At 44.0% G+C, this 134,701-nt stretch overlaps 1 protein-coding gene and 1 non-coding gene across 3 annotated transcripts; both read left to right on the top strand.

Moving 5' to 3' along the window:
• Nucleotides 1-14,336: 14,336 nt before the first annotated feature.
• ITIH5 (inter-alpha-trypsin inhibitor heavy chain 5) lies at nt 14,337-87,840 on the top strand. Of its 2 annotated transcripts, XM_027121578.1 has the most exons (14): nt 14,337-14,502; nt 22,815-22,859; nt 33,317-33,480; nt 34,407-34,508; nt 36,330-36,580; nt 50,197-50,366; nt 53,914-54,030; nt 73,014-73,182; nt 76,600-76,909; nt 77,942-78,498; nt 81,373-81,426; nt 83,416-83,532; nt 84,253-84,630; nt 86,180-87,840. In XM_027121578.1, exons 1-14 carry the CDS (start codon nt 14,413-14,415, stop codon nt 86,467-86,469), a joined length of 2,814 nt encoding a protein of 937 aa, XP_026977379.1. In that variant the 5' UTR covers nt 14,337-14,412; the 3' UTR covers nt 86,470-87,840. The 2 variants fall into 2 exon arrangements, with proteins under 2 accessions (XP_026977379.1, XP_026977380.1); XM_027121579.1 differs by lacking the exons at nt 14,337-14,502; nt 22,815-22,859; nt 33,317-33,480; nt 34,407-34,508; nt 36,330-36,580 and adding an exon at nt 40,658-40,789.
• Nucleotides 87,841-110,491: 22,651 nt separating this feature from the next.
• LOC113628470 (U6 spliceosomal RNA) lies at nt 110,492-110,598 on the top strand. The gene has a single exon (XR_003436113.1). It is a non-coding gene; the product is annotated as a U6 spliceosomal RNA (small nuclear RNA).
• Nucleotides 110,599-134,701: the final 24,103 nt, after the last annotated feature.

Genomic DNA, 134,701 nt, shown 5'->3' with positions numbered 1-134,701 from the left:
GACAATGAAGAAGAATACTAGGCCTACAGCCAGGGAAAGAAGTAGCAATGTTAACTGGGAGTTTATTTAGCTTGGTTTTTCCTTGGAATAGGATAACCAACTGGAAGGTGTAGCATGAGCAATGGGTAAAACCCAGGAGGAATGTACCAGTAATAAGGCTGCACTGAACTAATTCAAATTAATCGTGTCTCGGCCCAAGCCTAATTACATGCCAGGGAACCAAAAGAAATTCTGGAGAAAGAGCTTGTAAATCATGCTCCTTTGGTTCCTTCAATTTCCGAAAAGGAAGCCATTTAGATTCTATAAATTATAGGTTGGGGAGCATGAGGTTGACTTTATTTTTTTTTAGAAAAAGTATGAATGAATGAAACCATTCAAAAGAGGGTTTGAGAACTCTTGAGAAGGAAGCATTTTGACAAAGTCATGTGTGCGGAAGGGGTTTGGTGACTAAGGCTCGCTAGATTCTATGGGATAGGAAGAAAGTAGGAGGAATCAATGTGAGATTTGGGGGTAGATGGACCAGAGGTGGCAGAGGAAAACAGCCTGGGCTCTGAAGTCTTCAGAGGTGGGCACCCAGGAGGCAGAAGGGGAGTCTGAAAACCACGGGAAGGTGCAAGAATACTGTATAAAGACCTTCTCAAGGGTCAGGAAGCGGGAGGAACTAGCCACCTTCCGGTGCGTGCTGATGGTGTCTGGAGTTGAAACCCGAGGCATGGGCCCAAGCCTAGTCCGGTCCTGAGATGCAAACTAATTTGTCAGCAGAGTCAGGGGCTGGTAACACACACACATGATCCATTAACATGCCCGTACCGTGTATCATAGCCTAATTCTTCCCCTTGATTTGTAAGCTTGTGAATGGCAAAGGGCCATTTCCTGCCTGAAGGATCAGTGATTAAGCAGTGCTTGATTGAACTAATTTCACTTCTTTTTACCCCAGTGTTTCTATGCTAGAGACCCAGACTGCTTATAAGCACAGATGGTTTCCAATATGCTTATCATGGATGAGGTGGAAAATGAAAATGAATGAGCTTTAAACTGCTTAATTACAGAACCCGTTGTTTGAACAAATCCAAGCAGAAGAGCTTTGATGAATAGATTGATGTTAAATTGAAGGAATGGATTTTGTGGTGAGAAACAGCATTCTAAAACTCACAGAGGGACTTCCCTGGTGGCACAGTGGTAAAGAATCCGCCTGCCAATGCAGGGGACACAAGTTCGAGCCCTGGTCCGGGAAGATCCCACATGCGATGGAGCAACTAAGCCCGTGTACCACAACTACTGAAGCCCGTGTGCCTAGAGCCTGTGCTCTGCAACAAGAGAAGCCACCACAATGAGAAGCCTGCGCACCACAATGAAGAGTAGCCCCCGCTCACCGCAATTAGAGAAAGCCAGCGGGGAGCAACAAAGACCCAACGCAGCCAAAAATAAATAAATAAAAAATAAAACTCACAGAACTTGTTCAAATAAAATATACTTGAAGTAGACTTGAATGAAACACTGGACAAAATTTCAGATGACAGGTTGTTGGAAAGAATGCCTAATATTCTGGTGGACAGATCGAGAATCCAAAGACATCTGGATAGGCCAAAATAAATTCCAGAAGCAGTGAAGACTCAGTGCGTTCACCAATGTAGACTCTACCTGGAATATTGCATTCAATTCTGAATGAAATTCAGAACTTGACTCTCTTCTCTGTGGCCTCCCCACGTGACCTGCACTTCTCCCTGCATGGCTGCGGGGCCTCCACAGGAGTATTCCTGGTGTGTGACAGTGGAAGCTGTAGATGGGTAAGGCCCGTCCATGGAAATTACACAGTCACACTTCTGCTGCATTTTACTGGGTCAAGAGAGTCTCCAGGCTCCCCAGATTCAAGGGCAAGAATTTCACTCTGTAAACAGCAGGTTCATCATAATCAATGATCAATCACGTCACTTCTTGCACGGTCTTTCTGTGATTGGCCGCTAAGCGTCTGTTATTGGGTTCAAACACAGACAGCAAAGCATGTACTTGTGTTTCCTCCTTGTCTCCCGGTGATAAACCCATGTGACATTTTACAAACACGGATGATCGAAAGGGAGAATTGGCCCAAAAGATGAAAATGCAGGAAGAAAATGAAAAGCAATCATGCTGGGAGTGGAATATGGATTTGAATGTAAATGGAGTCACAACGAAAAGCTGACGTGGGGGATGTGGACACTCTAGCTGGGCAGCCACAGAAATTCTGTGAAGGTGAATTTATTGCATAAATGAGGAAAGCAGTTGTGATGGAAAGAAGGATGTCTTTTAGAGAAAGTGACACCGCCAAAAGAACACACTTAAAGGAACCCTTGGAGGTGTTTCACAGCACTGAAAGCTCAAAGGAAGAAATTTGGGAAGCGAACCCAAACTTAGAAAGAGGTAGGGCAATTTCCCCAGGCATAGAGAAGATGCTCGCTTAATGTCAGAAGTTACACAGCGGGAAGAAGGCCAGCACTGTTCAACTACTATTGGTAAGTTTTTACCAAAAAGTGAACCACTTTCTCAATGTTTTTGATGTCTGAACTTATGGTGTATTCAATAAATACTAGTTTTACTCTTTTTAAATTTTCCTATGCATTTGTAACCAACAGTAAGAGAGTTTTTAAGGTTTTGACAAAAAAATTTTAAAGGTCAAGGAATAATCATCATTTTTCCCATTTATTATTCATTGGTTTGCACAGTATTAGCATCTAGGGTCATGTTTATGGTCTCACGTTGCAAAGGGAGGACCACCTCTGTGTGTGTGTAAATATGAAAATAAAAATAAATACACATACACATGCACACAATAGCTTGCTTTATGGTAAAAAATGGGGCCCCCCTGGAATGTTTTAGAACCATGAAGTGAGCCTCCGCCAGGGGCTACTCTGGGAGTTTATGGGGCCACCTTCTGGTTGTCTTAATGACTCTAAGGTGCTGCTAGCAATTGGTGGGTGAGGTCAAGAATAACAAGTGTCCTGCTTTGCACAGGACAGTGAAGGCCACAAGGCATCTGAATAACCCAGCAGACATCTGTGTAAGTGAAAAGCATGTTTAAAATTATTTGGTCTTCCAACCTAATTCTATTTCACACGATAGTTTAAAAATGTTTTAATGTAATTGAATTTGTGGGAATGCAACTACTGTGCAAATTAATGAATGATTGTACTTTGAACCAAGAAGTTTGCACCATTTTGGAAAATAGCATCATCGATGACAAAGGTGATAATGGAATCTGTATCTTTTTTTTTTTTTCTGGTCAAACTTTTTTTTTAACATCTTTATTGGAGAATTGGTGCGTTAGTATTGGTGCGTTAGTTTCTGCTTTATAACAAAGTGAATCAGTTATACATATGTCCCCATATCTCTTCCCTCTTGCATCTCCCTCCCTCCCTCCCACCCTCCCTATCCCACCCCTCTAGGTGGTCACAAAGCACTGAGCTGATCTCCCTGTGCTATGCGGCTGCTTCCCACTAACTATCTAGTTTACGTTTGGTAGTGTATCTGTGTCCATGCCACTGTCTCACTTTGTCCCACCTTACCCTTCCCCTTCCCCATATCCTCAAGTCCATTCTCTAGTAGGTCTGCATCTTTACTCCCGTCTTGCCCCTAGGTTCTTCTGACCATTTTTTTTTCTTTTTTTCTTTTTTTTAGATTCCATATATATGTTAGCATACAGTATTTGTTTTTCTCTTTCTGACTTACTTCTCTCTGTATGACAGTCTCTAGGTCCACCCACCTCACAACAAAGAACTCAGTTTCGTTTCTTTTTATGGCTGAGTAATATTCCATTGTATATATATGCCCCATCTTCTTTATCCGTTCATCTGTTGTTGGACACTTAGGCTGCTTCCATGTCCTGGCTGCTGTAAATAGAGCTGCAATGAATACTTTGGTACATGACTCTTTTTGAATTATCGTTTTCTCAGGGTATGTGCCCAGTAGTGGGATTGCTGGGTCGTATGGTAGTTCTAGTTTTAGTTTTTTAAGGAACCTCCATACTGTTCTCCATAGTGACTGTATCAGTTTACATTCCCACCAACAGTGGAAGAGGGTTCCCTTTTCTCCACATCCTCTCCAGCATTTATTGTTTCTAGATTTTTTGATGATGGCCATTCTGACCGGTGTGAGATGATATCTCATTGTAGTTTTGACTTGCATTTCTCTAATGATTAATGATGTTGAGCATTCATGTGTTTGTTGGCAATCTGTATATCTTCTTTGGAGAAATGTCTATTTAGGTCTTCTGTCCATTTTCAGTAGGAAGCTGCTGTGCGAAACCAGGAAGAACAGTCTGGCAGAGCCTGGAAGAATGATTCTAGAGCGCCTGCTTACTGGGGAAAAGATTTTAGTTTGATTCGAAGTTTCTGTTTTTACCGCGATTCCTAAGTCTAACCAAAGTGCCTTTTGGAAGGTGTGGATCTGCACATCTCAGCCGTAAATAACCGGAAATATTTTTATATGTGTCTCCACTAGATGGCGCAAGGTGCTCACCTATTTAGAGGCGATCCAAAGGCCCTTGGGCAAAATAGGGACCAAGAACAGTAAAACACTGACCAGGCAGTGGGTGGATACGAACTCCTGTGTCATTCTGGAAAAATCATAGGAGCTCTACTGTAGTGGCACTGCATTAGCACACGCCTAATATCACCAGTCAACCATGCAGTGTTCCCTCCAAAAACACTGGCATCGCCACGTATTAAAATTATTGATTCTGACATACAACACATAAAACTCATGAATACCCAAGAGAGATTCACTTCTAAGTCTTATTCAGGAGCTGCACTTAGAAAACAGAAGATGTGGATAATTACTCATAGTAAACTAATCAGCCAGTCGAGCAAGGCACATTTACTGAATAGTGGAGTCCCACATACCCTTAACTCGACTTCCCTGTTGGTAACATCTCACATAATTATAGTACAAGATCAAAATCAGGGAAATTGTCATTGGTCCAATCCACAGCCTTAGATTTCACCAGTTTTATATGCACTTGTGTGTGTGTGTGTGTGTGTGTGTGTGTGTGTGTGTGTGTGAAGGGGGGTCAGTTCTTTGCAATTATATCACGCATGTAGATGTGTATAACGACCACCACAGTCGATACAGGACAGTTTCATCACCACAAAGATGTCCCTTGAATTGTTACTCCTTTATAGTTACACCCAATCCCTCCATCGCTCAGCCCTTCCCTGCATCCCTAAACCCTGGCAACCAGATGGGATGATGCACGTGCTAACATTAATGGGTGTATTAGTCAGCTCAGGCTGCTGTAACAAAATTCCACAGACTGGGGGCTTAAACAACAGACATTTATTTCTCAAGTTCTGAAGGCTGGAAGTCCAAGATCAAGGTGCTGGCGGATTCGGTTCCTGGTGAGAGCTCTCTTTCTGGCTTGAAGACAGCTGCCTTCTCACTGTGTCCTCATAGGGTGGAGAGAGAGACAGCTCTGGTATGTCCTCCTCTTCTTATTAGGAGGAGACCCCACCCTTATGACCTCATCTCACTCTAATCACCTCCCAAAGGCCCCACCTCCAAATACCATCACATCGGGGGTTAGGGCTCCAACATATGAATTTTAGGTGGACACAAACATTCGGTCTATAACACAGGTGATGACGGAGGACCAGTGGACCCTTCCTTATACCCCCAATCCATTCCCTAATGACTTGATGGAACTTAGGACCCATCCAACGGAGAGGAAGGAAGGCAAAGAACCCTAAATTGACTAAGAAAACAGTAATTTGATTTTTAAAAGACCCATATGGATGGTTTATCATGAACAGGCAAGAGTAAAGTTCATTCTACACAGGAGGTTGGGAACTCAGTATGGAGAAAACCTTGAGATACAGGGTAAAAAGGATTACATATTTTGGTTCAGCAAGTCTGCACCTGTGAGATTCAAACCTGCTGCATGTGTTACAGAGACAAGAGAATTTCTCCCTCACCAGCCAGGCAGCAAGCCTGTGAGCACCGGAGAAAAAACTCGATGACAGCTCTGTTGTTAAGTCTTGATTTCAGAGAGTGCGATCTATCTCTTGGCATCAACCACAAACCCAACAATGTTTTGCTTTAGTCAAAACCCTTCCAAAGACACACCTGTGGCTTTCAGTGAAGTTCTCTGGACATCTCCCAACATCTGTCTGGAAAGGATCCAGCAGGTCATCAGGGAGAAAACTCACACTGTGGATGAACTCCAAGTTTTGCTGGCTTCTCCATCTTCAGTGCCTGAGAGAGAAAGAAAAAGCCTGGTGGGGCATTCACGTTGGGCACTGAGGCAGGTTGAACTGATCCTCTGTCCCTGCTGTAGCATCAGCAAAGCCTCTGTGCTATTTCAAGTCTTCTGTGGTCCCCGGTTAAATCCCAGAAAACCAGGACACCTCTCGGGGCCCTAGGCATTCTTCCAGAAGATAAGATTAATTCCTAACTTTGCACTGAGCTTGTTCAGTGTTCAGTGAGCACTTCTACAGAAACAAACCATTGCTCAACGGACAAATATTTCTTCAGAATGATTTGCCTGGCTTTGAATTACTCTTTAACACAGATGCAGGAAAGTAAAGACAGCCATCCACAGCTAATGCCGAAGAGTGAGGAACTGGCTTTGATTTTTTTTGTGTGTGTGCATTTCAGGAAATAAGGCCAAATTCATGCTAGTTGTGCCTTCTGATGACCTCGGGAATAATAAAAATATATTACTACATATAATCCTTAAAATTTTTCAAGGGAAGGCGATGATTTTAGTCCGTATGTTTGGAGAAAGATGATAGCGGTTTCTGAGAGCAGATTTTTGGGGGGGATCTTTGAAGGGGCAAGGGTCTCCAGCATAGAAAAATAGAGGTAGGAGTGGGGAAAGTGACAGATTAGAACTCGCTTCTCTCACCATGAGAACTCAAGCCCATCAGGATCTAATCCTCTCAGAGAAGATTAAACATCGGATAGAATGTTATATTGCGGGTCAAATTCAGTTGTCTTTCCCCTGTTCTTTTAATTATAACTCTCACAAAGATGAATAAATAATAAAGAGAGATAACTGTGGGCTAAAAACATTTTCAGCCATTGAAAGTCAATATTCTGCTTTTTCTTGGAAAATATTCACCCCCAGAGAGGTAAACACTTTGTCTAAGGTCTTATGGCCATGCAGGCTGGTGTGGTAGAAATTCCCAGTGAAAGGCACACCGTGAAGAGCAGGCCATTCTGAGTCTTCCTTACTGAGTCAATAAATATTTCTCAAGCTTGCTGGGGGCTGACGAAGCATACGAAGATGAACAGAACACAGAGCCTGCCCTCCGCTGGGTCTTGGTTTAGTAAGGAAGACAGACGTGTAAACAAAGAGATGAGGTCTCTCCTAGAGGCGCAAATAGCACTCACCAACCTGATGAGTCAGTGGAATGCATTCCATGCAAAGCAAGGAAGAAAGACAGAACAAGGGAGTGTATAGGAAACCAGAGTCATTGAGTGGGGTGTGTGTGTGTGTGTGTGTCTGTGTTTCGGGGCATACAGGTCCCTCCCGTGTGTGCTACTGAGGTTAGCATTAACCCAACAAGCCCAGGTGAGATCAAGTCTGATGTGAGAGAACCCTCAGGAGTCAGCTTTTCCATTATTATTGTTGTTTTTGTTGCAGCTACAATTTTAAATTAATTGATCAATTGAGGCCGAACGGGTAATATATTCACAGTGTTCAAAAGTAAAAAAATCAAATATTATGTGTAAGAACAAAATTCTTCCCTTCCTCTCCTGGATTCTGACCTGTTCCCACCCTCTCACCATCCTGCCTTCCCCAAACACGCTTCTTCTATGTCTATGTTTCCTAGAATTGCTCTATGCAAATACAAGGGATCACGACTATGCTTCCTTATCTTCTTCTTTTCTAACACTAAAGACGGCACACATTACACTTGCTCTTTTTTCTTAATTTTATAATATATTGGGTATCTTCCAACAGCAACACAGAGGAAGCTGCCTCATCCTTTCTTCCAGCTTCATGATATCATGTTATATTTAACCAGACTCCTGTTAATGAACGTTTGGATTCAGTCCAGTTCCTGGGCATTACAAACAATGCTGTGATGAATAACTTTGTACCTACACCATTTTATATGTGAGCAGGTTTATTTGCATGATAAATCCCCCGAAGTGGGACTGATGGGTCAAAGCGTAGATGGATGTCCAGATCTGGTACAGACTGCTGCCAGAGGGTTACATTTCTTTGGCTTTTCATTAGTGGGCCTACCACGTAAATCTCTAGAGAGTTCTACATATATGTAACCATAGACTGGCATCACAGTCACTTAGCCCAGATGAATCCTAGGTGGGGAGTCCACAGCATGGGTGTCATTAAAAAGCATGTGTGTTCTCAAGACTTGTCATTGCCAAGGAGGGGGTGGGTGGGGGAGGGGTGGATTGGGAGTTTGGGATTAGCAGATGCAAACTATCATATATAGAATGGATAAACAACGAGGTCCTACTGTATAGCACAGGGAACTATATTCAATATCCTGTGATAAACCATAATGGAAAAGAATATGAAAAAGACTGTAAATATATGTATAACTTTGCTGTACAATAGAAATTAACACATTGTAAATCAACTATACTTCAATAAAATAATTTTTTTTTTTTTTTTTTTGTGGTACGCGGGCCTCTCACTGTCGTGGCCTCTCCCGTTGCGGAGCACAGGCTCCGGACGCGCAGGCTCAGCGGCCATGGCTCACGGGCCCAGCCGCTCCGTGGCATGTGGGATCTTCCCGGACCGGGGCACGAACCCGTGTCCCCTGCATCGGCAGGCAGACTCTCAACCACTGCGCCACCAGGGAAGCCCTAAAATAAATTTTTTAAAAAGTATGTATGCTCTTTCAAATGCATAATGCATCACATGAAATGTTTATTGAGCCTAATTTACACTGAGAGCTTTGGAGGCTGTGTAAATGTCTCTGTCGCATTCCTAAACAACATAACCTATCAATACAGCATGTGGCAATGAGCCATTTAATTTAACTTTAATGGTTTACTGAGAACAAGTTACTTGATTTACAACTGGTTGCTCACTTTTTCCTGGCTGTACTGAAATGTCAAGTTGACTTGATTTGAAATTGTACTTTTTCCTTACATGAGAAGGTTAGACCACATGTTTATCAAGTAAAAATGTATTCTTTAAAAGTTTCATTAACATGAAAGGTTTATTCGAAAAAGCAAAAAATATATATATTTAACTACTCATTTTATAGTATTAATAATGGCAGCAAGTATGGGTCACTGAAACAGTAATAGTTTTTATAACATCTAGGTATACGGTACCGTTTGTGGAGGGTGTGGGCGGGATTTCAGAATCATCTGGGAGATTTCCCAAATGGCAAGTTTTCCCCCCAGCGCCTTCCTGAGGCTCTGGTTCACCACCTCCTCCACTGCACCACCCCTGGGGACATACTCTTCTCACCCAAGGACCCCCAGTGAGACACTATCACTAACAGGAGTGACAAAAACACTATCACTAATAGGAGTGACACTATCACTAATAGGAGTGACAAGGACAGTTCTTTAAAAACAATTAGCTTGATGAAAAAAATATACCATAATGCCTCCGTTTATTTATCTCCTTTTGCAAGGGGCTGGAGAAAACGTTGTCACGAGCCTGCACTGGTCTGCAGGTTTGCCCCTGGGGACTACTGAGATCTCCTTTCCCACCTGTTAGCTCAGGAACATTCTACAGGTAACTCCCCAAACCTGGACCTTTCCCCCAGCATTCTGTGTTCTTTTCCCCTATGTCAAAGCCTTTTCCACTCTTGGACCTTCTCCTTCCCCTGTCTCCTTAATGCCCTGTCTTCTCCACCTGGCTTTCAAATCCGATTCACGCAAAGAATAATTTCCACTTCCTCCCCGAAGCCTTTTCTAATTATTCTAGACCACAATCACAATCTCATCCTCCTCTCCACTTAGCATCTCACCACTGAGCTCAAATTATGTTGTCTGTTAGTTCCACCTTCATATCTAAATGGTAAATTCTTCCAGGTTGTGGACTGTGTCTAAAACCCCTGTTATAACACAGCTAGCACAGGGCATCATAAAGCCAGAAACACATTCTTTCAACCATCCATCAAACGCACTGCATGTCGACTCTATTCCAGGCAGACTGGGAATATAAAAATGAGCATGAGACAATCCTTGCCCACGAGCAAATCAAGTCTAATTAGGGTCTCAAATCTCTAAGCAGATAATTAAAATAAAATATGATGTGTTACACTTTGTGAATAGTTGATAAATTCAGCAAATCATCAATCAGAAGAAATTGGAAAACTGTATTCTCTGCTTCCAGTTTCACAAATCTTCTGTCTGGGTAAAACTCACTGTCTGTAAACTAGGTGAACAGTGGGTATAACTAGACTCCCAAGATATCAAGGGCTCCTGAGAAACCGTGGAGCCAAGGCCAAAATGAATCCGTTTCCTCCCCAGTCTTCTTGATTAAAAAAAAAAAGGCAAGTTGTAAGAAACTGTCAGGATTATGCAAAGTTGTCAGGGGTTCAGGAGAAACACAAGGCCATGTAAGTAGATAAAAAGGTGAGACCAGGGAGGTGAGAAAGAGCTGGCCCAGAAGAGAACAATGGCCTTGCAAACACTCAGAAAGGAACACAGACAAGGGAGGGACTGATGTGGGGGCCGGAGGAAGGGCTTGAATCTCAGAGCAGCTGGATAGAGGGACCAGGAGGTGACCCTCGGGGGTAAATTCAAGGGAGAAGAAAAGAAACCAAATGGACAGCCTGCCTTCCCTCTTCAGTCTCTGCCCTGGCTACGCTAGCTGGGCCCATCAGTTGGTGGTCTCAAGTGGGGGACCAGGGGAAAGACCCTAACGCTAATGAGTCTGATTCTAAAATTCTGGAATCCCTGGCCCATCCTTCAGTTACACAGGGGAGCCATTTCCTGGCAAGAGCCGGCACGGGGGCCTCTCCGACCGGCAGCTCCTCTTCGTTCTTGCACTATGAAGCCCTTGCTGCTGAGCCCTGGACCCAGATTCTGCCAATGAGCACCTGGGTCCTGGCTGGAGATTTGTGCCTAACTGGAGTGTGGGCCTGGTAAGCCCCTGACGTGTCTCCTTGGAAAAGTCAGGATAGGGTTTTGGCTTTGAGGTTCTAGAAGCTTTGTGGTCTCAAACTGCAAAGTCAGCAACTCCTGGCATCAAAGGACACATGCACGGGGATACCTCAGCCCCTTTTGGGGGAGGACAGTTAATTTTTTTTCATCCATATTTATAAGGTCAATATAAATCACTGTCTATGCTTATCAAGAGTTTTGTAAACCTTTCACAGGGTTCTTTTGTTTTTTTTGTGGGGTTTTTTGGCAGCAAGTCATGGGGGATCTTAGCTCTCCGACCAGGGATCTAACCTGTACCCCCTGCATTGGAAGGTAAAGTCTTAAACACTGGACCGCCAGGGAAGTCTCACTGTGTTTTATTTGTATCACACTACCTAGTTTTTAAAGATCATCCCTATCTGGTCATGCAGATGCTCTGACATCACACACAAGCCTGGGCTATTAGAGTCTGCAAATACTAGGAAGTTTAGAAACTCTCTCAAGTCACGTAGCTAGAAAGTGAATACAGCCCAGGCCTCCTCTGCCTCAGCACAGCCAGCTTGGCGGCAGGGGCGGGGGGCACCCTCAGGCCTCCAGCCTCCTAATTCCATTCATGGAATGCTTCTTCAATGCTAACTGTACCCTCAGCACAGTGTTACAAGTTGTGGAAGATGCTTGCCCTCAGGGAAGGTGGGATCCATTTGGTCAAAGGGGCCACAAAACAATGTAACAACCGCTAGCACCACAGCCTAGAGTACAATTGGAGAGTCCTACCAGATGAAGAAAATAAAACTCTTCTCTTGACTGTTTGACCTCTGCTGAAACCAGTTGGGACAAATTGGGACCAAGAGCAGATATAAGGTCAAAAATAGAGTCCAGTAGGAGAGGGATGGTAGAGACAAAGACCGGGTCCCAGTCCTGTTGGAGGATTGATGGAAATAACAGTAACTGTTACTGTTTCCATTCAAATAACCCGGCTTTGTCCAAATTCAACTTTCAGTTCACCAGTAGGTATTTCCCTTTGGCGGCGAGGAGGTGGGGGGGCAATAGGCAAACCTTGATTCCAGATTTGGGGCTCTTCTCCTTAGTTTTAAAATGAGGAGGGGGGTAGGCAGGCTTTGTAGGCTGCAAAGTTTCTAAGTGCGCCTGGGATACATCTGTAACTAACGGTTAGTAAAGAACTAAAAATAAAAATCCTTTGACTTCCTTCTCCTTTACCAGTGTTTTTGTTGCAGAAACTCAGCTGGACCAGCTACTGTCACTTCATGTTGGTGACATTTTTTAAAATTAGTCAGTGGTTAGGCTATTAAATGTTCAACTGCTAATGACAATGATCTTCCTTTCATTTATTTCACCATAGCAACATTTCCCCCTCTCTTAATGTCTTTGTTTAAACAATCAGCGTTTCAACAAGAGTAAATAAAATATTTTAAAAAGAGATATCACCATAAGCTAACCCACCCACTGTTTTCATTTTTCCCTGCTTCTGATGTCCATGCATATGTATTTTTACCTAATTACACTCATACTTTCGATACGTCATGTGATCTGACTTTTTCCTTTAGATTATGCTGTAAACATTTTCCCTGTTTCCACAGACCTCGTGATTATTATTTAATAGCTGCATAACATTCCACAGGATGGATGTTCCATCATTTGAGTTAACCATTTCCCTGTTCTTGGCCACTGAGACTGATGCCAACTTCTATTACTCAGTGTATTGATTTAGATGCAATTTTTACAGAGACATAAAAAATGTCTTTGAGGTGCTTGTCTTTTGTTTTTTTTGTTTTGTTTTTTGTTTTTTCAGTATGCGGGCCTCTCACTGTTGTGGCCTCTCCCGTTGCTCCGGACACGCAGGCTCAGTGGCCATGGCTCACGGGCCCAGCCACTCCGCAGCATGTGGGACCTTCCCGGACCGGGGCGCGAACCCGTGTCCCCTGCATCGCCAGGCGGACTCTCAACCACTGCGCCACCAGGGAAGCCCGAGGTGCTTGTCTTTTGGAAGAGGAAACAGCTCCAGCTCATTGTGTGTCTACCAGGTACAAAGATGGAGCCCAGGGCTTCCCTGGTGGCGCAGTGGTTGAGAGTCCGCCTGCCGATGCAGGGAACACGGGTTCGTGCCCCGGTCCGGGAGGACCCCACATGCCACGGAGCGGCTGGGCCCGTGAGCCATGGCCGCTGAGCCTGCGTGTCCGGAGCCTGTGCTCCACAACGGGAGAGTCCACAACAGTGAGAGGCCCGTGTACCGCAAAAAAAAAAAAAAAAAAAAAGATGGAGCCCAGACTCTAAAAGGCCAGTCAGTGGGTGAGTGGTTGCCAGATAATTATTCTATGACAGACAGAAACATCACCGATAGTTTGTAACTATGATAATAATGACATTCACTTTCATGATTAACAACCAAAAAATCAGAAATACTACGACATGGTGCCAATCCTAGCTTCCTCTTTTCTGTTCCTTTACGCCAGAGCCACATAAAACGGGACCACATTGCTAATGCCATTCTGCATTAGACTACAAATTAGCACCCCTTCATCGGGCCTGTGAGCGTCAGAGTTGGACGCCAAGGGGAATGCGCCGTTCTCTCAGAAGAAGGCAGAAGGTCTCTTGTTGCCTTTAGGCTGGCAGGTGGGGGAATGGTGGTGGTACATACAGTAGGTGAGGGGGTGGTATATATTAGCACTGGGAGGGTGGTACATATGGGGGGTATATATAGCAGGTGAACGGGTGGGCTGTGTACTGAGAGTCAGGCTGGTCCTTACCGTGTTCTCCTGCGACAGTAATGAAGTGAGTCCATGAAGAAGCGGGAGAGGAAGAGAGGGTCGGTCGGGGGCTTGGAGGTGGAGGGAGGTGCCACAGGCACTGGGTGGAGAAGGGAGGCAAAGAAGCCGAGGGAGGGGCGGGGCTTATGGGTGGGGGGGAAAGGACAAGGGAGGGGGTGTGAGCTGTGCGCTCTGGGCGGGGTGGGGGGGGGTAACCGGTGTGGGTGCAGCGGCGCGGGGCAGGATGGGGGCGGGGCTCGCGGGAGTGCTGGGCCGGAGCCGGGGGTCTCGCGGGAGTGCAGGGTCGGAGGGGCGAGGGGGAGGGACCGAAGGGGTGGGGCCGGAGGGCGCGGAGGCGGGGCCGGGGAGGGGTGCGCGGGGCGCGGGCGGGAGGTGCGCGGTGGGGCGGGGTCTGTGGTGGTGAGGGGCCCGGGCGGCGCGTGCGGGGGGCGGGGCCTGTGGGGCGCGGGGGCGGGGCCTCGCGCGTTCGCAGCCGCGAGCCCGGCGCTGCACCTCGCGCCGTACCCCGCGCTGTACCCCGCGCGTCCCGCCGCGTCCCGCCGCATTCCGGTGACACCGCCCCGGCCCTGCCATGCTCCCGCTGCTCGGGCTGTGCTTGGCCCTGCCTTTCTGCGCGGGGTCGCTGGAAGAGGTGCAGAGCTGGGGGGACACTTCGGAGCAAGTAAGTGGAGTTCGGGGGGCCCAAGGCGGGCCCCGGACGCGGGCTGCCGCCCTTTCCCACCGCCTCCTTCGGGCGCGTGGCTGCCGGACAGGATCCTGGACGCTAGAGAGGGAGGGTTCACCCCCATCTCCTGTCACATCTTTCCTCCACCTCCTCTCTGTCCCCAGCCTTCTGCTCGGGAACTTCCCCATCTACTGGTCCCTCGAGGAGAGCGTCTGGCTGGCGAAGTTTCTTGCAGAGTTGTGTCTGCCACTTCAAAGTCCTGCAGAACCAAATCTCCTTGGCTCCTGTTACCTGCGCGGGTTTCTGCTAGTTTTTTGTTGTTCATTTCTGAGCCAGAGCCCCAAGTTAACTACAGGATTCTTTAAGACTCGTGTGTGGGGGTAGTGTGTTGTTGCTGTCGGTTCCTAGTTGTTCCAGAGAGAAAGCACATATAGGAAAAGTTCCAAACTCCTGGAAGCCTCTGCTTTTTCCATCTGAAAACCGGGAGAACACGACTTTCCATCAGGTTCTTATCAATGCTTTAGCAGTTTAAAGGTGGCCAGATGATGGGCAGAGGATCAAGAACCAAAGGGTCTCAGTTACCCTGGTTAATATCCTGTGTATCTGCCAGAGTTTTTTAAATGGCTTAACCTCACAGGTGAATGAAACCTGCAAATATGAAATCTCAGTACAACGCCCCATGGATAGGAAAGCTCTTTGAAGAGTATAAAACAGGTTGGAACAGTTTTCAAAGCACAGACCTTATAGGGAGAAATGGCTCTGTCCTGATTAAAGTAGACAGTGCATTTCTAAAGTAGACAGTGCATTTCTATGTCTCCTGGTGCTGTTTACACACACGTATTTAAATTGTTTAGCTGATAGCATGCTTTCACAGGATGGGAAGAAGAGATAAGCAAGTATACTTTGTGTCCCCTTTCCCAGCACCTTGGTTTGAAGAGCAGATCTGGAAAACAGAATCTACCTAAACATCCCGTAGTTACTTTCATGTTGACACTCCCTCAAGGATGTGCTTATCTGTGAAATGGAAGAAATGGTCATTCTCTTGTAGGACTATCAGGAGGAATAACCCATAAAAATTCCAGGAGGCTGTTCGGTGGAGGAGAAACATGCAGGCTTCCGATCCAGAGAGAAAGGCTGGTCTCTCCTTTGCCTTTTACAGCTGTATGGTCTGGACAAGCTGTTTACCTTCTCTGAGCCTTCCTTTACTGTCCATCACAGCACGGAACACACCTCCTCTTGAGCATACTTGTAAGGATCCAGCTGCTAGTTTATGTAAAGGACCTGGTATACAGTGGGTGCTCAAGAAATGGTAGCTGTTTTGGTCAGTGGTTAAGGGCATAGACTTGGTGCCTGGGCTCGATTCCTGATTCTGACACTTACCAGCTCTGTGACGCTGAGCAAGGTCCTGGGTGCTTCAATCTCCAATTCTTTGAAAAGTTTGAGAGAACAGGGTGATGAGGATTGGATAGTTAATACACCTAAGGTGCAGGGAACGGTGTCAGCGCTTAATGTTGGTGGCTGCTGTCAGGCTTGGGCAGCTGAAATGCTGAGGGTAGGAATTTAGGGTAAAGATCCTAAAACTTTTTTTAGGGGGCGGAGGGAGAAGAATGTGGGAAGCACTGAAACAAAGATTCTGTTTATGAGCTGGGAGGAGGGATTAAAGCTCTGACATCTGCAAGTCCAAGTAGGCTTAACACTGAACTTCCCTGAATCGAAGAACATAGGTTTAGCCCATTTTAGTGACTTCATGCATTCGTCAACTCATGGCACTATTTATTCATCTGGAAAATGACTAAATCAGAAAAGACTCCAAATATAAAGTTCTGTGAAAATTTGCGATTTTACCTTTTTATACTCTATTAAAAATATTTGTGTGTGTGTATAAGATGTAGGATTTGAGAGCACAGGCTCCAGAACCAGACTTCCTGGGTTTGAATCCTGGCTCTGCAGTTACTGGGGAGTTAATTAACATCTATGAGCCCCTATTTACCCATCTTGAGAATGGGGATGATGAGATTACTTAATTGAAAGGATTTTGAAGATTAAAATAGTTAATATACTTAGAACTTAGAATGGTGCCTGGCAATGCAGTTAGTGCTTTGGTCTCAATAATTATGGTCTTCAAAATTATATGTGAACAATTTTTTAAAATTTTATTTTTTATTCAAGTATAGTTGAATTACAATGTGTTAATCTCTGCTGTATAGCAAAGTGATTCAGTTATACATATATATATTTACATTCTTTTTCATATTCTTTTCCATTCTGGTTTATCACAGGATATTGAATATACTTCCCTGTGCTATACAGTAGGACCTTGTTATTTATCCTTTCTGTATATAATAGTTGGCGTCTGCTAATCCCTAACTCCCAATCCAGACCTCTCCCACCATCCCTCCCCCTTGGCGACCACCAGTCTATTCTCTATGTCCCTGATTCTCTTCTGTTTCATAGATAGGTTCATTTATGTCCAGTTTTAAATTCCACATATAAGTGATATCATATGGTATTTGGTGAACAATGTTTAAATGTCAATGAATATGTAAATTTGAATGTACCTGAACTTGCCTATTAGCTTGTGTTGCAATTCTTGTGTTGCAGCTTGCCTATTAGCTTGTTATATACCTTTAATTGAAAATATTACTAATAATATCCTAGATTCAAGTCCCTTCCTCCTTCTCCACCTCATCTGTAAACAGTGTTACCCGTAGTGTAATAAACCCATTATCTGCAGTGGTTTTCAAACTTCATCTTGTAGAAAGACACTCAGGGGGCTCTTTAAACATTCAGATTCCTGTGCCCCACCCCCATCAATTTCCATCCACTAGGTTTGGGTGGGACCCAGATGATCCTGATGCAGGTGATGCATGGACCACACTTAGACTAATTCAGCTTTGAAAGCATCTTTCAGGAAATCCATATTAAAAAGCAAGACTCTTGTATAAAATCAGCCTGCTTTCAAATTGATATGGTTTCTTTTTTTTTTTTAATATTTATTTATTTATTTTTGGCTGTGTCATGCCTTCATTGTGGCTCGCGGGCTTCTCTGTAGTTGTGGCACGCGGGTTCGCGGGCTTAGTTGCCCAGCGGCATGCGGGATCTTGGTTCCCCAACCAGGAATCGAACCCGCGTCCCGTGCATTGGAAGGCGATTCTTAACCGCTGGACCACCAGGGAAGTCCCTCAAACTGACATGGTTTCTTTAACTAAGGATGGAGCTGTGTTCCCATTATTACAAAAGCAGTTTTTAATTTACAGAATAGTAGTAGGCACCAAGTGTTGAGTGTCAGGGAGAGTTTGCTAGGAGCTCTGTGTAGAAATAATAAGAAGCAATAAAGTATATGGTTAAGAGCACCCCAAGTGGAACCAGACTGCCTGGGTTCAAATCTGGATCCCACCACTTACTGGCTGTGTGTACTTGGGCAAGTAACTTAACCTCTCTGGGTCTTCGTTTCCTCACCTGCAAGATGGCGTTGTTAATGGTTCCTACTTCATAGGCAGGGGTGGATCTAAGTTTTGAGAGAGGAGTCAAGTTTATATAATGGGCAAAGCCCTCTTAAAGAAAAATGCTAAATGCTAAAAGTGCTAAAATAAACATTTATTTAGAAGGATAAATAAATCACAGCAAATGACACATGTTGACAAACACTACGAATACCACCGTTTGTTAAGGGACCGTGCAAGTGAAGGATCCTGACGCTCACCTTTTATTAGCTTCTAAACAATCATAAACTATTAAATAAAAAGTAACAAACCCACTTCTGCTCCTGTTTGTTGTGAGGATAAAATGAGCTGATTCAGGCACAGCACTTACATATAGTAAGCACTCAGGTCCTATTAGCTATTTGGGCTATTTATGCACAGCCTGGTTGAATCTCTGCCACTGCAAGGAAGGCCTCAGCTAGCTTATGCTCCAGGGGAACTATGGAAGTCCACCCAGGGGAAGTGATGCACGCAAGTGATATTTCAGAGCCTAGATTAGAACCCAGGAGTGCTGAATGCCAAGCCGGGCTCTCAATGACGCCTCCAAAGACCGCCACTTTCATATTTACAATGTAACGTAATTTGTTTAAACACGATTTTAATTTGTAGCTCCTGGCACATAGATTGTGTTCAGCGTAGGCTTCTGGTACCGCACGCACAGTGGTGATACATTTCTAATTCCCTGAATCGAGCATTTCTGCGGTTTTAAGTTTTATAGTCTCTCACTCAGAACCTTTGCATTTGGGAAAACAAAGAAAATCAAGACCAGTTTTGTTTTTTTCTTAATGCTTTGAAAAGGAAAGTCACGGAAAGATTCTGTGAGCTCCAGACCACTCGATAATGTCTCCTTTATGTGCACGGGTGTGATCGTTGCAATGGAGTCCTAAGGCTGGATGGGGAAGAAGGGTATTAACAGGAGAGATTCCAGAGATTTCCTCCCTCCCGAACCAGAGCCAGCCATATCTGGTTTCTTTGAGGGGGAGGTGGGGAGAAGGATGGGGGAGTCCCACGAGCTGGGCGATGAGTCGTATGTGGCTTAGTGTTCCTAACTAACGTTCTCCTAAAGTCCTGGATGCGCTAACATAAAGCATCCGTGCCCACGGTGCTGTCAGAGGTCCAGCTGCAGGGAATTAGGGTTCCCTCCTCTTCTCCTTTCCTGTGCTCTTTCCCATCTGTGGATTTTCTGGAACGCTTTCACGGTGCTTCTCTTCCCTCCCAATCCTGTTCCAACCCTGTGATCGATTCTGGCGGGAAAATACCATCTCTGTTATCCAAATTACGAACATGAAGCAGTGCCTGCTGTTTACTACCTCTAGTTGGACTGTCCGATGATGGAGTAGATGGAGATTCCAGTCCTCCAGCTCTGACGGTGTTACCGCTCCATTCTTTGTGCAGAGGCAGTCTTCAGCCACCCTTGCACATCCTGGTAGGGAACGCTGCTTGGTCCATGTGAGCTAAAGAGGCAGATTCTGAGCTTTTTCCCAGCATGCTTCCCGTATTGAACTGGATGCTCTGTAAATTTCCCTTCCCCTTTCATTCCACTCCAACAAACATCCTACACAACTACTTCTAGCCATCCCTCCATCGTAAAGGCTCTCACGGTCATCTGAGAACATAGTGAACTCTTCTTTTTTCCATTTCCTTTGTAAAAATTACCTCGTCTACTAAGTGTTCCTGAGTGTACTTCTTTCCGGTTAGGTAGTATGGTCCTTGATGGCAAAGGTCATGGCTGGTATTTCGCAGTAAACACTGTGGTCTGGACATCTGTTCTGATGCTGGAGAAGCAAGCTCAACTCAGTAGGAGCAAAAAATCCTATTTGAGCCATCTCTTAAGTCTATTATCTGGCGGTCCATGCTCTGAGATTACTATTCATGGCAGCCCTTGACATTAAGCTGGAGTCGGTCACTCACCTGTCCTTAACCCACACTCCCAGGTTCTTACAAGGCAAGGGGAAAACTCTCGAACAATAAAAGGGATCAGGAATTCCTAACTAAAAACAATGAAGATGACTGCTGTCATTTCCACTTCTAATCCTAGCTGGTACCAGGAAGTTTTGATTCTGGTTCAGTCCGAGTCTAAATTTGGACTGAAGTGTAGCCATCGTGATCCCCTGAGAGGCCAGTCATCTCAAAAATGAGAAACCAGCCTCTCTTGTTCTTCTTAATGCTTGTTTATTTTCCTGGAAAACCTATTTTACAAAGGAGGAGACTTCAAAGAAATACTTTAGATCAACCGGAGAACATAATACCTGCGCAGGCCTGAGCTTCCCTTCTGACCATGGCTATCTTAAGTGGTCCCCAGCCTATTCCACAATTTTAGGAAGGGAGAGGCCTGAGCTGAGCCTGCAGACCCGATGGAGACCTTGCCCAGGAAACTTATTCTGGCTTTCCTTGGACGGTCCCAATCATCCCATGTCATTTTAGAAATAGAAACCAGTGTCCTCTTAGTCATTGTTTGGTTCTCATGGAGCCAGGGCCGATGTCAACCTAAAACCCTGTACTAATTCTTTCTATTCCATGTTCTGTAGAATAGGAGACTCTATAATGGCTTATAATGGTAATGTACAGTAGCATTATCTATTTTCAGGAGGGATCAGGGAGAGGATAGTGGTTAAACCAGTTTCTGTTATACTTTGAGTTTACAAAATGGAAATATCTTTATTTTTTTTTTCCTATTTGGAAATGATACACAGTAATTTGTCCAAAACTGAGGTAGTCCAAAAAAGTTTAAAGAAGAAGAATTTAATCGCTCAAAGGTAACAGCCATTAGCATTTTGGGCACATTCTACACACGTAGACACTTATAAAAACGAGATCATGTTAAAGATAGCGTCTTGCTACCTGATTTAATCACTTAAAATATGGCTGAATGTATAAGTGAGGACAGGCCAGGCTGTACTGGGGTAACAACCCCCAAATCTCAGTGACTTAAATGACAAACGTTTGTTTCTTGCTTGTATGACTTGTCCATCTTGGATTGTCGGTGCAGCAAGTGTGATCTTGGGCTTGGTGGAGCAGTGACCATATCAAACGTTGCTAATTACTATGCCGGTGAGAAAAGGCAGTTCTGGAGGACCTCACACCTGCGATCAAATCCTTGGCGCAGAAGTGACAGATGCCACTTAACATTCATAACTTATTGGCCAGAGCCAGTCCCGTGGCTCTGTCTTCCCACAAGGGGGCCAGGAAATGCTATCCTTCTGGCAGAGAGTTGGGGAAATATTTGGTGAACAGCACAGAAGTCTAGTAAAATTAACATTGATGTCAGTAAATATAGACCCATAGTATTATTTTCAATAGCTATATTCTAATTAATCAATGTATCATAATATATTGAACCAAACCATTTTTAAAGGATATGTTAGGGTATTTCCAATGATTAGCAATTGTTTTAAAAGTTGCAAAGAATTTTTTTGTACATTCATTTTTTTTCCTATTGATTTTTCCCCCATATGATGCTTTTCTGAAACTAGGATTTCTAAATTAGAAGATGTGCATACTGGTGGAAATGTAAAATGTTGCAGCTGCTTTGAAAACTGGTTTATCTATTTCTTAAAAGTTAAATTTATCATATGATCCAGGAATTCCACTTGTAGGTATCTGCCTGAGGAAACTGAAAACATATGTCCAACACAAAGAACTCTATGTGAATGTTCATAGAGTTCAAGTTCCACATTATAAATAATAGCCAAAAAGTAGAAATAACCTAAATGTCCATCAACTGGCCAATGGATAAACAAAATGTGGTGTGTCCACACAATGGAATATTATTCAGACGTAAAAAAGAACAAAGTGCTGATAAGTGCTACAAGATTACGCTAAGTGAAAAAAGCCAGTAATAAATGACCACATATGGTATGATTCCATGTATATGAAATGCCCAGAATGAGTAAATCCGTAGAGACAAAGTAGATTAGTGGTTGCCTGGGCCCAGGGCAAAGGCTGGGGTTGGGAGCCTTTCTGTTAGGACAATAAAAATGTTCTAACTTGATTGTCGTGGTGATTGCACAGCTCTGTGCATACACTAAAAAACATTGAATTGTTTTAAATGAATGAATTTTATTGTTTGTAAATTATACCTCATAAAGCTGTTGAAAAAGGCATGCATACAGTCTAAGCATATTTTCCAAGTCTGTGATCGACATTGTCAAACTGCCCTCCAGAAAGGCCGATTCATCACTCACAGCAGCGGTAGTTAACACTTCTGTTCTTTAAACAGTGATGTGTCATGAGAAATAATCAGCAACCAGCTAGGACTTTTAAATTAGTCCAGAGGGGCTGGTTAAGTATTATATGATTTTTAAAAATAAGGATGTTATTACCATCCCCTGCCCCTCCTCTGCATGTGGGAAAGTATAACAAATCATCCACAAAAAAACACAGTAAGAAAGTTCAAGGTAAGTTCAGTTTTGCTTCCAGAGTTTCCTGGAGTTTTGAGCAGAGTAAATGAGCCCATCCGAGTTGAGCTGACAGGTTTACTCGTTGTAGCAGACACAACAGCTAAGAGCCGATTTTCAAGCCAAAAATGAATGGAAACCGAAAACAGATATTCTAATGAACTCTGTCCTGGCTATTTCATCTGCCTTCCCCTAACAGATGTAAGAACCCTCAGGTGAGGAGGGGGTGTGACATCATGGGTTCAGCAGTCAGCCAGGTCTGAGAGGGATGAATTCTAATCCTGGCCTGGATGCTCCCTGGTTACAGGTCAAAACTGCTTTTCAGGATGGATAACCCTTTGCATGAATTTGAATTGGTTTTAACCCCACTCATGTAACTCACATGAGAATGACCTCACGATCATATTTTATGTCTCTTTTCTTCTTCTAGGTTGCACTCAGGGTCCCAAGGCAAGTCAGGCTGTTGCAAAGGCTGGTACGTATATTCACGTATATTCTCTTAAAAATCTGTTCCCCTTGCTATTCTGTGTACTTTGAACCAGGCAATAACTATGTTCGCAGCTCCCCCAAAGCTTATAAATTGCATGTAGAAGAAATCGAACATGAAACAGTGTAGCTTCTGTAAGGCTTTCTTTTATAGGCTTTTATAAGGCTTTCTTTCAGTGGATTTTTTTTCTGAAAAGAGACCTAATTATTCCAGTAGAACCGTAAGGACAAAGTATGAAGTTTTCAAAGACCTTCTTAGAAAAAAGCCCAACACCTAAGTGAATCTTTACTCTTTTATGATGTTCTTACACAAGAAATAAAGGCTGTGTTGTGAAGTCAACAGCTAAAACAAGCAAAGAATTCCCATTTATAGATTAAAGCTTTGTGTAATGGAAGTTGGTCCAGGCTCTCAGTGCATGCTGGAGGTTTCCAGATGGAACTTGGGCAGATGTTCAGGATTCTAAGCATTTATGTGAAATGATCTCAGTCCTTCCTTCCCACTGTGTGTGCCGTGATCTATCAAAATGCGGGGACACGCCTTCAGGCTCTGAGGCTACGGATTCCTCTGTACATCCTCAGGAATGAGCCATTTACCCAAGGCCTCCGCACTCCTGGCTGGTGGTCGAGTCAAGGCTGGATTGACCACGACCAATGTCGCAATCATTACCATCTTTATTTGGACCAGGACTTTGTATTCTCATCGTTTTCTGCATGGCCTCTTCCTCCCCTCCCTTCTCCTATCCTCCCAATCTCGACTCCCCATACCCCAGGTTTGCTAACCTCATTGTCTCATGTTTTTGTTCATGTTCACATCATCATACACAGACATGTGTGAACATAAACGGGTAAAGAATTGTGAAGCGTCTAGATTTTTACCCGACTTACAAGCCAATAAGCTAGTCTGTTGCTGTTTCATGGATGCTGGCACAAAACAGGAGACTCCTGGGCCAGAGATGAAGGATGATTTATTACTCACAGTAAGAGCAGAAGTCAGAGTGGCAGGATTGGTGCCTTTCCTCCAGCTCAGTTCTCATGTAGTGATACAGAGAGGGCCAGGCGACACCTACACACGTGGTTGGTTTTATCACAAGAGAGGTACTGTATAGCACAGGGAACTCTACTCAGTACTCTATGATGACCTATGTGGGAAAAGAATCTAAAAAAGAGTGGGTATGTGTATAGGTATAACTGGTTCCCTTTGCTGTACAGCAGAAACGAGCACAGCATTGTGAATCAACCATACTCCAATAAATATTAGTCAAAAAAAAAAAAAAAAAGAGAGAAACGCTAGGCTTAGGGAACCTGCCTCTTTTGTAATGAACACTAAGCCTGCCTGATCTTTGCCCTGGAGGGAGACATTCTCTTTATTATTCTGGACTTTAAGCCAACCTGCCCTTTGCTCTGAAGGAAAACCCCACCTCTCTCTTCCCAAGCTGTTCATTATACAAATATCCTGGAAAATGCAGTACAAAACAGAGGTAGCCAGTGCCTCTGCACAGAGAATGTGCAGAAATACCAGACTCATGGACAGTAGTCTCCCAGCAAGACATGGATACACATATTCATTCACTCAAGAAGGTTTTTGTTTTGTTTTGTTTTGTTTTTGGCCAAGCCACGCGGCTTGTGGGATCTTAGTTCCCTGACCAGGGATTGAACCCGTTGCTGCTTGCAGTGAAAGCACCGAGTCCTAACCACTGGACTGCCAGGGAATTCCCAACAAGTATTTTTTTGAATCCTTACTATCTGCCCAGAGATGTTCAAGGCATTGGGAGTATAGCAATGAACGAAACAGGCAAAAGACCCTGTCTTTCATAGAGCTTGAATTCTAAAGCGGGGCAGAGATAGACACAGGCAATAAATAAATGGTGAAGTGTGTTAGGAATAGAGAAGATGCCATGAGAAAAACATCATGGCAGAGGCAGGTGGGGGACCCTCGTGTACATTGGCATGTATGAGGGTTCTCATATTTGCTTTCAGACAGTGGGACCATGTAACCACAGCTACTGTTCCCTGCATGCTGACCACGTGCCAGGCACTGTCCTGAGCGCCTCATGTGTCATAGCTCAACCAAATATAGAGACATTTTACAGATGAGAAAACCGAGGTTCAGAGAGATTGAGCCACTTGTCCAAGATTACACTTTCCGAAAGAGGTGGTTGAACCAGGATTTTGAGTCCCAGCAGTCTAGCTTCTGAGTCTGTGCTTGTCACTTATACACACAGCTGCCTCCTCACCTGATTGTATTTTTCTGTTTCTTATTATTTTCACTCAACAGTGCCTCACCTGGCCTGCCTCTATCCATTCTTTGAGATGGTGAAAAAATATTACAGGTTGTTGGCACACGATGGTTTATCAAGCATTCTACTATTGATGAGCTTTCAATATTTTTCCAATTTTTTTGCCCCTGTAAATGCTGCTGCAAAAATTTTTTTTTCTATTATGTGGGTGCTTTTAATTCTGTGGCTGAGATTTTCAGTAAGAGGATTGCTGAGTCAGAGTGCACACACACTTTTAATTTTGATAGATGTAGTCAGGCTACTTTTTGAATACACCTAGTACCTTATGTCTTAATTTCATTTCTGTCAGCAGTGATGAATATGTACGTTTCTGCCAGCAGTGCTATAATTACTCCTTTTGATTTGTCAGTCTCTTAGATTTAAAGTGATACCTCATTGTTCCTTTAATGTGCATTTCCCTGAGTCTGGACTTTCCCCCATATATTTATTGGCCATTCAGAGTCATTCTTCTGTGAAATTTTTCCTGCACCCATTTTTCTATTGTGTTTTTTTATCCCCTAATTGTCAGTATGTAAGAAATCTTTGTGTGCTGTACATACTCTGTCTTCTGAATTGGAAGAGTTCTCCCCTAAATCTGTTACTTGTCTATTAACTTTGTATATAGTATAGTTGCCATATAAAAGCTTTAAGTTCCTGAGTAATAAATAAGTTTATCTCTTCTTTATACCCTTCAAGGTTTCATTCTTGGTTAAAAAGATTTCCTTGGCCCTTTGGCTTAGACTGTTCTATACAATCTCTTAAATTTTCTTAGAAATCTAGTAACGTTAGAAGGCTCACTTTTATTGATGCATGTATTATAATTTTGTGATGTGGACTTGATTTACCCATCCAAACAGTACCAGAATGATCTTTCCAGCATAGGTCTGGTGCATCACTCTCTTTTGCAGATGCCTTCAGTGACTTTGTATCACCTGTAGGATTAACTCTGAGGACATCTATGGCCCCTTGTGTTCTGGCTCCTGCCTGCCTCTGTAGCCCTTGTTTACCCGAGTCTCCTTGTATTTTGTGTTCTAGCCATACCACACTAATCTGAATGTTCTCTACTCTAATTAACGAAGAGGACGCGGTGGCCACAGCTGGTACCCTCCTGTCACTGCCAGCTCATGGACCCCTGGGGATTTGCTTGATTTTATTCTGAATTAAGTAGATACTCTTTTAAGGAAGCCCTTGTATCACAGACGCCAAAAATGTGTATGTTTTGAAAAACAGGAGTATCTTTTTTTCTGAGTCTCCATGGTGCTTAACAGCTACTGGCCTGTTTTCCTAAAATAATTCACTGCCATCCTTTAACCTCCCGATGGCAGGGGCTATGTCTTGGCATCCCCTTCCTAGCAGATATTCTAAAATTTGTAGCCGGGATATGTTTTGAGCAGATGTGGTGAGACACACAGACACGGAAATGATCCTCACGAAGGAGGAAGTTTATACTCAGAGGTCCCAAGGGATGAGAGGCATGGCAGCGCTATGTGGGGAAGCACCGGGTCAGTCAGGGGGCAGCAGGGACAGAGAGAGAATGCGGCCAAGAGCCTTTATTGGGGTTTCTACAGGAAGAAATTGATGAGTCAGGTTAGGCATGCTGCTTAAGCTTAGGATTGGGCAGTTGGAATAATGTTGGCAGTCTCTGGGCTACAGCGATGGTCCCAGTGGTTGGGTACCTGGTCCTGGGGTGATACGGGGCAGGGGGAATATTGGTTGGTGTGTGAGAGTTTGGTAAAGGAGGTGGTTGAGGTAGAGGGCTCTGTGCTGATTGGTTGTATCTCGAAGGTGTGCTTGCAGGGGCGTCATTTGTTATCTCTAGGAATCAGCTGGCCCTGGGAGGAGCAGCCTCTCCAAGATCAAAGCCCCAAATGCCAGAGCATCAGGAGTATCGAAAATAAGAAAATATAGTCAGTTCAGCAGGTAGTGTGGTGCTGGGCCCCATTACCTCACTGAGAGCCAGCTACGTACGTGTCTGTCTCCCTGCTCCCAACTCTAGCCATCGTGGTTTATCTGTTTTAGGGGGTATACAGAATGGAATTTTTCTTCTGCATAAAGATGATAATTGCGGGCTTCCCTGGTGGCGCAGTGGTTGAGAGTCCGCCTGCTGATGCAGGGGACACGGGTTCGTGCCCCGGTCCGGGAAGATCCCACGTGCCACGGAGCGGCTGGGCCCATGAGCCATGGCCACTGAGCCTGTGCGTCCGGAGCCTGTGCTCCGCAACGGGAGAGGCCGCAACAGTGAGAGGCCCGCGTACTGCAAAAAAAAAAAAAAAAAAAAAAAAAGATAATTGCATTTTGTGTTTCCTTTCTAAACATAATGAAATATTGCCCTATAGAATGTATTACTGCAAATAGGCAATTCAGAGCTGATGACACCCTCTGTCTACAGAAGGAAAATTATTTCCCCAGGGTGGTAAATACAGTCATCAGGGAGGTGCCCTGTCTGAAGTCCTCTGCTTCATGTAATAACAGCATGCGCTGTGTTTTTCTCAAAAGGAAGAAGCATTCAGGTTTAGTAAAGATCTCTGGACTGGAGTCAGCCAATTGCCAAGCTCCATAAAGTGAGAGGAGCTGATGAAGTTGTTTCTGAGGTTCTCTCCCACCTTTGGGCTGATTTCTTCTAGTGGTCGACAAAGTACTCTTAGACCAGGATAAAACAGCAGAAGGTCAATCTTTTGGGAAGAGACCTGGCTCCTGGCAAAGGCCGTGGCAAACACTCCCCTGTCACAGTTCCAGATGGCATCTTGGGGGATTCAGGATGTCTTCTGGGTGACTTGATCTTAAGTGACTCACATGAGTTACACAGAAACCTCTGGTCCCCCAAGCAGCTAATTAAGACACTCCCTGCCTAAAAGTGCTTTTCCATCTGTTTCGTTTTTTCAGAAAAGATAATGAAGACATTATTATGTCACAGGAAGACTTGACTTCTGCCCCCTGTTTTTCAGCCCACATCCCCAAACAAAATACTGAGTTGAATGCATATATGGGAAGCATGTTGGATTTTTAAGAACTGTGCTTTGGGAAAAACCTAGACCATGGTTTTATATCCTCTCTTTTATGACACATTTTCCTAAACCTCTCCCATTCCAGGTTCTGTGCTTGGCCTTGGGGTGGTGCATCTCCTCGCGATTTTATGTACCTGGCCAATATTCTTCGCCCCATGTGCCCTCCTTTCTAACTAAACTGCACTATTCTTGTGCCAGGAATGGGCTATGGTTCCTTCCCATTTCTATGTCTTTTGTGTTTTTTGTTTTTTCTATGTCTTTTTGTTTTCTTTCACCACATGTAAATCCTACATCTCTTTAAAAGCCTTTTCTTACTTTTATGGTCTTCACTGTTTTCTCTTCCTTCTGAGCTCTGGAAAGTCTTCTAGTCAATCAGTATGTATTACTCAGTCATAAAAAGGAATGAAATTGTGTCAGTTGCAGAGACGTGAATGGACCTAGAGACTGTCATACAGAGTGAAGTAAGTCAGAAGGAGAAAAACAAATATACATTAACGCATATATGTGGAATCTAGAAAAATGGTATAGATGATCTTATTTGCAAAGCAGAAATAGAGACACAGACGTAGAGAAGAAACATATGGATACCAAGGGGGAAAGGAGAGGGGTGGGATGAATCGGGACATTGGGATTGACATATATACAGTACTGTGTATAAAATAGATAACTAATGAGAACTTACTATATAGCACAGGGAACTCTACTCAGTCCTCTGTGGTGACCTAAATGGGAAGGAACTCCAAAAAAGAGGGGATATATGTATACGTATAGCTGATTCACTTTGCTCTGCGGCAGAAACTGACACAACATTGTAAAGCAACTATACTCCAATAAAAAAAAGTAAATACATATATCTCCCTATATCTTCCTGTGCTTCTCTCTGTTTTTTGCACTTTCTTCCTGCCGCGCCTTGAGAGAACAGATCGTGTGTAATATTTCTGCCCAATCCATCATAGAATCTAGAGTCGTGCTTCTGAAATACTAGTTTATTACTATTTCTCTTTGGAGGATATCTATTTTTCTCTAATTGTTCAAGATTCCGAAAATTCAGTTTTACAAATGTTTTTGATTTTGATTCTCTGCTGAGAGCTGTGGGCGAGAAAAAAGGAATAAGTCATGGCCCCCGTTTTCCACGTGTTTACAGGCCAGGAGGGGCAGGGGAAGGGATGGGTAGCTTTCGGGGATGGGGGATAGAGTTGCACATAATTGATGTTAATAGATTTTTGGCGGACAGCGCAGTCACGGAAAGGCAAGGGCTATCCATGTAAATAACACAGGGACTCCTGTGGGAAAACACTAACTGGGCAGAAGCAGTAAAACTAAAATAGTTTCTTGAAACTTTTCTCAGCCTGTCTCTCGGGGCTACAGACCATAAACTGTGCTTCCTCGTGATGTAATGTTGTGGAAAATTCTGCTACATCTATAATCTTAAGGCAAAAGAAGATACCATAGTAGTCAAACTTAGCATTTTGTCAGGCGTCTCCTAATTTTCACATTTTAATTGCAGTGAGATTTTAAGTGATAATTATCTCATAAATGAGAACAAATCAACATGACATCAAAGATAATCTCAAGGGTACCAAGTGCAGAAGATCTTTAAATACTTTAGAAATAGTCCAGGGCAAGGACTCTTTATGGTAGAAGTTCCGTTTTGTTTGGAATGCCGTGCAGCTAGAGTTGTATGCTCTGTTTATCAAAGATGTAAACTAAATAAGATTTTTTCCCTAGTAGTGCTCGACTTTTGTGTAAAGAAGTGATAAGTTGATAAGAAAAATATTGGGGGGGGCCGAATTCCCTGGTGGTCCAGTGGTTAGGACTCCGCGCTTCCATGGCAGGGGGTGCGGGTTCAATCCCTGATCAGGGAACTAAGATCCTGCAAGCTGCATGGTGCAACCCAAAAGAAAAAAGAAAAAAAAGAAAAAAAGTTTTAGAAAATGTCAGAATGTGGCACTAGTGCAGAATGGATTCAGCTCCCTGCCCTGTCTGGAGTGTTTACAGTTTAATGGGGGGGATAACTGAGGTTTACAGGTAACTTTTGAATTGAACCAGCATTACATATACTATGCTTTGGCAGTTCTGTATTTTACTGGCTGTCTAACAGTGACCGCTGGGAAAAGCCTTGATCAGCCAGGCCACCTCTGGAATCCTTTTACAGAAGAGGCAGGATTGGAAGTCAGCAACTCCATATTCTCATGCTGGATTTCTTACCTCCCGCCTGTGTGACCAGGGGCAAGTACCCTAGCCTGGTCTTAACGTTGGTAAAGTGAGGGGATTGGACTTGAGAGTTTCTTTTTCTTTGTATTTGTCTTGATAGCTTTTACTATAACTTCTTCATTTCAAGGGTGTTTCTAATATGCAGAAGTCTAGTTCCCAAAACAAAACCAATAAAGCACGTAGAGATCAGAAAGAGCATAGAGTTCGAAATAAATTAACAAAATGACTAAATCCAGCTCAAGGGCAACTCACACTAAAGTAGGGTTGTAAACTCAAATGTCTAAAGGTGTCCAGGTCTAAAGGTCCAGGTCTCAATGTCTAGAGGTGTACGAGGAAGGTGTCCAGTTTCTGTTGTTGTATGAAAATCTTCTCTCAACTTGGCGGCTAAAGCAGCGGATTTTGTCCTAAAGAGACTAGATGTTCATAAAGAATGTTTTGTCAACATTGCTTTACAGTGTTGTGTTAGTTTCTGCTGTACAGCGAAGTGAATCAGCTATATGCATACATATATCCCTTTCCTCTCGGGTCTCCCTCCCACCCTCCCTGCTCCATCCCACCCATCTAGGTCATCACAGAGCACCGAGCCGAGCTCCTTGGGCTATACAGCAGGTTCCCAGTAGCTCTCTGTTTTACACATGGTAGTGTATATATGTCAGTCCCAATCTCCCAATTCATACCACCCTCCCCTTCCCCCCGCCGTGTCCACACATCCGTTCTCTACGTCTGTGTCTCTATTGCTGCCCTGCAAATAGGTTCATCTGTACCATTTTTCTAGATTCCACATATATGCGTTAATATACAATGTTTGTTTTTCTCTTTCTGACTTACTCTTTGTGACGTTGTAAAGCAACTATACCCCAATTTTAAAAAAAGAGGACTTCCCTGGTGGTGCAGTGGTTAAGAATCCGCCTGCCAATGCAGGGGTCACGGGGTCGAGTCCTGGTCCGGGAAGATCCCACATGCCGCGGAGCAACTAAGCCTGTGCGCCACAGCTCCTGAGCCTGCGCTCTAGAGCCTGCGAGCCACAACTACTGAGCCCGTGTGCCTAGAGCCCGTGCTCCACAACAAGAGAAGCCACCGCAATGAGAAGCCCGCGCACCGCAACAAAGAGTAGCCCCCGCTCGCCGCAACTGAAGAAAGCCTGTGTGCAGCCACGAAGACCCAAAAATAAAATAAATAAATAAATTTATTTTTTTAAAAAGAATATTTTTAAATAAAAAATATAATCATATATATGATTATATATTATATATATAAATATATATGTGATTATATATTTTATATATAAAATCATATATATATTTTTTATATATATAATCATCGATTATTTCTGATTTCAGGAATAATTTCCTAAAACCCAATGTTTTATTCCTTACTTTTGACTTTGAGTTAGATTCTTGGATCTCAGAAGAAGACATAATTTAGGTGATTTAAAGCCCTCTCAATTTATAGATATAAAATTCTAGCAGAAATACATGAAGTGTCACCTAGTTATATTAGTTTAAAAGAGTGCTTCTCAACCCTCAGAATCCCCTGGAGGGCTTGTTGAAACATAGACTTCTAGCCCCACCCCCTGAGATGCTCGCTCTGTAGGTTTGGCATGGGGTCTGAGGTTCTGCATTTCTAATAAGCTCCCAGGTGGTGCTGCTGACGCTGCTGGTCCAAGGACCACATCTCAAGAACCATTGTTTTGAAATACCTCCTTCTCAGACCGAATTGGAGAACTTGTTTTCTTTCTAGGGGAAAATCTTTCAGATGTGTTTAGATTTTTTTCTGCTTCAAGTTCAGCCACCAGATGAACAGTCTGGTGGAACTCTGCCACCACCACTGCCCACACTCTGGCCTGGCTCATGCGGTGAAGAAGACACTTAGCAGGAGTTATAATACCATGAGGTAGAAGCAAATGCATATATTATAGATGCACAGAGAACTGTGAATAGTTTAACCAGCTTTTAAATTTGCACTGCCTAGCTACTGCCCTTATCAGAAGTTTTGGGGATAAATTTAATTAGCACAGACTTCCCTATTTCTGGGTTCTAATTCCCCAAATACTTTCTTGAGCTCAGTATTGATTCTTATTTTACAATAATGTGATTGTCATCTGAAAGGAAAAGCCCCAGAGTATAGTTTCTCTAAGTGGATATTGAAATTAATTAGGAAAAATGAGAATTTCTTTAGGTGTAATCTGATGTTGTGGTCAATTCAGTGAGTCTAGAAATGTGATCTAAACATTTATAACAAAAAAGTGTTATATACTTCACATACTTCTAAAATTCCAATATTTTATTAAATTCTTTAAGTAGAGTATATTCTCTGTTAAATTGGAAATCTTAACTGTGTCCATTTCTTTTTGGTTTTTTTTTTACAGTTTTTAAAAAAATTTTATATTGGAGTGTAGTTGATTTACAATGTTGTGTTAGTTTCAGGTGTACAGCAAAGTGGTTCAGTTATACATATACTATGTCTATTCTCTTTCAGATTCTTTTCCCATATAGATTATAACAGAGTATTGAGTAGAGTTCCCTGTGCTATATATACAGCAGGTTCTTGTTGATTATCTATTTTATATATAGTAGTGTGTATATGTTAATCCCAACCTCCTAATTTATATCTCCCTACTGTGCTCATTTCTTAAAGCTGGGCTAAATAATTTGTTTCTCTGTCATGTACTGGTTGTTCAACCATGACTTTTACAACTGAGGGGAAAATCCGGAAAATCAGGACAAGACAAAGAAAGAAGAAAACAATCACAAGTCAAGGGCTCCCAAACTGAAGATGATTTCTCTTACGGGAAAAAAAAAAAAAAAAACCTACCCCCAAATGGTTGAATCATGCTTTCATGTACCATTGAAAATACTGTTTTTTTTTTAAATTTTTATTGAAGTATGGTCGATTTACAACGTTGTGAGAGTTCCAGGTGCACAGCATACCGTGTGTTTTGATTCCAACAGAAAACCAAACCCTTGATGACAGAATTCTCAGTGAAGTCCACCATCATTTCCCGTTACGCCTTCACTACGGTTGCCTGCAGGTTGCTGAACAGAGCATCTGAGGACCAGGAAATCACGTTTCAGATGCAGATTCCAGCCTCAGCTTTCATCACTAACTTCACTATGTAGGTGACACCCTGGTCAGAGAAGGTTTCTAGGCAGGAGGGTCAAGGGGAGCCTGAGATGCTGTGAGGACCACAGTCTTTGGCCGTGAGAATTTATAAATTCTCAGTCCAGTGGACAGTTTGTGGGAAAGAAGGTTGATTCCCTCCCCCACTTCCTCTCCCTTCTTCCTTCTATCTCTCCCTCTCCCCCTTTCTCCTTTTTACTACCTCTTCTTTTATCCCATTACTCTCTTCTTTCCTCCCTCCTTTCCTCCCCCCACCTTCATTTCCTCTTTCTTTCCCTCCAACAAACGGGTACCCACCCTGGGCCAGGTGCACTTCAAGGTGATTGGTCTACTTCTATGAAAAAAGACAATGTTGCTCTGAGCCAGAAATTCCACTGGGGAGAAACAGTAAATAAGCAAACAGATGAATAAATGAGATAACTTCAGACAGTAGCAAATGCTGTGGAGATGGCAAGTAGGATTGAGGCGGCTTGTTTAGTTGGGGAGGTGGATCAGAGGAGTCAGTGTTGAAGTTGAGATCTGAAGGACGAGACACCGTGAAACCTTTGATGTACCAGATAGAATATCTTTCTTCTTTTCTCCTGAACTAAGAGGTAAAGAGATGCAAATGAGGTGTGTGGGTTTAATTTTAGGTCTGGGCAAGGTTCAAGTTGGGGAATCTTCTTGGAAGTTTGAGCAGGTCTTCTGATTTCCTCCTGGAGAATCAGAGGCCCCCTGGCTTGGATCTTCCCATTTGGACCTGTTGAAAATCGCCCTAGAATGAGATGAGTGATACAAGGGGAGTGCCCTGGCCTGGAATGCATTCTTTCTGCACATCCAAGAGGCAAATAAAAATATTTTCTAGGGTTGTCATGGTTATGAGATCCATGTTGGAGTTTGTCTTGGACGGCAAGCTGGCAACGCGGCTGTCTTGTGTTTCAGGCTTATTGGAGACAAGGTGTATCAGGGAGAAATTACAGAGAAAGAAAAGAAAAATGGTGATAAGGTAAAAGAGAAAAGGAATAAAACCACAGAAGACAGTGGGTAAGTACCATTGAATTAAGGAATTAAAAGTCCACTTTAGCCAAGTGTCAAACTTTCTACCCTGCCTACCTATCTTGTTCTCACCCTTTTCTTCAAAGGTTTATCTTTTTATTTTTTATCATCATAATAAATAATTAAATATACCTGGTTAGGGACTCCCCTGCCCGTCCAGCTGTTAAGACTTCACCTTCCAGTGCAGGGGATGTGGGTTCGATCCCTGGTCAGGGAGCTAAGATCCCACATGCCTCAGGGCCAAAACATCAAAGCATAAACCAGAAACAATACTGTAACAAATTCAATAAAGACTTTGAAAATGGTCCACATCAAAAAAAAAATCTTAAAAAAAATACAGATATTTACCTGGTTAACAATATAGTAGCTAAGGGTTTATGATGAAAAGGAATATTTTATTGCTCCCATTCCCCAGTTCTCACTTTCTAGAAACATCCACTTCTGATATTTCTGTAGATTTCTGGTAGTTACCTCCCTCACTCTAAATATTACGATAGTTTGCTTTTTAAAAGTTTCGTGATAAAAATCAGATATTATCTGTCGATTCTGTGCTGTGAAGAAAGAGGATTTAGCATGTTTACAATACTCCCACTTTCTCTCTGCATTCCAGTTTTTTGTATTATTATCTTTTTCTTCTTCAGTTAATTTAAGCAGTTATACCATCTTAGACGAGCCCTGTTATCTTCAGTGATAATATTCTCTCTCCTTCATGTCATCCTACCTTTTCATTTCCATCTCCAGCACTCATCTCTTCCTACTTAATCATTTATTTTTGCATCATCAGTTATCACCATTAAAATTCCGATCTGTCCTGGTATTTGTATTCTTTGTCTATGAACTGAATCTAAACACTGAAAACCAATAAATCAATTCACTTTTAATGACTCCGTAGATAACATTAACTAGAGATCCACCTAGTATACCGAGAATAATCAATTTCCCTCTCTACCAGCCCATTTGAAAAAAAAGTCATCTGTTCCCTTTGAAGAAAAATGACCTTAGTATCTAGAGGAAAAGGTGTGGGCTTTTTGAGGATTATCTTTTCTTACACTTCATAAATTGTGCAGAATCAGGCAAGCCACGGTTCCGTTTAGTCGGATCACAGCAGGAATCTGTTTTTCCTGGAGGTCAGCTGTGTCAGTCCCCCTCCCCTTTGCTCCCTCGGGTCTGACACAAGGAGAGGTCGGAGAGTTCAGTAGTCTTTGAATTCTCTGCTCTTCAGAATTCCTTGAACCTGTCTGACCTTCCTCTAGTGCAGGCCTTTGCTACTCCTCCCAAAACTAAATTCTAGTTTTTCTTTCTAATGTCAACTGAAAAAAATATGCACAACCTAAAAATCAAGAATTATGTTTTATTGGAGGCATTACTGAAGACTATAGCCTGGGAGACAGCTTCTCAGCTCTGAGGGACTGTTCCAAACAGGAGCCAGGATATAGAGGAGTTTTTGCTGAAAAAAAAAGAGGTAGTCACACATCAAAAGATTACTGCTAATCACACACACTGAAAAACAACAGACATCTCGAGTTGATGAATTCAGTGCTTCTGTGTATAGGAAGATGCAAGAGTCTGGGCTCATTGAAAGTATTCCTTAGATATGCATCTTAACTATCTAGGGCCAGTCTCCTGGTTTTCTCCTTCCTGAATCCCCTCAGGATGCATCATGGGGGCAGCTGCAGTGGCTGGTGGCTTGATGATGGGGAAACGTTGTGGTCCACGCTAAGGCCTCTCGCTGAGTTTGGCCGGGGCCCTGGGGGACTCGAGGGAACGTGGCTTTCTCCGATCCCCTGTTCCCTTTTCTCTTTCTTCCAGGGAGAAGGGGACGGAGACCTTCAGAGCCTCTGTGGTGCTTCCCAGCAAGGACAAGGCTGCCTTCCTCCTGAGTTACGAGGAGCTCCTGCAGCGGCGGCTGGGGAAGTACGAGCACGTGGTCAGCGTACGGCCCCAGCAGCTGGTGGGGCGGCTGACGGTGGAGGTGACCATTCTGGAGAGGTCGGGCATCGCGGCGCTGGAGGTGCTGGGGCTCCAGAACAGCCGTCGCCAGGGCAGCGGGCGGGGGCAAGGTGAGCAGTGCTGGCCGGATGCACTCAGGTGTCGTGTGGTGACTCCAAGCTGGGCGCTGGCATTAAGCCAGATGGCACCCCTGCAGCACGGGCCCCAAGGGGAGGGGGAATCTGAAGGACAGCAGCAAAACAAAGACAGTGCCCTGTACCTTTTTTTTTTTAAGCCAGGCTCTATCAGGAGATTTAAATGTTCAAATCATTTGACACTGTCGTATCACTCCTGGGAATCTAACCTCGGTGAGACATCTAAAATATTGGTACTGTTACATGTACAAACCCGTTTGATAATATTTGTAGTAGCAAAAACATTCCTTCATCCTAAGTATTCAACCACACAGACGTGATTAGTAAAATAGGGTTACAAAAACAATTCAGCACGTGATAGAGAAAAAAGAGACACAGTTGTACATACACTTTAATGTTAAATATGTTAACTGTGAAGCTGACAAAAGACCAGGAAGTTATATAAAATAATCATTTTATACTAGGGGTAAGGGAGTATGTGGTCATTTTCTAATACTCTTTTTTTATTATTTTTCAATACTCTGTTTTTAAAGCAAACTTTTGACATTAACGTAAACATCTAAATAATGTGCTATATCTTTCTAAATTTAAATAATGAAAAATATGTACTGCCAGTTTGACTTAAGACACAGACATTTTTTCTTCATTAGTAAGATTGCTCAATTCGCTTTTTTCTCAAATTTTAATTTTTTAAATAGCACTCTGTTGAAATGATAATGAAAAATTCAATCTAATCTAATTTTAACCACTATATTAATTTCCACTAATAGTTTATATTAAATATTCACTTGCATTGTGCCTTATCCTAAGTATATCAGTAAGGCTTTATGTCAAATTGGTGACAGCATAGATGTGCCCCCAAATTCACTGGGGTTAGAATGACAAGATTTCGGACATCTGTGACGCTGAGATCAGGGAAGTGCTGAGTGCTGAGTGATCATGGAGTGTGCAGAATCTGAATTCAACCCCTGTGACTGCAAGGAGGGTCCAGAGTCTCCCAAGAAGGCTTCTCGTACAAGAATATTTAGGGATGAGGTTCGAAGGAGAGGAGAGAAATAACTTGACAGGAGGAATAACAGAATGTCGTTATCTTACATGATGCAAAAACAGTCAAGAGCCGGAGCTGGTACGTGGGAGAGTGAACAGTACGGAACATACGCGTTCTGCCCCCAGCACGCAGTTCAGTGAGTGACTCTGGACGTGACAGTATGGAACATACGCGTTCTGCCCCCAGCACGCAGTTCAGTGAGTGACTCTGGACATGACAGTATGGAACATACGCGTTCTGCCCCCAGCACGCAGTTCAGTGAGTGACTCTGGACGTGAGAAGTCGTTCACCCTCAAAGACTGGAGTGTGGATTCAGGTCTATTATAAGTTGACTCCAGACAGTGGGCTGGCAGTCCATCCAGATCTCGTCAGAAAGTTACAGATATCATCAAGGGACCTGACATTCAGAAATGGCATGAGATACATGACACCATTCTTAGGTCATCTAGGTCACTGTGTGTATGGTTAATGGATTTTCAATCAGTTATGAACTATGTCCTTGAAAAAAGCTGACCTGGGCCGTGTGAGACTCAGCTTACGCATCTGTAAACAGGGATAGTAACTGTCTCTTAGGGTCATTGGGAAGCTTTTGTGTACATGTGGTGCCGAGTAAGAGCTTAATCATCATAATTATTATCCCCTTCCATTTACTTTTTTTCTCTGCAAATCTTATCTCCCCTATTAGATCATAAGTGATTGTGAAGCAGGTCTTTGTCTGATTAACCTTTGTCTCCTTACAGTATTAAACAGGATGCGTTTTGAAGAGTAGATAGCTAATGAGGTGTCTGCAAAGTAGAGAAGAAAAGGAAGAAAAAAAAGGAAAAGAAAGAAAAAAGAAAAATACACACCTAATCTAATAAGAAAGAACATTTTAAAATTTCATTTCTCCCTATTCACAATTTAGTGGGAAATTTTCCCACGTGGGAAGTATGGTCGTCCTGCTGTAGGAATGAAATGGATGTGTGTCTTGCCAGGTTCAGAACCACTGTGACTCTTCAGAGGTGTCCACGTTGTGGTGTGTGGGTTATGCTTGGAGGGGACAGGTCTGAATCCCGTTGTTAATCCTGCTACTGCTTATCTGCAGGGCCTGTGGGAATCTCAGAGGAATTTTTCCAGACCATTGACCTCTTGGGAATCTGTTTATTTTTAAGAAAATTGTTTTCCTGGCTCTTTGCACCAGAGTAGATATTTTGCCTTCCAGAGTGAGAGGTCTCACAGGCCATTACCCAGGCCAGGTGCAGTGGACCGGGGCCCTTTTACCCCTCATTCCCATCCAGAGCTCAGCTGTTCCTCTTCCTGCAAAACGGCAGCCCCAGGAGCCAGAGGCATAGGATGTTGTGATTTTGTCTGGACGCTATTGCGTGTTTCCAGAAAGCATCCAGGATAGAGGTGCAGCTAGAATAGCACTTAGACCAGGATGTTGGCTGTGATCGTGTGAATGTGGACCAGAGCCAGCACATGCCTCTGATAGATCTGGCTGTCCTTAAGAGGTCAGATTTCTGGACTTCTCTGACCGCTGGACCCATTGACATCTTTACGGAAGCAATTCTAGATAAAGATGGCTACGTGCTAGCTACTAGTCTCGGCCCTTGCACACAAGATTATCTCCTTCAGCCTCTAGAACAGCCCTCTCTGGGAGCTTTTGTAAAATACTGAGGGTGTGAGTTCAAATTCCGAGTCTCTCCCTAGTTACGAAAAAAGGAAGAGAAGGGCTAAAAGCAGTGGAACCTACCTTTGCCTCAGTTTACTTGTCCGATGTATGGGGATTGGACCCACGGCTACTGAATCGTAAATGAATGGGCTTTTTCTCAATGTGAAAGCCAATTCGGTGAGATGTACTTTGGAAGCCAAAGCATTATACTTTCTGGATTATTAAAATAGTTAACTCACGTGCATGGTTCAAACTCTAAAAGGATACAAATTGGTATTCGGTATAAGACCAGACTCCCTCTCTCATCTGTCACCCTCCCTTCTCCTCCAGTAACTCCTCTAAAATATTTTTATGATTTGTGAGCTCAGTGGAACAGAGTATTTGAAATTAAGACTTTCCTGGAACATCCCTGGATGTGTGATCTTCTCAAGTCATACACCAGGATAGATATTCCATCTATGTTTAAAGCTGGTTATTTCACTCTCTAGGTTAAAATCTCAAACTTCTTATGGCCCTATGGCACCAAAATTACTGCCCTTTCCATGCTTAAAAAAAAAAAAAACTGGAGGGGGGCATAAAACTTTCATTTATGATCAGATCCCTGATGGCTAGGAGTAAAATAAAATGAGATAAACAAAATAAGAAATAAGGTACCTTGCCTGTTTTATCCCCTTTTGCTTTACATCAGTGATGCTCAAACCTGGCTATACCCTACAGGCACAGGAGAGGTTAAAAAAAAAAAAAAAAAACAGATGACTGAGTCCTACCTGAAACACGTGAATTAGAATTTATCTGGGTGAGGCCTGGGTAGCTGTATTTTTGGGGTTTGATATTATTTGAATTTCTATGAGAAACAGATTTTTTATGAGCGCTTTTTAACATGCTTATTTATTTGTAAAGCTAAAGAACAATGTTGAAAAGTTTTTCTACCACTAAACAGATACGGTTCTGTGACTTTCATTGTTTATCGCTTATATTCTTTGCTTTTTGAAAAAGCAGTTTTTATTGAAGCTTAGTTTGCATAGCATAAAATGTTCTCATTTTAAGTCTATAATTCAGTGATTTTTAGTACATTTGCAGAGTTACGCAACATCAGCACAACCCAACTTTAGAACATTCCTATCACCCCGAAAAGATATTTGTGCCTACTTGCAGTCACTCCCTGTTCCCACCTCAGCCCCAGGCAACCACCAATCTACCTCTGTCTCTATTTTCAGACAGCTGCATTTTTTTTTTTTTTTTTTTTGCGGTACGCAGGCCTCTCACTGCTGTGGCCTCTCCCGTTGCGGAGCGCAGGCTCAGCGGCCGTGGCTCACGGGCCCAGCCGCTCCGCTGGCATGTGGGATCCTCCCGGACCGGGGCACGAACCCGTGTCCCCTGCATCGGCAGGCGGACTCTCAACCACTGCGCCACCAGGGAAGCCCTCAAGTCACTTTTGACTGCAGACTAGCCTGTGTTCTGCATATCCGTAGATGCACAATGAGGGGTTGGTTGAATCTGTTTAAAAATCTTATTTCTCTTTTTCTTTGCTTGGTCTGGTAACCTCATGACTCTGCCTTTTGCTGTGAAGGCTCTGAGGATTGTAATCAAGGCACCTAGTGTGGTGCCTGGCATAGAATGGGTGCTCAGTGAATATTTGTTAAAAGAATTTAGGAATAAATAACTGTCGGCAGTGAAGATGCTATTGGATTTTTAATACATTCCTGGCTTAAGTTGGTCAATTTTGTCAGCTCTTGGGTGTAGCTCTTATTCTGTTGTGAAGGAGGGATTAGGAGACAGAATTTGGTTCCAGAAGACTGGTTACAAGTATCTAGATCCCTCCCTTTTCCAGAATTGCCAGATAAAAGACAGGATGCTCCGTTACAGTTGAATTTCAGATAAACAGTATATCCTGTGCAGTATCTGAGACATACTTATCCTAAAAAAATCATTCGTGGTTTATCTGAAATTCAGATGTAACCGGACATCCTGTCTTTTTATTTGCTAAATCTGGTGCTCTGCCCTATTAAAGGCTGCATTGTGACTAATGGTTCACTCCCGGCTCCGGTTCCCCACTGCTGTGTGTCTTTCCCCTGGATCCAGTCTCCAGTCTGCAGCTGGAAGGGCATGGCCCCTCTTGGCCTCTGTACATTTTCCAGGAAGCAATCTGGTTGTTATGTGAGGGTTTCCAGCATTGTTCAGTGCAGAAATTATTGAGGTATGAATCATTTGGCTCCATAGTTGGATGTGGTTTTTTTTTGTTCTGTTTTTAATGCTGATAGGAGGACCCATGTTACTTGTCTGTTTGGACGTTGGCTCTAGTTGGGTCGGCGCTGGCTCTGAGCAGCGTGGCTCCGAGACACCGGGGAGGGTAGCCTTCTCTCTTTCACTTGGTACTGGTGACCCTCCTGCCCTTCTCTGGGAGGCCTCACTCTGTTTCTTCCTTTCTCCTGCTGTCTTAGTTTGCTGTGCGAGGTGGGGTGTTGTCCGGGTGAATGGCACTGTCCACCACAAGTGTGGCTGCAACCAGAGGTGGATGCAGGTGACCTGTATCAACTAGAGCATCTGCCACGCCCACCAGCACACGTTCAAGATGACCCTCTTGAAGGGCCCTTCCATTCATCTGCCCAAGTATGTGCCAATGTGCTGAGTCGTGTCCAGGTTAAATGTTCCGCAAGCGTACCTTGAGTCCTCACCACGTCCTGTGCTGAACGCCTGGCACCTGCAGATGTCCAAGGCATTGTCACTGCCCTTGAAGAGCTTAGAGTGGGCAGTTTTGAAAAATCAATACAAGTTTTTTTGTAATTGAAGTGTCGTTGATTTACAGTGTCGTGTTAGTTTCAGGTGTACAGCACAGTGATTGTTATACATAAATATATATATATTTTTTTCTTTATCAGATTCTTTTCCCTTATAGGTTATTGCAAAATATTGAGTATAGTTCCCTGTGCTGTACAGTAGGTCCTTGTTGTTTATCTATTTTATATATAGTAGTGTGTGTATATTAACCCCAAACTCCTAATTTATCCCTCCCCGCCTTTCCCCTTTGGTAACCATAAGTTTGTTTTCTATGTCTGTGAGTCTATTTCTGTTTTGTAAATAAGTTCATTTAAAAATTAACAAAAGTTTTAAATTGTGGTAAAAAGCATATAACATTAAATTGACCATCCTAGTTGTTCTGAAGTGTACAGTTCAGTAGTGTTGAGTTTATTCAAAATTTCCAGAATGTCTTCATCTTCCCAAACTGCACCTCTATATCCATTTAACAACTCTCCCTTCTCCCACTGCCCCAGACCTTGGCAACCACCATTCTACTTTCTGTCTCTATGAGTTTAACAACTCTAGGGACCTCGTATAAGTAGAATCATACAGTACTTGTCTTTTCGTGACTGATTTATTTTACTTAGCATCATGTTTTCAGGGTTCCTCCATACTGTGGCACACAACAGGGTTTCCTTCCTTTTTATGGCTGACTGGTATTCCATTGTGCATATAGACCACATCTTGTTCATCCATTTATCTGTAGAAGGACACTTGGGTTGCTTCCCCTTCTTGGCTATTGTGAATAACATTGCTATGAACATGGCGTGTAGGGTCTTTGAGATCCTGCTTTCACTTCTATTGGGTATATGCCCCAGAGTGGAATTGCTGGATCGTGTGGCGGTTCTACTTCTAAGTTTTTGAGGAACCACCATACCGTTTTCCACAGCGTTATACCATTTTATATTCCCGCCAACAGTGCACAGGGGTTCCAGTTTTTCCACACCCTTGACAACATTTGCTATTTTCTGGTGGTTTTTTTTTGTTTCTTTTGTGTGTGTGTGTGTGTGTGTGTTTTATTTGGTAGTAGCCATTCTAATGGGTAAGAAGAATTGGCAGTTTTGAATACTAGTATAAGGACACCCTCTGTAAGGTTGCATCTATAAAATGCCACCCAGGTTTTCTCAGTGATTGGGCTGTGTTCTGCCTGAGTGCCAGAGGACAACGACAAGAATTTACCAGAAACCTCTTAGTCTTATATTCCTTTGCTGTCCTAGCACTGCTTTTGCTGGGCCTTCATTTGGTCCAGTTTCAGGCACTTAGAGCAGCTAATGTTGGAGGTCATCAATGGACACAAAATGGTATCAGGAAGGGGTGATTCATGTTTTTAGGGGTTATCTGCATTTAGAATGTATGAGGTAGCTCTACTTGTTTTCATGCATAGTTTCTCTGGGCAAGTCATTCAAACAGGGAAACCTGAGACTCAGTAATGTATCGTTTTGGGGAAAGAAAGAGCTTTGAGTAAGGAGTGAAGTAGTAAGCTAATTGGCTAAGAAATCTGGGCAAACACCACTTACCTATACAGTGATGGAGTTGAATTTGAACGCCTTCAGCTGTAAATTTGCATTATCATTCTATGCTGTATGTTGTCATATCTATATGATGCTATTTTCAAAAGGATTTAAAATACCAACTATCAATATAGAGGAGAAAGCCCCGTTCCAATAAGAAAACTGCATGTAATAGGGGACTTACAATGGTATTTAAATTCTTTTCCGTCTTCATTGCCTCAACTTTACCACTTTGTTTTTCCCCGAGACCTATCCAATATAGGTACTGTTGACATACATTATGTTAGTTTCAGGTGTACAACAAAATGATTTATTTGTATCTAATGCAAAATGATGACCACAGTAAACCTAGCGACATTCCTCACCATACGTGGTTACAGAATTGTTTTCCTTATGATGAGAACTTTTAAGATCAACTCCCTTAGCACCTCTTAAATATGCAACACAGTATTATTAACCATAGTCGCCATGCCATAATTACATCCCCATCACTTTTTCTTTTAATACTCTGCCAGTTTGCTTGAATGTTGTCTTTATCGTGACCATTGAAGGGTAGTTGGCCAATTATTCACATGTTTTTGACTTGCCCTTTATTGAAGAAATCTCCCCACTGGAGCCCAGGTGAGAAAATTACATAAGCAAGTATAGACAGTTTAGCCTCTTTTCCAAGGGGAAATGAGTAGACAGTGTTTGTTTGGAAATCCTTTTATAAATCACCAGGTGTTGGCTGTTTTTCTCCGACAGTTGGCAAACCCAAGGCCCACAGGAAACAGAGGCCAGGAAATCCCCCATCAGTTGACCCAAAGAGGTGTGGCTTTCAGCTGATGACTTTGACTGTGGTTCTTTGCTCCTAAATCTTTTCACCTTTAGACACTGTACATAGCAGTCAGCTTCCCTTTTCCCCCAGGTGGTTGTCTAGGAGGGGAGTGTTTATTTGTGAATAACATCCCTGTTCTCTTCATGCTTTATGCAAAATAGATGACGTGCCTTGTCATTACAAGATAGAATCAATGGGAAAAATAGGAATATTTAATGGCACTTGTATGCATGGCTCTTAACTTTATGGGGGTTCCTTGGAGAATCTGGTGAAAGCTACGGGCATCTCTCCAGAAAAAAATACACATGTACACTTTCTTTTTTGAAAAAAATATTTATTTTATTTATTTATTTGGTTGTGCTGGGTCTTAGTTGCGACAGGTGGGCTCCTTAGTTGTGGCATGCGAACTCTTAGTTGTGGCATGCATGTGAGATGTAGTTCCCTGACTAGGGATCGAACCTGGGCCCCCTGCATTGGGAGCATGGAGTCTTAACCGCTGCGCCACCAGGGAAGTCCCTACATGTACACTTTCATGCCAAATTCTGTATATAATTTCAGGGAGCTCTTGGGAAGCTACTAATTCCATTATACTTTATAAAGAGCATTCTCTGTATCAACATTCTTGAATTCCCTGTTAAGAATGTTCATTATGATGTGCGTTTTTTCCTCTAAATAATGATTATTTGTTTTTACTAAGCTCTTAGTGGTGTAGAGAAACCTGTTATGGGAAAATGTAAACTGTGTTACCAAAGAGTTTTTTTTCCCTCATGAGTTGCCTTTCATCCTAGACAAAAAGAATAAGAAGGTACTTCTGAAGGGGGAGAGGCTGGGGCTATTATGTATTGAGCATCTACCATGTGCCAGGCACCATCCTCACTTGCTTTTATATATGATGTCACTTAATTCTGACTGTGATTCTATGATGTGGATTTAAAAGATATGGAACTGAGGCTCAGAGATATTAAGTCTGTCGTTTTGAGTCTCCCAAACTCTAGAGCCCACTTCCTTCGGTATTATGTGGGTTCTAAAATAACACGTATCTTCTTGTTCGAAAACATGGGGCTTTAGACAGGAAGAGGGCATCGTGGGGATGCTAATGACCTGAGAAGCAGGGAACGGTGGGTGGGAAAAGAGCAGTCGGTGAATCTTCTCAAGGATCCTCTAGAGGCAGTCTTGTGCCCCCGAAGGTCATCTTACACAAGACCACTGATGCTTGGATTAAAACAGGGGGATGACACGAGAAGACACAGTTTCCTTCAATTCAGAGCAATCACCGAAGTTCACTGCTATCCCTGACCAAGTGGGCACGAAGGAGGGCAAACCAATAGGAGGAAAAAATATGTGCTTTCTCATTAGAAAAGTAGGTCAGATTCTCACTCTTGGTCTGCTCCCAACCTGTTGCCTTGCACTCTTCATTATGTTTAGGACACATCCCGTGATCGCTGAGGGCCCTGCTAATAAATTAGCTCATTGTACTTACGATTTTGTGGCGGTCACCAGGATGAGCCCCAATTCACAGTCAGGAAAAGCTAAATAGTACTATTCTGCTTTGAGATTTTGGTCAGTAACTGTGGGCAGCCTATACTAATCTCATTGATTTTTTTCATTCTCTAATAAATTTTTTATTAACATTTTTTCCTTCTCTAATAAAAAGAGGATTTTATTTTCTAGAGATACTACTCTGGAATTTTTCCCAGCAGACCTTTTTTTTTTTTTGATAGGTAGTGGAAAATTCCTTGGGTCACATTGACTGTCTGGTACTTAGTGGGTGGAGGTCAATCTCAGGAACCGGGCTTCTTGGTGAATAACCCAGCTGGGAATCAACCCACTCTTTGGGCACATAAAATAAGCCTATTTAGAGGAATCTCATGAATTTTCATCATGCACTAGCAAACATCAGAGGTCAGTAGGAAACAAAAATAATAATACACTATCCTTTCTCATGGCTTATATCAAAGAGCCTAGTCAATTAATTATGAATAGAGAAATTATACTTTTTAATCCTCAGTACTTTCATTCAACCATGAATGGTATTAATTCAGGGTAATTGTAAAGACCATTTCAATGAGAGAGACTTGAAACATGAAATAGTAGGTATGTCCTGACAGTGTAAAGAGAGTCAAATCTCATTCATGTAGAATTTTAAGGTTAGAGAGAATCTAGTGGCGCCCAATTACGTATATCAAAGGCACATGACCACTGTCTTTGTGCAGGAAGCAGAATCACCTGGAAGGATTGTGAAAATACAGATTCCTGGGTCCCACCTCCAGGGTTTCTGACTCAGAATTTCTGGGATGAACCCAAGAATTTGTGTTTCTAGCAAGTTCCCAGGTGATACTGCTGCTGCTGGTCCAAAACTATGTGGTAGAGCTGGTCTGCATCACCCCTGCAGGTGATGAACCCATCCAGCGTTTGCTGGAACACTTCTAGTGAGATGAGTTGTGAAAGCTGCTTCTGCCAACAGGACATCTTTCTTAGAGCTTAGAGATGCTGCACGAAAGTGCTTCCTCGTAACTCTGTCCCTGGTCCTCATTCTGCCAGCTGGAACTACAATGAATACACCTAATCCCCATATAAATGCCCACACAAACAGACTTACCCTAAGATAGAGGTTCATTTGCAAATAATACTGTGTTCCATCCCAGGGATTGTTTGTTCAATCTATTGGACTATACAGCTTTCAATGAGTTTAATTTTTTTAAAAAATTGGGCTATGCCCAGAATAAAGTGTATAAATCCTATGTGTGCAATTCAATGAATTTTTACCTATGTATATACCCAACCAACTACTTTCAGGTCAAGACGTAGAGTATTTTCAGCACCCCAAAAGGTCCCCTTATCCTCTTTCCCAGTCAGTATTCACCCCTCAAGGGAACCGCTAGGCTCCTTCAATTGCCATGAGTGAGTTATGCCTGCTCTTGAGTTTTGTGTAAATGGAAACATAGTGAATACTTTCTTTTGTATCTTGTGTTTTCACTCAAAATGACTCAGATTCAACCGTGTTGCGAATAGCAGTAGTTCTTTCCTCTTCGTTGCAAGAAGTATCCCAAGTTTGACACGTTGTGTTGTTTTAGAATTCACTGGCCCTTCTATTTTTTGTACCCCTTTGTGGTTGATGATAATGTTAGCTAGCGTGACTGCCCACCATGAATCAGAATGATGCTAGGTACATCACATCACAACCATTTCAGTAGTGTGTTTGGTAGACCATTCATCCATTTTATAGATGAGATAACCAGGGCTCAATAACCTGCCCAGAGCCTCAGAGATGATGAGAGGCAGACCCAGTATCAAATGCAGGTCCTTCTGACTCACTTGTGATCCTGAGTTCTTAGCTAATGTATTATCATACCTCTCACTCTTGGGGCTTTGCCAGTAATGACAATGAAAGATTGACTCCAGGGAACACAGGCTGGCACTTGTCAGCATGCCTTTGAGATTTTCACAGCTCCTTCTTCAGATGAGCAGATCTGTTGGAAGTATGTTCTCTTGCATACAATTGACTTTCTGTAAGAACAGACTTTCTGTTTGCTAGCTCTCTGGTCACTCCTGAAATCCCTGCCCTTGATAAGTACAAATAATAGAAGAGTCAGTTCTGCCTGGTGGTTCCTGTTAAGGTTACACCTAAATGGTCTCTAAATAATAATCGTCAGTTCTGTTGAAGGAAATGTCTAAGCTTCCTTTGACTTTTGTCTAATAAGCCCTTAGCAGAAAGAAGTTTATTTATTTATTTATTTATTTTCGGTACGCGGGCCTCTCACTGCTGTGGCCTCTCCCGTTGCGGAGCACAGGCTCCGGCCGCGCAGGCTCAGCGGCCATGGCTCACGGGCCCAGCCGCTCCATGGCATGTGGGATCTTCCCAGTCCGGGGCACGAACCCGTGTCTCCTGCATCGGCAGGCGGGCTCTCAACCACTGCGCCACCAGGGAAGCCCAAGAAGTTTATTCTTAAACACAAATTACCATGGACAAATTATGCCTCATTTCCTTTTTTGTTTTGCTAATTAGGGATGGAAAATTGCTGGTCAGCTTACTCCATGGTATCAACTTGAATAGATTTAAAAAGAGAATCAGATGCTGTGCAGCAGTTTTAATCCGGGCTTTGATTCAGTTTCTGGATAAAAAGTCTACATACTGATGTTTACGAATTCCTCATTTTGTTTTCATATTCTTCATGGTGCATGCAGATCTCAAAACTTTGGGTTTCTGTTGTTCGGTATATAGACATGGTGTATCGATTTACAAAGGTGGGTAGTCCACGAAATAATTCTCTGTAGTGTGTCCTACGGAAGGAATGAAGGTTAGGAGTGAAACGAGATGCTCTTTGTCATCACTAATTTTTCTTAAATCGCATAAAATCCATTTATCCTCTTTCTGGAATTCTAATTTATATCCTAAGTTTCATGCTGGGGAAAGCTTTGGGAAATTTTTTCTTTAAAGAGTCATAAGTTTTCTGGACAAACAGTATGTTAGGGCAACCAAATGATTGATGGAGGAAAAGTGTTCCTTACTGAAGAATTCCATATGGAAGGAATGATAGAATTAGAAAGCAGCCTTCTGCGACTCTAATGAAATAGTGAACAGGCAGACATCATGAGTGATTGATAAAACTATTAAGGGAAAGACTGATGAGGAACTTTATCGTGGGTGATCAGAACCCACCATGAATCTTACTGCAACTAAAAGCAGCCAACTAGATATTGTGTACTTTCTGATGTGATAAAGTAGTAGGGACTCGGCATCACCAAGAAGTGTTCTTGTCCATGGCACTGAGGCTGAGTGTAGCCTGTCTGTAGCTCTACCCACCAGAACACAGGAACTACAGGGGACTGAGCTGTGATTCTCAGTCTTAACTGAGCATTAGACTCCCACGGGGAATTTAAACATCCTGATGCCTCGGCTGTGTCGCAGACCAATTAAATGAGCTCTTGGCCCGGGCATTGGTATGTTTTCTACTCCCCCAGATGCTACATTCAACCCAAAACTGGGGACCAGGGCTTCAGAAGAGCAAGTTAAAGGACAGGACAAGTAAACAATCACAAAATACAGAATGTAAGAAACTCCATAGGACAAATAACCAGTGTTTTACAACACTTATGTGTAGCATTAGAAAAAAGGTGAAGAGGGGGGACACTAGTGGATTAAAAGAGATTTAAGAAACATAAACCAAATGTGATGTGGGGACTTTGTTATGATCCTGATTCAAACAAAGCAACTTCCAAGATAGGTTCTAGAGACTCAGGAAAATTTAAATACAAACTGAGTATAGGTTGATAATTAAGCACTGAGCATTAATTTTGTTACTTGTGCCAGTGGTTTTGTGGTTACACTAAAAGTGTTCATGTAGTTAGAGATATATACTGAAGTATTCATGGATGAAGTATGAGGGCTCAGATTTGTTTTAAAATTCTAGGAAACACTTGTGAGAGGATACATAAAAACAGATGCAAAAGATTGGTAAAAGGTTGATAATTGTTAAAGTCAGGTGATGGGTACATGGGAGTTCATTTTACTGTTCTGTCTATTTTTGCGTATTTTAAAAATTCTTATAAGAAAAGATTTAAAAGGAGGCATAGAAGTGAAATATATGCTAACATACCTGGTGCATTGTGATATGTTATCTGTACAAAGTTTTGGGAGTTCATATGAAACATAAACCCGCACTAAAATAAAGTCTAACCCTTTGTGTCCATGCAAAATAGATCTTGTTTCTTTTCAGAAAAAATTTATGTATTCAGTTATTAATTATCTTTATATCTTGCTTACAGATGATTCTGGGCCACCTCCTTCTACTGTTATCAACCAAAACGAAACTTTTGCCAAAGTCGTTTTTAAACCTACTGTGGTCCAACAAGCCAAGATTGCCCAGAATGGCATTTTGGGAGATTTCATCATTAGATATGATGTTAATAGGGAACAGAGCATTGGGGACATCCAGGTAATGGGTTCGTTGTTGCTGTTTCATGTTAGTTGCTTGATACTCTTAGTTACACCCAGAACTAGGGATTTCAATACTTACCTATGGGAGAGAGAACTTCCAGTTCTTAGGAAATCTGTTTTAACCCCAAATATGTCTCCAAGAAGACCAGCAGTGTTCCCTTGCTGGAGGCTGCGGTTATCTGTTTCCTGCGTCAGTAATCTGGAACCAAATGAAACCTATAATTTTCCCTGCGGTGTTTTAGATGAAGTTAGAACTTAGTTCATCTTTAATTTTAACTTAGAGAGACTGGCCCATGGCTCCTTTTTCTTAGGTTATGTTGCTCCAAAGACAGGATGGGAATATCAAAATATATTAATGTGCATCCAGGATGTAAGCAGTCTTTATGTCTTAACATGAAAGGTGGTTAGGAAAAACCAGATAATGAAGGGAGCAGGATTCTGAAGTGACAAGAGTCAAGAAGGGATGGATAATTTAAATTGATTTAGTCAGTGTAGTCGATATACTTTTAAGGAATGACTTTATACAGATTAAATTAGCAATTAGTCAAAGATGTCACAAAGAAAGAAAACTACAGACCAATATCACTGATGAACATAGATGCAAAAATCCTCAACAGAATGCTAGCAAACAGATTCCAACAGCACATTAAAAGGATCATACAGGCTTCCCTGGTGGCGCAGTGGTTCAGAGTCCGCCTGCCGATGCAGGGGACACAGGTTCGTGCCCCGGTCCGGGAAGATCCCACATGCCATGGAGCAGCTGGGCCCGTGGGCCATGGCCACTGGGCCTGCGCGTTCGGAGCCTGTGCTCCGCAACGGGAGAGGCCAAGACAGTGAGAGGCCTGCGTACTGCAAAAAAAAATAAAAATAAAAAATAAATAAAAGGATCATACACTATGATCAAGTGGGGTTTATCCCAGGAATGCAAGGATTCTTCAATATATGCAAATCAATCAATGTGATAAACCATGTTAACAAATTGAAGGAGAAAAACCATATGGTCATTCAATAGATGCAGAGACAGCTTTCAACAAAATTCAGCACCCACTTATGATAAAAACTCTCCAGAAAATGGGTATAGAGGGAACTTACCTCAACATAATAAAGGCCATATATGACAAACCCACAGCCAACATTGTTCTCAATGGTGAAAAACTGAAACCATTTCCTCTAAGATCAGGAACAAGACAAGGTTGTCCACTCTCACCACTATTATTCAACATAGTTTTGGAAGTTTTAGCCACAGCAATCAGAGAAGAAAAAGAAAAGGAATCCAAATCGGAAAAGAAGAAGTAAAGCTGTCACTGTTTGCAGATGGCATGATACTATACATAGAGAATCTTAAAGATGCTACCAGAAAACTACTAGAGCTAATCCATGAATTTGGTCAAGTAGCAGGATACAAAATTAATGCACAGAAATCTCTTGCATTCCTATACACTAATGATGAAAAATCTGAAAGAGAAATTAAGGAAACACTCCCATTTACCAGTGGAACAAAAAGAATAAAATACCTAGGAATAAACCTACCTAAGGAGACAAAAGACCTGTATGCAGAAAACTATAAGACACTGATGAAACAAATTAAAGGTGATACAAACAGATGGAGAGCTATACCATGTTCTTGGATGGGAAGAATCATTGTGAAAATGACTAAACTACCCAAAGCAATCTGAAGATACAATGCAATCCCTATCAAACTACCAATGGCATTTTTCACAGAACTAGAACAAAAAATTGCACAATTTGTATGGAAAAACAAAAGACCCCTAATAGCCAAAGCAATCTTGAGAAAGAAAAACGGAGCTGGAGGAATCAGGCTCCCTGACTTCAGACTATACTACAAAGCTACAGTAATCAAGACAGTATGGTACTGGCACAAAACCAGAAATAATAGATCAATGGAACAGGATAGGAAGCCCAGAGATAAACCCACACACATATGGTCACCTTATCTTTGATAAAGGAGGCAAGAATATACAATAGAGAAAAGACAGCCTCTTTAATAAGTGGTGCTGGGAAAACTGGACAGCTACATGTAAAAGAATGAAATTAGAACACTCCCTAACACCATACACAAAAATAAACAAAACGGATTAAAGACCTAAATGTAAGGCCAGACACTATAAAACTCTTAGAGGAAAACATAGGCAGAACACCCTATGACATAAATCACAGCAAGATCCTTTTTGACCATTCCTAGAGAAATGGAAATAAAAACAAAAATAAACAAATGGGACCTAATGAAACTTAAAAGCTTTTGCACAGCAAAGGAAACCATAAACAAGACGAAAAGACAACCCTCAGAATGGGAGAAAATATTTGCAAATGAAGCAACCGACAAAGGATTAATCTTCAAAATTTACAAGCAGCTCATGCAGCTCAATATCAAAAAAACAAACAACCCAATCCAAAAATGGGCAGAAGACCTAAATAGACATTTCTCCAAAGAAGATATACAGATTGCCAACAAACACATGAAAGGATGCTCAACATCATTAATCATTAGAGAAATGCAAATCAAAACTACAATGAGATATCATCTCACACCAGTCAGAATGGCCATCATCAAAAAATCTACAAACAATAAATGCTGGAGAGGGTGTGGAGAAAAGGGAACCCTCTTGCACTGTTGGTTGGAATGTAAATTGATACAGCCAGTATGGAGAACAGTATGGAGTTTCCTTAAAAAACTAACAATAGAACTATAATAAGACCCAGCAATCCCACTATTGGGTATATACCCTGAGAAAACGATAATTCATAAAGAGTCATGTACCACAATGTTCACTGCAGCTCTATTTACAATAGCCAGGACATGGAAGCAACCTAAGTCTCCATCGACAGATGAATGGATAAAGAAGATGTGACACATATATACAATGGGATATTGCTCATCCATAAAAAGAAACAAAATTGAGTTATTTGTTGTGAGGTGGATGGACCTAGAGTCTGTCATGCAGAGTGAAGTAAGTCAGAAAGAGAAAAATACCAGGGATACTGGTATACTTAGGGACAGGACAGGAATAAAGACGCAGACGTAGAGAATGGACTTGAGGACACAGGGAGTGGGAAGGGTAAGCTGGGACGAAGTGAGAGTGGCATGGACGTATATACACTACCAAATGTAAAATAGATAGCTAGTGGGAAGCAGCCGCATAGCACAGGGGGATCATCTCGGTGCTTTGTGACCACCTAGAGGGGTGGGATAGCGAGGGTGGGAGGGAGACGCAAGAGGGAGGAGATATGGAGATAAATGTATATGTATAGCTGATTCACTTTGTTATAAAGCAGAAACACACCATTGTAAAGCAATTATACTCCAATAAAGATGTTTAAATAAATAAACAAATTAATTCATTAATTTGCAATTAGTTGGAGGAATCAGGACCAGGGGTACTTTTGCTCTGGGTACGGAATTTGGCCCTAGACTCTGTTTCATGCTACCTTTGACTTTTATTAGAGATCCCATAGACTATCCATTTTGATTTGTTTTCCTACCTAATCTGGGTACTACCATTTTTACATTCTTTTCCCTCCACCAGGTTCTAAATGGCTATTTTGTGCACTACTTTGCTCCCAAAGACCTTCCTCCGTTACCCAAGAATGTGGTGTTTGTGCTTGACAGCAGTGCCTCCATGGTGGGAACCAAACTGCGGCAGGTGAGTGAGTGCTTCCTGTCCGTTTTTTCCTCTCTCACATTTGCCTGGGACAGTGATGTTCTCAGTGAATAGAATTCAACTGATGACAAATGTCTGCTTTACCATTCAGCTGTTCCTGCCTGTGGGGAACCTTCCTGAACTGATTCAGTTAAGCCATGGACATAAATTTTCATTTCAGGCTGGGGGTTTTAGGAGAGCAGAGGGCTGTAGAAACACCTTGAAATAAAGGGGACTGGCAGGGTAGATAATGTGAATGAGACGGGAATTCGACGAGAAGGCCACTCAACAGCACCATTGTTGATGGAATAATTCCTTTCAGTAGTGATGTCCTTTAAGAACAATGGAATAAAATCATTGGCAGCCCCCTTGGCCTGTAGTTAGAACCAAGGACTTGGATCTCAGTAATTCAGGACTAATATTCTCACAGTATTTAGGATGAATCTTAGAATTCCAGGGATGGGGGGACATTAAGGGGACCTGTAGTCTGTGCTGAAAAATTAAATTATCCCCAAAATACAACTATTTACATTTTTTCACAAACCATAGGAAAAGGCTATTCCTAATCCTACTCTCAAGTATCAGAAATTTGCATTTATAGTATATTTCCAACTCACATAGTGGAAAAACAGAACTTTTTCTGTACTGGTTGCCAGACCAACGAATATCTCTACATTCAACAAAGAATTAGGTCTCTTAGGTTTCTTTCTTAATTCATTATCTGTTTTTATCAATTAATGATAAATATGTGGTCTAATGAGTAAAATAGTATCTGAAACCTCTTAGGAACCCTCTGTCCCCCCTGTTTCCACCCCTAGGTTTCCCTCCACATAGAATTGAACCTGATCTTAGCTGATAAATTATTGCAAACATTTTCTGTTATTACTTTGTAGTTACTTTCACCATTTATATTTTTAAAAAGATGCAGTATTATATGTATATATATAGACCTCACCATGCGGCTTGTGGGATCTTAGTTCCCCAACCAGGGACTGAACCCAGGTCCCTGGCATTGGAAGTGTGGCATCCTAACCAGTGGACTGCCAGGGAATTCCCAGTATAATATATTGCTCTTTTCTCCATGATGTCTGATTTCCCCCCACCCAAAAATAGTGAAAAATATATTCCAAAATGTGATACAAGGATTTTTTTTAACTCTTTTCTTTTGGAGGATAGCCAAATATAATTTTTAACTTGTATAAGGGGAAGATAACCTCTCCTGTAAGCTAGATTTTCCTGGTTCTTCTGCATCACATTCTTGTACAGTCAGCCTGCTGACTCCTTCCTTTCTAATACTTTTTCTTCATTCAGCATCTCTGACCTTCTATCTGGGATTCCTTTTTTTTTTTTTTTTTCTTTTTTTGCACCTGAAGAACATTCACTGGTATCTTTTTAATGGTGGGTCTGCTGGTACAGACTTCTCAGTTTTTGCTTGTCTGAAATGATTTATTTCCCTCTCCCTCTTTAAGGATATTATTACTGGGGATGTCAGTTCTAGGTTGGCAGTGATTTTCTTTCAGCCCATTGAAGGTATATTCCATTGTCGCCTGGGTTCCATTGTTGCTGTTGAAAAGTCCATAATAATTTAAACTGTCGTTCCTCTAAAGGTAATCTTTTACGGTCAACTGTCTTTAAGATTTTCCTCTTCATCTTTAGTTCTCTGTAGTTTTAAAATAATGGTTCTAGGTGTGTATTTCTTCTTATTTTTTTCTCCCTGAAGTTCCTAAGGCTTCATGAATTTGGGGATTCATGGGAAAGGTGTCAGCTGTCATCCATGAAATTGCTTCGACTCACTTTTCCTCCTGGGATTCCCATGTTAGATTTTTTTTCTCCATATTCTCTGTGTTTCCCATGATGTCTTCTGTATATTCCAAATTTTGCCTTTCCATGCTTCATTCCAACCCGTCTTCCAGTTCACAGATTCTCCCTTCAGGTCTGATCTGCTGTTAAACTCACCCATTGAGTTATTTCAGGTATTGTGTTTTTTAGTTCTAGAATTTCCATTTAATTCTTTTTCAGATTTGCTCTCTCACTTTTTAGAATGTTATGTACTAAGTTTTTAATATTTTTTTTATTTTCTCAAGCACAGTACACATAGCAATTTAAAGTTCATATCTGATAATTACAAACTCTAGAGCCACTTAAGAGCTGTTTTGATTGTCACTCATCTTTTCTCCAGTGTGACTGGTTATCTTCCATTGTGTGATGGACATTATATTGAAAATGTTTTGTAGAAATAGTTTCAGGCCTAGGATCAGGATCTATTCCTCTAGAGAGTTTTGAGTTATTTCTATCAGGTTCCTGGGGGAATAACAAACTGGGTTCATTTTAGTCCATTTTCAGGGCTTGAGATTTTTATGGGCAGACCAGATGGCTCAGAGCTGGATTGCAGTCCTTTCAAAAGCTGGTTTATTTCTATCCTTGGAGGTCTCTGGACGTCAGCTCTTGGATGCTTAAGCTAAAAAGTGATCCCAGATGCTGAGCCCACCTCTTTAAATTTTCATCTTCTCCCAGATATTTTTCTCACTATTTTATTAACTCTTTGATACTTTCAAGATTTAAAAATATATACATTTTGTTTAACTTTTCAGTTGTTCTTAGTGGGAAGGTTGAGTACAAATTGCATGTAGGTTTTACTTATGGGCATCATTTTCCAAAGTTTTATTCACATATAAGTGAAGCATTCTTTTGTTGTGGTTGATTATTTATTGATGTTTCAGAGGCCTTATAACCTTTCCATATTTACTAAGTACTCTGTAAAGTTCCTTGCTTTATGTACTCCAGGTTCTTAAATGCCATTTGTTTGCTAAGTTGTTTTTGTGCCTTTGGTGGATAATATCAATAGATGTGGACAGAAGGATAATCATGGCTTCTTTTGAGACCACTGTTGGCCACAGAATACAGTGTTAATTAGGCCTTGTGTATGATCCAGTATAATAATTCCCGTTTGGAATTCCAGTCAGTTAACAGCTGCAGAGTAGGTGCCATGTGCTACATTTCCCTGTGTATCTCATTAAATTCCTATGCACCTATTGCACTTCAGATTTTCTGGGTTTTTTTTTTTCTCTTTTCTTTAAGACAACAAGCTTCGTGAGGGCAGGGTTTGGGTTTCCTCTATAGAAAACAGCATTTGATGAAGATATTGATGATTAAAGTTGCTGCAACCAATCTGAATTCAGTAAATATTTTATATTTTGATATTTTTACTTACCATCATATTATAAATTATCCAATGGTTTTAAATATTCTTTCAAAACCTGATTTTAATGGCCACAGAGCAGCACTATTCCACAGAAACCTCTGTGAGAATGGGGATGTTTGGTACCACTGCTATCCAGTATGGTAGCCACATTGAGCATTTGAGCAACTGAGGAGCTGAATATTTAATTTTATTTAATTTTATTTAATTTTAATACATTTAAATTTAAATACCGCATGTGGCTGATGGTTACCATTATTGGACAGTGCAGCTAAACAATATCTACTCCACCAGCACGAGAGACTTTGAAGTTATTTCCATTTTTTGCTAATATAAGCAGCATCGGAATGACTGTCTTCGGTAGAAATCCGTGGCTGTATGCCTGATCATTTTCTTTAGTTACATTTTTTAGAAGTAGGACAAGGAACACCAACCCATTTGTGGTTTTTAATTCGTATTGCAAAAACATTTTTCCAGAAAGACTGTACCAATTAATAACGTTTAAACCTGTTACCAGACTAAGAATTCTAAATAAATTAAGCAGTTAAAAGTAATCAATGAACCACATGCCAAAATATGTAAGAAAATATAGGTGCACATTTAACTACTTTTGAAGTAAGGAAAGACTTTCTAAACTTAAAAGCAATGAAAGTAATTACAAAGGAAGAAGATCAATAACTTCAGCTATATAAAAATTTCAAACTTTTGTTTTAAATAAAAAGGGAACAAAAGACTGGGGAAAACTTTGCAGCAAAAAGAGGTTTATCTTTAATATATAAAGTGCTATATGAGGAGGAAAGGAGTTTATCTTTAATATGTAAAGAGCTACTCCAGATCAATGAAATTAATCCTGTACAAGAAAATGGGCAAAAGATGTGAAACAATTTACAGAGAAGAAATAAGAAGATTCAATAAGATTATGAAAAAAGAGTCAATTGTACTAGTAACTAAAGAAATGCAAGTTTAAAGAAATACGATTTTCATCTTCATAATATAAATTACTTATAATGACAGTTTCTATTGTATGCATTTGTAGAACTCAACAAAATTATAATATTTAAATGATTTCCTAATAAATATTAAGAAACACCCAAATGGTAAAATGCATGATCAGTTCTACTGCATGGTCACAAGAAGGCCCTTCATCACCCAAAGGCTACAGCAGCTTGAAAGCCTCTCACATCTTCAGGAACCTGAGTCACTTCAGGATTTAACCTCAAGCCCAGTCCATTCCAGCGCACATGGGTCTTCTCCCACTTCTTATGGGAGAACTATCAATAACCTTCTTACCAAATAACCCCCAGAAAGATAAATCCTGCCCCAAATTGTGCAGACAAAATCAATGAACTGAACCAGGGGCTCCTAGACTTACTTTTAATGATAACATAATTCAGGTGCTTCTTAAAAATGGAGCATGAAGCATTTTCAATATGCTAAGGCAATTACATGAATTTTTTAATTAATGAGTATTTAATCTTTATAACGATTTGGTTGTCATCCCCATTTCACTGATGGAGAAGCTGAGGCTTTGCAAAGGTAGATAACACAGCTAGTAAATGGCAGGGCCAGGCTTCAAAGCCAGGTCTGACCCTGAAGGCCATAAATCAAACCAAGATGCTGTGAGGTCTCAGTGAAAGTAACGGGGTGATGAGACAGCCTTCCCATGTGAAGTGACAGATGTGCAGATGGCAACACGGTCAATGCCTTTACATTTCAAGACTCAGTTGAGAAGGCTGCATCTAGAGGGAGGGATTTCCTTACCAAGTGCAGTGTAATGATAGATGTCACTCTGTTTGTTATTCTCCCCTCTTCCTTCATTCCTGGATAGGGAATCCCATTCCTTGCAAGGCACTGAACGTCTGGGATGCACTCTGCTGCCTTCTGAGCCGCAGTGTGGCTGCTTTCCAGGAGAACCACCCTAAAGCAGCCAAACACATGTCAGAAGCCTCCAGGCAATTTCTAAAGCCCGTGGCTGCCTTGAGTGGTTTTGAAAACCGCTGACTGTTTTAGCAGCTCTCATCTCCTTGAAGGCCACAGCCCTGAGTGAACAGCTTAGCTGGCTCTTTGTAGAGTCTGGTACACAGTATTGTGTCCCCTGGTGAAGAGGGAGATTACCCCCAAACACAGGGCTTTGGTGATATGTCAGAAGGCTTGACAACATCAGCCATGTGTCTCAGGTCCACTCTTGTGCTGTGAAGAATCATGCATTCACTCTCATCCTGGATGTTCTTGGCTCCCGCATCTTTGAAGGGCCCGAGATACTTCACTGTATTTATCACAATGTTGGGCATATAGTTGGTATTGAGTAAGTACTTAAACAACTGATCTATAAGGAATTGTAAAGGTCATTTCACCTTAAAATGTATTCTTAGTCAAGGGTCTATCAGTACCTGAGGAGCGCCCCGAACTGTGTGCGTTTGGCATTGTCTCGTTCTGGTCCTCACATCCTGGTAGGAATGTGAGCCTGGATGCCGGGACTTAACCAGCCTGGGGGCAGCTTCAGCAACTCCTGCAGCTGCTGGCTCAGGGCTCAGCTCCGTTTTCTCTCCACCTGCTCTTGCTGAAAAATATATTGAGATGGCTCTGGTGTTGGGTCAGGCAAGATTTCTGCCTCCCAGCTTGAGTTTGTGAAACTTCTTAGTGAGACGGGGATCTGAAGAGGAACAAAAACCGTGAGCGGGTTAGACCTTTTTTACTCTGTCTGGTTACCTGCTTAAGGGATTGGCACAAGCAAACATAACGTGGGAACACTGAGGATAGTAGGTGTCTATTAAATACAGTCTTCTTCGACAAGGGTCTGCATGTTCTTCTCTTTCTTTGCCCTAAGCTATATTATTGGACCTACTACTTTTGCCTTCATATGAAGGAGCTTGGCTAAGGGACCCGCTTTGGCGACCAAGCAGTGGCTAACACATGAGTTAACAGATGTCTTTCATGCCATAACTTTCTGCAGACTTGCTCCATTCTCTGCCAATCCTAGACTCCCATGTGGCTTTGGGAGGTTGTCTTCCTTTCTCCGTTTAATGTAGTCAACAGTTTTCGAGGGCAAAGAACAAGCGCAGAGGTGCTTATCTGTAATTGCCAAACTAAAATGAGGGGAAGTGTGAGCTTGTGAATCAGAGAACTCGCATCTGAATTTCATTCGTGCTTCCTTCACTGGCTTACTTCATGCTCCAGAACCTCACTTTCTTCTTCTCTGTGCAAAATTGGGCTTCCATGTGCTATTTGGACATTCTGTGTGTAACCTTATAGGCAAATGGTCTGTAAGCTCCATGGGTTTGGGAACCATCTTGGTTTTGATCATTAGAGAACACAGTCCCAGCTCCTAGCATGGTACCTGGCATGTAGCAGGGTAGTGATTTTTGCTGAAAAACCCACCAGAGCATAAATTATTAAATGTAACTGGCATTTTTAAAGGTAGTAGCTACAGCCCCTGAGTGACCAGCAGGTACCCAGCACACTAAGGGTTTTCCATACATTTGTTCATTTCATCTTCCAGCAATCCATCGAGATAGACATGGTTATCCCTATTTTGTAGATGAGAAGGTGAGGGACAGGAAGGTGATGTAAGTGCACTGAAATATACAAAGTTATATGTAGAAAAGTTTGGAGTCAAGCCCGGTCTACCCCACCCTGAAGCTCTTCCCCATAACATCCTTCACTGTATCATGAGGGCGGAACTTCAGGCCGGCGCTCAGGCTTTCGGGCTCTACCTGTTCTTTTTCTTTTCCTGTTTTGTTTTTCTTTCTTTTTTTTAATTGAAGTATAGTTGATGTACAATGTTGTATTAGTTTCAGGTACAGCAAGGTGATTCAGATATAGATATTCTTTTTAAGATTCTTTTCCCTTATAACAGCAGTCCCCAACCTTTTTGGCACCAGGGACTGGTTTCGTGGAAGACAATTTTTTTCGTGGACCAGGTGGGGCAGGTATGGTTCAGGCGGTAACGCGAGCCATGGGGAGCGGCGGATGAAGCTTCGCTTGCTCGCCTGCCGGCACTCACCTCCTGCTGTGCGGCCTGGCTCTTAACAGGAGACTCCCCACCCTATAAGGCAGGGGCTGGGGACCCCTGCCTTACAGGTTATTACAAAATATTGAGTATGGTTCTCTGTGCTAGATAGTAGGTCCCTGTTGCTTGTCTATTTTATATACAACACCTATTCTTACGCCAAGTGAGGAGATCACTTGAATGCTGCCCATCTCAGGTGAGTGCACAGAGGTCACCTGCCCTGAGAGACTTCCCCCAGCAGCGTGCTGTTGTGAGAAATGAATGGAGCTGCTGCTCTGATACACAGAATTAACTGTTAGTGTTTCCTTATTTAGCTTTAAGCCTACCTGGGGCATGTGCAGGGATGCAGGCCGCTTTCCCTCTTATGATTTGGGTTGGACAGGCTGAGCGTGAGGATGGAGACCACAGAGATGCAGAGTGAGGAATCTCTGGGTACCATGAGGTCCAGTGGTGTCTGCTGGTACATTCCTTTTAGCCGTTCTCTTCAAGAGCGGTGAGAATGCTGGAAAGACGTTAAGATGTGGAGAGAGTACCTTTGAAGTGGTGGGGATCAAAGGAGGGCAGTCTGAGTTTCGCTGAGCAGCCCGGAAGAATGCTGGACAGGGCCAGCCCGGCCCAGAAGGACCTCGGGGAGGTGATCTGGTTGGAGGAGAGAGCTCCCTGCACATGTGAAGGAGCTCAGAAAGGAGGGATGCAGGCGTACAAAGGAGATCATGTCTAAGAAATTTGGAGTCTCCAGAGGTTGGCACCGTGCACCTGTCATGCAAGTAAGAAATGGACAGTGTAAGGTTTGGGCCCTCCTGCCTCACTTTTTCAGGCTGCAGGCCTTGTGGTGAGCCTCTGAAAGCATGACTCCAGTTAATAACACAATGTCCAGTTTCCCTCTTTCCAGTTTTCTGGGACAGGGGTCAGCAAACGTTTTCTAAAAATAACAGACCAGTGAATATCTTAAGCTTTACAGGCTGGATGGACTCTGTCGTAATGACTGAACTCTGCCGTTGTAGCGCAAAGGCAGCTGTTGCAACGTGCAAAGAAATGGGCTTGTCGTCTTCCCATAAAATTGTACTTACTCAAAAGAAGTAGCAGCCTGGATTCGGCCCCCAGGCCGTGGTTGGCTGACCCCTGGTCTAGAGTGGCAGCTAATTGGTGTTGTCTAGGAAGACTGTTTCAGTTGATGGTGTTTATCCTCATCTCCTGAGCTGCCTTTGTCCAGACAGTGCCACTAACAGATGCATGTCTCAGAAATACATTGCAGAACAGAGGTCTGGGACTCAGGGCCGTGAACAGAAGGCAGTGGGGGAAACTGGTGTCTTTGGGCTCAGACTCAGAATATGAGGAAATAAATGATGGGCAGAGGGCAAAATGTTTTTACCCTGGGCCACCAATGAAAACTTGAATTTTTTTGTTTCAAAAAAAAAAAAACTTGCTCTTCAACAAAGATCATATAGATAATTTTAAATAAATAGGAGGCACCCATTTAAAAAGTTTGCTGAGGCAGTTAAGACTGAGCTAAATGAGGTCATGTCTAAAAAGTTTTGAGGATCTCTGAATGAAGGTACTATGTGGCTATCGTAGGAAGGAAACATGAACAGTACAGAGCTTTGAGTACTCTTGTATTATCTGTCCAGAGTGCGGGCCTTGTGGTCAGCATCTGAAAGCATGGTCTTTGTATAACCCAAAGCCTAGCTTCCCCTTCCTGGCATCCTGACCTTGCACTTACGTCTTTCCAGTGGGGATTTCGATCAGCAGACCTTCTCTGTAAGGGGCTAGATAGGAAACTTATGCTACAAGTAACAACGAGATAAACGCTATAAGTCAAAGAGGATTAAATGAGGTAACAAATGTGGAATGATTATCAGAGTGTCAGAAAGCATTGTTATTCCTGGATTGCATCCACTTGGTTGGCTGATGGAAAGGGGGTACAATTCCTAAGACCTGCCCAGGTCTGACATCACAGCCACCTCGTTCTCTTGCTTAGGACCCCACTCTCCCTCAGGATGGCATCTTGGCTTTGACTCCAGACTTCAGATTCTCCAAGAATGAAATACATGTGGATTATGTGCTATGGGAGAGGTACGAGGCATGGGGATACAAAGATAAATAAGACAGAGCCTTTTCTCCCAAGAGGTCCGGAGAAGAAAAGTCATGTAGAAAATTGTATGCAAAGTGCTCCCTGTGATAGAGGTACATGTAGGGTCCAGTCACGGCACGATGGAGGTGCTGATCACCTTTTTTGAGGGGTGGAGTAGGGGCTAATGAATGCTTCCCAGGGGAGGGGATAGTTGAGTCTTTCAGAAGTTAATTCAGGGATGGGATGAGAAGGGAGAGGGAGAGAGAGATAACGTGCAAAAACACGGAGGCGAGAGGAAGAGTATATATAAGAAAAGCACCAGAGGAAGACAAACACTGTATGATATCCCTTATACGTGGAATCTGAAAAGTACAACAGACTAGTGAACATGGCAGAAAAGAAGCAGACTCAGGTAGAGAACAAACTAGAGGTTACCAATGCGGAAAGGGGAGGGGGGCGGGGCAAGATAGGGAAGGGTAGGGGAGTAAGAGGTACAAGCTATTAGGTATAAAATAAGCTAAAAGGTTGTATTGTATAACACAAATATAGCCAACAATTTATAATAACTATAAATGGAGTATAACCTTTAAAAATTGTGAATCACTTTATCGTACACCTGTAGTAGATATGTTATACATCAAGTATACTTCAATTAAAAAAAAAGGAAAAGCATCCTATTTATGTCACTTTAATGAAAGACCTTAGAATTCTGCTGGGGAAAAGAAATATAGATAATCAGGTGTTAATCAAATCCAACATGCCATGTATTCTAGATAGTGGAAAGAATTTGGTGGAAAGGAAAGGGCTTGAGGTACTTGACAAAAGATTAATGATGGAGGTGACCTAGGAGCTAGTCCTTGAAGGTGGCAGGAAAGGACGGAGTGAATTCTTGGTTGGGGAAAAACATGAAGAAAGCTATGAGACGAGAGTGAATAAGTTATAGCCATAAGTTTGTGGTAATATTTTGGATTAGATAACTTGAAAACCATTCTGATTGGAGAGGCAGGTATATTGTCACAAGTCCTCAGGTGCACAGCTGAGCAAACAGAGGACACCACAGATTCTCAGCATGGAAGGGGCACCAAGGGGCAGGGTGGTGACAGACACAGGGACACTGCCACTGTCCCAGCCTGCTGGAGGGTGACTCCACTTGCTCGATTTCCTTGTGTGTACGATCCTCATGTGCTGATGTGCTGCGTATACTTCTCTCGTAACTGTTCCACTGTTTCTCACTGACTGTGGCTTCTTCACAGCCTCCCCACATCCTTCTGTTATATTCTTGATGTTCGCCAGGGCACATTTCTGGGTATTTAAAGCGAGTAGCCTAGGTGGACCTATGCCAGGGACACAGAAGTCATAAGAACTCATACCTAAGGGAACGTTGGATGGGTCAAGGGGTGGTCAGAGAGCCAAACACCGCAAAAGTCTGTAGACTGAAGTGGGTAGGGCTCTAGAATCCAAGCATGCAGTTGGGCAATATAAACTTCAGAATCTAGACCTGGCCCTGGGGACCAAGAACTCAGTCCTCTTAGTCAGTAGGTGTGTCAGAACGTGGGTGAAGGACTCCATTTACAAAGATCTGTAAACTTAGGTGAACTTTTCTGGGTTAGCATCCTCTTATCTACTTCCTGCTTGAGCAGGAAGCCATACCTGTGAATGAACGACTGGAGCCTATGACCACCTGGATAGAAGTGGTGAGGTTATATTCTTGGCCAGAGTAAGAGGGATGGCATCAGCCATGTGAGCAGATCGTGATAACTACTAACCTTCCATGTGAAGAGAAGTGAAAAAGATTATCTCTTTTGAGCCTTGAGTTATTTCTACATCAAGCACGGGAAATAGATGTGCTTACTACATCATAAAGAATCAAAGAAATGTTATTGGCAAAGAGCTTTTTAGAAAAATGTACCATGACATTGTTAGGTAAATACCTGATACATTTGTCAAAGCAAAGTCAAAACATTAGGTGATAGATTGTAACGTTATCCAGAGCATTCATATGAGAGTTAGCTTCTCAAGTTAGAATAATGTTATCCAAACACAAAGACTCATGAAATATAGTTATGTTTATATTGCAAAAGATGCTCTAATATCTAAACCTATTCAGACTTTTTTTTATTCAGCCAGAATTTAGTTGTTAACAACTATTCTCTTTTAGAACCAGTCCTGAAGTAATACTGGAATTTAGATCTGAACTTTTACTAGAACAGTGCTTTTCTCTTGCTATGGAGGAACAACCATTTAACATTTTTACACAGATTGCGTAATCAGAACCAGAGTTATAACATAACTTAGCACAGTATTGCATTGAAAGAGCATTTGAAATTAGAATTCAAACAGTAAATGAAATTACAATAGCTTAAAATAATGTATTTTTAAATACGGGAACCTTATGATTTTGCTTAATTTTGAAAATATGCTCTTCGTAATAGTACAGACAACGTAGAGACCAAAGAAATAGTTTTCTCCATTTACTCCTAGGTGAAATTTCAAGTTAATATTTAGCAGTTACTATACTGTTTTAAAATATTGGAAAATCTGATGACTTCTATCCCCAATTTTCCAATTATATAAAGAAAGCTTCTGAGTTTCTGCTGTTTCCCTAAAAGGAACACTTTGGCCAGGAGAAAAATAGTTTTAGTTTCTTTCAACAAGATTCCTCATATTGGACAGAGACACACTTTGATGGTTTATGTTTGTTTTATTACAGCTTAAAGTTTTTATTTTTAATACAAATTATATAATGTGTTCCATTTCAGGAGCTATTTACGGCAGAGAGGAGACAGGAGGGCACCAGCCTTTGTATTATCACTGTTTTCCTTTATGGGTTTACATAACCTCTTGGACTGTGCCTATACTGTCATCAGTGGGGTAACATTTTTAATATTTCAGGTTCTTCTCTGAAACCAATCTGTTGCTAGATTCTTTGGAAAGTGTAACAATGATATAGACACAAATATATTATGGAGAAATGGTCTTTCTCATTCAATTTATTGCCTTGCTCCTAAAATTGGGATTTTTTTTAAAAAACCCAATTACTTGGTGGGTCAGTCTCGATACAATTTCGGAAAACTTCCCTTCAGATCATTGAAAGACCTGTAGCATGTCCATGTAAGGTTGTGCTGCCTTTTGCAGAATCCGTGTGAAATGCCATGGTCTTGGAATACTGCCACTGAAGCATAATTGCCACCCAGGGACTGGCGGCATCCAGCTGGCTTGTCGTGGCTGCTCTGGTCTTAGCCGTGACCTTGACTCCGGGGTGACGTGGGCTGTATGCTTGCGGAGGGCACAGAGAGAGGCCGGGATGGTGGGCATCTCCGTCCTCCTCAGTGCCGGCTTAGACAGGTGGTTTGAGGGTGCAGGGAGCACCTAATGTTGCAAACTTTGATGGGATAACAGACTGGTTTTTATTTCTGTCTGTCCTTCCATTGGAAGGACTCCATTGCCAGTCGTGGGCACAGAGGGGTCCCCCTGCTGGCAACAGGAGGGACTGCAGCTCACAGGAGGATGAGCTGCACACGCTTCCCTCTGGTCCCCACCCGTGTCCCTTATCTCCACCCACCTGGGAAGGGAGAAGGCCCACCTGTGCCCAGTTCCTATTTGGTGTATTCCACTCCCCAATATTACCGCTCAGAAACTTAGGGCTGTTTGCAGGGTATGTATCTGCTGATCATGATTCTCTTTCATGGCTCAAGCAAGACTTTCAGAAGGTCTTAGATTTCTTCTGTTTTCGATGAGAAAAATCATAGATGCTTTTCTCTCGGGTTCATCCAGAAGGAGTGTGTGGACCCAGGAAAGAGAAGAGGTCAGCTCCTCGGTAAACATTTTAGAACAAGGCAAGTGATAGGACTGCTTCGGAGCACAGCAAGTCCGTTCTGCTGAAAAGCATGGAGTGGCTAGTATCTAGGACCCTTGAACTTGGATTTCCTCTATGATGTCACCAGGGTCTGTGGTACAGAAGCCTTTTGTGTCAGAGTTAGTTGCTGGTGAGTGTGGTTTGGCGGGGACACAGAAGTGTCTGAGAAAACTGCGTCAGCGGGCACCCCCATGGAATGGGCAGGCAGCTGGGTTTTCCATGGGCTCCACTGATGGGTCAGCCTGAGGGCGTGACTGCATGATGCTTGTCTCCTGGGGGATGTCTAAGAGTTGTTCACGACACAGTGGTCAGCACAGGGGGTGCTCACTGCACCACCACCCCCCCCCCCCGCCACCGAGGCTGTGCCGAGACCCTCCAGCTGCTCAGGCTTAGTTTTGCAGGGAGGGGGAAGGAAGGGCCATCCCTTGTCTGTAGGATGGCTTGATGCAGGGCCCAGAGCCCGCAGGACAGAGCTGCCCGCAGACACTCCCTTCCCCGGGAGCAGCCCTCATGAAGGGCAGCGTGAGAGAAGGGTGAAAAGGGGGCTGTACCTCCCGGGGCCCAGCCCTGCGCCTTTCCACAGACACCATCAGGGAAGCCTACAGAGTTCTGCTTCCTGAAGACCCACTGGAGCAAGAGGGACCATCACCAACCATGTTGAATGAATAGAGAATCTGAAACCGGGAGCTCGTCTTTATTTATTCACATGGGCCTGAAAGAATTTAAATGGACAGAGATGAAAAGGCTTAGTGAATAATAAACCAAAGGTAGCACTGAAATTAACTTCTAAGACAGTTTTCAAAGGAAATACGTCTTTCCCCTCCTTTCCACCCAAGGGAAGTACCTATAAGAAGAAGGATTCCGGGCTTCCCTGGTGGCTCAGTGGTTAAGAATCCGTCTGCCAGTGCAGGGGACACGGGTTCGAGCCCTGGTCCCGGAAGATCCCACATGCCCCCGCGCCTAGAGCCCGTGCTCCACCACAAGAGAAGCCACCGCAATGAGAAGCCCGCACACTGCAACAAAGAGTAGCCCCCGCTCGCCACAACTCGCAGCAACGAAGACCCAACACAGCCAAAAATAAAAAATACATAAGTAAATTTAGAAAAAAAAGGAAGAAGCGTTCCTCACCATGGAATAGTTTCAGGCAGGGACTCATCCCTGTTCTCTGAGATTCTACGTGGCTCAGATTAAAAGGAATCTTGTCTAAATGCTCCTTCCAGGCCATGGTGCTTCTTTACTCTCTGAATAAGAAGAAGTTTTTCCTCTATTCGTTGTATCTGTGTGCCTTTTGTATCTTTCTTCAGTCCAAACACAACCTGGGATGTCAGAAGGAGCCCTTCTCGTTACATGTACAGACTGGTCTTTGCAGGTTGCCCTCTGGGACCCACAGGGAGTGGATCTGATCCATTGGTGCCTTCAGGGTAGTTCAGGCCTTCAAAGCAGCTTGGATTGTACATTCTCTGCCCTTCTGGGCTTTCTCTGATCTTTCTGGAATGCGCTTACCCTGTTTTCTGGGCTGTACTCTTGGAAAAAGTCTGACCAGGTTTCTGTTCATCTTCAGCGTATAAATGCAGGGTGCAGAAGTATCAGCTGAAGCCCCCTCACGTTTACTCTTCTATCTGGACCCTTACCTTCCTCCTGCCTGTTCAGCCTTCTACAGAACACAGAGCTCCCCAGGCCACCCGCCGTCTAAGGAGACGGTCGGAGCTCGGAAAGGGTTAACGGATGGCGGTGGCTCCAGGCACCTTCTGCCCAGGTCTCTTGGACGAGGCCTTGGAGACCAAAGGTTCTAAGGCAATTGGAAATAGAGCCACTGGGAGCCCACGGGTCTGCCTGCCCTGGAGCACATGAGGATAAGTTACAGCTGTGGCCTTACAAGGTCATAAGAAACCCGTCGTTGCTGAGCTCAGGGGAGGAGGGTGGAGAGGCTCGAAGGACTATTCCTAACGCAGAGCATCCATCATGATGGGGAAAAAATCATCAAAGGAGCCAGGCCAGCCCCGCTCGAGGGCTTTCGCGCTCTATTTAAGGAACCTAAGCATGCCAGCAGCTAAACAAACGGCAGGTCCAGCCTGCACCCTGGGGTGCTCCGCCAGCTCTGAGCCCCAGCAGGAACATTTCCAAGTGCCTGCCTTAGTGTCGGGCTCCAAACTGTGTCGTCTCAGGGATGGCCACCGCTTGCTGTGGTCCCACCTGTCACCTCCCAGCTGTGGACCTTCAGACTTCCCAAAGGTCTAGACTCTTGGACTGAGAATGACGCCGAGCCCGTCTTTGCTCATGCTGGGGTTGTGTTGGCTCTGAGTGGAAGGAGGGATGAGGGGTCAAGGTGAGGCATGCTTCCAGGAATTCCGTCAGCATCAGTGCTCAGGGCACTCCACCCACATCTGTTTATTGTCATGATCTGATCTATTTATTTTTGCTTTAATGCTATCCATCATTCAGCTCTTGTTTCCTGCATATCATCCTTCTCAGTGTTCCCTGTCTTAGCTTCTCAAGGATGGGGGCTGGGTCTCTCTTACTTCCCTTGTATTCACGTCATAGAATTCCCTCTCTCTCTCCTCCTTTCTGTCTCAATTACTCATTCAACAGATATTTATTGACATACTGACAGCCCACAATGCGCCAACTGTTGTATTGGGTGAGGAGGAGCAAGGGGACAGCTGTTTTGTGGAGTCTAGCGACTCCACATGATGGACAGTTCATTCGCCATTCACTTTTCTCTGGAAAAATGTATCAAGACTCTGCCGTGTGGCCAGGCACAGCCGGGTATGACACAGGAGTGATGGAACAGAGAAAGCTCCCGCTCTCGGAGGCGTGGAGCTGAGTTGGACAGTCAAGTTAATGCACAGATATGTAATGACATGCTCTCTATCGACGCTGTGAAGGCAGAGAAGTAGGGTGCCGGGCTTGAGAGGACAGAGAAACGAGTGAGCCCAGAACTTAAGGATGTGGAGGGGCCAGCGGTCATGCAGACTGTAGGGAAGAGCATTCCAGACACAGGGAACAGCAGGTGAAGAGGTCCTGAGGTGGGAAAGGGCTTGAGGAAATAATGATAATGCAGTATGATAAGTGCAGAATAGATGTGTGTGCTGAGAGAGGATCTCAGAGAATGGGGCCATTAATTTTTTGTCATTTAATCTTTTCCCCCCAGTTGTATTGAGATACAGTTGATATTCGGCACTGTGTATGTTTAGGTGTACAGCATAATGGTTTCACTTACTGTGAAATGATTACCACAATAGGTTTAGTGAACATCCCTCATCTCATATAGATCAAAAATGCTTGTTTTTCCTTGTGATGATAACTCTTCAGATTTTCTCTCATAACAGCTTTTAAATATACCACACAGCAGTGTTAACTGTAGTCGTCACGTTGTACATTACATCCCCAGGACTTATTTATCTCGTAACTGGAAGTCTGGACCTTTTGACCACCTTTATCCAATTCCCTCAGCCCCCACCTGGTGCCTCTGGTAACCACAAGTCTGATGGCTTTTTCTATGAGTTTGGGTTTTGTTCTGTTTTTAGATTCCATGTGTAAGTGATATCATATAGTATTTCTTTGTCCTTATCTGTCAGGGCCACACAGGTAGTAAGTGATGGATCCAGGGTGAACCCCAGGCCTCCTGCCCTTACAGTGAAGTGCTCTTCACCCCTGTGAAGGGTGGCAGAGGTCATGGCAATGACATGGCAATGACATTACATGGCAGTTATGTAATGAGCATCCCCTACCTCATACCTCATATGCCACATCTCTTTCAATGTGTATCAATAATGCTATTTAGAGAAGGCAGTGCTTGCTCACAATATCGAGTTGATTGTTTTAGAAACTCTTGTCCAGGCTCCTGGAGCTTTTCTTTTTTCTTTTTAATTTTTATTGGTGTATAGTTGATTTACAGTGTTGTGTTAGTTTTAGGTGTACAGCAAAGTGAATCAGTTATACATACACATATATCTATTCTTTTTCAGATTCTTTTCCCATATAGGTTATTACAGAGTATTGAGTAGACTTCCCTGTGCTATACAGTAGGTCCTTATTAGTTATCTGTTTTATATATAGTAGTGTGTATTTGTTAATCCCAATCTCCTAATTTATCACTTCCCCCCTTTTCCCCCTTGGTAACCATGAGTTTGTTTTCTACATCTGTAACTATTTCTGTTTTGCAGGTAAGTTCATTTGTACCCTTTTTGTAGATTCCGCATATAAGCGATATCACATGATAGTTGTCTGACTTACTTCACTCGATATGACAGTCTCTAGGTCCATCCATGTTGCTGCAAATGACATCATTTCATTCTTTTTTATGGCCGAGTAATATTCTATTGTATGTATGTACCACACCTTCTTTTTCCATTCCTCTGTTGATGGACGTTTAGGTTGCTTCTCTGTCTTTGTTATGGTAAATTGCAGTGCAGTGAACATTGGGGTGTGTGTATCTTTTCGAATTATGGTTTTCTCCAGATAAGATGCCTGGGAGTGGGATTGCAGGATCACATGGTAACTCTATTTTTAGTTTTTTAAGGAACCTCCGTACTGTTCTCCATAGTGCTTGTACCAATTTACATTCCTACCAACAGTGTAAGAGGGTTCCCTTTTGTCCACACCCTCTCCAGCATTTATTGTTTGTAGATTTTTTGACGATGGCCATTCTGACTACCATACTACTTATGGTAGTTTTGATTTGCATTTCTCTAATAATTAGTGATGTTGAGAATCTTTTCATGTGCTTTTTGGTCATTTGTATGTCTTCTTCGGAGAAATGTCTATTTAGATCTTCTGCGACGTTTTTGATTGGTTTGTTTGTTTTTTGATATAGAGCTGCATGAGCTGTTTGTATATTGTGGAGATTAATCCCTTGTTGGTTGCTTCGTCTGCAGTCCGGGAGCTTTTCTGTTTTCAGTTTCCGATGGTTTCTTTCCTCTTTCCACAAGTCACGTCTGACTTACCTGTACACCTTTCATTCACTCAGCATCTCCGGAACTCACCTGTGTCACCTCTCTGCTTTCCTCCAGCTGTCTCTCTGACCTCCTTTGCTTCTTTTTGGGATGCCCTCCCTCATCTCTCAAGTTACCCAGTTCCTTTGAGTCTCATCCTCAATTCCCCCTTCTCTGTGACACCTTCTCACGTCACTCCAGCCTGCAGTGCTTCGTTCTCTTTTAAATGCCAGTGGTATTTATTATGCGTACCCTTCATCTGTAACTCATGAAGTGTCCATGCGTTCGTTCATCCTCTGAACTTCTCTCTAGCGCCTCCTACGTGTCAGGAGTTCTCCTCTGCTCTGGGTGATAAGAAAATAGATGCACCTGCCTTCAGAGAGCGGACACTGGAGGAAGGGAAAGAGGCATGAAGCAGACTGTAGTCATGACGGGTAATACGCACTTTTCTATGTGAGTATGTTGAGGACAGCGCTAGCCTACAGGAGAGAAGATGTGCGCTCTCTTCAGAGAAGCTAGAAAATGTTGCAAATAGAGAATACAGCATGTTAACTGGGTTCTGAATGACGAGGGCCTTGTCAGATGAAACAAGGGCATGAGGCAGTAAGGAAGAACATTCCAGGTCTAGAGAATAGCAGTGGTGAAAGATACAGAGGCTTGATGCAACGTGGATTCCAGCAGATGTGATGGTTCATATATGAAACACCCATTCGTGTCTTATATAAAATTGTAACATATTAATGATGGGTTTTTTTTCCAGCTAGGTGACAAAGTTCCTTGACATTTATCCGAGTCCCTTTACGTAGCAGGCACTTAATTTTAACCCTGGGATTGTCCCCGGTGTGCAGTTTCCAAGCCAGGGGACGCGTGGACTCATGCGCTCAGACGTGACTGTTTTTGCTTTTGTGTTTGCCTAGACCAAAGATGCCCTTTTCACGATTCTGCATGACCTCCGACCCCAGGACCGTTTCAATATCATTGGATTTTCCAACCGGGTCAAAGTGTGGAAGGACCATTTGGTGTCAGTTACTCCCAACAATATCAGAGACGGCAAAGTCTACATTCACCACATGTCACCGACCGGAGGTAAGCGCGCATCCTGCCTTGCCCATTCGCCTCGACGGGATACGTGAGTAGCTAACTTTCTGCCCAGAGACAAGGGTTTGAAAGCTGACGCTGATCACAGGAAAGGAGATAACAGGGGAGAGCTTTCCCAGGAGCTTGTTTCTCCTCTTCCAGGCCCCAAACTAAGATGGTCAAGTAAGTTAGAGGGGGAGGAAATACCTGATAGGTTTTGGAGCCTTTCCTGGTTTATCTCACGGTTCCCAAACAATGCAGCTCTTTTTGTAAATTGTTTTTTGGGGTGGGGAATGAAAGCCAAATGGGTGATTCAGTGTTTTGTGTGTTTGAATATGAGCACCTTAGGAAGCAGCAGATGAAGCTGCCCTCCTGAGCCGTTAGATCCCTTGGACCCCAGGTGGCCTGGGCCGTGCTCTGGGTGGAAAGGGGAGGACTCTGAGGTTTTGCACACTTGGCTGGGGGGTCGTGATGAGGTAAGTACGCAGACGCGGGGAAAGGTTAGAGAGTCAGAACAGCGTGTTACCAGCTGTGCTGGATGTGAGTTCCTTCAACCCTGGACACAGAGCTGACTTCTGCTGTTACATCCATCACTAGGACAGTGGATGTGTGGCAGATGCCCAGTATTGGAGTGTTTATTGGACCTGAACCTGACCCTTTGACACCTTTTTAAAGGCCCCTGTAGAGACACCATCTCCTGGGTGTCTCAGATAATTCTGCTTTGGATACCTGGAAACATAGAAAACACCCATTTCTGTCCATCCTCTTCCATCTGAGTTTCTCATCGCTCATATATTTGTTATTTTCCATCCAAGGCAGAGTTCTGGTTTCCCCAATGAACTTCATTTGGAACTTGATCTTGTTTGGATGGAATTTCGATTTACAAATGGGATTTCCTACCAGTCTCTACAGCAACACGATCTAGTTACTGTTTTACTGTAACTAGATAGGAGAAATGAAAGGTTATAGTTAATATTATAGTGATGATCTACAGCAGGAAGTTGACAAGATGGTCAAGTCTTTGAGGGAAGAAACTCTCCTTCATCTTTGTTTAGCCCCTGTTTCCTGTCATAGCTCCCGACCTACAGTGCATACCCAAAGAATATGCATTAAAAGTATTTAAATTATTTAAATGGTTCTGATTGCTATGAGAATCCTTTGTGTGTGGGAGGTGGAGATAAAGCTTTAGAAAACAGTTTTGTGTATTTTGGAATCTAAACCATAGAAACCTTATTGGTTTCCTTTATTTTTTCTTGGTACTTCATTGTCCCAACCTCTGCAGGTGAACAGAAAATTAATCTACTTCTCTCAGAAAAGTGTCATTTCAGGAGATGAGCATAGATTCTGAAGCCAGACTGTCTGGATTTGAATCCAGCTCTACCAGCTATGAGTCATTTAACCTCCTTTTACTTCAGTTTCCTCATCTGTAAAGTGAGGATAATAATGGACTTGTTATTAGGATGAGATGAGTTAAAATATTTAAAGTACTTAGAAGTGGCTGCACATAGGAAGTCCTCTCTAGGTGTCAGATATGGCCATTTTACCCAAGTGATCCCTGTTGCTGGTGCACTTGGGTCCTTTGATGACCCTGGGGAGCTCTCGGCGGAATGGTTGTGTCAGCTCCCTGGGGAGAAAGCCCCCCCGCCGTTGTTAAGCATGCGGGAGATGCCCCAACTTAACGGATGTTCAGTACCAAGCCGTGCTGTGCTTTGGTGTCTCGTGTAAGAAAAGCTAAGTGTGTCCTTTGCCTGGGCTTTCCTGGGCTTTAAAATGCAGTGAGAGGGCTTCCCTGGTGGTGCAGTGGTTGAGAGTCCGCCTGCCGAAACAGGGGACATGGGTTCGTGCCCCGGTCCGGGAAGATTGCACATGCCGCGGAGCGGCTGGGCCTGTGAGCCATGGCCTCTGAGCCTGCGCATCCGGAGCCTGTGCTCCGCAACGGGAGAGGCCACAACAGTGAGAGGCCCGCGTACCGCAAAAAAAAAAAAAGAAAAAATGCAGTGAGAGATTTGGCATCATTGTTACATTCTAGGTTAAAGAGAAAATAAACACCTGCATTTTGGTTCATGCCCACATATCCAGAGGCAGCGTGAAACTAGGCTGGGCATTCATAAAGGCAAGTGAGTGAACCCAAAGAAACGTTAAATACTGTGTCAGCTGTAACTTTCCCTTACGTTCGGGCCATGTGTACATCTTAGAACGAATTATCAATGTGTTTGCACAGTCACAGTCATATGTATTTTAGCCAGAAATTCTGGAGGATGGGAGGCAGTGGGGAAAATTGTCTGGTTCACTCAAATATGGTACATTTTGCAGGGAGATGAAAATCACTCCAGTCAGGGGGATGGATTGTGGTGATGGGTACACAACTTCATAAATTTACTAAAAATCATTCATTGTGTGCTTAAAATGGGTGAAATTTTTGGGACTTCCCTGGTGGTCCAGTGGTTAAGAATCTGCACTTCCTGTGCAGGGGGCACGGGATAGATCTCTGGTTGGGGAACTAAGATCCTGCATACCCACGCAGCTCGGCAAAAAAAGAAAAAAATCCCTAGCGACCAAAATGCGTGACATTTTTGGTACGTCAGTAAGGCCATTAAAAAAAACCCCAGTGGAGTCAGAAAAAGGAAGTACGTATTCACGGCTGCAGTAAGAACTCTCAGTTTTTCTTGACGATGGTAGAACAGCAGCAGCAGAGTTGAATGAAGTTCTCAGCTAATCCAGAAACCTCACGTTAGTTGGCAGTTTTGACTTCCACCAGCCATCCGTCTCTCCATCCCCCAAGCAAAATACCTGTCCAGCACCTCCCACAGACACTGTCCCCGGACTTTAATCAGAGCTGCGATGACAAGCGTGTCTGAATTAGAAACGGCAGGGGTAGGAGGTGTAAACTTGAAAGCCTTCGCTTGGTGGGGTCCTAACAAGCAGGGGTGATCCTGAAAGGGCAGGAAGCAGGAAAGACGACAGCAATAATAAAAAAAAAAAAAGTGAGTGCTTTAACCAGCATCCTCCAGCCCCAGGACACAAGTGAGGTCACCGCGATGGTCTCCGCATCGCCACCTCCTCGTTCTGTGCCGTTCCCTTCCCTCTGGGACGCTTGCTTTCTCTGAATTCCTGCACCCAGCACCCTCCTTCCCTTTCCAAAGTGATTCTCCAAAAAGGAGGTAGAAACCGTTCATGCTAAGGGAGTGGAGACGCCTAAGCTGAGATGCCATCAGACACCTTCAGGACAAGGTTATATAATTCTCTGCTGTTCCTAGTCATTTGCCAAGTTTCTAGCAGTCTTTGTGACACGGAGTCACCCCAGGAATGCAGGTGGCTGCTTTCCCCACGCGTCACTGCTGCAGGTGCCCGTGAGGGGCCCGAGAAGGTGTGTCCAGGTAAAGGAGGTGGCGAGGCTCCTCAGGTGTCCTGTTCTATGTCCTGCAGGCACGGATATTAACGGGGCCCTGCAGAGGGGCATCAGGCTTCTCAACGACTTCGTGGCCCACAACGACATCGAGGACCGCAGCGTGTCCCTGGTCATCTTCCTGACAGACGGGAAGCCCACCGCCGGGGAGACCCACACCCCGAAGATCCTCAACAACACCAGGGAGGCCGCCCGGGGCCGGGTCTGCATCTTCACCGTGGGCATCGGGGCCGACGTGGACTTCAAGCTGCTGGAGATGCTGTCCCTGGAGAACTGTGGGCTCACACGGCACGTCCACGAGGACCACGACGCCCGCGCCCAGCTCATCGGGTCCGTGGGTCTGTCTGTGTCCTCGGGGTGGGGGGCAGGCTCAGCGGGAGGCTCGGACGTGAGGACGGACCCCGAGTCTGATCATCACTCCTTTCATGGGAGACATCGCCATGGGTCTTGAAACTGGGTGGATCTGGGTTCACGTTCTGGTCCTGCCTTGTGACTTGAGGCTTTAAGACTGTCTGTGCCTTGGTCTCCCCAACTGTGAAGTGAGGATTCTGGTCAGATGATAGAATTTAAGGGGAAAACCTACGTGAAGTATTGGCAGGACGGCTTTCACAGGTTAGGTGTTCTGTTAGCTCTTATGGTTATAACTGTCTTCCTGACACTTCAAAGCACTTCCTCATCTCAAGACGCACCTCAGAGATACTGCAGGTCAGTTCCAGACCACAGCGATAAAGCAAATATTGCAGTAAAGCGAGTCCCACAGGTGGATTGCTTTAACAGTGCACGTAAAAGTTATGTTTACATCACACTGTAGTCTATTAAGCATGCAATAGTGTCACGTACATACCTTAATTGAAAAATACTTTATTGCTAAAAAATGCTATCATCTGACAATGCAGGATTGCCACAAACCTTCATTTTGCAAAAAAATGCTAGGTCTTCGAAGTGCAATAAAACAATTTATGCCTGTATTTACTCTAATTCCACCCTGAGAGGGAGGTGGGATAGGTAGCGTCAGCTCCACCTTGCCTGCTAGTTACAATGATCGTGTTTTTATGTTGAAGCACAATGGCCAGTTGAAAGTGGTCGCTGACTGTGCTATGTTCTGGGGTGAAGAGGAAACCAGGATTTAAGTCTGGCAAACGGCGAGGGAGCTTGTGAGATAGTGAGTTCTCCATCACCGATGGTGTTCGAGCTACAGCCGCACGGCCTCCTGTCTGAGATGTTCTGCTGGGTGGAATGTTGGACTTGGTTGCTTCTAAGATCAGATCCGCCCCCCCAAGACAGCCTGTGATTTCCTCTGGGACGTGACCTGCCTGCAGCTAGTGCAGGCCCCGATCCTCCCTCTCTGTTCCTCCTCTCCAGGTTCTACGATGAGATCAGGACCCCGCTCCTCTCGGACATCCGCGTGGATTATCCAGCCGGCTTGGTAGAGCACGCCACCAGGACCCTGTTCCCCAACTACTTCAACGGCTCCGAGATCATCATCGCGGGGAAGCTGGTGGACAAGGAGATGGACCGCTTGCACGTGGAGGTCACGGCCAGCAACAGTAAGAAGTTTGTCGTACTCAAGAAGGACGTGCCTGTGGAACCCCGGAGGATGGGGAATGACGTCCCGGGGAGCCCCAGGCCCAAGGGGGGTGGCCAGGAGGACCCGAACCACCTGGAGCGTCTCTGGAGCTACCTGACCCTGAAGGAGCTGCTGAGTTCCTGGCTGCAGAGTGATGAGCAGCCCGAGAGGGAGCGGCTGAGGCAGGAGGTACAGGCTCTGGCCTTGAACCATCGCTTCCTCGCTCCGTTCACCTCCATGACGCTCAAGTCAGCACCGCGGACAGAGACCCCGGAGGACGCCTACGGCACGTCGGCGGCCACAGGGCCCGAAACGGTGATGCAGAGCCTGAGGGGCGCCCACCTGCAGCCAGGTAAGGGCACTCTCGGGATGGCCCTTCTGTCTCCTTTTCAGGCCAGGTCGTCTGTTTTACTTTCTCGTATTATAAATCTTATAAACAGTGTTCTCTACCTGCAGCTCCTAGCCTTCAGAGAGTGGCTTAGCTTATGTTTGTGTTGTTATAAACCATGGATCTCTATAGAGAAATTCGAGAAAGTCAAGCCAGTCTATCGATAAATCATCAATATTGAGTGCCTCCCGTGAACCAGGCACTATTGGAGGCACAGGGATGAACAGACAAGTAAACAAATACTCATTTTTAAATGCCTTTCTATAGTTTAAGTACTTCAATTATGTCATTTTATGCATACGCTTGATATTATTTTCCTGAGAAAACAAAATATTTTATTTTATAGATAAAATGAAATTTTATTATATATTTTATTTACTCATAGTTTATTAATTTTACTTATAATTTTCTAAATTAAAGTTTTATTTTTTTAAATTTTAATGATTTTGTTTAGAATTAAATAAAATTAATAAAATTTTATTTTATTATAGATATTATTATATAGGAGGAACTAAGTTCTGGATTCTCAGGAGAATCCAGAGTTTAAACAGAAATTCTTATTATCTGTCTCAGTGCCATTTGTCAGGGGGAAATTAGTAGCACCAGGAATGGGAAAAGGACAGGAAAAGTAATCCAACCAAAGCAGAGGGTTATATTCTCAGTAAAATCTGTTTATGGAAAACAGCACTTTTTTATGTGTGACATTTTTCTTAACTTCCTGTCAGGTGCACACGCCCTAAGGTGAGGGAACTGACATTAACCCTGGGCCTCATTTGATCCTCATATCCTCAACTCTGAGAATCACCTGGGCATGGTAGGGAGAGCACACGGTTAGGATCCAGACAGAGTTTCAGCTCACGGCTCCTCCTAGCCAGCTGTGTGGCTTGGGGCAGGTTTCTGAACGTCTCTGAGCTTCCATTCCCTCACCTGTAAAACGTAGATAGTAATCTCTTCCCTGAAAGGTTGTTGCAAGGATTAAAGGTGTAGAGGCCTTGGTGTATAATAAGTGTTCTACACATGTGAGATACCCTTTCCCATGAGGAGTGTAGAACTAGAAATTTATTGAAAAGTTCAGACCTGATGTAGGGGTGAAAAATGGTATGTTGCCTTTTTAGAAAGAGTGGAACTTGTCTTAGCAAAACTAGTACAATATTTGTTCTGATGAAAAGGATGAAAAGTAAGTTGCATGATGTTGTTACGTCATGCTACAAGATCCATGCCACATCCAGGGAAGATGGCTTTTTGAGTAACATCTTGATTCCGTGTCAGCAACTCAAATCTCAACAGCTTCAGGAGAGAACAAACTCAAATGACATGAGACTCAGAGGGCCAAGAACACAGATGAGGGAATAACTGACTGATCGCTCAGAAGGCTTGTTAGACATAGGATTTCCCTGAAGATGATTTTTTAGTTTTAATTTTATGATTTTGTTGAGTGTCTGTGACAATTTAAGCCACCTCAAAGCAGCCGTTCAGACTGAGATGTCGTTCCGCCTTCGTGGTCAGCCTGATTCTGTCCGTGTCTGGCTGACCAGGGACCAGTTAGAGAAGGGGGCGCTTAAAAAACATTGAGGGCTTCCCTGGTGGCGCAGTGGTTGGGAGTCCGCCTGCCGATGCAGGGGATGCGGGTTCGTGCCCCGGTCCGGGAAGATCCCACATGCCACAGAGCGGCTGGGCCCGTGAGCCACGGCCGCTGAGTCTGCGTGTCCGGAGCCTGTGCTCCGCAATGGGAGAGGCCGCAGCAGTGAGAGGCCCGTGTACCGCAAAAAAACAAAACAAAACAAAACAAAAAACATTCAGATACTGTGATCTTCATTTTCTGGGGGGGCAAAAATCAGTTAAGAGGAGCATAATCTTAATACAGACAATTTGAAATAAGATATTAATTTTATTTTATTGACAGAAAGTAATTTACTTTTAGGTTATTCTTTAATTGAGTGTTTATTTTTGCCTGCTGCTTTGTGAATTGTACTTACACACATGGCTATAGACCTGGATTATCGCGTTATCTTTTACATTCTTGTATATTTTCGGTTGTTTTAAATTGCTATTTTGCAAAAAACACATAACGTAACATTTCCCATCATAACCATTTTTTCCATTCTTTCTTTTTAACTGAAGTATACTTGCTTTACAGTGTTGCATTAATTTTTGCTGTACAGAAAGTGATTCAGTTATATTCTTTTTTTGTAATATTCTTTCCCATCATGGTTTATCAGAGAATACTGAATATAGTTCTCTGTGCTATACAGTAGGGCTTTGTTGTTTATCCATTCTCTATACACAAGCTTACATCTGCTAACCTCAACCTCCCACTCTATCCCTCCCCCAACCCCCTCCCCCCTGGCAACCACCAGTCAGTTCTCTATATCGTAACCATTTTTAAGTGTGTAGTTCAGTAATGTCAAGTATATTCCCATCGTAGCCATTTTTACGTGTACAGTTCAGTAGTGTCAAGTATATTCCCATCGTTATGAAACAGATCTCCAGAACTTTTTCATCTTGCAAACCTGAAACTCTGTCCCCATTAAACAACTTTGCTTCCCCCCTCCCCCCATAACTATACCTTAAGAATGATAGAATATTTTCTCCTATTATATACACAGAAATCACAGACAAGAAGAATATTATCTAATTTATAGAGGAATAAAATAGTTACGCCTCGTCGTTTATACCTTCACTTTGTGTTGCGAGGCCAAGAGCTTCCTTTAAAAGAGATGTGTTTAAATTGTCACAAACGTATCTGAGAGCTGTACCTGACTCCTCTCAGCCCTCTGTACCCTCACTTCCTCCTCTTTAATGAATAACGGTGGTGGATCTCTTCCTTCTCCTCTCCAGGACCTGCTCTCAAGAAACCGTACACCCCAAGGATTAAAGTCTCCAAAACCTCAGGTAAAGGAAAGAATGTGCTGGTGTCTGATTTGAGAGTTGAAATGTTTAGGAAGCAGATGACCAGGAATTTCCCGAAGCCAGTTAGAACATCAGCTCATAGGACGAGATGTGAGGACCCATATTTATTTAGTGCAAACCGGCAGCAGGGGGCAGTTCTCAAAACCAGGATCGTCATTAAACCATCACATAAACCCCATGGGTAACACAGTCCTGAGGAGCCTGGCAGGAGCCCTGATAGAAGGGTGGGTGGACAGAGCTACACATGCGTCATGATTGAGCTGGAAAGACATTTGTTTTTAGAGATCTGAAGTATGCTCGCTTCTAACTTCTGGTGTTACAAATATCTGTGACAATGCAAGGTTTTTAAACATTATTATTTTATTATTTTCATGATCCTTGGCTTTAGAAGGGAAGACCAGATTACAATACCCTAAAATTTCCCTTGGCCATATTCCTGGGATTATAATAAAAATCTGGATGGAATAAGGACACAAGGGCTGGGTTTTATTCTTCAAATGTACACATCTGCCTTTGTAAGTCTTTCTTATTGCCTTGCTGCCGACGTGCTGGGCGTCCAGGTTCACGTAGCCCAGGACAACCTGGAGATTAGCTCTGGGGAGAGGAAACACATGGTCTCCAGTGGGTAGCGTGTTGTTCCTTTGAACACACATGCTTTATGGAATGCAGGAAAACTTTGCTGTTGGATGCAGTGTGGAGTAATGACTTCCAGACCTCTCCTCTCTTTTTCGGAGCAGGCAGCATCTTTCCTTGTAAAGGGATTTGGAAGATTTGAGTAGAAATAATATGGTATGAGCACAAGAAACTCTCAGAGAACTGTCACGTAGTTATATTCGTACCCACAGAGTGCCAAAAATACGGACTTTTATCTTTAACGGGTGTTATTTTTTTCATCTACAAAAGACCCATACCTTGTATTTCTTTATGAAGTTGCCATTCACTGGGTGCTTGAGGCACTTTACAGTGAGTTGAACCAGATTCTTCCAAAGGCCCTTCTGAGTCACGCTGGGGACAGAGAGGGTGTTTCAGCAGTTCCACCAAGAACATTAATTGGCTTGTAGCTTGAAAACACTTGAACTCCTGGCGCCTACCCCCCACCATATACAAATGCGTATACATTCATGTACACGTGAAGTAGAGAGGGATTCAGGAACACATTGTGTTTGGTGTGCAAATTAGAGAGAAACTAATGCTCCAGTCTCGCGAGAAAAGAGAACTGACGTAAACTCTTGGGAAATATTTTGTCTGTACAGTAAGAGGCAAGACTGTTCATCTTTAGCAGAGGCAAAAATGAGGAGAATGGGTAAGGAACACGGGCCAGCTAAACTCTGTGGTCTTCTCCGCAGACACAAATTTGAGAGCAGTAAAGGCAGTAGGACCCAGAGGAGGGATTGCCACTGTCATCGCTGGCTGCACCACCTGACCTCCCGTCGACTCTGTGTCCTTTACTTCTCACCAGCCCTAAACGGGGCTTGGTCATTACTACTCATGCAAGGGCCGTGTCCATCTGGTGCTGTGAATGACTCAAGGGCCAAGGCACTCTGGTCACAGGACAGGAAGTTCTCATCCCCATCTCTTCACTGGGGAGGGCAAAGGGGGAAGAGAGTGATTAGCGGAAGCCGCACAGGGAATTGAAGAATGTGAGCTCAGTGGTCGTGGGGAGTGTAGGGTGATGCCCCGCTTCCCTCTGAAGTTCAGTTGTCTCTGTTTGACTGCAGTGTGGTGACAGGAGCATCATATTTGAATTTAGGGGACCTGCATTCAAATATTTACTTTCCACGAACTGACTGCGTAACTGGTGCATCCCTTCACCTCCCAGCCACCTTCCTCGCGTAGACACGGGGGATCCGTTGTTGACAGGGTTAAGTCAGTAACTCATGAGAAAATAGAAGAAGGGTGCTTACACAGAGAAGGTGCCCAATAAATGTCTTTTCTTTCTTTTTCTCTTCCGTTCTCATCCTGTTCTGGCAGCGGATGGAGACCCCCATTTTGTTGTGGATTTCCCCTTGAGCAACCTCACGGTCTGTTTCAACATCGATGGACAGCCCGGGCACATCCTGAGGCTGGTCTCTGATCATGCGGACTCTGGTGAGTTCTGCCTAGAAAGTGAAGGAACTTGAGTTTGGGGAGTGAAAAAAAAAAACCCTAATCTTTGCATTCTACCCCCCTGCTCAGTGGTGTCCCAGGGTCTCCAAATCAGGAGCAATGGAAACTGATGGGTAAGAAATACCGTGTCAGGGCCACACAAGAGTTTGGGGAACTATAACCAGACACTGGAATGAAAGGAGACAAACATGTCAACCCCCTTTTTTAGAATTTTTATTTATTTACTTTTTTTTTCACTTTAAAATTTTTATTGGCATATAGTTGATTTATGATGTTGTGTTGGTTTCAGGTGTACAGCAGAGTGAATCAGTTATGCATATACATCTATCCACTCTTTATTTAGACTCTTCCCATATAGGTCATTACAGAGTATTGAGTAGAATTCCCTGTGCTATACAGCAGGTTCTTATTAGTTATCTATTTTATATATAGTAGTGTGTATATGTCAACCCCCTTTTTATGATATTTTCACCCAAACCTACATCAGCTTCTCCTACCCAGGACATTGGTCAAAAATCACTCATACCTTCATGCATTCGTTCCTTCCTTCCTTCATTCAGTGGGCACTGAGTGGTCCCTACGTGTGAGCGGAAGTTCTTGGTTCTAGAGGTACAAGAGAGGAAGGAAATTCGGATGAGAAGCCCTCTTGTGAAAGTGGGGGTAGTTTTTCTAACCACTGCTCTCTTCCCCCCCGCCTTCAAGGCGTGACGGTGAACGGAGAGTTGATCGGGGCCCCCGCTCCCCCAAACGGCCACAAGAAACAGCGCACTTACTTCCGCACCATCACCATCCTCGTCAACAAGCCCGAGAGGTCCTACCTGGAGATCACGCCCACCAGAGTCATCGTGGATGGTGGGGACAGGCTGGTCCTCCCCTGCAACCAGAGCGCGGCCGTGGGGAGCCAGGGGCTGGAGGTGTCGGTGTCCGCCAATGCCAAGGTCACCATCGCCATCCAGGGCAACGTGGCCTTCGTCATCCTCCTCCACCTCTACAAAAAGCCAGCCCCCTACCAGCGAAACCACCTGGGCTTCTACGTCGCCAACGGCCAAGGCCTTTCTGGCAACTGCCATGGCCTGTTAGGTAGGTGGCTGCTCTCCACGCTGGCTCACAGCACAGAATTCAGTTTCCCAGAACGAAGCTGATGCTGCCCGTGTCTTTACTTGGTTGAGAGTTTCCACAGGAATGTGGTCCTTATGAAGCTCATGAAAAGTCTATTTCTTTTTCTTTTTTCTTTTTTTTGGGCACATGGCCAATTTTTCTTTTTGCTTTTTTCAAATACAATTTTTAAAGGTTACACTCCATATACAGTTACTACAAAATACTGGCCGTATTCCCCGTGTTGTACAGCACATCCTTGAACCAGTCTTACACCAATAGTTTGTGCCTCCCACTCCCTTCCCCCTCCCCCCTGGCAACCACTAGTTTGTTCTCTCTGTCTGTGACTCTGCTTTTTTTTTTTTGTTATATTCACTAGTTTGTTGTATTTTTTAGATCCCACATATATAAGTGATATCATACGGTATTTGTCTTTCTCTGGATGTATTTCACTTAGCATAATGCCCTCCAAGTCCATCCGTGTTGCTGCAAATGGCAAAATTTCATTCTTTTTCATGGCTGAGTAATATTCCACTGTGTACCACATCTTCTTTATCCACTCGTCAGTTGATGGACACTTAGGTTGCTTCTGTATCTTGGCAACGGTAAACAATGCTGCTGTGAACGTTGGGGTGCACATATCTTTTCGAATTAGTGTGAAAAGTATACTTCTTGCTTCCTGACACTTTTCTAGAATAGGAATGGGCTTATAAACTAATTCGCACAGGCCTTTGGGGAAGGGGAGCAAAGAAATGAGGAGCCCTTCTCTCCAGGTCTGGTTCTTTACTCTCAGGGAGAGGATGCAGACACATCCCATGGCCCAGCACCAAGTGGAAGATGCATGGCCCCTCCCGGGCGGCGCCCCCATGGCTGGGAGCCTCGGGCAGCCCACTCTGCCTGGCTTCCCTCCACGTGCAATTTCATGTGGGCACTTTTCCCACAAGTAAAGAGGGAGCCTCTGCCAGGGCTCAGATTCCCTGGCACTCGAGAGGGATGCGTCTCTACGCAGCTCGCCTGGGAAGCTCCGCTCCCAGACGCAGACTGCTGTCCCTTCGGCCTTGGTAGTGCCCTCACTCGACCTGGAGGATTCTGACCCTGCCTTCCACACCCTCTGCCCAGTGCACACCCACTAAGTGCACACATGGAAGGGGTCCTCCAGAGGGAGGAGAGCGGGGAAGACCGGACCCTTCTTCCCTTGTTATTTGCCCCCATCTCATCCTCCCATCTCAGTAGGAGACTGGGCATCTCTTTTTGTGGGTTGGGCATCTTGCCCGTGGTAGCTTCCAGAAGTGGAGGCCACTACCAATACACTCAGGTCTCTCCTCCCCACACCCTCCCCGGACACTGGAAAAGGTGGAGCAGCTCTGGGAGACTCCAGCCGAGGACCACAGTCACTGCTCTGATGTTATGCAGCCCCTTCCTCTGGGTCACACCCGTGCATTTGCTGGCCATCGGTGCCCGAACTGAAGTTAGATTTTGTTCAACCACGTTGCTCGCACTTGACCTAGACCTGATGTCTCTTTTGTCCTCTCAGGTCAGTTCCTGAACCAGGAGGCCAGACTCGCCGGGCTCGGCAAGAGCCCTGCCCATCCTTCCGTCCCTGAGACAGGTGAGAGGTCTGAGGCCGTCCTCGAGGTAAAAGGACACCAGGTCCCAGTGGTGTGGAAGCAGAGGAAAATCTACAACGGGGAAGAGCAGGTGGACTGCTGGTTTGCCCGGAACAACGCCGCCAACCTGATTGACGGGGAGTATAAAGACTACCTGGCGGCCCATCCTTTTGACTCCGAGACCACCTTTGGCCCAGGCACATCCCGGGGACTCTGACGCCAGCAGCCGTAAGGCAAGAGTGTGTGACAGGGAAACGTCTTCGGGGACCCCGTGGTGTGGTTCTTGTCGCTTGGCAGGTAGCCGCCGCCCAGGACTCACCCCTGGTGGCGGGGAGGTGTAACCTCTGCTTGAGCAAAGGGTGGGGTCAGGACGTTGAAGCAAGAATGGGATTTCCTGCTCTTCCCCTCCCCCTCCCCCATCTCCAGTAGAGAACAGTGGTGGCACCAAAGGGACCAGTCACAGCTAAAAGCAAGTCTCTATCTTATACCCGCTGGCTTGTCCATCTCACTGCCTACCACAACGTGACTCTGATGAAGGAAGGTGGCCATCAGGTCTGTTTTCTCTGTGGAAATGGCCAGGCTTGGGCACTCTGCTTTTTGCCTTATACTAATGCTTAGGCATCTCTCCTCCTAGCCCGCTGCGTTCTCCGGATGTGCGGCCAACCTCTGCCTCAGGGGAACCTCTCCTTGGGCCCAGGCCACGAGTCATGAAATAGCATGTAGATTTGATCACTGTAAACCATTCGGTCTTTTCTTAGGAGAGGATTTTCTTCTACTGTGATGTCTTGCCCTTGAAAATTTGTTTTCGTTTTTTAAAAATTGACTCAAAATAGAGACTCTGCATCCCAGATACCGGTATTTTTCTAACGGGCTTTGTAAATCACTTAACTTCGCTGTTGGAGATTCTCCTATTTATTCCAGAACGCTGAGCGCTTCTAATAAACAGGGCAGCCCACGTGGGTGTATTTCACTGGCCTGTCTCAGTGCTGGAGCATCGGCCAGCAGCGTGATGAATCTTTCACTTGGCTCTTCAGCCTTGGTCCTGATTCCGACCTGATTTGCTCTCGGTCCCCCAGGAGGTGATAAATTAGGCTCTTGCAGAACTGGGATGGGGAGGTATTGGCAGCACAGAGCCGACCTACAGGAACCAAACTGCATGTTCCCAGCAGGAAGTGCGGACATGCTCACAGATCTAAGGAGCCCTCCCACATCCCAGACATGCGAGGCCAGGAAGTCAGCGTGAGCAAGAGGCTTTGGACAAATCTGATTCCATCAGGGAGGGGTTAAAATCAGGGGTCAGGGTGGTGTCAAAAGTCAATGACTGTCAGTCCTCATGGTGGAACCTGTGAAGCCCGTCACATTATCAAGGGGAAGGGAGGTTGATGGTGGTCTTGAGACCTCCTCTCTCCCCCTCCTTCCCGGCTTTTTGCTGGACCACGGAGGTTCAGTAAGCCTGACCCTCACCGCGGTCAGGACGCAGATGGACATGGGGGGCACTGGAGCCGAACAGCAGGGAAAGGAAGGTTTGGGTCAGAGACATGGAATATTTTGACGTGAGACCGAATGAAATAAAAGCTTTTGTGCCGGCTTCATGGAACGTTTCTTCCAGTAGGGAGTGACTCTAGAACTTTCATGCCATGTGGAAGCAGACAGCACTAGGAGAGAAATCAGAACTAAGAAAATTGTTTACCACCTTTGCCCTTGCCTTCCCGTTTTCCAGTGGGAAACATTTGAGCAGCAAAATGACATCCACATGTGTTTGTGGACCAAGTGGCTGCAGGAGTTCAAGTTAGTGCCTGGGCCGTCGGGGGTGGGGGTAGGGGGGCGGGACCGGTTGTGTCTCAGAGTCTCCGTCTCTCTCCACCTTGGGAACCCACCAGACCAGGGCCGGCAGCTGTGTTATTTTTGACTCAACTCAGCTGCCTGTTTTCATGCCAGCAGTGTGAATGCACAGGCCCAGGCTGCTGACAGCTGCTTCCATATTTCAGAGGGAAAGGAGGAGCCGGAGCTGGGCTGGCCAGGACCTGGGCAGGCTCTGCGGGGACTTTCCTGTTACATAGACCTCGGGCCCAACTGGGCAGAGATCCCTGCAGCCACGATGCCAGCCCATTGTGTTAGCGCCTGGAGCCGGGATCTGTGTTCCAGGTGTGGCCTCAAAGCTGCAGACAGGGCTTCCCTGGCGGCGCAGTGGTTGAGAGTCAGCCTGCCGATGCAGGGGAAACGGGTTCGTGCCCCGGTCCGGGAAGATCCCACATGCCGCGGAGCAGCTGGGTCCGTGAGCCATGGCCGCTGAGCCTGCGCGTCCGGAGCCTGTGCTCCATGGCGGGAGAGGCCACAACAGTGAGAAGCCTGCATACCACCAAAAAAAAAAAAAAAGAAAGAAAAAGCTGCAGACAGGAGGCTGTTACTACAGGACCAGATATTCCAACGGGGTGACCGTCCCTTACTCTCCTATTCAGAAAAAAAAAAAAAAACACACACATTTTTAAAAGTATTAGGGATGAGCTTTTATTTTAGTGTTTTTACTTTAGACTCATCCCACTTTTCTTTCTCCTCCTTTTCAATTGTACATCTTTTTTTTTTTTTTTTCGCAAAAGGTATGTATCAGGGCATTTTCTGTTTTAGCCAGAGACTGTGAGATCTGTGGGCTCCAAACTCCACCCCAAGGTCATACTTCAGGGTTTTTTTTAAGTTGACTGAAAAATGTCATGTTTTCGATTGGCCACGCGTGTTGTGAATAGCAAGGTCTTTTTACGTAAATGCAGCGGCAAGGAGGGATTCTCTTCTCAGGTGGGAAAACGGAGTCAGAGTGCAGTTGGGTGACTTCCCCCACATCATATAAAAGACTTAGAGCAGGGCCAGACTGAGCCTCCAGAGCTCACTGGTTCGCTTTGACACGATGTCACCGTATGGACAGTCGTTTATCTTCCTTGAGCATTTATAAATAAGGTGGGGTCGGGGTTACGAAATGAGCAGTCGAATGAGGTTGAGAAGTACGTTGCAATTAGAGGGGATAAACCTCAGGTTACATCATCACTAATGTTAATGGGTCCTAAGTTGACTGGCTGGGCTCTTCAGCAAGTCTCCACCCCTGGGACCCTAATCCACTCCCTCATCCGAAAAAGAGAGGCATCTCAATGGGCCGTCTTTAGGGGTCTCCTAATGTAAAGTTTCACATTCCCCAAATAAAATGGGCTGAACGTTCTCTACCCACTCATGCTAGGCGCTTTATCTTCTTCCGTTTGCCTTTTCAGTGGTTTATTAGTTCAGGATGGAGGGAGCGGGTGTTGGGAGAATAACCCATCCTGACCCTCCCTCACAGCCGGGCAATGTGATGCAGGGCTCTGGGAATGGGAGAGAGCACCTCTGTTTCTGTGTGACATAACATTAGGTCTTTAATTGAATCATGTGTCCTCACGGGTGAATTAGGGACAGAATTCCTTTCTTTAAATGTATGTGTTGGCTGAGCTGAATGCTATGGACAGAATGTTTGTGTCCCCCCGAATTCATATGCTGAAAGCCCAAATTAAACTCCCAAGGTGATGGCATTAGGGGGTGCGGCCTTTGGGAGGTAATTCGGTCATGAGGGTGGAGTCCTTGTGATGGGATTAGTGCCCTTATAAGAGACCTGAGAGAGATGGTTTTTCTGTTCTCCACCCTGTGAACATGAGAAGAATGCCTTCTAAAATCAGGAAGTGAGCTTTCATTAGACACCAAGTCATCTGGCACCTTGATCTTGAATTTCCCAGCCTCCAGAACTGTGAGAAATCAATGTTTGTTGTGTAAGCCACACAGTCTGTGGTATTCTTGATATAGTAGCCTGAGTTGACTAAGACGCTGAATCATTCAAGATACGAATTCCTTTTCTTTTCTTCAAGCTACCCAGAATGTATACAAACAATGTTGTTATTTAATCTGGACTCTTGGAACCATTCACACATGTTCCAACTAAAATAAACAGCAAATAAAAGAACACAGCTAAGCAAATACTTAGAACTGTGACTTTAAATATTTATCTTAGTCAGTTTAAAATAATAAGTAGGGCACAAGATAGTTCACCTTCAACAGACATTTTCCTTCAACAAAAATTTGTAAGAGAATGACATCTAAAAACAAACAATACACTGGTATATTTGTTTTGAGGGAAAACGGCTAGAGAGAATAAAACTTGTTGATTCTAACTGCACTGCTTGTTTGTAGGAATTTCTGAATTCCATAGAAATATATGTAAATGGAGCAAGTGAGTAATATTGAAAGAACCATGTTAAAACAACACATTACTGGGACCCTGCCGTATGGCTCAGGGAACTCTACTCAGTGCTCTGTGGTGACCTAAATGGGAAGGAAATCCAAAAAAAAGAGGGGATATATGTATACGTATAGCTGATTCACTTTGCTCTACGGTAGAAACTAACACATTGTAAAGCACCTATACTTCAATAAAAATTAATTGAAAAAAAAATAAAGTGACAGAGCCAGCAATAAAGCTAAAAAAAAAAAACCCAACACATTACTGTGTGGGACAGCCAATGTACAGCATCCATTTCTGACCTTTTATAAAACCGTCAAATTTGTAGAGAAGTGTCTTAAACCTCAGTCCCTTATTTTCTGGGGACTTGGGCATCCCAGAGCTTCTCTCACCTTCTTGGGTCACTTGTTTCCCCACACTGACCATCACCTGGCTCGGTTCTTCTTCCGTTGGCACAGGGCATTTCTTTTGATTGTCATTCTGGCTTCTCTCTCTCCAGTTCCTGTGGTCAGGCCAGATCTTGCTTAGATGTTAGATCCTGAATTAGAACCAAAGCAGACCTGGAGCAGGAGTGAGAGAGACATCACTGGGAGGTTGTGTTAAAGAGAAAACTAGCCAACTCCTCATCTCAAGGGCATGAAGTCCACCTCTTCAGGCTTTGGCTTCTTCGTCTCTAATAAAGGGACTGGACGAGGTCATGTGCTCAGATCCCATGATCTTTATCTTCTGCCTGCACATGAAGATACGTCCTGAACGTCCTAAGTAATAAATGCAAAATGATTCAGTCAGTGACTCCAGTCTATTCTGAGATCCAGTGTTCCAGGCTTGGGGATTCAGAGGAAAACAAAGTTCCTGCCTCCATGGAGCCCACAGTTTAGAGCAGGAGATATGCAAAGATTGGAACAGAGTGTGAGAAATCCTGCAAGAGAACTCTGCAGAGGCCCAGCTGAAGGGAGGAAGGAGGTGGGGAAAACATTCCAAACATGGAGAGCACTGAGCTGCAAGGAAGAAGTGCATATACAGAGGGACCCACGTGAAATATTTCTTCCGTAAGGTTAAGCAGCTGGGAACAGCTTAGGAATTGAAGCCATCGTCTTCATTCAGTTTCAATCAGTTTTGACCTGTGCCCTGTAGATTCGGGGGTTACTGTGAACCCACAGTGGATGACACTCAGTGAATCTGCAGGTTCCTGGCTCCCTGGACCCTTGCCTGGGTCTGTCTCCAGCCCCGCATCCATCACTCTTGTCCCCAGGTATGGAGAATGCATCGGGGAAGTCAGAGTGCCACAATGGGTCCATTCAACCAGCAGGGCTCCCGCAGGCATTTAGCAAAACTGAAATCTGTTTTCCTTGAAGTGCATTGGCCTCCATGGCTCCCGCCTTCTGCTTCAGCTTTCTAGACCACCTCACTCCGCAGCTTTCCCCAGCAATTCGCCTCCTCTCATGCTGAGAAAACTGCAGAAGGAGCTCCCTCGCTTACTCTGTCTCATAGCATCTTTGTCCTGCTGCCTTCAGGGTATAACGGTCCACCTTCTTCCAGGCTCTATCCTTCTCACTCCATCTGGGCAGTTGCCTCAATGACTCCTCTTCTTTCTAGAATCTCCAGACTCTTACTCCCCAGAGGTTCTTTCCTCTTGGTTTTGGATACCCTTCCAGACGAGATCGGGCGTGTTCAGGGTGGTTCGTCCGTAGACTCGGACACCCTTCCAGAAGTCTCCTCCAGGCTGAAGCGCTCCTCCCTGGCCAGGCCCCTGGGGCTCCCATCTTCTCTTTCATTTCAGTGTCAGGCTTGTGCTAGTGGTCGGTGTTTGAACCCTCACTTTTTTTACCTCCTAGTCAGTTGCTTAAGTCATCAGATTCATCTTCTGTCTTTACCACGTTCATCAAACTGTGTCTCAGACGTCACATTACCATTTCTGACATCCAGTCCCAGCGATGGGTGTCTCCAACCCCTACTACATGATCCTTTTGGCCTCTTCCTCTTTTTTGAAATGTTGGATCCCTTTGCTTCTCTTACGAGATTAGAATTTTTTTTTCCTAGTCTCCTTTCCTGCATGTCTTTCCTCCTACCAACCTGTGGACATCCCCCAAGGTCATACTGGTCCTTTTTTTAAATTTTTTTTTTTTTTAGCCATGCCGTGTGGCTTGCAGGATCTCAGTTCCCCAACCAGGGATAGAACCCGTGCCCCCCTGCAGTGGAAGCGCAGACCTAACCACGGGACCGCCAGGGAAGCCCCCATACTGGTCCTTTATACTCTCCACTCCCTCCACCTCACGGGCTCACCCACTTCACGGTCTCAGCATCTGGCTCTGCGTGGACTTGAGGACACTCCCCTTCCGTTATTCTGGCGTCACCTCAAACTCAGGAATAAAAGCAAACTTTCCATCTTCAAAGTCTCTGTATTTATATCAGAGGAATTTGGGATCTGGGAGGAAAGGAAGAAGTTCTAGCACCATCTTTTAAAATTTTTATTGTTGCGTATAAACGTGGAAATGTGCGTGTGTGTGTGTGTGTGCGTGTGTGTGTGTGTTGGGTACATTTCCTAGGCCAACTCAAAATTAATTTTTATTGACACAAGAGTTCTTCCTGAAAATTCTCTGTTAATCATATTATTTTCTCAAAACAACAGCTGTGTTTGTGTAAGAGAAGGGCTGATGTCCTGACTGCTCACTGGGAATTTCTGGTTATATAAGAAGAAAATCACAGGTCCTAAGTTTATCGATGTGTCAATTAAATCACTTCATTGTACTACAAGTATGAAATGCATTGTAAATACATTTTAGTGTGCTTTTTTTTTTTTTTTTTTTCAGTACGCGGGTCTCTCACTGTTGTGGCCTCTCCCGTTGCGGAGCACAGGCTCCAGACGCGCAGGCTCAGTGGCCATGGCTCACGGGCCCAGCCGCTCCGCGGCATGTGGGATCCTCCCGGACCGGGGCGCGAACCCGTGTTCCCTGCATCGGCAGGTGGACTCTCAACCACTGCGCCACCAGGGAAGCCCTAGTGTGCTTTTTTGAAATGATTAAATTTTATTTGAAATGTATAGAGGCAATGTAGAAAATACAATACTGCAGATACTTGAGCGTGAATGAATGTCTGTATGGGAGACCTGCACCGTTGTCCCATCTGGGACATTTCCTACTGGAAGTCTGTTCAATCACTAGGCTCTTGCCTCCATGAAAGTAACATAAGCTCTCTAAGTGTTACAGAATGTTACAAAAGAAACAGACCTTTCCTGGGGAATGCAGAAACAGTATGTCTGAAGGCTCAGCTCCAACATAAAGTGTATTTGCTTTTGAAGAAGGCTAGAGTCCAGGAGTATTCTAGAAACTAAAAGTTCTCCTGTCTGACTTGGAGGCAAGTACATATCCTTTTGATCTCTTCATCGGCCTGGAAAACTAAATAACACTTTGAGACCTTGTGATGAAAACATAGGATAAAACTTTGTATATGATTGAAGGACAGGAACATTTTGAATTGTTCAGTGCAAATTTCCCAGAAGAGAAAATGCTTCAAAACAAGTACATTCACTTATTCATTCATTCGACTAATAGCGAGTGGGTGCGAACCACCGTGGAGGGGATAGAGGGGCCTCCCTAGCCCATCCTGGAGATACTGTTGTGTGTAATTACTTATAAACAGAGACAGCAGTGTGCCCTTAAAAAGTTCAGAAAAAAAACGTGGGTGGGAAGGGGTTTAAAAAGGAAGAGACTGCTTTCAGCCTGGGTGGAAGAGGTACTGGTATTTGATCTGGGTCCTACAGAACGGGTAAGGATAGGGGGGAAAACGTCTAAGAGTATTTTATATAATAACTTATTTATCCGTAATAAAAACACTATAAAGGAAAGGAAAATAAATTGTATAGAAGAACTAAAATTTCAGGGAGATGGAATGACCAGCCCTCATCACAGAGCTGACATCTGGCTTAGCCTGGATGCAGGGACTCTGCTCTTCTCATGACCCTGGCATGCTTTGGACAAAATAGAAGCAACTTCCACAGTGATGGCTGTGATTGCTGGACACCGGATCCAGGATCCCACCTGTGTGTATCAGCTGAGCATCACAGGACGAAGAAGTAAGGCTGGGGAAGGGGGCTCTCTTGTGTGTCCCTGAATGTTGGACTGCTTTTTTTTTTTTTAACATCTTTATTGGAGTATAACTGCTTTACAATGGTGTGTTAGTTTCTGCTTTATAACAAAGTGAATCAGCTATACATATACATATGTTCCCATATCTCTTCCCTCTTGCGTCTCTCTCCCACCCTCCCTATCCCACCCCTCTAGGTGGTCACAAAGCACTGAGCTGATCTCCCTGTGCTATGCAGCTGCTTCCCACTAGCTATCTATGTTACGTTTGATAGTGTATCTGTGTGTTGGACTGCTTTTTGCCACTGGTCTGGGCTCGAAGTGGGCAGGGAATTCTGTGGGCTGGAGACACAGGACTGCGGCAAGTTCATCTTTCCCTCTCTTCCTTAGAAACGACATCCTAGGAAACATCTCCCAGTCGGTAGCTTCCTGAAACAAATCACCCTCCGTGCAAAGGACACAGAAACACATCTGGGGAGCTGGGGCGAGGAAAGCCCGCTGGGGAAGGGGGTCCCAACTCCCCACCCGGTTAAATACACAGAAATGGAGAGAGACAGAACTCACGTGCACATCTGGTGGCTTTTAAACGTCACTTGTGTTCCTTGGGAGAGGCACAGGCAATGCAGCTCTTGATGTGATTTTTTTTTTTTTTTTTTTTTTGCGGTGTGCGGGCCTCTCACTGTTGTGGCCTCTCCCGTTGCGGAGCACAGGCTCCGGACGCGCAGGCTCAGCGGCCATGGCTCACGGGCCCAGCCGCTCCGCGGCATGTGGGATCTTCCCGGACCAGGGCACGAACCCGTGTACCCTGCATCGGCAGGCGGACTCTCAACCACTGCGCCACCAGGGAAGGCCTCTTGATGTAATTATTGAGCCTCTGGCCGCACCTGGCAGAGAGAGACAGGCTGAGGAGGTGGAGACGCCAGCAAACTTTCCTTTTTCTCTATCAGACGCTCAGCGCCGTGCTAGGGCGATGTGCCCTGGTTTCCACGGAGGCGATGAGCAGGCTTGGCGGGGTGGAAGAAAGCAAAGAGCCGACACAGACCAAGATCAGGGTCCACAGGCCAAGGAGACTTAGTTCCCAGAGGCTGGAGAACAGGAGGATGGGAGGTGCTGGTAGGGCTCCCAATGCCCGAAGGTAAAATAACTTGAAAAGCAAGTCTCCTGGGTCCCTGCCAACCTCATGCGCACATCCTTTTGTCACCGCAGATCACTGCAGATCACGTGAGCCACGCACAATTGAAGGACGACCTGCCCATATTTAGAACCGGTGACAGATTCTGAGGTTCTACTGAGCTCCTGCTGGCACAGCCCTGGCTTCTGCACCCATGCAGCGTGGGTGCACTTTCCGACCCCTGCTCCCTCTTTCTTCCCTGCCGTTTGTCTGGGGTACCCTCGCCCCACGGCCTGAGACCCACAGGGGAGTTTAGGTCCTATCACCTCTGATCTGCTTGCTCGTGTTTCCGCTCCAGGCACCGCAGTCTTGTTTGGAGGAAGAGTGAATGCGGGAGGGGCCGGGAGAAGTAAGGACATAACTTCCCAATCATTAGGGAGCCGAAAGGGAGCGTGACAGTTCACAACATCTGGTGTTTTTCTTTTGTTTTACTTTTATGAATCTATTTCATAAACTCACATAAATTCACAAAGCAACATGTACAGGATGTTACTTGCCACTTTCTAGTAATAATAAAAACAAACACATAGACACTACAAAATGGCTTAAATGATTAAAATGTACACACTACTATATATAAAACAGATAACCAACAAGGACCTACCGTATAGCACAGGGAACTCTACTCAATATCTTGTAATAACCTATCATGAAAGAGAAAGTAAAAAAAGAATATATATTTATATATGTATATATATAACTGAATCACTGCTGTTCACCTGAAACTAATACAACATTGTAAATCAACTATTTCAATAAATTTTTTTAAAAATAATTATAGTGAAATGAATCAACTTGAAAAAAAAAAAGATATGGCCTAAATGGTCATCAGAAGACAGTCATTAAGGGCACATTAATACCGCAGTTTATAGCTATTAAAGCTAGCTATGTATTATACAACGTGGAATACAGAAAGCTGTGTAACATGCATGAAATTAAAAACCAAGCTTCAGAAGAGCATGTACAGAATGACCCTCTGCTACTTCACAACCTTTTTATGTTCAACATCTTTGGAGTCACAGGCACTTCTGAGCACCTGACAAAATAGGACGTCTAAAATATGAGATCTCTCTCGCTCTTAAAAAAAAAAAAAGCTAGCTCTCAGGATAATTCCTTACTAAAGCTCTCCAAAGCAGAAGCGCTCTTGCTGCCGTATTCAGGTGGCAAACTGCAGTCAAGCCTGAGTACCTAGTGCTATGACTTCAGCCTGCTTCACCCAGGATGGGTCCTTAAGTGACCCTCATTACCCTCGTCTGCTCCCAACTGACTGTCCCTTTAAGGGAGCAGAGCCTCATTCTAGGCACAATGCTTAGAATTGTTGTCGTTGTTTTCTCCCACCAGCTCTTCAATTCCTTTCCTCTGTAGGACTTTCACATTTAGACTAAAGCAGTTCCCAAGCCCTCCCTGCAAGTCCAGGAGAGGCAAGCCCATTCTTTCTGGCTTCTGGGGTCACGGTGGAAGCTGAGACCTAGTGACCCGCCGATGACCACACAGTCTGGGCAGCCGGGTCTGCGTTATCACCCCTGGCAGAAGCCAGCGCCTGGGCGCCCCTCTGCCTGGGCAGCTAGGGTTTCTGCTGAATGGACAGCGGGAAAGGGGAGAAGAGCCGGGCGGCTTCAGCCGAGCCTGGGGTCCCAACACGGGCGGTCCCTGCTGGGGAAGAATGGGGCTTATTATGTGTGGAGGGGGCGGAGAGGTGTCAAGTGGAGAAAATGGTTGAAATCCAAGTGTCGGGGATGCTGGCAGCCCGGCGCCTGCTGTTAGACGGTCAGATGAACCCTGATAAACCCCGAGGCACTTTCCCCTCACCCAGCCTGTTCCCCTCCAGGCCCGGAAACTTTAGCATCACGTGGAGAGCGAAGGGTCGGGGAGGGGTGGGGGAGATAGTCTGCTGGGAGCCCAGGGAGGGGGCTTTCTGCATCACCAGGGGGTCAGCGAGAGGCTGACTGTGCTCAGGTCAGGCTGGCAGCACTGGTCTGCTGACATAATGGGGTCTGCAGGGGAAGGTGCATGGCCAGAGGGGCCCTGCTGTTGGGCCCCAGGCAGGGGCAAGGGGGAGAGGGAGGGGGGCAGCAGGGGGGCTCGAGTCCAGGAGGGCTGCCTTGAAACCGCAGTGGTGGTGACCAGAGGCTGGGGACGGAGGACAGTGAGAAGCCCGCCTAAAAAACACGCCGTGGGGCTTCCCTGGTGGCGCAGTGGTTGAGAGTCCACCTGCCAATGCAGGGGACACGGGTTCATGCCCCGGTCTGGGAAGATCCCACATGCCGCGGGGCGGCTGGGCCTGTGAGCCATGGCCGCTGAGCCTGCGCGTCCGGAGCCTGTGCACTGCAACAGGAGAGGCCACGGCAGTGAGAGGCCCGCACACCGCAAAAAAAAAACAAAAACAAAAACAAAGCAAACAAAAAAAACACGCCGCGGCTCCTGGAGATTGGGGTGTCCTCCCTGCTGGGTGGAACCCAAACTTGTGCGCTGGATCCCAGAAGCCTCAGCCTCTGTGCACAACAATGTGAATGTACCTAATGCCACTGAATTATACATTTGAAAAGTGGTCAAACATTGAACTACCATGTGATCCAGCAATCGCACTTCCGGGTATACGTCTGAAGGACATGAAATTATGATCTCGAAGAGATATCTGCAGCCCCCCACCCCCCATGTTCATATTATTCACAAAAGCCAAGAGCCAAGGTATGGAAAGACCCTACATGTTTGTCTGTGCAGGAATGGCTAAAGAAAATGTACACACACACACACACACACACACACACACACACACACACAGGAATACTGTTCAGCCTTGAACAAGGAGGAAATCTTGTATTTGCAACAACGTGGATGAACCTGGAGGGCATTATGCTGAGTGGAATAAGCCAGACAAAGAAAGACCAAAAAAAAAGATTTCGTAGAAAGTAGAAAAGTGGTTGCCAGGGCCTGGGGTGGCAGGTGTGCCAGGGGAGTATAGGGAAGGGTTGATATAGGGGTACAAACTTTCAGCTATAAGATGAATAAAGTCTGAGGGCCTCATGTATAACGTGCTGCCTATAGCTGATAACACTGTATCATATAATTGAAATTTGCTGAGAGAGTGTTTAAAAAATGGTCAAAATGGGACTAGAACAGATATTTGTACTTTGAAGCATTATTTACAATAAACAAGAGACGCAAGCAACCCAAGTGTCCAGCAGTGGATGACTGGATGAGCAAAATGTGGTCCATCCATATAGCAGAATAAGATTCAGCCCTGGGTTCGTGCCCTGGTCCGGGGGGATCCCACGTGCCGCGGAGCGGCTGGGCCCGTGAGCCGTGGCCGCTGAGCCTGCGCGTCCGGAGCCTGTGCTCCGCAGCGGGAGAGGCCACAACAGTGAAAGGCCCGCGTACAGAAAAAAAAAAAAAAAAAAAAAAAGGGCATCCTGACACAGGCTACAACATGGATGAACCTGGAGGGCATTATGCTCAGTGAAATAAACCAGCCACAAAAAGACAAATACTGTTTGAGTCCACTTATACGAGCTATGGAAAATAGTCAAAATCATAGAAAGAGGAAGTAGCACGGTGGTTACCGGGGGGTGGGGGAGGGGGAGGGGGGGGAATGGCTGTTTCATGGATACAGTTTCCCATTTGCCAGAGGAAAATGTTAGGACTTCGCAACAATGTGAATGTACTGAGTGCCATGGAATTGTACACTTAAAAGAGATTAAGATGGTAAATTTCATGGTACTTTAAAAAATAGACTACTTTTAGAGCCATTTTAGGTTCACAGCAAAGTAGAGAGAAGGTACCCAGATGTCCCACAGACTCGCTGCCCCCCACGCCGCCGCCGCCTTGCCCACCATCAGCATCTTCCGCCGGAGGGGGATGTTTGTTACAATCGATGAACCCTCATGGACAAATCACTGTCACCCAAAGTGCTATATGGGTTTTGCCACAGTAAAAAAAAAGTGGGGGAGAAAAGTGAGTGCAACATTGATAGAAAAGCCTGACAAAATGCTTAATGAGAGGAAATTATAGACAAAACTTTTAGGAACATGGATGCAAAACTCTTCAACGCTGGCTAAGAGAATCTAACTACATTAAAAGAATAACATACAAAATATGGTTAAAATGGTAGATTTTATGTTCTATGTACTTTACCACAATTTTTAAAAAACGCCCCAAGTCCTTTACTTTCCAACTGGAAGAACAAAACCCTCAGGGGCTCCAAAGTGAAGTGGGAAGACCAGCTGGGCATCAAGGCGAAGCCCATGACCATGGGAAATCCCAGGCAGGCACCAGGACGTTCTGGCTCCCAGTCAGCGGCACAGCTGGGTGACAGTGGGGCAGGGCCCAGAGGTTCACACGCTCCTAGGATGTCTGTGACTCATGGTTTAGCTTGGCCGATTGGCGGTGAACATCTGCGGGTGAGAGGGGACCCCAGGCCCCTCAAAGCGGGGGCCTTGATCCTTAAGAAGAGGGCTGTGTACCGACAAAAAGATTCTTGAGAGGCAAGAGGCAAAGAGAAAAAGTACAAATGGAATACAAAGCCAGAAATATATATTTTTTAATTTTCGAAAGGAATACCTAGCTTCTCTGTAGGATGGGTTAGGGTAACTCCTCTCTCTTCTCTTTTCTTTTCCTCCTCGTCATTCTCCTCCTCCCCCCTTGCACCTCCTTCTTCTCCTCCTCTTATTCTCCGTATGAATCCTTTACTTCTGCTCCCATGTTATTTCATAAGTCACCCAAGTGTTTATCCATAAGCCATACAGCATATTAAATTAGATATGTATATACATATATTTCATTTCCGACCTGAAGGCGTGCTGGGATTGACACACTCGGGTGATCACGTGACTGATCACATGATCCGCTTCTTTGACCCAAGGCAGACACTGTGTCCGTCACCTCCCTTTCCCATCTACACACCCAAGACACTTGACCTCTCTCATGGCAAGAAGCTAAACCTGGAAGACAAAAACCATTTAAAATGACTAGTATTTGTCATAATTCAAAATCATCAAAATGGACCACCGTTCAGACCATTGCTTCAACAATTTTACATCATTTTTTTCAAAGAAAGAGGAAGGTACTTGGTTGGTGTGGTTCTGTGAGTTGAGTAGTAGATACTCCAAAATTACTTCTATAATTATTGCAAATATATTCAGCTTTCTCGTCTATTATTTTAAGCTACCAACTGTTGAGAAGGACTTTGCTTCACTTGTGAGTAGTTGGCAAGAGATAGTGTGTGTGAGAGTGCTTTGTTCTTTCACTAGAAGACATTGCGTTAGCCTCCTCGTTGGAAGAACTTTGAAAGGAACATTCCAAGAAGCACGCTCTCCAAGGGGAGGGGGTGCGGCGGGGGAGAGAGAGAGACAGAGAGAGAGAGAGAGAGAGAGAGAGAGAAAGAGAGATTTGAGAGAACACAGTGCAAAATGCCCCTCTGTGCTCCCACTGGCAGTTGGGCTGAAAGCCCTCTATTTTCAATGACCAACAAAGCACAATTGTTATCTGATTGCAAATAATACACATTCACTGTTAAAAAAGAACACCTTGGAAAATGAGAAGACCACAAAGAATCAATTTCTTTTTGATTTTTAAAATCTTTTTGGGGTCCTTTTGGGGGGAAAATGTTTTCAAAAGAGACCCATTTCCAGGAGATTATCTACAAGGAATAAAGCACCTCTTCTGACAGTTTAGGTAAGCCATGCCAGTACACAGCAGGAACATGTATTCTCTGAAGTGACATTCAGAATCTTTAGCCAAAATTGAGAAAAACATTGGTTCCCCATAGTCCTGTATTATTGGATTTTCTGCTTGTGACAAAGGCAGAAGGACCCCTGTCCCTCTCCAATGAATGTCTATCTGACCCCCAAGAAAGACAAGTGACAAGTGGAGAACATTCAGTGAGCAGTAAAGGATCTGGTCCTCCCTGGGCTGTGACTGACCACGTGGCCTCGGAAAGGTCCACGAACGCCTCTAAAGCATCAGTTTCGTCCCGTGTACAATGCGGAAGATCTTAGTGACTGCCTCCCAGTGGTTGAGAAGAATCAAGGGGCTGATGCATGGAGAGAATCTGGGGCTGTATCTGGCATATACTAAGTAGTCAAAAACGGTAGTTACGTATCCAATAAATTGCCAAGCCACTGAATTTCTCTACTAAGCAACCTGCCTTGAATCATCACGCATGCCTCTAGGCAGTTAGGATACCAGCTCCGAAGTAGCCTTTCTGAATAAGACAACAAAGACGTGGGTTTATCCAAGGAGTGGCCAGCTCGGTCCCAAGTGATCTTTTTCTGTTTACTTGGCATCTGGTGCCATGAGTCTGCCTGGTGCCATGAGACTCGCGGGATTTGGGGGAAGGTGCCAATCGTGGGGGTGGAGGAAACCTCATCTTGTTTCTATCTCTCTGCTCTGCTGGGAGTGAAAAGTGTGTGATTCCCTGGACTATACTCCAGAGAGAGAGTTAGAAGGTGCCTCTCCAAGGATGGGAATGAATACTGCACCCCTGCCCTGAATTCTGCGGCAGACACTCTATCCCCACACATTGTTCCAAAGGCTACTGCTGCCGGCGGGAAAAAACAAGATGCAGCGATAGGACTGAGCTGACCCTTTGTCTACTAATCTGCAAGGCTGAAACCAATCCGGTCTGACACGTACTGTAATTGACAGGAGTGGAATGGATAGGACCCCTGCCACCTGCGCCGTTGGGGCCGCCTGATCGCACTCTTTCTGTTGTATAAATGACGACACTGAACCCCTGTCTCGGTTTTGTTCTTAAAATTGGAGTTTTAGTGCCTCCATGAACCCCTACTTATTTCTCATACACAGCGCCGAGACTTCCTTTGTTGTATGGTGTCTTTGTCAGCTCTGGCCACCATAACAAAATACCACAGACTGGGTGGCTTAACCAACAGATATTTATTCTCACAGTTGTGGAGGCTGGAAGTCCAAGATCCAGGTGCCAGCCAATGTGGTCCCTGGTGAGGACCCACTTCCTGGCTTGCAGATGGCCCACCTTCTTGCTGTGTCTTCATATGGAGGAGAGAAAAGGTGATCTTCCTGATGCCTCCCCTTATAAGGACACTAATCCTATTAAATCAGGGTTCCACCCTTATGACCTCATGTAACCTTAATTCCTTCTTTACTTCAGATACAGTCACATTGGAGGTGAGGGCTTCAACGTATAAATTCTGTGCGGACACAATTCAGTCCATAGCATGGGGTTATAACTCAATCTCTACATTCCTAGATCCATGCCATTCATGGAACTGGTGAGCTGACAGCATTCTAGGCAACTAACCATGGGAAGAAAGCCTTTGGGGAGGAATGAGGAGGCTTGTCCCTCATTCCCTGTCTTGTCCACCAAAGCTAGAAAACCTTTAGGCAGCTCCTATGTACAGGGTCCACTAGGTTTCCTTAACCTTGGATGGAGACCACTAGTGTGGCAATAAATGTTTTAAGAGCCCTACAAGTTAGTATCACTATTAAGGTCTGACCCCATTAGTTAAGAGGGGAGGAAGGTACATTCTGCAGCGATCAGAGCTCTAAGCATGCCTCGGCCACGAACAGCTTTTCGCTCACAGGAAACGATCATCACGGTGACCTGGCTTCTCCCACAGAGACGTGAACACAGTTCGGGCAGCTTCCACACGCTTGGGGCCAACTTGTGCTTCTCCCCATTGTCAGGAAACGTGAAGGAAAATTATCATTAAGCATATAGTTCACAATTATATATGGCAAAGGAAGGAATGATGCTTTGGGGACAGTGAATTGAAATCGAGTAGAGGCAACTCTCAGTTTTTCATGGCAATGGAAATCACAGAGATAAGTCATGAAATCTACAAAATCCTCCCAGGCTCAAGGGAACTCTACTGAGGTTTCTTTTCTGCCCTAATATGTGTTTGGTCAAAACTGCTTCAAAATGCATAAAATGGACCGGTTTATGTTCCCCTGGAGGACCAGAGAAATGGCTCAAATGTGAGCGGCAGGTTGAATCCCTATAATTAGTGCTTGAATAGCCAAGAGGTGGCCAGATCTAATCGTCATCCTGGCTCCAAACCTCACCGCTCCCTTGAACACCAACCCACAAAACTGCCAGAAATGTCACTCGAATTCTTACCATGGTCCAGCCTAGGAAGAGTAGAAGGAGGTTGGTGGCCACCGTCACAAACACCATGGTCAGCAAGTTCAGGACAGACGGCCCAGCCCACGCCGTGGCTTGGGGAGAGTCACCTGGAAGGATAGGATGAACCCAGTAGTAACCACTGACTAATACCCACCCTGGGGGCACCCACGGGATCACATCAGGCCAACCAGGGAAATTTTTGGTGAATTCAAAGCTTAACTTCTGAGACATCGCTACTTCCGGGCCTTGGAACTTTAATGACCAGCGCCACCTGGTGTCCAGAGCCGATATTCCTCTTTTATAGTCAGCAAAACATACATAGTGAGGCAGGGAAAAATACTTGTGCCCTGGCCCAGAAAGTCAGGGGGCCTAAGCAGTGTGACACTGTGTTCTATCGTCCTAAATGTGCTGGTTTGATTGTGATTACTTTCCATTTCCCAAGGTACTAGAATCCTCTATGCTACCCCTGGTCCTCCAGAATCTGATTCGGGTGACTTCCTAGTAGACCCTACAGCTCTCCACGCACCTCTCTGTTTTCTGTGGAACTAAACAACCCCCCCGGACAGTGATTCTTGTCCTCATGGCTGATACATGGGAGGCAAATAACACACATGGAATGGACGAGAGAACATAGAGGGACTGAGAGTAGGGCTGATTTTAACTCTGATCATTTTTTTTTTCAAAACTATGTTTCTCACATAGTGGAGAGAAGCAAGAGCCTGCTTGCTCTTGCTTTTTTGTCTCCTTTCTTTCCATCTGCCTCCAATTTCCCTCTACATCACCTTCCAACCTGGTCTGCATGTAATCATGCATGGATTCTATCATCATTTCCCAAATAAAGGGACACAGGCCAACATTCTTTTAGGTTTTATACATAAAAAACAATTATATGGTGTCAAGAGTGAGAAAGTTATTCCCCGTCCAATTGTCTTTCCATTTTTCTGATTCTGACAAGGAAAAAGACAAGGTCCCGGATCATGTTACTATGCCTTTAACACCTCTCAGATATCCTCGTTAGCAAAGGCAACCATCACAGGCAAAACCGTCAGCAGGCAACAATATCCATCTATAACGGAAAAGTTTTACTTCCAGACCAGTAAGACTAATGTGTTTTCGGTACCGATTTTAGTGTTCTTTGCAAAGTAAACTTACAAAGTTTACCAAGTCAGCTTAAGGTAAAATATTAAGTAAATCATTGTAAAGGCAGTACCACTTTATGGCAAGAACAACAGGAAGGTGCTATATGGTATGGGAATGACTTAAGTTGGGGAAAACTTGGACAACCAGACATCTTTTCCTTCTTCTCGCTGCCTTTCTGCACATCTGCACCGGGTGTGCCTTTCCAGGACTTGCTTGGCCATTTCAGAAAAGGTTAGGAAACCGGTGAAAGGTCTGGCCAGAGGTGAGCATCACTCCGATGGATGCTTCTCCTATCAACACATTGTTTCTGCACTGCATCCTTGCATCGACAAGGCCGGCCTGTGGACCACAGTGAAAAATTCAACCCCTCTTTAGTTTTCCCAGGGGCTCCCACTTTGCAGTGATACTCATGAGCCAGGCTCAGCTTTGTAGAATCTCATTCATCAGAATCACTTGAAGGCTAACAAGCCGGCCCCTCTGCCGGGGCCACATGTGGGCGGATCGGATGTCTGGTGGCTGCCGATGCCAGCAAGATTGACAAAGAAACATGTGATGACTAAAGGTCTCAGGAAAGAACCAGGGGTTTCCATTATCCTAGGCTTTCTGGGTAATGCAATCTGAAAATCAATTCTCATTAAAAACAAGTGATACTAAGACCTCTGACAGGTTACATCTTAAGTGATAATTAAAAGCATATTTCCTGACGCTTAGCTGCTATGAAATGCATCCCTATTTATGCCACAGAGGGGGTCTCAGGCTAAGACCCTGTGGACAGTCATTCGCTCCCCCAGGAAACCTCATAGTTCCTGGAGTGTCATTCATTATTTTAATCTGATTTTCTTTACTTAAGTGAAATAGAACCTGGCATTGGCATTCTCTCTCCAATTCCACCAACAGTCCTTAAAAAGCAATTAATATCGTCATTTATTTTGCACAAATGCAGTCTTTAGTGCAACGTGTGGATGGACTTCATGAATCATCAAAAGCACCCCGCTAAGTTTTGTAAACCTTCCTCAATTAATACAAGGAGACGTGGTGGCTGAGACGTTAAACTCTATGTGAGGTGTCACAGTGGAGATCTCAATGTCGGGGGCCCAGAAGTGAGGAGTAGGGCCGACAGGGAGGCTCAGGCTTTCAGAAAAGTATGAGAATATTCACGACAGCCGATAATAGTTACTGATTTGCCCTTTTGGATATCAAGGTGTCGAATTTTATCTCAAAAACTATTGGCAAACATGAAAATGTTCAGGATCTCTTTCTCCTGAGATTTGCAGGTTATCAGAATATCTCATTAAGGCACAGGAATGAGCCACCAGGTCAAAAGAAATGTGTCCGTTATATGTTGTTTTACCTTCCCAGGGCCGCCATAATGGCGTACTACAAACGGGGTGGCTTCAAACAGCAAAAATGTATTGTCTCACAGTTCTGGAGTCTGGAGTCTGAGATCACGGTGTCAGAGGCCATGCTCTCTCTGAAAGCCCCAGAGGAGCATCCTTCCTCACCTCTTCCAGCCTCTGGCAGCCCAGGTTTCCTTGGTTTGTGGCAACATTACTCCAATCTCTGCTTCTGTCTTCTCACTGCGTTTCCGTCTTTTCATCTTCTCCTAAGGACACCCGATATACTGGATTAAGGGGCCCGCCCTATTCCAATATGACCTCAACTTTTGTTTTTTTTAGACAAAGACTTTTTTGCTAGTTACAGCAAAATTAATACATATTTCCTACTAAATATTTAAGAAGCATGGAAATCCATAAAAACACTTGAACTTTTTTTTTTTTTGATTTACTTATTTTATTTACTTTTGGCTGTGTTGGGTCTTCGTGGCTGCACTCAGGCTTTCTCTAGCTGCGGCGAGAGGGGGCTACTCTTCGTTGCGGTGTGCGGGCTTCTCATTGCGGTGGCTTCTCTTGTTGCGGAGCACAGGCTCTAGGCGTGCGGGCTTCAGAAGCTGTGGAGCACGGGCTCAGTAGTTGCAGCACGTGGGCTCAGTAGTTGTGGCTCGCGGGCTCTAGAGCACAGGCTCAGGAGTTGCTGTGCACGAGCTTAGTTGCTCCACGGCTTGTGAGATCTTCCCAGACCCGGGCTCGAACCCGTGTCCTCTTCATTAGGAGGAGGATTCTTAACCACTGCGCCACCAGGGAAGTCCCAGCACTTGAACTTTTGTGTTCTTCTTTTTACTTATGTTGTGAGCTGGCTGAGGGGCAGTGGGAGTAATCCAGGTCATTTGGAATCCTAGTCCCAAGGCCACGGAGGCAGAACATGCCTGGAAAGGAAGCTGTACTGGTCTTCAAGGTGTTCTTGTGTTTGTTTTTGTTTTGTTTTTATGTTTTGGCTGCACTGCATGGCATGTGGGATCTTAGTTCCCCGACTAGGGATCGAACCTGCGCCCTCTGCTTTGGAAGCGCGGAGTCTTGACCACTGGACCGCCAGGGAAGTCCCCAAAGGTGTTTCCGTCAGACGCTCGTGAGTCCTGGAGGGGTCCAGGGTGGAAAGAGGCCTCCTCCTGCTCTGACTCTGCTGTCACAGCTGCCATAACATCTCTTTCCACAACTACAGGTCCCAAAGACTGTATTTGCTTCCTAGGGTTGCTGTAACAAAGTACCGTAAATGCTTGACTTGAAACAACAGAAATTTAATGTCTCACAGTTCTGGACACGAAAAGTCTGAAACCAAGGGGCAATATGACCTCCTCCTAACTAATTACTTCTTCAAGGACCCTATTTCCATAGAAGGTCACATTCTGAGGGACTGGAAGTTAGGACCACAACCTCTCTTTTTGGGAGACACCGTTCCACCCATAAGACACGTGGAAAGAGAGATTAGTCCCTAAATGATGTTTGGATAACTGGCGAACCTTTAGGGGAAAAACGAATTCCTTAATTTCTTACCCACTCCTTACACTAAGAGGCCAAAGGGATCTAAGTTTTAAATGTGAAAAGTCATTAGCACAAATACTTCTGTGCAGGCATCGTTTGAAGAGCTTTACACATAACAAAACTGAATCCTCACAGCAACTCTGCTATCGTCTCCGTTTTACAGCAACAGAAACTGAGGCACAGACAAGTTAATTAATTTGCCGGAGGTCACACAGCTGGTAAGCGCTGGAGCTGGTTCCAGAGTCCAGCTGGTTCCTGGCAGCTTGGTTCCAGAGTCTGTGCTCTTGATCAATTTTATATGATTTTTTTTTTTTTTTTGGCTGTGTTGGGTCTTCATTGCTGCGTGCAGGCTTTCTCTAGTTGTCGCGAGCAGGGGCTACTCTTCGTTGCGGTGCGCGGGCTTCTCAGCAGTGGTTTCTCTTGTTGCGGAGCACGGGCTCTAGGCGCGCGGGTTTCAGCAGTTGTGGCTTGTGAGCTCTAGAGCGCAGGCTCAGTAGCTGTGGCCCACGGGCTTAGTTGCTCTGCGGCATGTGGGATCTTCCTGGACCAAGGCTCGAACCCATGTCCTCTGCATTGGCAGGCGATTCTTTAACCACTGTGCCACCAGGGAAGTCCCAAATTTATATGATTAATACAGTCTTGGAAGAGGGCAGCTCTAAAGTCCATTTCTTTAATGGTCATATGTAGTGTTTAAAATTTTGTAATAGGGACTTCCCTGGCAGTCCAGTTAAGACCCTGTGCTTCCAATGCAGGGGGCACGGGTTGGGTCCCTGGTCAGGGAACTAAGATTCCACATGCCTTGCAGCTCAAATAAAATAAAATAAAATATTGTAATAGATATGCATCACTTTAAAATTAATGGGAAAAATAGTTTCACCTTTCTCCTTTTCTTCTTTTCCTGCCCACATACCCCTGCCCCTGCCAGGGCCAGAGAGATGGTTAATCTGTTGGAGATTTGCAACTAAAGGAACCCAGAAGCTTCTAGGATGGAGTGTTTGCTGTAGAACTGCTCTCTTATATCTGGAATTCTCTGTCTTCCTTGGTGCTGAAACTGTTTCTGACTCGGCCAAATACAGATTTCTTTCACAGTTCTGAAGATGGCTGTGTGAGCTTTTCTAACCTTTCTTCTCCAGCATTAACCACTTACGAATCACCTGGAGAACTTGCTGAGCTGTAGCTCCTGGTGTTGAGTGGGGAGGGGGATGAACCTGAGATCCTCCGTGTTCCAGCGGCCCCCAAGGGAGGCCTAGGCCATGTCCTTGGACCACACTGTGAGCCGTGAGGTCCAAACCTCTCCTTTCTCCATCAGCCCTACCTCCCATTTCTATTTCCCTCTGAAAATCGGGACTGCAGAACTTGAACTTGAAAAAGCACAAAGGACCAAGGCTAAATCTTCTCCTAAGACTCTGTCTTCCCAACAAGCTCCTCTTGGGAGATGCCTGGGGAGAAAGAAAAATGAGAAAGGGAGTACAGAGCATTCCTATTCAGCTTGTGGAAATATGGGCCCAAGAAATAAAGCCCTCCGACACTTCCACGTGGGAGACACCACTCAAAGCGAATTCGCCAAAAGTTGGGCTTCTGCCCATAGAAGCCAGATGGCCAAAACATGACGTGTCACCACACTGATAGTTTGGGGGCTTTGTCTGTTCATTCACTTGGTCATTTTACTGCTTATTTGCTAAGTGTGGGTCCCTGTATCAGACACGCGTTTATTTTATTATTAACAATAGAGAAATAATGTGGGGTCTTGAGCACTCTTTTCTTCTGGGATCACAAAGTGTGTTAAATAAAGCACCTTATTCCTGTGCAAAACCAGCCATGATTCCCTCTTAGCAGATGAAGGAAACTCGCACATGATTTCCTGACGGTCACCTAAGCAAGGCAGCAGAGTCAGAGCCAGCACACAGCTCCAGGCTCTACTTTCTGCCAGTGCTTGTTGCTGAGTTCTTCGTAGCAGGGGAAGGAAAGGTATCAGCTTTTATGGATCCCCTGTCCACTGGGCAGTATGTCAGGCCCTTTATATAGGGGACCTCATCAGAGCAGATAAGTGGCCAGAGTCAAGCTACTAACCCAATCTACTACCGTCAAAAGCAAATCGAAACCACAGTGAGATATCACCTCATACATGTTAGGGTGGCTATGATCAAAACAACAACTGCAGCGAAAGACAACAAGTATTGGTGAGGTTACGGAGAACTTGGAACCCTTGCACACTGTTAGTGGGAATGCATTACAGTGCAGTCTTTATGGAAAACGGTATGGAGGTTCCTCCAAAAATTGGAACTAGAACTACCGTATGACCCAGAATTCCAATTCTGGACGCATATCCACAGGAATTAAATTCCAGATCTCGGAGAGAGACAACACTCTCCTATGTGCACTGCAGCATCGTTCACAATAGCCAAGACATGGCAGTAACCTAAGTGTCCACTGATGAATGAATGAAGAAAGAAAGTGTGATGGACACATACAATGGACTATTACTCAGCCTCAAAAAAAGGAAATAAAATCCTGTAACTTGTGACAATACGGATGAACCTTGAGAACATTATTCTAAGTGAAATGAGCCAGTCACAGAAGGACAAATACTGCATGATCCCCCTTCTAGGAGGAAATTAAAACAGTGCTCTCTTCGGAAGCACACACACTAAAGCTGGAACGGTACAGAGAAGATTAGCATGGCCCCTGTGCAAGGATGACACGCAAATTCATGAAGCATTCCATATTTATAAAAAATAAAATAGAAGCAGATAGTAGAATGGTTGTTGCCAACGGGTACACAAGACGAATAACTTCTAAGGCTGTGCTGTACAACACTGTACACTGTTAACAATACGGTATTGTGCACGAAAAATCTGTTGAGGGTAGATCCCATGTTGTGTGTTCTTACAAAAAAAAAAAAGGATGTTTCTGGGAATGTGAGTTGTATGCATGAACCAGGACAGTGAGATTTCAGTGAAATCATGTGTTTACCACACTGTCGTGCATAAAATATCCAATGTAAAGACACACGTAGAGGGACTTCCCTGGTGGCGCAGTGGCTAAGAATCTGCCTGCCAGCCAATGCAGGGGACATGGGTTCGAGCCCTGGTCCGGGAAGATCCCACGTGCCACAGAGCAACTAAGCCCGTGCACCACAACTACTGAGCCTGCTCTCTGGAACCCACGAGCCGCAACGACTGAGCCCTCATGTCACAACTACTGAAGCCTGTGCGCCTAAAGAAGCCATTGCAACGAGAAGCCCGTGCACCACAACAAAGAGTAGACTCCACTCGCTGAAACTAGAGAAAGCCCTTGCGCAGCAATGAACACCCAACGCAGCCAAAAATAAGAAGAGTCAGGTACTGTGGGGGAAAAAATCATCTATATGGTCGCCAAAAAATTCCTGGTAAGTCAAGGGATTTGCAAATGGTACCGTTGCCTAGGAGTTGATACTGAAAGCATTAAGCTATTTGACTTACACTATGTAAACAGATATTTACCCCGTGCTTATTACGTAAATACAAATGTGTTTCAGTCCTCAAGGAACTTACCCTCTAATTGGGAAGATAAGAAAAGCAGATATATAATTATTTCCTATTTTACCAGCTGGGAGAGTTTGAACAAAAATATTCAGATTTCCTCTCCATTGTGGTAACTAGGATGGATGATGCAGTCAACCAGGACTGAGGGAGGAATGGTGAGATGGGGCCAACTTGGGGAAAAGGTCCCCCTGGCACGCTGAGAAGGGGATGCCTGCCCGTGACAGCGGCCTGACCGTCTTCATAGACGTCCCTTGCAGAGTCACCAGCAGGAGGACACCTCTCGGCCCAATTCAAGTTTTTTTTCTGATTCTGAGTAAACGCAGTTAGTGGCTTTTGTTCCCTGGATACTTGTTACTCCAATAAAATTGCTTATTTAAGTACGATCTGAGCCCAGTGTAGACTCCAGCCCACACTCACCACGCTCCGTTTATGACAGGAGGGAATCCCTCCTCTCAGTGACATACACAAGCCCCAGATGAAGGGTGTTTTGCCACTTCCCGGAAACAAAAAGCTCTCCTTAAAATCAAGTTTAAATTACATTCCCGAATTCCTTTTTATTCTTTTGTAGAAAAGGCTAAAATCTTGACGCTGCAGAAGTTCATCGTTGCATGTCCCCCTGGTCATTAGCTCACTGCCCCCCCTCACTTTTTGTTTTCTCACTCTGCTCTCTGCAGCTACCCGGATCTCACGGACATGCAAACCCCTGCAGCTGAAACACTCAGCTCGCCCTGCAAAGGAAAGGAAAGCAGAGACAGTGTGTTCATTTAATACCTTCCAAGCAACTCCGTGTCTTCCTCCGGGATCACCCACTTTCGCTCTTGAGCCTGCGCTTATGTACATGCCTGGCTCGAGCCGCAGTTAAACTTTCACACACAAAAATCAGAATAGCGATCCCCAAGGGCCCTCGATCCGCTTCCAGCCTGACTAGCATCATGCAGGGCAAACGGCCCAAGTTGACTTGCCCAGAAAGTGGGAAGGCTGTGTTATGGAAACACTGCCTGGTGTCATGGCAACAGAACTGATAGCATCCCCCACGCCTGCCTCCATGGCCGGCTGGATGTGTGTCTAAGACATGACGGCAAAGGACCAGCCACATTCAGAATCAATCTTATTTTAGGGAGGAATTAAGTCTCCATGTCCTTTGGATGATGAATGACTGCAACCCCAAGGGCCATATCTATAGAGACAGTCACAGGAAACAAACAAAAAAGACCCATGACTTGCTTCAGTTCATCCTTCATCGGAATATAATATATAGTTTTATTTTTACATAAGGAGGAGAATTTATGTCAGACTTTCATCCTGTTCTTTGTACATGATCTTATTGAGTGTTCACCACCAGCTACCCATGCATACGCTATTTGCACAGTGTTGTAGGACACTCCATGGGGTTTATTCCTAAGAGAGCAACGGTCTCTGCCCTCAGGCGTCTATCCTCAAAAGTGCAAAAAATGAAATGAGGCTTCTCCTTGAACCTCAATCTTTGCTTTAAAAATAGGGAGGGAGTGAAAAGGTTGCCTAGCATATTGGAATAAACATTTTCTCACCTTTTAATCAATCACATAGTTGTTAATTGTCAACTAAGGATGGAGAAGAAAACCCATCTGTTATCTGTGAATGGAAACCTGGTACAAACTTGCACCATCCTTGAAACTAATGTGGGCAAATTTCCCTGCCACAAATTGGCATGTGTTTTAGGCAAATACAGAGAAACTGTAGAATTAAACAGGAAGAACGTAACTGGAAAAGTGGAACTTGACCTGAAAGCAGCACATTATATTCTAAACAAAGAAGAGCAGAATTTGATGATCCCCTCTTGGATAAGGAACGTGATCATTCCGTTCCTGTACAACTCGTTCTGGCTACAGCGCATCCCAGGCCCCCAGTCCTTCTCCTTCTTGCCTCCAGGGTGCCCACCCCTGCGAAGCACGGCTTGTGGTCTGTTTCTCACTTCTAATCAGGACGTATCCTCCAAGTCCCAACAAGAGCAGTTCTGCCCTGCCCCCTCTGCCAAGAACAGAAGACAGCTGGGAACAGTGTTATTAAGCAAAGAGATAGGAGGAGAACAAATACATATTCTCTCCCCATTGGGCTTTCAGATGAAGAAAGATGCATAACCCTCCATCGGTAGAGAAAACTAAGCCTCAATAAGTCAATGGAAATTACCTGTGAAAGTTCATAAGTGTAACATTACGTAGAGCTGGATGATTTTGTTGAAAGGACTTTTAAACTCCTTCTAAACAGATGAATGTCAAGGCTCACCATCACTGACTTCCCTGAGTCCAACAAGCATGAACTTGACCTGACAGTGACTTTATTCCCACCCACTCCCAGTTTTTGGAGCAAGTTGAAATAGTTATTTCTTCCATCCTCTGGCCATCTGCTCTCCTCCCGCACAAAGGGAGTCAGTGAGGAGCGCCCCCGCCCCAGATTCCATTAATTCTGACCCTTCCCAGCTTCTTTATATTTTTACCACCCCAGAGTTACATGGCTAGTGCCTTTCATGCTTAATTCCAAGCAATTGTGAAACATCCCATTCTTTCTATCTTCAGAAGTACAAAGCCAGGACGGCAGGAAGATCAGAAAAGCAAGAAGACAAATCTGACATTTATTTTCTTGTTTTTGAAGGACATCACAGCACTCAGATGAGATGTCAGATTTGTAAATAGGTCACGGGGCTGCAGTTTTCTTCCATGTTGGTATGTAACCCATGGAGACGAACTTTACACTGATGTAATGAATGTATAATCTAATCAAGAACAACTTATTGCATGCCTGCTCTGTGTTCAGCAGTGTAAGAGGTGCCAAAGTCTTCGTATCTAGTCGAGAGGTAAACATACACACAAGGAAGTCAACTCCTAATAGAAGCAAGTATACGAAGGGTTCTGCCAGTGATATAGAGAGTAAAAGTTCAGAGGAGGGAGAGGATATTGGGAAACAGAGCAGCCAGGAAAAGCATGGGAGGCGATGTGGCTGAACCTTGAAAGATGGCAGGATGGCAGAAGCCAGAAGGAGAGAGAAATGTCCAGTGCCACTGTGAGAAGACAGCCCTTCCCAGAGCAGCAGAAAGTTGGCATTGGAGAGCAATGCTAATGTTGGCATGGAGAGCCTCTGAGTGTGGGTTTAGCATCTCCTGTTTCCTTTCCTCTTTGCTTCATTACCCAGGGAATTTTGTCTTAGGTGCTGCTGTGGGAACGCAATGCTGCATATGGACTGGAGTGAAATTAGTGCCCTGGTTAGTGGAATGTCGGGATTATTCCCACTGGTGTTGGAGAGTACAATGAGTGACAGATGCAACCCAGCTCGGGAGGATTTAACCTTTGCAACAGAGAAAAGAGACACTGGCGTCAACTTTCTGTTTACCCAGAGCGTCAGCTTTTCTCCCCACGCAGTGTGGGTCCTCACAGAAGGTTTTTGTGGGATCCCTGCAACTCCTGTGTTCAGTTAACAATAGGGGTTTCAGGAGTTTCCACACTGATCAGGGTTCCCTGGCAAAGAGAACAGTCCATTCTGGTGAGCTTAGGCAGAGGATTTGTTACCGGGCATTACGTGATTCCCAGGATCCTCAGTGGGACCGAAGAAATTGAAGAAGCTCTAGGCTGAGTTTCCAGGAACTCCTCCCAAAGTCACAGCACAGAAACGGGCCACCACGGAGCTGCCTCTCCAATTCAAAGTAAGACTCACCGGCATCCACGCAGGGCCCACTGTGTGCCAGACCTTTTGCTTTTCGTGAGGCGTTTTCTCCTTTAAGCCTCCTAACAATCCAGTGAAGTACATTTTCTAATCTGCACCTTAAAGATGAGAGGACACAGGCTCTCCCAGGCTAAGGGATTTGACCAGAGCTGAGACTCCGGGGCTCAGAGACGCATGGCTTCACCGCCACAGTTCTTAATCACCCGGCCATCTATTTCCTACTGAAAACTCCTTTTAAAACTGTAAATTCAAAAAAATTCAAGCTAAACCCACACTCATAGGCTTTGCGCATCAAAAAAGACCCATACACGGGTCCCCCCAGTGGGAAACATAGCTTCTCTTTCATTGGCTTAAAAAAAAAAAACTAAGGCTTTATGTTGGCGGCCAGTTCTGTATGGCCATCCCATTTTATTGAAATGATCCAGTCTCTTCCCACAGTTCTTTGGCTAAAAAACATGAACACCATCCTTTCCAGGCAACAAAAACTTGGTCTCTCCCTGAATATCCATCCTAGATTCACTCAGCATGGCTAACTGCTGGCCAGAGCCCATTTTCAGCTGTAGGGCAATTAGTGACAATTAGATATATTATGCATATTTATCTGTAGACAAAATTCAATAATTATGGTTGCAAAGACAATGGCACGTTTTAGAGAACTCTGTATGCGCACAGAGATTAGGGTCTTGTTCTACAAGATGTTATAGGGAGATGGCGAGATGCATGAAAAAGGCTCTTACTATTTGCTTTCAGGTATCATAGAACTGAGAAAGAGGTTTCTTTAAATCTCATCATTTTATTATACCATTACAGTTTACCCTGTACTGTTCTATATCATACCTTTGCAAATGCATTTGATTCTTTGCTATTCATATGGGCAAACATTTAGAAATGAATGAGATGGGCATCCAATATAAATATATTACAGCTCTTTATACACTATGATGTTTGTCCCAGTTACTTCAATGGAAGAAGTGAATTATAATATTAATATTTTATTTACATTCAGAATAACTCTGATGATAAGTCATCCATTTTATTTTTGCAAAATGAGGAAATTATGCAGAGTTTAAGAAACATTCTCAGACAAATCGGTAGGACAGTTGGATAAAGTGGAAAAATCTAGAAAACATCCAAATACCCAAGCAAGGCCTTTTAAAAATAAAATGAAGTTAAAGAAAGTCAAATGTATTTCTGAGATAATTTTAGGCTTTTTGGGTATATATTAGGTTTATCTCATTTGACTTCCATGTGTGGCAGGTAAAAGGAAGAACAACATATTTTATGTTAGAGGTTATTATATAAACTAAGAAAACATACCCCCCAAATGGGTCATGCTTGGAATATCCAGGAGAAAAAAGTAATATGATTACAAGTTATCATTGAGGAAAATGCTCTGGAAACTTTCATCTTCTTCAGATACACATGAAAAGCGGTCAAAACCGACGAGATTCTCAAGCGTGTCTTTCTTCCTTTGGTTCCTTAAAATGTTCCACTAGAAGAGAAGGCAAAAGAAAAATCAGAATTCCACCACAATATTTTCAGATCCACCGAGGTAGGAAAAGTTGTAAACAAGGACAGAAAGATGAAAGACCTGAACCTACCCTATAACTGTGTAAAGTCCTTTTTCTTATTGTTATTAATCACAAGACCAAAACCTTTGAAGTGATCTCCCTTTCTCCCCTGGGGGGGGGGCATTTGCATAACCTCCCCCATCACTGAGCATCTCCCTGGGGCCTGATCAGTTTCAGTAAAAATATTCGAAGCATGTGGCATTGTAATCAAGTGAGCCCATTGTATGTACACCAATCCGTAAAACAACAAATCTGCTGTTTGGGGGATCCTTTTAAAAAGCAAAAGGACTGGGTGGACCTGGTCTTAATTAATCATTGTTATTTTTAAAGTGGCTTCTTCAGGGCACTTATGCAGACTTGAGGGATGTAAGTCCCAGGATGTGTCTAAGACCGCTAGAGAAATTGACAAGAGCCTTTTTAAAAAAAATAATATATTTATTTATTTATTTATTTTGGGCTGCATCGCGTCTTCATTGCGGCGCGTGAGCTTTTCTCTAGTTGTGGTGAGCGGGGTTTACTCTTGGTTGCAGTGCACGGGCTTCTCATCGTGGTGACTTCTCTTGTTGCAGAGCACCGACTCTAGGTGCATGGGATTCAATAGTTGCAGCATGCAGGCTCAGTAGTTGTGGCTTTCGGGCTCTAGAGCGCAGGCTCAGTAGTTGTAGCGCATGGGCTTATCTGCTCTGCTGCATGTGGGATCTTCCTGGACCAGGGCTCGAACCCGTGTCCCCTGCATTGGCAGGGGGATTCTTAACCAGGGAAGTCCCAGAGCATTTTTCTAATGTGACCTCAAGTTGAATACTTTAATTTATGAACCAAACGGCCAGAACTCTACCAGTAAAGCCCTCCCATCAAAATCTCCTCTCTTCCTTCAAGAGTCCACCTACAGAGCACGCTTGGCTCAAAGAACAGCTTTCACAGGAGGACATCAGCCCGCACCCCGAGGGCTCTTTGCGGTGGAGACACAGACTCCATCCCTTGGAAGCGTCCTAGGACCTCTGTATTCATTCTTCTGCTTCTGAATTCTTAACTCTGCTTTGTCGCTACAGAGAAAAGCCCTCCTGCTTCCCAACAGCTGCCCACCTTCTCCATGGACGGAGCTCACGGCCATCCCAACACTGCAACATCCCTGCAGCAAACCAGAGACTCTATAGCTCGTTTTACCAAAAATATGTTAATAGGATTTCTCTGTGAAGTTAACTAATAAATTATCTGTGCCTTTTCTTTGGATTACCTTTGTAGCTATGAAAAATAAAGTGGAGTATAAAGTTTATTTATCCATCTTCCACTTATCTATCACCTATCTATCCATCCATCATATCTATCTATCTTCATCATCATTATCATCTATCTGTCTATAGATCTATCTATGTGTCCATAATCTACCCATCCACCTATCCATCCATCTAATCTATCAATCATCCCTCTCTCACTCTCTCATCTTTTTGGTTAAATAAAATGACCACAGTCAATGAACGCTTCCAGTGACGCTACTGAGGCTGGAAACCTCACCCTCGCTTCCCCACACCCTCCCTTCTTCAACTTAAAAAATAAAATCACTTTTGGAAAGCACCCTAGATGAGTGCTTTTAGAAAACTCAGGCCATGTCTGCCCAATGAATGTCACAATTACCGTAAAGCCACTTCAGATAGATGGAGGTGAGGGGGTGGGCGGGAGAGCTTAGCAGAGGGCCGAGGGAGCAGCAACGTGTGTGAGGCCACACAGAGTGGGGGTGGGCGGCCTGTTTGCCTGAATTCCTCCCAGAACACGTCTGAGGCGCCTTCCTGAGGAGCTACGAGGCATCAGCGTCCCAATGTTGATGTTAATGCAAGTGGACGCACCCTGGGGTGGTCTGGGGAGAGCTGTCACCCTGCATCTCATCAGCCTGATGGTCTAGTACAGGGAGGACCACTCCTCCCCAGCTTCCCTGCCCCCTGCCCCCACTGCCAGGTGGAGGGGTGGTCCTGGGCACCGAAGGGTGTGGTAAATCATAGCCCACTAAGGACAAGTCCAGTTCCTTGTGAATCTGAAATAATCAGATCCTAGTTTTTAATAATAATAAAAAAAAATTGTGATGAAACTTTCAAAAGGAAAAAAGAAAAGAAAGAGGCAGGCTGCTTTGGTCAGAGATCACAAAAGAACAAGAGGCTGGTAAGAGGGGAAGGGGACAGAGGGAGACAGAAGAAAAGCGTGGAAAGAGCGGGGGCAGCTGAGGTCAAGGCCAGGGACCGGACAGAAGGCCCAGCCCACCCTGTGGTTGGAGCTGCCAGGACACCCCTGTATGCAAATGTTCTCTTCCTCTTGCTAATGTGCCCTTGGAGCTCAAACCCAGGGAAGGGCCTGGAAACTTGAGCGCCATTCACAGAAGTGACATTAAATATTTCCCAGAGTGGCTTGATGACTTCCAGATGACAGCCCGGGCTCACGGGAGGAGGGAACCGGAACCCTCTTGCCCCGGTGGGCAGTCAGGTGAAATGAAGCACACAGGTCTAGGATGCATTTTCCAGGCAGTCACAAAATTTACTGAAACTTAGAAATGGTGTTCCGTGGAATCTTAGCTTCTTTCCTTGATGTCTTCTGTCCACCTCCAGAAAGGCATCACAAAACCCCCTCGCGTCAATTGCTTCCTCGTGGCAAACTGAGCCTTGCAGCTGGGAGACTGGGACCTTTGTAGGCATTTTATATTCAAAGCGGTCTTTATTTTACTTTCTTTTTAATTGATAAGTCATTTCTGAGGAAATCTTGCCCTCTAGCTTTCGAGTCTCAAAATTGGATTCAACCCAGTGGAAGGGCTGCGCACTGACAGATTAAACAGATGGATGGCGCCATCTAGTGGATGATTGTCATGTGGCACCCTGAGTCCAAGGAAAAATTAAGCATAAGAGGAAGAAAGGACAGTGGATTTTCTCACGGCCGAAGATGACACGCACAGTTATATTGTTTCCACTATTAATAGATTTCCCATTTCATTTCTTTGAAGTAGAGCTACATTCTTTGGATCATCTATAGGTACATCCTCTCTCCATGGTACAAAGGTGAGCAGGTGAGCCGCTGAGAGACCTCTGACCTGCCTGTTGCTGACTGATTTGATCCCGTCATTTACCACCTGGCACTAATTATTTTCTACTGCTGAGTAAAAGATGCGATTCATTACCAAACATGAAAGTGCCTGTGGGAGCTGGAAAAACGCAGCAATTTTCTAACCTAGATGGGAGTGGGCTGTGAGAAAGAGTTGAGGCTATTGTTGTAATCAAAATCTTTTAGGGGAAGGACACTTCCAGACGTCAAAGACCCTCAATTTCATTCTCATCCATAAGTGATGTTCCCTCTTTTGGTTTCCCTTGAACTTTGAAATCACAGGCACTCACATAACTCTGCTGCAAATTCTAGTGATTTTTCTCTTGTTTCAACCTTTTTCACAGCCTAGGCTTATTATTTATTTATTTATTTTAGTTAAAAAATTTAAGACTTGGTCTTCCCTGGTGGCGCAGTGGTTGAGAGTCCGCCTGCCGATGCAGGGGACGCGGGTTCGTGCCCCGGTCCGGGAACATTCCACGTGCCGCGGAGCGGCTGGGCCCGTGAGCCGTGGCCGCTGAGCCTGCGCGTCCGGAGCCTGTGCTCCGCAACGGGAGAGGCCACAGCAGTGAGAGGCCCGCGTACCTCAAAAAAAAAAAAAAAAAAAAAAAAAAATTAAGACTCTACAACACTGTGAATACACCTGACACTGCCAAACTGCACCCTTAAAAATGGTTAAAGTTGTAAATTTTATGTTATATTTTTTAAAGCACAATTTTAAAGAAGTGTATTATCTACTAGATTCTAGAAACTGAAAAATTATGAGAAATATCTTACGTGTGAACAACATTAAGATCTGGTTCTAAGCTGCAAAGTGAACCTACCTTTTCTCCATCTCACCTGGCTTTACACACTCTTGGGATTGGAAATATTTCAAACAACTCAATTCAACAGCCCTAGATTAGTGGGTAACAGGAATCCCTGAACTTGACCTTGTGGCATGTTGGTCTACCTATGGGTGAGGTGGGCAGGGACGGTTTTCCAGAAGGAGCCTAAACGCCTTCTCATGTTGTCCCCTCAGATGTTCTGGAATGTTCTTCCTCTGACCTCATGGCTGCCTCCTCATTCAGGTCTTGGATGAAGTGTCATCTCCTCGGAGACCTTCCATGACCCCTCATCTAGCACGGCTCACCCTCACTCACCAGCCTGCATAAGTCTCCACCCCAGAACCCTGTTTTATTGTCCTCATGGCATGGTATCACAATTTGCAATTATCTTGGTTATTTGTACGTGAAGGTTGTCTGCAGGCTGCTCGCACTGGAATGTAAGCTCCATAAGAGCTGAGCTCCTGTCTGTCTTCGTCCCACTGCATCCCCATTCCTTGGGACACAGCCTGGACCCCACAGTTGCTGGTGGGGCTGCAGAAGGGCAAACCCCTATTTGAAGGGCATCTGACCTCCCCAAAATGCAAACGCATGTACTCTGCGATCCAGCAACCCCACCTCTGGACATTTATTCTACAGATGCACTTGTATAATAACACGTGCACAAAAGTGCACGGTGACAGTGTTTGTGTTACAATAACAGAAGATTAGAAACAACCCATGCCCCGCAATAGAAAACAAGTTGAATAAACCATGGCACTTACGGTAATGGAATACTATACAGCTATAAAAAATATCAGGAAGACATCTATGCGTAGATACGGAGAGATCCAGGTACAAAACAGTATATAAAGGGTGCTTCTTTTTTTTTTTTTTTTTTTTTTTTTTTTTAACATCTTTATTGGAGTATAATTGCTTTACAATGGCATGTTAGTTTCTGCTTTATAACAAAGTGAATCAGCTGTACATATACATATATCCCCTGCTTATAAATTTAAAAAAAAGTAACAGTGCTTTTGTACAGGGAAACTTAGTTTGTATCTTTTTAATCTAATTTTGGACTTTGAGTTGTGCAAATATATGATGTTTTAAAAAAAGAATAGTGCCTGGTGTTTGGCAGGCGCTCAGTTAGTTATGTTGAAAGAAAGAGTGGATTAATGAGTGAACGTATGAATTTGAGAAGACAGTTTGACTAGGTAAGTCGAGGTTGCCCTCGTAACCAGCTGCTAGAGGAATGGAAACCTCACTCGAAGTGAAGGAACGAGGGTCACTCATCACTCAATATTCTGAGGAGTGTCCCTGATGGAGGACCTGATGGCTATAGAAGAGGGTCCCAGTCTGCAAGGTCGGGGGAGGGGCTACCAGGCAGGCACCCGTTCATTACTCATTCATTCACTCAAGAAACACTTGCTGGGTGTGATTCCATGCAAGGTGCTGTGCTGAGCACCATGGACATAAGGAGCCTAGGGAAGATGTGGCCCTGTCCCCAGGGAGCTCACAGCCTAAGGCAGACAGGACTCTCGGGGACCAGCTCCCCTCCTTTGCCTTTGAGCCAGCCCAGCTCTCTTTCAGGTGAGTGTTCTGGGGACAAAATGGCAAAATCACGAGGAAATCAAAAACTGAGTGAAGGCTCTGCAGTTTCCATGTGAAGTTGTGGGTCTGGAGCAGAGGGACCTTGTTACCCTAGAACAGGGCTCACTAACTCACGGGGACCCAAGTCTCCCAAATCTCTCACTCTATTCCTTTGTGAGAAAAAGAAACTTCCAGGTGGTTGTCACAGACCAGAAGGAAACACCCCGGCAGCAATGCTGGGACAGTGAGGGAACAGAGTCTTGTGGTTTCCTTTGGGAGGGGGAGGTCCTGAGCTTCCTGGGAGCCAGCAGTCCCCAAGGCCACGTGAACACCCAGTGTGGTCGACCTTGACTCGGCACTTGGTCCCCATGGTCTTCTGCTTTGGGCTAAGAAGGGATTTTTGAGGATAACAGTGCAGTGGTCTTTCCAGACTTGGAAGCATGGAAACATAGTTTGTTATGTTTATTATAAACTGATCAAGTTCCTAAGGTGATAAGTGTGACAAATGACTTGATTTCGTGTCTTCCGAAAATAAGAGAAATCTGTGTGCCCAGATGAAAACCGACCTTCTATGCAGGAAGTGTGTTTGAGATTCATTCTGAGATCAGAGCAATAACCCCGACAAGATGGAAAGCCTTCCCTGTGCTCTTGCCACTGAAGTTCATTTATAGAAGCAGACTCAGAATGAGCTTGGAAGCAAATAAATAAATAGACCCCTACTCTCCCACTCCCAAATGATTTGGGAGTGATGCAACAGAAGATCGGTACGGGGGAGAAAGAAAACCTAAAGAAATAAATTTTTGATACCATCTTGACCCCATATGAATTTATACCCTAACTCATTTCAAAAGCAGACTGAAGGGAACTATCTTACTTTTCCTTCCAGGCTGATGTAGCTTGGCAACATAGGTAGCAATGAACTCATTTAGCTTTTGAGACAACCCTCAGAAGTCTGTTGTTCGGGAAAGGAACTAGGGCCAGAGAGGTTAAGTGGTTGGCCTGAAGCCACACAGTTGGTGAGCAACAGCTCAGCAAGACTGACTCAACGTCTTTTGACTAAAGCCCGTGCTCAGTGCATTACTTCTCCCTGCTTCTTTTGGGGGCTTTTGAGACAAAACATTAGAATTCCTGGGAGCAGAGGATGAGAAAGCAGAGGACCCTCCCTAAAGGTCTTATTGTTGGGTTAGTGGAAAACGGATTTATCCCTCAGACAGGTTCCCTCAACCTGGATTGTGGCGGGGGGGGGAGGGGCGGGGGGCAGGGATAAAAGGCAGGATTGTGTGTGGTCCTGGAAGTTTATTAACCACCACCGCTAACTGACCTGACAGCACGTCACTTCACACTCTTTTGCCAATGACAAGTGACCAGTGAGTGCCTGGTTGGTCATGTGGTGATTGAGGGTGACAGGATGACACAGAGACAAGAAGCTAATGACGTGTGGCCTTGGTAAGCAGAGCTGGCCACGCCTCATCAGATTTAAAAGAATTATGGAGACAGAATAATCATCAGAGGCAGTAACACTGCTGTATTAAAAGATGAAAAAGCCAGTATCAAAGAGAAATAATTAACTGCTAAATAGGGCATCTGATGAGCGGCTTGGTCCAGGGATCAGTCCCTGGGAGGCTGCAGCGGGGGGGGCCTTCCACCGGGTGGAGCCTCGGGCAACATTAGTCATTTTAGACCAGACTTTTTTTTTTTTTTCAATTTTTTTTTTTATTGTGGTAAAATACACATAACATGAAATTTACTACCGTAACCTTTTTTAAGTGTACAGCTCAGTGGCATGAAGTACTTTCATAATGTACAGTCATCACTGCTATCCTTATCAAGAATGTTTTCATCTTGCAAAACTGAAACTCTGTCCCCGTAACAGCATAACTCCCCACCTCCCTCCCCGCCCAGCCCCCGGCAACCACGGCGCTACTCTCAGTCTCGGAAATTGACTATGCTAGGTACCGCATAGAAATGGAATCATGCAGCATTTGTTTTTGTCTTTTTGTGGCTGTCTTATTTCACTTAACATCATGTCCTCAAGATTCATCCGTGTTGTAGGATGTACCAGAATTTCTTTCCTTTCTAAGGCTGAATAATATTCCATTGTATAGATAGACCACATTTTGTTCATCCGTTTATCTGTTGAGGGACATCTGGGTTGCTTCCATCTTTTGCCTATTGTGAATAACGTGCACAAATATCTGCTCAAGACCTTGCTTTCATATTCAATATCCTGTGATAAACCATAATGGAAAAGAATATAAAACTAGAATGTGTGTATATGTATAACTGAATCAGTTTGCTGTAAGGCAGAAATTAGCACAACATTGTAAATCAACTGTACTTCAATTAAAAAAATTAATGAGTATCAGGAAAGAAAAAGACCTTGCTTTCAATTCTTTTGGCTTTATATCTAGAAATAGAGTTGCAGGATCACGTGGTAGTTCTATATTTAATATTTTGAGGAACCACCAAACTATTTTCCACAATGGCTGTAACCATTTTACATTTCCGCAATGGTGCACAAGGATTCCAATGTCTCCACGTCCTTACCAATTCTTGTTAATTTCTGGTGTTTTGATAGTAGCCACCCTAATGGGTATGAAGGGGTTAGATCATCCCATCTTATGTGGGCTCCAAGCGTATAGTGGGATCTAAGTTAAGGACTCCTCATAGAAAAAAAATCAAGGTCATCCTTCATAAACTATATTGATGGAAACTTCAATTCGGTTTAATTCATGCATTTATTGGTCACTTCCTAAACGACTAGGGGTGAGTGAAGTTGTTCATCTGTCTCAAGGAACGCTTGATCCCAGGAAAGAAACTGGTTTGGGAGGATCAGAACACGTCTGAGGAGTTTTGTTTATTACATGGGCATATCTCCTTACCCACTAAAGCATTTCATGAAGCAGTAACGCCACCAGTTTAGGTTGGCCCTATCAAGTCCTGGTCACAGGATACCTAGTGAAATGAATCCATTCACTTTTTTCTCTTCCTCTTCCCTTTCTCGTTACCCAATCCTCTCTTTTACTCTCTCTGTTATTCATCTGTCCAAACCTTTGGTGTGTCCTTGGTGACACAGGTACTGACTGACCCTGGAGGTGCCCAAAGTTAAGGGGCTTCTTCCCTCTTGCTGGGAGTCCATCCTCTTCACCCCTTCTTTCTCCAGCAACCAGTGTATCAGCAAGGCCAAGACCCAACCCTTGCCTCCAGCAGCCCCAGGTTCATCCCCTCACCCTCCATTTTCCACTCTCTTCCCGGCCAACTTCAGCCCGTCCTGTAAATCCTCTCCCCGTTTCCGGGAGAGCCTTTGTTATATTACTGCCCCAGTTTCAAATGTTTTCTCCACCTCCTGGGCTCCATCCAAGTATATCTTTAGAATTCTGTCTTTGACTGTTTCAGTGCCTCCGACTCAGCCCTCTTCCAACTTCCTGTAGATTTTTAAAAAATTTTATTGGAGTACAGTTGCTTTACAATGGTGTGTTAGTTTCTACTGTACAGCAAAGTGAATCAGCTGTACATAGACATATATTCCCTCTTTTTAGGGTTTCCTTCCCATTTAGGTCACCACAGGGCATGGAGTAAAGTTCCCTGTGCTATACAGTAGGTTCTCATCAGTTATCTATTTTATACATAGTATCAAAACTGTATATATGTCAATCCCAATCTCGTAATTCATCCCACCCCCCACCCCTTGGTATCCATACATTTGAATGAGCACGTGCTTTAAGCCAGACTCTATTCCACATGTGGCTTCCTTGCCGTTTCAGAGATGCAAAGCCCACCTGCTCAATGAGACTGAACGCTCCATGGGGTCAGACACTCACATTTACTTCCTTGGTATTTCCCCCAGTGTTGGTCATTCAAGAGGTGACCAGTAAATACACGAATTAAATGGAATTGAAGTTTCTACCAATATCGTTTCTACAGGAATATCTTGACTTTTTCACTTGGATTTGTTACTTTAGATGGCTGTAGGCACTTGGAGTCCATTTAAATGGGTACGGTTCAAAGTGACTATTGCAACTATATTAACGTGATTCATTTTGCAGATAGTGGGGGAGAAAGGAGGAAACTTCCTGGCATATACTATAAATTGCATTATATTATACAGGTCAGATGTACTCAATCTCTGTATTTACTCAATTTCTGCCAGTATTTTTCCAGGAGACATTTTATACACTTAACCTCAGTCAAAATTCAAAACTGGTGAACAGGAAGGAGGAAAGGGGAAGGAAAAGGGGGTGTAAAATTGCACTAAGGTGATCTGATTTGGTAGCTCAATTGTAGATCTAGAAAACAGGGTTTATAACATTTTTTTGTTTGTTTGCTTGGTAAAGAGAGAAAGAAAAAACCTATAACCATCTTCCCAAAAGACATGCAATTTTTTTTTAACATTCTTTATTGGAGTATAATTGCTTTACAATGGAGTGTTAATTTCTGCTGTATAACAAAGTGAATCAGCTATACATATACATATGTCCCCATATCTCCTCCCTCTTGTGTCTTCCTCCCACCCTCCCTATCCCAGTCCTCTAGGTGGTCACCAAGCACCGAGCTGATCTCCCTGTGCTATGCGGCTGCTTCCCACTAGCTATCTATTTTACATTTGGTAGTGTATATATGTCCATGCCTCTCTCTCACTTCGTCTCAGCTTACCCTTCTCCCTCCCTGTGTCCTCAAGTCCATTCTCTATGTCTGCATCTTTATTCCTAAGACATGCAATTTTAGAAAGATTGCAAGTTCCAGGATATTCACAATCTTGTATAAATTCATTCTACAAAAGGATTTTCTTAAGATCAAGAAATGTAGCATGTTAACTTTGTACCGAACAGATCACAAAGAGACGTTCAGGACGGGAGTACATAGACGTCTACAGACTGGTAGAAGTTCTGATCTACAAAGTTGACAGTTCAGAAATTTGAGTATTTTTTAAAACGTAGGCACTCACTAGTTCAAATGAAGACCTTAGTTTAACTCAAGTAATCTAGCTACTATCAGCTAAGAAAGTGGAAAAATAAAAGAGAAGTCCGATATTGTGAGCAAGTCAAATCCTTTAAATTAATACCTAGAGCAGTGATTCTTACCCTTTTGAAATGATGGCTTCCCTTGAAGATGGGATGAAAACTTCAACATTTTCCCCAAGGTTAAAAAAGATTACAGGTATAGACAGACACTTGACGTCTTTTAAACTCTATTTAGAGGATTCAAAACCATTTTATACCATCCAGAAGGGAAAGCTCCTTAGGTGGGGTCCATGCTCTCCAGGTTAAGAAATGCTAATCTAGCAAAATCCAGAAAGAAGGCAGCAAAGGAATCCATATTTCATTCTGTTGTTTAAAATACATCAGGAGTTGACTGCAAATCAGAAGAGGTAAGATTTCACGCAGAACAAAAGGTATTTAATGTAATATATTTATTCTAGGACCTGTGTGCAGAATTTTCATCTTTGGGTGGATGAAATAATTTGATATTCAAAGCAGAACGAATGAGTGAGTGTCTCTCTCATAAACGTTGAAGAGAAAAGAAATCAGCTCCAGACTTTACACTTTATGCTTAATGTTTCGGAAAAAGCAGCTTGAAAGTCAGGAACCACTGGTGCTAAAAAAAAATGGAACTTCAGAAAACGACCCTCTTCAGCCCTTATTTCACTTTGACGAGACAAGTAAGGGAGGGTAAAATTTCTCAAATGGGAAAGGCACAAAAGATGACGATCTGGTAGATAAGGTTTTGTGTTTTTTTTTTTAGCTTTTTTAAAAATGTGGACCATTTTTCTGAAGTCTTTATTGAATGTGTTACAATACTGCTTCTGTTTTATGTTTTGGTTTTTTGGCCCTGAGGCATGTGGGATCTTAGCTCTCCGACCAGGGATCGAACCCGCACCCCCTGCATTGGAAGGCGAAGTCTTAACAGCTGGACTGCCAGTGTAGTCCCTATATAAAGCTTTGAAGGGCTATAGTTTATTGGTGACTCCCACACAGTTCTCCTTACAAAACTCCTCAGCCTACATATTTTCCCCTGTTGCAAATTATAATGTAATGGAAAAAGTATTTTATTCCATTGTGCACCTAAGTTGCCAATCGTAAATATGTTTAAACATTTGTCTTTCATCCTACTGTGAAACAAAACCAGAACTCGGAGCATGTTATCTTCCTAGAGCCCCATGCCTCTAATTCAACCTCTTCCTTTATATCGATGAGGAAAATAAGACAAAATCATTTGCTCAAGGTCACCCAGTGACTCAACGTCAGAGCTGGGATTCGAATCTACAGCAGTCCCCACTTTCTGTCTTGTTTTCACAGCCACACTGGACCCGGTCCAGGGACAGTGCATTCTGGGTACTAAGTCTATGGTTTTCAAAAACTCCATTTCTTGCAAATCAAAACTTCAGCAAGGTATCACCTCACACAGGTCAGAATGGCCATCATCAAAAAGTCTACAAATAATAAATGCTGGAGAGGGCGTGGAGAATAAGGGAGCCCTCCTGCACTGTTGGTGGGAATGTAAATTGGTACGACCGTTATGGAGAACAGTATGGAGGTTCCCTAAAAAACTTAAAATAGACCTACCATATGATCCAGCAACTACCATATGATCTGGGTATATCCCACTCCTGGGCATATATCCAGAGAAAACTATAATTTGAAAAGATACATGCACCCCATTGTTCATTGCAGCACTATTTACAATAGCCAGGACATGGAAGCAACCTAAATGTCCATCAAAAGATGAATGGATAAAGAAGATGTGGCACATATATACAATGGAATATTACTCAGCCGTAAAAAAAGCGTGAAATAATGCCATTTGCAGCAACATGGATAGACTTAGAGATTGTCATCCAGGGTGAAGTAAGTCAGAAAGAGAAAAACCAATATCAGATGATATCACTTATATGTGGAATCTAAAATATGATACAAACGAACTTATTTACAAAACAGAAATAGACTCACACACATAGAAAACAAACTTAGAGCTACAAAAGGGGACAATGGGGGAGGAATAAATTAGGAGTTTGAGATGAACAGATACAGACTACTATATATAAAATAGATAAACAACAAGGTCCTGCTCTAGAGCACAGGAAACTATGCTCAATAACTTGTAATAACCTATAATGGAAAGGAATCTATATTTCAATAAAAATTGAAAAAAAAACTTTATTTTTTTGTGCCTCCGTTTACCTGTATATAAAATGAGAGCCCAGACAAGGACCGTGGTCACAGCATGAGGTGAATTCATAGGAAAATACTGCTGATGCTTCTTGGGAAACCACTTTTCACATGGTTGATGAGGAATCACTGACCAGCTTTCTTGGGTACCATTGTCACAGTTGGTGTGAAAGTCCAGCATGGAAGGAGAAATGCCCCCCATACATCGAATTAAGCTTAGAAGCCAGAGGAAAAGGGGGATCTGAATGTAATTATTCTATGAGGAATCTCATTTTCTCAATCATACCGGGCAGCTCCAAAATTTGTCTTTGAGACTCTTAACCCCTTGAAAGGAGCCCTTGAAGCACTCAGGAGGGAGGAAAAGAAGTAAAGAGCAGGTTTACGAAACAAGGAGGGGGGATGTACGGTGCCTCCACAATGTCATAAACTTCCTACATCCTGAGAAAACCGGGCTGTGGTGGAAGGATGCCTTTCTTTCCTCCTGTTGCATAAGGCACCACATTTATCGTGCCTGAGCTTTGAAATGTGTCACTGAGCGGTCAGTGCTGTGTGCAGGGCCTCAGCCGAGCGATGTGGCCGAGCGCTGCCCCGTCGCAAAACAGAGTCCTAATCGTTAAGGCAGCTGGGGGCTCAAGGTGAGACGTGTGGCCACTGGGGCTCACAGTCATAGCAAAGGAAATGATGAGGATAGAAATTAGGCTGCACTCTCATTTGCTTGAGAATCACTTAAAAATCATTGGCACAGTCAGTATCCTTTGTCCCGGCTGGCTTTTTATTTAGGATGGTGGAAAAATGGGTTGAGTGAAGAGATAACATCTGCACCTCCTGGGAGACAACAATATTGACTAAGACTAAGAAAGCAAATAGTATCAGATAACATACTAAAATAAAGCAGGGAAAGTCATTATGCTTTTACTTTATTGATCCAGTTCCTGGCTACATGGGGAAAAAAAACAACTTACATTGTTGAAGCTGGAGATCTCTAAGGCTACAACATGATGTTTGAAAAGCAGTGCATTTATCTGCAGTAAGAAACAAGACATTGTATCGAACGGTCCAGGGATATGCTTAACACCCAACCAACAATGGAGAAGAGGGAAAACCATTTGCTTTTAATTGTTGGACATGCTTTCTGAATAGATAATCATTTCAAATACATTTTTATATTAGCAGCATCCTTTAAATAGGTCTTGAGAATGGGGTCCAGGCCAGTCTTGTTCACTATTCTCTACCAAACTTATTAAATATTCACGAATAAATGAATGGTACCCAGTAAGAGAATATTTAAATGTTAACATATTTACTTTGATAATGGCACTAATTTATAAGTCATGACCGCAGAACAGGGAAACATGAAGAATTGCAAGGATTAATAATTTCCTGTATATACACACAGACACACATATATATGTATATGTGTGTAAATACACACTCACACATTGTATATATTGCAGCAAATGCATTTTTATTTGACAGCCTTCTAGTTGCACAGACAGCATTTGCAAAGGGCTGTATCGGCCAGTAAAAGACCTTTGATAAAGTCATGGTTTCCTTTGTGGTTTTTAAGATCAGGTTTGTATACATTCTTTCACAGGTCGAGAGTCACTTACTCCTCCTTTTTCACAAGGACTTTCCCAGTCAATCAAATAACTAACGAGCATTTATTAAATTATGCATTCACTTCTGTGCTATACCCTGAGCTATATGCGATTCAAAGAGTTTATGATATTGTTCCTGCTACAAAGAAATATAGTTGAGGAGGGGGAGAGAGTGGTCTTTTCAGGAGTTTATACCTTCGGGTCTTTGGTTCTTTCCTATCATGAAACAGCCCAATACCACATGAGTCATAAAGACAAGAATTGTGCTAGGAGCCTAGAATTAGCTGAAGTCTGGAGCTGCAAGCGGGTGGCATAGGACTTGGACACTTGGAGAAGAGGGAGGCATGGAGGCAGGGCCGGGAGCGATGTGTGCGAAATGATCGTAAGCATTTCTAAGGTTTAAATCAATCACTGCTCTAGATTTTATCCCAGGACCGGCCCAGAATATCAGAGATCATCTAATTGGACTCTGCCCAATAAACTTAGCCTCAACTGCAGAAAACAGATTTCCTCAACTGTGCTTGGTGGTAGGCTCCTGTCCAACCTAGAAGCAGTCGTCCAGAAAACGTTATTGAAAAAAAAAACCTTATTAGAAAAGACTAGTGTCTTTTCAGCAAACGGCGCCAAACAACTGGACACCCACATGCAGAAAAGAAAAAAAAAAAGAATCTAGACACACACCTTACACCTTTCGCAAAAAATGAACACAAAAAGGAAACGACAACAACCAAAAATCCAAACCAGAAAAAACAGGCGTTTACAAAAATCATGAATATTGTACTTTCTTGTCTGGCAAGCATGTACTGTATATCCAGACATACATCTGGAATGAGGGTGCGTATAAACCTTCTTTAGTGGTGAAGGATCTTACCGAGCGAAGACGACCTCTTCCGCGATACGTTATAAGAAAGCATATAATGACTCCAGAGGAAAAGTTTGATCATAGACGCGCTTACAGAAGCATATGCCTCATCGGTCTCAGAAAGGATAAAACTCCAGACAGGCTGGTCTTCCTGAGGAGTGAAACTGCTCTTTATTGTTTGAGAAACACTGCGAGGAAAAGACCAGCCTATTTGGAAGGTTCAGAGGAGTGATGCTATTCACTCAGACTTGTACAGCCTCGCGTGCTTGCACCTGGATGGCAGATGCAGACAAGAAGCAAACGGGGGGAGGGAGGGAGGGGGTGCTGTGGGGGGAGGGAAGGGAAGGTGGTAACTGCGAAGCAGAGATCAGAGAGCCAGTTCTCCTTGCAAGCAAGGAGAACAAATCTTCCGAGTGTCCCGTCCACCCTTGTGAGGTTAGATACACTTTTCCTGAGTTACATAGGCTCAGGGCAATGGATTTTTTTTTAAAAGAAAGAAGTTATGTATCAGTGACTTCTTGAAAAATTTTACTTACTGAAGCCGTTCCTCCAATGCAATTTAAATACCCCTTGATTTTCCATTTCCCTGATGACCAACGATGCTGAGCCTTTTCATGTACCTGTTGGCCATGTGTATGTCTTCTTTGGAAGAATGTCTGTTCAGTTCCTCTGCCTAATTTTCAAATCATATTTTTTGTTTTCTTGCTGAGTTGTATGAGTCCTTTATATCCTTATGTTCATCTGGAATATTGGTCTGTAGTTTTCTTGTGTTTTGTCTGGCTTTGATATCAAGGTAATGCTGGCCTCATAAAATGAGTTTGGGAAATGTTCCTTTCGCTTTCATTTTGGGGAAGAGTTTGAGAAAGATTGGCATGAATTCTACTTAAGATATTTGGTAGAATTCATCCATGAAGCCGTCTGGTCCTGGGCTTTTCTTTGTAGGGAGGTTTTTGATTACTGATTCAGTCTCTTTATTGGTCTATTCAGATTTTCTATTTCTTAATAATTCATTCTTGGTAGGTTATATATTTTTAGAAATGTATCCATTGCTTCTAAGTTACCCAGTTTGTTGGCATATAATTTTTTATATTAGTCTCTTATGGTTTATTTTATTTCTATGATATCAGTTGTAATGTTTCTTCTTTCCTTTGTGCTTTTATTTATTTGAATCTTCTCCTTTCTCCTTAGTTGGTTTAGCTAAAGATTTGTCAATCTTGTTTATCTTTATCAAAAAACCCCCACAAGTCTTAGTTTCATTGATTTTTTAAACTTTTAAAATTCTGTTTCATTTATTTCAACTCTACTCTTTATTATTTACTTCCTTCTGCTAATTTGGGACTTGGTTTGCTCTTTTTCTATTGCCTTGGGGTACGAAGTTAGGTTGTTTATTTGATATCTTTCTTGTTTTTTAATATAGGCATTTATTGCTTTAAATTCCCTCAGTCCTGCTTTTGCTGCATCCTATAAATGTTGGTGTGTTTATTTTCATTTTTGTTTGTTTCAAAATATTTTTGTACTTACAGTTTCTATTTGGCAGCTCAAATAAATTTCTCTAATTGCCAGGTTTAACTGGTTCACCTTCTCTGAAGTCCTTACATCACCACTAAGTCTAAGACTCTATGGCAAACAAACATGAAAATGAGCCACAGACCGTTAGCGGCCAAGAGCTGCCAGCAGGAGGCCTGGGATGCTGCTAGGGGGGCAGCAGAGACCCAGTTTAGGAAGCAATACACCCGTGGCCAGTCCAAGGCACAGCTCTTCTAGGTAGGACCGCACCTCCAAGCAGTGGGCAAGTGGCCTGGAGAAAGAAGATGGGGACCTTGGCACACCTCTGAGTCCCTCCCCTCTACTGCTCCACTCACTGCCTCATACCAGAATGTGACCCCCTGTGGACTCCAATGATACTGACTTGCCCCCCTGGCCCCAGGACTCTGACTGTAAGATGTGGGATTCTTATTCCCATACGGCATCACGTTCATGAAGACAAGTATTAGGCTTCCTCCATCTACACCTTACAGCTAGATGGATGCTGGCTGCACAGTCTGGCCCTCTGCACCCCGGTCCTAGTATATCTGGCAGGTACAGGTGGACCCACAGCTGCCCGTTTTCCATCCTTTTTTCCCTTGTGGAGAGAAGTGGATGTCTTCTGCCCACCACAGAGTATCAGATTCCACGTTTAGTGGAATGTGAGGCACAGGACACCTTGCCAGCTGCCCTGGAGCATTAAAACAAGAGGCGACGTGACTTGTGCAATCAGGGAATTTGTAATCTAGTGAGTCACAAACAGCGCAGTTGGACGATGAAGAAGCATATTGTTGCTCACGCTAGAAGCCCGATGCTAAGAGCAGGGAAGAGGAGGGTCCTGCCCACAGGGAGTTGACAGTATAATGAACCAAGGGTAAATCATAAATAAGGTCAGTGGAAACTAACACAACATTGTTAATCTACTGTGCGCCAATATAAAATAAATTTTTTTTTAATAAAATAAATAAGGCCAATGGGTAACATCTCAGTCAAAGGAAATACTGATTCGAGCTAAACAGAAACCTGTCTTGGTCTAACACGAGCAAAACTGGTATCACACTCTGGAACTGTATTACTTCATTGAATAGAGGGCTCAGAACCGGAGGGCCGTTCTCACCTCAGGGCTGGGCGGCCCAATGAATACCCGCGTGGATGGTCCCAAGGTGATAGTCAACAGGAAGTTCCTATGGGTGCAAACCAGCTCTGCACCTGCCCTCAGGCCTACAGCCCAACTGCTCTCTTGGTTTTCTGCTCTGCAGTCTAGGGCTAGTGGGGTAGTGGCCAGGGGCAGGGGGAAGGGAAATTGGGTGTGGTGCTTTGACATCTTTCAGGATGGATAAAATGATTACTTATAATACAAATCAATCACATAGGGAGAGAGAGTCTCATGCCTCAAGGAATCTCTTTTTTTTTTTTCCCCATTT

The sequence above is a fragment of the Aethalodelphis obliquidens genome, unplaced genomic scaffold (assembly GCF_003676395.1).
Source record: "Aethalodelphis obliquidens isolate GAN/ISIS:26980383/991018 unplaced genomic scaffold, ASM367639v1 scaffold23, whole genome shotgun sequence".
NCBI classification, from domain to species: Eukaryota; Metazoa; Chordata; class Mammalia; order Artiodactyla; family Delphinidae; genus Aethalodelphis; species Aethalodelphis obliquidens.
The sequence above is the reverse complement of the archived record's forward strand: the minus strand, read 5'-3'. Positions and strand labels throughout refer to the sequence as shown.

Bases quoted from the DNA above. Each gene is read 5' to 3' on its own strand.
- ITIH5 (XM_027121578.1), top strand. From the start codon at position 14,413: ATGCTCCCGCTGCTCGGGCTGTGCTTGGCCCTGCCTTTCTGCGCGGGG. The intron at 78,499-81,372 runs GTAAGGGCACTC...TCTCCTCTCCAG, and splicing joins GGGCGCCCACCTGCAGCCAG to GACCTGCTCTCAAGAAACCG. The intron at 81,427-83,415 runs GTAAAGGAAAGA...CTGTTCTGGCAG, and splicing joins TAAAGTCTCCAAAACCTCAG to CGGATGGAGACCCCCATTTT.